General features: G+C 33.7%; 1 protein-coding gene across 2 annotated transcripts; it reads left to right on the forward strand.

Moving 5' to 3' along the window:
• Window positions 1-43163: 43163 nt before the first annotated feature.
• On the forward strand, window positions 43164-117913 carry LOC108911427 (putative nucleotidyltransferase FAM46C). 2 transcript variants are annotated; one of them, XM_018716364.2, is made up of 3 exons: window positions 43164-43481; window positions 105361-106274; window positions 114698-117913. In XM_018716364.2, the coding sequence occupies exons 1-3, from the start codon at window positions 43314-43316 to the stop codon at window positions 115056-115058; spliced, it is 1443 nt and encodes a 480-aa protein (XP_018571880.1). In that variant the 5' UTR covers window positions 43164-43313; the 3' UTR covers window positions 115059-117913. The 2 variants fall into 2 exon arrangements, with proteins under 2 accessions (XP_018571880.1, XP_018571881.1); XM_018716365.1 differs by lacking the exon at window positions 43164-43481 and adding an exon at window positions 85096-85180.
• Window positions 117914-144179: the final 26266 nt, after the last annotated feature.

Consider the following 144179-nt stretch of genomic DNA (forward strand, 5'->3'; position numbering starts at 1 on the left):
ATGACCTTGACATGTTCTTTCGACCTTGGTTTCAAGATCAAGGTCACTAAGAAGTACCATCAGGTAGTCAAAGACTCACCCCTCTGATTCCGTAGTTAAAAATTAAAATAGTAGAAATCAACATTTGACCATTAATGGTCACACGGTCAATGTCATTTTGGGATGCAGAATTTTCTGAAAGATCGTTTCATTGTCGATCCGACAGTATTAAAATGTTGCCATCTTACATAGGAAAGTTTTCGAGTAAATGACGATTGAATGTTGGAAAACCCAAATCAACTAAAATAAAGCAAAAACGTTATCAAATTTAGTTTTTCGAAATGTCTGAAGTTTTTTATGGATCACGTAGGTGTAAATCATTACAAATTGTCACTGTCATACCAACTTTCTAAGTATTGTAAGCGATATAAAAATTATTGTTGAATTTAAAGTATTATGGTACATTTAACTGTCACACAAAGAATTGAAATTTTAATTCTTATCGGATGCGGGGATAAAACTAGAACGCAGCAGGATGTTTGCGATTTATTTAATGAAAAACATCCAGATCGCCGTATCAGCCAATCAACAGTCAGTAAGATAGAATCTAAATTTAGAGAAACTGGCAATGTTGTAGATATTCCAAAACCTGGATGTCCAAGCGTTAGTGAAGATCACAAACTGAACATTTTGATAAGTATGGTACTTAGATAATCCTCATAATACTTCACTATTGGTTGCATTACACAATGAAATTAGTCAGACCACAGTGCTACGTATCCCGAGCAAGAAAAAATATCCCTACAAAATTCAACTTGTGTAGGAACACTTTTGTGAAATTATGATGGATTTATGTCAAGTAAATAGAGATTTACACTGGCAAATAATATTTTCAGACGAGGTCACGTTTTGTCTCAATGCTACAGTGAACCGTCAAACTTGCAGGTATTGGAGTCGGGAAAATCCTCATTGGATGGCAGAGACACATACCCAACACCTACAGAAATTAAATGAGTGGGCTGGAATAGTTGACAACAGAATAGTAGGGCCTTTCTTTTTTGAAGGAACCCTTACAGGAAAAAGATATTTAGATTTTTACAAAATGACCTTGTTCCAGCGCTTGCAGTAATTTTTCCTAACGATAATGACCCTGATATTCCTGATGACACCATATGGTTTCAGCAAGACGGTGCACCTCCGCACTATGAGCGCCCTGATCGAGATTTTCTGGACAATTGTTTTCCTGGGAGGTGGATCGGCAGACGAGGACCGATGGAATGCCTCGCAAGATCCCCAGATCTTACACCCCTGGACTATTTCTTATGGGGCTACTTAAAGTCCAAAGTGTAGACCACATAATTTAGAAGAACTCTAAAATTGTATTATAGATGAAATACACAGAGTTACCCCAGAAATAATTCATAATGAGTAAGAAGAATTTCTACACAGACTTGCGTATTGTCAAGAAGTCGGTGGGTGGCAATTCGAACACTTAATTTAGATAGAAAACTTAATGAATTGTATTTGCTTGACATAGGAATCGTTATTTTTTTAATGAATAAAATTTACGTTTTCTAACATTCAATCGTCATTTACCCGAACACTTTCCTATGTAAGATGGCAACATTTTAATACTGTCGAATCGACAATGAACGATCTTTCAGAATCAAGGAAAAGAATAGAGTGTTGCTATTTAAAAATAATGTCGATGACGTCATTACTCGAAAACAAATGACGGTTGAAAATCGCCTTTTATGCTAAAATATGTATTTTTTAAATTAAAAATCGACCCTTTCGAGGATTTTTCCCAAAAAAAAAATTGTTACGTTTTTACTGAATTTATTCCATACTTTAGGCGCGTACTGTATTTGGACATCAGATTAATCGTTAATATTAATTATTGTTTTTTATTGTTCTTTTCTTGCCATTAACTTCCGACCGAACAACTTTACAAGATGTTGCTAGACGGTATTCGTAAATATTAATTAACCAAATACTCCCTTTCTAGCCGATAATCAACATCGTCTCCAGGAAAATTAATTATTTGCTTCAATATCCTTCCCCGGTCGAGAACAACCTGTTACCCTTGCCAAACAAACGCAATAGCAGAGCACCTCTCCCCCTATCTGCCCTTATCAGACCCGAATCGCCTGTTATAAACCCATTAATAGATGATTTATCGCCTTGGATGATCTCTTTCGTGCCATAAAAACCTCCAAGAATGCCTCTTAACACCCGTGGAGGGTATAATTTTTAATTATACTCAATTACACTTAATCGCTTAACGGCGTCTGATCCGTTCATTGTTGACGGGAACATTATAGGCAAGTGGTGAATTAATCTTAGCCCCTGTCGAAGTTTTGTGTTTGTTTATTAAGAAAGAATTGTTCTTCTTTCTTTTCGTTAAAAAAGCAATCAGTGCCTAGTAGAAATCTGTTGTATGATCATTGACGACCGAATTTTATGATGAGTGGTACCTGAACTCTGGTCCTTAACAAGGTTGGTAAATATCATGATATTTATATAAATATCAAATGTCGGATATATATCTTGATATATTTTCGATATATATCAAGTCCTGATATTTATTTTTGTTAATGAATTAGTTTATGTATAATATTATAGTAGTGAAATAAAATTAAGAAACTATTTAGGTAAATATTTTTATTCTAAATATCAAAAACAAGAACGAAAAAATAAATATAAGTTCTGAAACTAATAAAAAATATTTGCGTGAATATTAAGTACTGCGAAAACTAACCAATTTACACCAAGTCAACATAAATTTCATACATATTAAAACAAATACAAACACACAGCACCTGCTGGAATTGACTAACACCTGGAGAAATAATGAAATAAAAATATTCATTCAATTTTAATTTGTTGAAAATTTCGGGGAATCACAAACACGTTCATCAACGATTAGCATACGGTTTTGCTGCCATCTGTTAACAGTTTTAACAAGTTTAAACCAGTAGGAATCATTATTTAAATTTTTATAAATATCATGATATATATCAAGGAATAAATATCGTGATATATATCGGATATATATCATTGATATATATCATGCCAACCTTGGTCCTTAAATCTGTGAATGTTCTTTAAGATGAGTTTTCTTCGTCCAAAAAATTGTAAAACGCTGTCCTGTTTTACCAATTACATAAACTGAAAATAACCGTATAAGACGTAAGAATAAACAAATTTGGCACACGGGAAAAAGAATTGCGATCAGTGTACGCTTTAAACGAAGTACAGCTGGAATATATCGGAGTAACCCGGAATATGACGGAGTAATACTGAATACCACAGAATAACTAGTAATATATTGGAATATTCCGGAATGAACCAGAATTTTAACGGAATACGTAGGAATAAGATGAAATATAGACGCAATATTATGAAATATTTTTATCGCAGTGCACACGAAATACACGAAATTGTGTTTAGTAAATGATTTTGATGTATAGTTTCTTTACAAAAATTTGGTTTTAACTTTACGAAAAGTTATATGATTTTTTGAGGGTTTCAAAAATTTATTTTTAGAAAATAAAACAAACCATAAAATCTATAAGTTTGCTCATCAATATCATATACCGGGTGTTTTTTTTTTAACCTGAAACAAATATCTTGAGAAATAAGCTCCCTACGAAAAAAAAAATGTCAATCAATTAAAAAACACCAGTATAATGTCTTTTTGTTTTAATAGTTTTCCTAGATTTGACTTTTTAATTCACTACGACACTATGGTCATTATTATTAAATTTAAGTTAGCTTATAATCAAATAAACTGATAACAGTTAAATTAGATATTTCAAATAGGTATGTATGTTTAAAAAAATCTATACCAATTTACATTGAAACGTCTTCATATTTTTCCACTTGTATTTGTGGGCGGTAAATGAATCTCTTCTAATAAGTGGAATTTAATTAGTTCCAGCTAATTAAGTTAATTATAATGATATTACGTCTTAAGCGGAATTTTTTGAAATTTGTTTTATTTCAATTTAATTGTAGCACACACAGGCGATGGTCAATTATTTTTTATAAAAACGATTTTTTTTAAAGCCTGAAATTAAACTATATAAGAAGAATATTGAGATAAAATATTTTTTATAAGAAATATATTGAATTATGTGGTGACATTTCTTCGTTAATACTGTCTTGCATAATAGTTATCCTATGCAAAATAATTATGACACTTTAGTGTGTATTTTATCTCTTAATTTCTAACAAAAAGTGATATATGGTACCTACACCGTGTGTTGATAAGGTCACAGGGGTATCGAAAGTGATGTTTGATGAAATGGCGTAAACTTAACCAGATATAATTTTTTAGTTATTGATATATTTTGAAAAACCCGAATTTTTTATTTCTCTATTTTATTCTTTTCTATTATTATCACAATTAGAGCAAAAAGAAGAACAGTTATTTGGGAGAATCTTTTCTCTACTTTCTCATGGAAATGCTAGTTTTGCTGTCCGACGTTTCATATCCTATTTACCATCATCAACTTAATTTTTTAAAATACTGTACCTTCTTTTAAAATATTTTCAATTCTACGTTTATTGGCGTGTCACTTGTGATGATTTAATTACATTTCCACCATCATCATGACCTTTTTTATGCATTCATGAAGTCCACTTTTCGAGAAAGAAACAGATTTAAACTTTCTTATATCTAGGAAGCTAAAGAATATAATAGGAATAAGTAGGATAAGCCGGAATAAACAGGAATGTGAACGGAATACTCAGGAATAAACCGAAATAAATGAAAATATCTCGATAAACCGGAACTATTTTACATTTTCAGGGTTAATGGATCACCCCTCGATATAGCCAAACCAGCAATGGCTACAATCGCGTCGATCAGTATTTTTACAAAGCTACCAGAAGTGCCGCATTCTCATTTTAATAGCTTTTTCGTCCAGTATATGATTAAATCACAAAAAATAATCCTAAATTTAATTTTTTTTTAGACCCTGGTTTTCCGACTTTCCTGTTTTGTTTGCTTATTTCATTGCACACTCATGATGTCAAAAGCATTTGAGCATTATTTCAGTGTACATAAATTTTAAAACAATCAGTTTTCTATTGCATCTTCTGTTATTACTATTTGTCACTCACTTTTCTGTATTCTTCTTCAAATGAAAAATTGTGGTGCGATCTCTACAAACTGGGCGATTGTTCTTTGTTCCTGGTGACACAACAAGCGAGCTTCTGGTCGACGACGGCGATCATTACGACGGACTTTTTCCCGATTTGATTAATTTGTTTTGTAAGACCCCCCCGGTAACGGTTAACATTTCGCTAAATTTAATGTCCACCTCATTGACGCGGTCGACGGTGTTAGATAAAGTCGGGTATTGAATAAGTTGTAAAAGATTCATAATTGATATTTTATGCTAATAAATTAAAGGTTAGCTTTGAATAAAACTGAGTAAAAGTGCGCGATGTTGCTTAACGTCGAAAGATAAATTGGAATTGAAATGTCCGAGTTCGGTGTGCCTCAAGGCACAGTTATAAGCCCGCTTTAGGACAATATGGCGAAAGTCCTGCTGGTCTAAACATTTAATTTCTTTTCTACAGTTACATAAGTAAAATAACTCCCCCTTTTATATTCCCTAAATATTATGCTAGTTGATCAGGTCCATCAGAGTACCTACACTTGTCATCGTAGTTAGAGTAAAAATCCCAAGCAGCACAGATTGGTTATTTATATAATGATTTATTAAACTTTCCTTGAAACTAAATAGTTTTTACTGAAACTTGGATATAACCAAAACAAAGATCAATAAAATATAGAATTTTGTATACAATTTTTTTTATAACTTATCGTGTTATAGAACGAATATTTATATCTTTGGTAAGGCTGATAATATTTTAGGGTACGTAAATATGTATAATTATATATATCTAGACTTTAATATAATACTCGTAAAGATCTGTAACGAGTAATCTGGATGTAGTTGTTCTATTTCAAAAAAAAAAGACAAATCCTTTCGAAGATATTTTGAGGAAGGAAAGATAAATTAATTTTTTTAAATGTGTATTAATATTTCACATTTTGTGGTTCTAAAAGAATTACAAAATATTACGAACGATAAATATAGAATGTCAGTTTTATTAAAAAAATAGTTGATTTTTAACATTTACAAGATGGAGGATATTTTATTTTTATTTTACACAAGAACTAAATTTTACACAAGCTTCTAAATATCGACAAACCTTAAAGCTTTAATAACTAAGGCAACAAGTACAAGTAAAGTTATACTAGAGTCCTAACTAAAGCTATAATAAAACTTTAATACAACTAGGATCTGTAAAGTTGTGGTACATTTGTACAAGAGTTCTTAAAAGTTTTAATGTATTTGTAAAATATCCTAAATCTTATGTATTTGATATAACTTTCAGTTAAAAAACTGCTATGTATTTCTGAATAAAATGCGAACACTGAATAAACTGGCGTTCAGCTGTCCAGTGGCAAATTGCAACCGAAAATCCATAATATCTGCAGCAAATCATTTATTATATAGTCTTTCCGATCTCAATTGAAGACCAAAGAGCTAGACAGTATGTACCAGGTTCGGTCGTTACGCAGCAACGCGGGCAAAAGGCGCACAAACACAGCCGCATTGGGCGACCGGTCATAAATTTCAGTTGTTGACAAATTGCCTAGCAGTGCAGTACAGCAATGCGCAATTATTTTATTGATGATTATTTTTATTTAATAACTTTTCTAACCTAAATTAAAGGTTATAATTTTCAGTGAAGGTATGTAGACTATATTACAACACTATCTAAAAACTGAAACCTGTCACATATTTTTCTTTATATACAATATACCGGAACAGAATTGTTAATTGTTCATACCTAGTTTATAGGAAATTCTGAAGAGTTGCAAATTTTTTAGAAATGTCTCGTAATTTTTTTACACACTGTATGTATAGAATAAACATTTCAGTTATCCACTTTGACAGAGGAAGGTTGTAACTTATTAATTTTATATTGCCGACCTCGATCGACATAATAACACGGTACGTCTTCTCTCACAATTGCCAGCTATTTCCTGGGAAATGGAAATTTAAATATGAATAATTAACTACCCAATTACAATTCCTGTCCTCTCTAATTATAGTCGTACCGTTTCGAATGGATGTTTATATTTAAATGGAATGATTGAAAATTTTCATACAATGAGAATTGGAGAAAAATGTACTTACTACAATGTACAATAATTTTATTAATGAAAGCTATACAAAAAGTAGCTTATCAAAGGAGGTTCAACTATCGAGAAAGTTTTAAAAACGAAAACAGTTTTCGAAAATTAAGCAAAGGTAATCCTTAACTGGTGCTTTTTATACTTGATACAGTGCTTAATTGAACAAACAAAGGGTCCGGAAATTCCGTCATTATATTTGGAGGAGATACATGAAAAAAATCATATAAAATATACAGACCTCGTATATCACTTTCAAATTTGGCTGGTAACATTTTTTTTGTTTGCGGATGTTTTGTTTTTTAGGTGCATTATTTCAAAAATTACGAGGACATACTCCAGATTCCTCCATACTCCATTTTCAAGAAAAAAGAAACAAAATTTTAAGAATTAAAAAAGCATTTTAATAAAAAAAAATTGAAACTAACTGCCAAGTTGGTACTTATTGGCAACTAGACCAGGGCTGTCGAAATATCCAACTTCTGGATGTAAGAGGGAGCAAGCTAATTTTTGCTGGAATACCTCACTCACATAATAAAAGTGTAGATCTCTAGATATGGGTGAGGTCCGGAATATTTTCAAAATTGCAAAAATGTTTAAAAAATTTTTTAAAATACCTATTTTATTAAGAATATTGAAGTGGAAAAAAGTTTTAGAATAGAATTTTGCACAATATACTAAAAGTTAAAAATGTTTAAATTTATTACCGATGTTGCAAAATAGCAATAATTGATGAAAAAAAGGCAAAATAATTATGTTTTTTCGGACATTTTTTTTAAATATTTTACTTGCTCCGAGGGCATTCTAATTTTGGTAAAAGAAACTTTAGAGTATAATAAAACAACACATCAAATTTCATTAAAATCGCTTGGATAGTTTTCGCAAAATAATTTTTTGATAAAAATTTTGAAAAATTTTTTACGAATTTTCAAAATGTTGCACAGCCTCAAATAAAGCATCTAGATACTTGAAAATTTTTTCACATAGAAAAGACCGCTCAACCTTCCAAATGGTTTTTGAAAAATTGAAATCGGTTGATTAGGACAGTAAATTTTTAAAGTTAACGCTCTTTTTTTATTTTTTTTAAACAATTAGATTACATTTGTCAATTTGCAATTTAAAAAAATTAAATTGCAAAGCAATTAAAAAATTTTAAAAAAATTATCCAAAAAACTTGATTATTTTGCCTTTTTGTCATCAGTTATTGCTATTTTGCAGCATCGGTAATAAATTTAAATATTTTTAACTTACAGTATATTACTATATTGTGCAAAATTCAATTCTAAAACTTTTTCCGCTTCAATATTCTTCCAAAATGCTTAGGTGCCAAGATATATGTAAAACACTAGGATGAAATAGGTATTTTTTAAAATTTTTTAAACATTTTTGCAATATTGAAAATGTTCCGGACCTCGCCCAGATTTAGGGAAGTGAGTTGTACTGACGGTAATCCAAAAAAAATTTGCTTGCCCCCTCTCACATCCACCTCAAAACAGATCCGTCCTGGTCTAAACATTTACGTTTTAACTTTCAACAAATATCGACAAGTTAGGAAGTAACTTATTACCGTCGAGATTGAGACTAACGCAGCTGATTTTATTAACTTTTGCGGTGTATTTTAGTGTGTTATTGCAATTTAATGTCAAGGCCGTCGGAACCAGCAATTTGTAACCCGCAAATTAACCAGAAATTATCACTATGCGGAAAATGGCCCGGCAACATAACTTAATACGATTTGTACATAATCTGTATAAAAAAGTGTTAATTAATCGAATATGAACTGGTTTTTGAATGGTGTCGGATTAGCGCGGGTTTGGTATGGTTTTATTTTCCTTTGAACGTTTCTAATGCAACACGAGACCGTGTTTCAAAAGAAAAAAATTGTAATCGAAGAAAAAAGACGTTGGCGCGAAATTTTTTGCGAGAAATTTTCAACTTGACCAAATTACTTTGCGTTGTAGAAGCTAGTTTAAGAAATAATCGACATCGAGTGTTCTTAACTTAACAGAAATTAAGTTTTCTTAATTTCAGCGATTATTTTTTTATTACGACGATGTTTTAGATGAGTATACCAAATAGTAGGTGTCTTTTTAAATTGCTATGTTTGCTTCCATAGCAATCCATAAAAATCCATAAAATATTACTTAAAATCAGAGATTAATCCAAAAAAATCTACTGTATATATTTAATAATATTTAATATTCTGAAAATAACTCGGAAAATTCAAGGTACTGCCACGGTAAATTGTTGCAGTCACTCCGATAACAGAACTTTATTGGCTTATTCTTTTGTTGAATTTGTTTTATCATAGTACATTAGCATAGACGCAACCATTAAATTCTTAGTAATAAAATTAGGTAAAGAAAGTTTTCCCAAAAATGTTTACTACTTTCAGAATGTGGACATAAATGTTTAGTCGTTTCCAGTAAATATTTTGTATATAAATGTGATGGTTATGTGTGAATTTAAAATTTTTCTCTTTATCAGAAAATTCAGATAGGAGTAGAATATGTGCTATTATTTTGGATTCAGTTCAATGACTTAGCCACAGACAGAATAGCTATCGCCTCAGACCGCTACTGGAATAGGCCAGCAGTTTTAAATTTCCGAATTACCGATAAAGTACACCATCAGCAGAATTTTAGGAAAAATCAAATGCAGCGGCCCGCATTCCTACGCTTATCCTACCAACATATAAGCAACACTTTGGCAATGTTGCCAGGCGTACTTACGGATTTATTTTGTACACTTTTTTATCAATATTTGTTATTTGCGTTACTGTATTTACTTAAATGTATGATGTAGGTCTTGATAAAAATGTTTTAAAGAATCAACGAATATTTATGTAATTTCATATGATATTCTGCAGCGGTGTCACAGTTAGGCTATTTAATCATAATTTTGTTAATTAGCTACTATTTTCATTTTTTGGTATTGCACTGCAGAAAATTTATTTCCAAATAAATAAAATTCGTAATGATCTTTTAAACAACTTGTAATACAATTTTTTTTAATATTTGATGATGATAAATTTATTTAATATACAAGGTGAGTTATTAGTATGTCGCGGAATATACGTACATGTTTTTTTTTGTATTTTGACATCCACTTATAGGTTAAATAATTATAGAAGGAAAAAAACTTTTTATAGTGTGCGCTAGAGATAAGAGTGACGTTGTCCTAATAGAGGGCTTTTCTCTCTCTGTCTCTCTCTGCTGTCTTCAGGAGTATCTGCGGCTTGATTGATTGATGATTTGTTGTTTTTTTTAAGTAAATTTCGTATCAACCACCCCTTGAGGTTCCAACAATTTTATTAAATAAAAAATTAAGGTACTATTCTTAAGGAAATGCATTAAATTTATTTGGCAGTTATTATTTGGCAACAAAGCCACCGCTAGAACTGCCTCCTATTACCGAGTAGAAGAGTTACCACGCTAAATTATATTGCTCGATGCCGGCTAACAAGACCCTGCATCCTTAGATTGTCAATTTATAACCTTTAAAGCGCGGTCTGAGGCGATAAGTTATATTGTCTATGACTTAGCTAACAAGTACGAACACGTTAAATAAGATTGTGATGTAAAAGTGCAACAACGGCAACTTCTACTCCTGGAGAATACTTGGGACATAATAGTTATTCATATATTCGTTTTATTCTTGCAATGTTCAAATAAATCACCGTGTACAACGTGAAAAAATGTGTTCGTGAGCTTAACTACAACTCGTCCACACACCGGTGTATCTCCCAATCAAATCGCCACGTTCACAGCGAGTTGCTCAACTCCGACATGTGTTAGTTACCTGTGACGACAGTGCACCCATTCGATTTGCATATCTGCATGTAATATCCATACCATATGCATACATTTGGGTACCGAGAAAATTAATATTAAAAATTTTTACATTCAGGCGTAACTAGGTTGAACGCTCGCGCCTAGATAAAAAAATCGCAATTAGCGTTATCACGGCTAACCGCTGTTTAAAACGGATTATTATTACACGGGCGCTAGTGGCCGATGCGGCGTAAACACAGGAAGTTATCTGACATTATGGAAAACATCGGCGATATCGAGGTGGATTATTTGTACGTGTATAATGGACTAGAATGGCCCCAAATTTTATTCTGTTATTACACAGAATGCAATGTAATTATAAAAAGTCCAGAAAAATTCGAGAAAATTTGTTCTAAACTTGATCAAGTAGGTTTCTTATGTATTTTGATGTGCCCAATGCACATCTGAAGTCTTTTAAGATGCATCCCCCAGGTTTTGCAAAAATCGCAAAATAATAGCGAAAAATCACTAAAAATAGCGAAAAATCGACAAAAATCACGTTAGTGAGTTTAAAAAAAATCGAAAAATTTTTTCTGACCTTTATCAAGTTTGTTTCTTATGTATTTTGAACCGTTGAATTCTAGTCTGAAGTCTATTAGCTGTATCCTGTGCAAAACCATACTTATCGTATCAACTTCGACGCCACCTGTTACATAGGTGTTGCACAATAATGAAAACGTAATATTGACAGTTGGTAGAAGGAAGCGCAAAAACAAACGCTTAGGTGGGGAATTCTGAAAGGAAGCCTAAATAGTCGGAAGTGAGAACAGCGTGGAGATGGGAGTAAGACGATCGGCGGGCAGTGAGGCAAAATAGTGAAAAATCAAAGTGTTTAACCCGTATTAAATAGCAGGTAATATTCTCTAAGTACTTTGTTGTTAATTGTGATGGTTACAGATGTTTAATGATAATAATTCTTTGTAATAAGTCGGGCGTTAATTATCATTAGCAAAGGATCTTAATTTATGCCTTTTGTTATCGGTTGTTTTGTATTTATATTTGGGTAGTTAGAGCAACGATCGTGGGTTTCTCTGCCATGCTCTTTCCCCACAGGAGCTCTAGGTGAGCCTGGCACTCTCATTTTATGTTAAATGGTTGTTAATGTTTTTGTTGTTCTTTCTATTTGTCACATGTTTAATTTGAAGACTGTTGTACGTAAATAATAAAGTTAGGTGTATTTACTCTGCTTTTGTTTTATAAAATTAAACCATACTTCCCCTCTTTAAAGTTAGTAGCCAGCGCCTTCCGGTCAATTAAAAAATAGATACATACAACGTAGGTATTCCATATGACGATCACATATTTTAGGCCACAACTACGTTTATTTTTTTTTATCGAACCCGGGGCTGTTATACTACAATTCCTCACAGATTTTGCAAAAAAAACGTAAAAAAATAACACACTCAAAAAATCATATTAATGAGAGTGAGAACATTTAGAAAGAGGTTTTTCTAGATTGGATCAAGTGTTTTTCTCATACATTTTCGAATCGAATTTGAATCTAAAGTCTGTTGTCTGTAAAGTCTCATTACCCACAAATTTTGCAAAAATCGCAAAACATCGCAAAAAATGGAAATAGTGAATCCTAAAAAATCTTGAATAAATGTCATGAGTATAAATTACTTCCAAATAATAGGCTATTGATTAGGTATATCCAAAAATGAGGGTTAAAAGGAACTATGACTTTCAAGCAATTTTATTGCATGATTCGTTCAAAGGATCATTTTAGATGAAAAAACCGCGGAGTGCTATTAAATTAGAGGGTGGAAATTGGAGACAGGGATGAAAACGCACTTTTGAAGTTTTTGAAATCTAGCACGAAAACGAAGCAAAATTTCGCTATAGTTCAAAAATTATTTAGAGAATTGAATTTTCCAAATGGCTTGTTTAAAAAGTTTAAAAGGGAAATTTTATGCAAAAAATCGTTAATAAACAATTTGAAAAAAAAGCAAAAAATTCGATTTTTTAATTATATTTTACTTTTTTGCCTCTAGTTTTTTTTTAGTAAAGATAGGTATAGGCAATGCTTCATAGAAAAAAGTAGATAAAACTTCCTTAAAAATAAAGAGCCAATTTTTCGATTTTTGTCGCGTCTACTCTTATACGTTTTAATTTTCATTTTTGCAAAAAAGCAAGGAAATAAGACGTTCAAGGATATTCATCACAAGACTTGTTCGAAGGGTCATTAAAAATGAAAAAACGGCGGGGTGCTATTAAATTAGACGGTTGAAATTGAAGATAGGGGTGAAAAAGCACTTTTGGAGTTTTTTAAATATAGCACGAAAACAAAGCAAAATTTCGGTATAGTTCATAGGAAAAATTTTGTAGAGAATTGAATTTTCCATCGAAATGGCTTATTTAAAAAATTTAAAAAAAATATATGAAAGAAATCGTTAATAAACAATATATAAAAAAGTAAAAAATAAGATTTTTTGATTTTCTTTACTTTTTTTACTCTAATTTTTTTTTAGTAGAAGTAGGCAAATAAAATTGCTGTACAAAAAAACTAGATGATATTCCCTTCAAAATGATGCATTTTGAAAAGTTTTTGGACTAATATTGACCGACTCAAACTTAAATATTTTTTAGATTTTCCTCGTTTTTAACATAAATTTAACATTCGACTGACTCGAGCGTTCTTTGATGTTGCTGCTACACCATTCTTCTCTTGTAGCGAATTTTTTTCTCTGCGAATAACCTATGCAGCGGCTTTCTCTTTCTCTTCTGTCTATTCTGATTCGTTTCTCTCTTTAGTGTCCAGAAATCTGCCATAATATTGATATCCCATCTTCCTTGGTATCGATTCTCCATTTCGCTTATATCTCGATGGAATCTTTCTCCTTATTCTTCACTGTAGTCACAAGGTTTTGAGGAAAGTAGTCAAGGTGATAGTGTAGCAGATTCATCAAGCAACCGAAATGTTTGAATTTTTTCAGCATCTCTTCAACCAAATTTTCGTAATCCTCACTCTTCTCATTTCCTAAAAAGTTCCGAGAGATATTCTTGAAACTTTGCAATGCTTTTTCTTTCTTTCAACTTTTTCAGTGTAATTCACCCTTGTAATGAAAATTCCGTTTCGAAAAGGAGTACGAATTTGAGGACCATCAAATATACCTTCTTTCAATCACTTATCGGTAGAAATGTATCTTCTAAATATCGAGAATAGTCATCGGCTTTGTCCAGAACTTTGACAAACTGCTTCATGAGACTAAACTTGATATGAAGACGAAGAGGTGCTATTGATCAAGTTCAGAACAAATTTTTTTCGAATTTTATTGCTCACTAACGTGAAATTTGGCGATTTTTTTACTATTTTTTGGCAATTACTCAAAATTTTGGGGGTGTTTGAGCTAAACGGACTATTTTCTGGGGTGCTGAACACGAATCTGAAGTTATTTTTGTTCTATCGAATCTAGTTTTCGATATAAAAATTGTTCATAATTCTAACTTGGACATTTCATCTGTAATGAACAATAAACATTGTTTATGAAACACATTTTCGCAAACAGGTTAAAAAATATGTATTTAATAAATAAAAATTATTACTTGCCTCAATAATGATGAACACAGATGAAAAAATTGGGAGAATTTCAATGATATTACGAATTGCAAATGGCGGATTGAAGCAAGTAAGAAATTTTATTAAATACATATTGTTAACTTGATATTTGCGAAAATGAGTTTCTTAAACAATGGTAATTGTTCATTACAGATGTCCTGCAAGCTACGTAACTGTATACAGTGTCATGCGTAGTGTTCTGTGAAATGTCCAGTTTAGAATTTTGAAAAATTTTTTTCGAAAACCAGATTCGACCGCACAAAAATAACTTCAGATTCGTTCAGCGCCACTAGTGTTGGTCGCTCGGCCTCCCTATCGTTCAGTCTGTCTGGTCTGTGCTAGCTACAAAACGAGTGGGACTTCGAAAAACGACAACTTTTCATGCTGGAATACGATTTAGCTTATCCCATTTCTTATCGAGAGGAAAATAAGAAAATGCCTCAGCGGCACCCTCTGGCTACTCAATTCGAACATATACCAGCGCACGATGCTCTTACAAAATAATAGAAACTATAAAGCGATTGTTTTTTTAATTACTAAACCTGCTTTGCGTTGCGATATCAGCAAAATTCTTGGAATCAACCAGTGTATATCTGCTTGCACAATCCTTTACTGAGAAACAGATATGTGTTGAACTTTAGAGGGCTGCGGTATGTTACGGTGCCTTGAAAACCGTCACGATAGGCTTGTCGACTACGCTCAAACCTGAAAGAAAATTGTTGAGATACGACTGCTAAATCTTCGAAAAAATACGCTAACGTCTTGCGATACCGATCAAGTAACCAGAGATTTAAGACATGTTCAGTTTTTGTCCCAAAATTAATTGTATCTGTGATATGATTTTTTTTTGGTTCTTGTCATTTTGAAGTTAATTAACTAAAATGAATTTGTGGTTGTAATATTGTTAAAGGTGTAGTAGATGTTTGTAAAGGTAACTAGGCTACCTTTAAATCGTTACTGAACTAACGATAAAAATGAACTTCCTTGCATCAAAGAAGGAAAAAGGTTTGTCAGAAGAAGAAAATAGTTATTTACACCATCAATGAGGTAAGTATTATACCAGTCAAGGACGATTTTGCGCCCGAGCGGAGCGAGTCCGAGACTGGTAAATTATACTTAACTGCTGCGTGGTGTATAACATTTTATCTGCTCCCACAGTTCTTTATGGTCCTTGAAATAAAGATTACGTTTTACTTTTTGACATTTCTTAATCAATTCATTTTGACATTATTCGAAATCTTGAAAAGTCGCCTTGGTTGTTTGGATTTTGTCGTTTCTAAGCTGCAATTTTCCTGGTTTTTAGTTATTACTTTTAAATAAGCGATTTTCAAATAGAAAGTGCCAACTAGAACATCCTGAAACATATACAGGCCATTCATTCCGAAGAACATCCGCAACGCCAATTTTTTAAATTATTTAATTTATTTAAAAAAAAGTTCAATTATAGTATTTTAGATGTTTTATCATTTTTTTATTAATTTGCGGTGCTGTTTTTGTCGGACGCATATTTTCTTGTAATAAATACTTTTCATAATGAAAAAAAAAAAACAAATTAACTTGCATGTATGAGGAAACATAATTTCGTCATTTTAACATTTTTGGGCGTCGGATTACCCGTACGCTGCATGATTTTTGTCGAACAAGTTGACCATACTTTGTCTCACAAATTACTTAAGTAATTTACGCAAAATGGAACTTGCATGTATAAAGATACAAATTGGAACGCGGCTTGATATTTGTGGGACAAATATATTTTTCAAATATTTTATCATAAAAGCTGACCATTCCGATAAAAAAGAAAACTGCATGTATCGCATTGTAGCATAGCGTCAGAATGACAATTCCCGGAATCGCTCGTTCGAAAACGCGGCAACGCCGAACATTTTCGAAGAGGAAAATTTGTCGGACTCGTTATTAGTCCAGTCAATGACCATTTTTCCGTACAATTTTGCCAAGCAGCACCGGTTTTCATAAAAATTTGGATTCAGGTTCTACTTACCCTCTGCTTCAAAGTTGACCTTGTACCGGGGATTGCTTTTACCCTGGGGGTGGATGCCACCCCTTTTCGGGGGTTAAAAATGTTTCATTGAAAATAACTCCGGGAATGTATATTCTATATTGGTTAATTCTAAGCAACTTTTGTTCTATAAAGTTTTTTCTGAAAGTCAGTACTTTTCGACTTATTCGCCAGTGAAAGTGTATATTTTTTAACAAAAAAAGAAACACTTTTTCAGACGGTTTTTCGCGTAAACTCAAAAAGTAAGTATTTTATCAAAAAAATCATGGTGTCTGTAGACCCAATGCAGGCGGAGTAATAGCTTGTTAAAGGTTGGTTCTTATTCGTCAAACGCCGAAATTGAAAGTTTGAACGTGAAATATCCAAAAACCAATACATTTTTCAGGGAATACTCATATAACCTTTTTTAAAGTGCTTGAAAAAAACTTTATTTTTATTGTTTTTAAAAGTCCCTAGCATCAAACCTAAGCGAGTTATGGCGAAAATAAAGTTGGTCCATATTTTTTCGGCGACAAAAAACGTGAAAATCACCCCCTAATTACCACCCCAATTGGAAATAATCGTTACCACTTTATAATTTACTTTATTTATGTACTTGTAATATGCTCTAGAAGTTTGACCGGGTTAAAGTACTTAGTATTGAACAAAATTGAGCTTGAAGTGAAAAGAGAATTTTTGTATTTTTGGAAAAAATTGTCTTTTCTTCAAAATAACTCAAAAACTATTAATGATACGCAAAATTTAGGTTTTGCTTTTTTGAAAATTTTATTTTTTGTTGGATAAAAATTAAGTAAGATATGAAGTTTGCATATACACGAAAAAAAAGATATTTGAGCAAACTCAACGGCATTCGAAAGAGGGAGCCTTGTACTTTTAAATTATATGTTTTTTTAAAGAATAGATGGTATTACTACATAACCTCAAATATGACGAAAAACAGTGTTTTTTACACTTTTAGGTTAGGATATCTGAAAAACCTTACGTGATAGAGCAATTTTGCGGCCAGATTCGGATTCAGCACATCAAAATCCTTCGGCAATGCATATTAGTGTGTCTAATTAAAAAAATTTGGTTATTTTCTTAATAGACCTTATCGCCACCATATTTCAGTGGTGTTTGTGCTTTTAATGGCTTTACTGATTTTATTCTCGTGAAATCGCTTTCCCCACACACCTTATCAGTAGCAATGGTCTATACTCGTATGTCGAGAATGAGGTACTGCCTCATATTTTGGCGCTGAAGTATGGAGCTTCCGATTTCAAGATTTATCTAAAATCTGCAACTAAACAGGATTAAAAAAAAAGTTAAAATTACACTTACATTGGTACGGCGAACATAGATCAAGGAACAAATCTCTACTAAAGACTAAGACACTAAGTGAAAACAATTTGCTTGGAGATAAAGAAAACGTCGGAAACAACAGTGGAGACGTAGTAGAAGCTTTATGTTGCTGTTTCCAATCATAGGTCTACTGAGGATTTCCAAGGTGTCAAATGCCCCGTAACGTAACACCGAACATGTTACGTTACAGCTAGTTGAGACGGAAAATTGTTGCATGGTACCTGTAACAAAGACACGCGTAACTAATTCGGGACGAACCATCAGTTGTCGGTTTTTAGTCGTCGCATCAAAGGGATGCAACAGTACTTTCTGCCACATGTTGAGACTTTCTGCCACATGTTGCACATGTGATTTTGTCTTATTTTTTGTTTCGTCAGTCTTTTGTATATGGTCTGGGGTCAGTCTGTTTTCTGCAGTGGCTAGGAAGAGTGTGTTTTTCTGTGTTTGTGCCGTGGAGTGGAGTAAAGAAAGGATTTCCGATTTCAAAATTGTATGATGAATGAACATATATGACGCTGCTGCTAATTGCAATTGCAGTGACGAATCCATTATTGCAGTGAGGTTTATACTGCGAATTTATGTTCCTGTGTCGTCTCGTAACCTTATTTTGTTACGTTACGGAATGAATGAAACGACCAAAACCAGACATACTTTCGCAGCGAACCGTGCCACCTTTTGCAACAGGCCGTAACATGTTCGTTGTTACGTTACGGAACATTGCCACAAGTGGATACCTGCCTTCTAATACCTCGAGAACTTTGACAGTGACTCCCTGTAAACAGCGAATGTGTAATCCCCCTTGTACAACTTGAAACGGCTATATTTTAAACGGAACGAGCAAAAAACGCGGTGAAATACGGCGTGGAGATTTATTTACCGCACAAACAACATAACTAATAGGAGAATCATTCCCGGATTTTCCGAGGCCGGCTCTCGGCCGGTATAAATATTTTATAAATCATCCGCGGCAATAAAGCCGTAGTAATATGCTCTCCGCATTTCATAGATTTTTATCGAGGTGCAAGTTACGAGCGGAGTTACGATGCTGCCAACTTACGGCAGGTGGGCGGTTTTATTACCAAGAGAACGAGGAATGGATGGAGGGAGCCGGCGAGTACTCGGAGCAGATTTCCTGTGGTCGGAATCGGAGGAAATAATCGCTTTAAGTACGCCCGAGAGCGCGTAATTACCGAGTTAAAAAGAGGAATAATTTTTTTATATTCGTTTGGGATTAAAGTCTCTGTGGGTACATGGAGAAAATTAGAGGGTACGCGGAAAAAACGGTATCCTCATTTCAGTTATGTGACCAACAAGGAAAATATACCGTTCAATTACTTCAATCTATAGGCATTAGCACTTTTGGAAAAATACCTACAAATATTGCCAGTTTCCTGAAACTAGAAAATCCAGAAACCCCGGCCATTCGTTTAATATTTAAAATTATACAGGGTGTCCCGCGGTGACGAGCCATTAGACATATTTCAGAGACTACTTGGATTTTAATTTTGAAAATTTGAGCAATAGCGTTTTCGGGTATGCCCTTCTCAACTAAAATATTGGCGTCCACCTAACGCTTCCAGTTATACGGGAAGTTGACGTTATCTCCGTTATTTTAAATGGAGCACCCTGTATATTATTGCAATTTTGGATTCTACGTCAATTTTTAGGTGAACTTTCATAAAGGTTTCCTATTCTTAAAGTTAACCGTTTTTGATATAGCACTGCCTAATTAAAAAAATTTGTATTTTACAATAATAAAGTTACAGCGATAAAATTTATAGGGATAACTATAACTCTAAGCTCCCCTACCATAATTTCAAAATGACTTAATTGCATACAGGGTGGTAGAAATTTAATGCCGAATTTAGTCAACTTTAAACCATCTTAACTATTTTTTTTTAAATGGAACACCCTGGATATTTTTGTCAAAATGCATAAGATTATTATATGCGCTGTGATGCAAAGTATAAATATTTCATTGACTATATGCTGCTGTATTTTTTACTTTTTACTGAAAGTTTATTTTAAAAAGCATACTTCATTTGAAAATTTCCCATTTTATTTTATTATACCAAATTGAATTACACAAATAAACACAAGTTGATTGTAATCGATGACTGATTTGTGTATCGAAACGTTTAGTTAAATTTCCCGCCACCTATCCTCATTCATACTCTATTGCGCTGTTGCCGTTACTCCTTCGCGTTTATTAGTTGACGGACAAGTCAGAACTTTTGTTTTGATAACTTATTTCTCTGTGAAACATGCGGTAATCTATTAATTAATGATTCAGGTAAATGTCAATATTTTTTACTTCTTACCATTTGCATTTTTTCACCCCTAATTCGACTGTAAGGGCTGTAAGGGCGTGCATCATAGCATTTCCCATAAGAACCTATGTTAAATATTCAAATTTTTAACATTAATTAAAAACAAAAACAAATCGATAAATAATTCGAGAATAATTAACAGAATTTGATTTAGCATTGCAATAATAAATACAGGGTAGGAAAGTACCGATGGTCTATCTGAAGTTACGTGAGAGCGATAAAGTAAGCCATAGAAATGTGATAGACAAGGATGGGCATAGTGAAGGAGTCCAATAGTCACCGCCCATTTCGCCCTTCCACAAATAAGAAGTGGATCTTATTTGTGGAAGAGCGAAACGGGCGGTGACTATGAGACGCCTTCATTATAGCCATTCTTCTCTATCGCATGGATTTCTATGTCTTACTTTATCGCTCTCACATAACTTCAGATAGACCATCGGTACTTTCCTACCCTGTATACCTCAATAATACAAAATTGGCTGTATTTTGCATAGCACTCGATCCTCCTCAACATATTGTGGCGCAGACATCACTACTTTAAAAGCATTTTGGAGGTTAGGAAAGCGACAACGTAGCTGAGGGATGTGTCAAAGATTCTCTTCAACTGAATATTAAAATTAGGGAGAAGATTTTGAATAACAATGCCGACGCTACCCCTTCTACTGCTTGTTCTTTGGTTTTATAATAAAACTTGACTGAAGTCATCTCGCATAATAAATATCTCCTGTCTTAGCACGCGTTTACGCGAGGTGCAAGTTAAACTTAACGTAGGCTGTGACTTTTGTTAATTAAAAAATGCCGTTCTGATAGGTTTGTGAAAGTTGCACCGTACAATTTACCATGTGCGGATGCATTTATGACAACGCAGTTGGTTTAAAACGACTTGAGGTGTCTACGAGCAACATCATAACTACATAGGTATAAGATGTTTGTGATGTAAAATCGTGTGAGAACATATTTTCATTTTTCAGGATTACAACATACACTTTGAGCTCTCTCTAATAGCAATGGGGATATGGATACAGAAATGTGGAATATGCGTAATGTTTTAGAAAGGTTGTTGTCGCTTTTGGTTGTGTGTTTCTTAATATTAATGCAGTAGAGTGGAATATTTTCATCGGCCTTTCGTTGCGAGCGAATCCAGCGAATTGTGTTTACATTTTACATCTTTTCGGCAGTATCCAAGTTAGAGAAATGTTAAAATACAAAGGATTCCTTTAAATTTTTGCATGAACAGATCACGGAGAATATGTAAACATCAGAAAATGTACCTTTTTTGTTTTGTCCAGCAAAGTAAAAATATTGCATAATTGTGAGTGTCCTAAACGCATTATGCAGGGTATGATTATGTTTATAAAATAGTATGGTATAGTCTTTCCGATCTCAATTGAAAACCAAAAAGCTACGCGGTGTGTACCAGATTCGGTCGATACGCAGCAACTCGTCATTGAAATATTTGAAAAGCTTGTTCCCATATTTATTTAGCCATAACCATATACAGGTCGGGTCGCCCAGTTGAAAAATGCGCGCGTGGGCAAACAGCGTACACACACAGCCGTGCTGGGCGACTGGATCATAAATTTCAGTTGTCTACAAATTGCTTAGAGTGCAGTGCAGCAATGCAGAATTTGGTGTGATTCAGGTAATTTTAATTTATTATATTACAACTGGGCGAAAGGGAGAAATAAGAGGGATATTTTGTTTACTAATATTATTACAACATGGCATTTTGGAGACCTTTTGAAACGGAACAAAACGAAATACCGCCGGACAATATTGAAATAGTAGAACCGGTTGTTGATGAAACAGATTTAGAATTTAAAAATAAAGATATACATGTTCAATGTCAGCGTCCCATTATAATTATTTACGATTGTTTAAAAAAGGAAGAAAATGAAAAATCAGATAATGAAATTATAATTAGAATGCAGTTTTAGTGTCCACAATGTTTCGTGTTATTAAACAAGGTGTTATAGATCATTGCGTAAAGAGGAAGCGAAAACAAAAATTTAAAAATATCGATGACATGACGAGAGACGTAATTACGTAATTCGGCGGACAATTTATAATATAAAGGAAATTGAACACATAAATAATTAAAATATGTTGTTGGCCAAATGAACATATAATAGAAATTTTCTACTGTATACAAATTTTTATTTTTTTTTTACCTTTATCAGAAAACTTTTTAGGGACGCCTATGAAATGAAACTCATTAAATTTTTTTGCTAGGCGTTTTTGTACATGTTCAACTGACGGAAAGACTATACCGTGCGCGATTTTCTGTATGTTCAACATGCGTGTAAAGTTCATGGAACGTAATGATAAATACGTGAGGCAAAAGTATGTTTTTTTCCTTATTCTGTAGATCTTATTAGCTTATAAACAGTCTTACACCCTGGAGAAAACTTGTATAATTGGTACAGTGAAAAGATTTTGTTTCTAACTTGCTTGAATTTTCTATGGTGCTCGACAAAAAACTACTATAAATTCCTTTAAAATTGGTCATTGTCGAGACTGACAATTTAGCAACATAAAAAGACGTGAAAAATTGCCAAAGTAAATTTAACAAAAAGTCCTCATTCTGAAGGTTCCACAAAAAACATCATCTACCCCACTGTTTTGCCAAATGGTACATGTGTATTATTTAGAAGGTCGGTCAAATTATGGGAAAATTGTGGAATTTTATAAAAATAAAAGAAAATAAAATATAAGATTAACTTGTCGAAGAGAAATCGTAAAGTGGAACATTTTAATTTTCGTTTCTACTTTTTTAATAGAAAACGTAAAAATGCGGACTATAATTTACAGCATATTTTCTTGTTTTTCCAGATTAAATAAAATGTGATATTTTTGTCATTTGCTAATTTGCGCTTAAAATCGGCAATATACAAGTTTTGTTAAAATATGTTATTTTCATATTAATTGAATTTTATTCCAGGAAAATATATCTGCTCCCAATTTCCTCCAGTTATTCCAACGTTTTGCTTTGAAAAAAGAATAAAATCTGCTATGACGTTGTAGATTTACCGCATTGTACAATACTGTAGTTTCCTATTTTATTTTATACATATATATTTTTTTGGAGATTTGCTGAAAATTTGCTCAATTTCGTAATTTTGTCTTAAAATTATGTTCAAAATATAATAATCCATTTTTAATATTTAGAACTAAATTAATACACAGTCCAATAATGCCAATTAAAAAACACATAAATAACCAATTATTTTTCAACATTTACATGTATGAAAAGTCTATAATAAAATAAATAAAATAAAAACGAAATCGGCAATTTCAGAAACATTTAGATTTTAAAAAGTGAGTAGTGTCAAGGACACAAAATTTTTTCTGCATATGTAAAGAGCTTTTTCCTATAAAATTTGAAAAATTTCGTTAGCAAAACCAGTTAGAATTAAAATGTATTCCCATGTTCCAAATTTTAAATTAATTGACCTAAATTATTATTTATTTAATTTTTGCATGTTGTGTAGCTAAAAATTTCTTTTTGTATAAGAAATTGAGAATAAATTTATTGCTTTAGAATTATTTACGTTTTTCTCAAATTTGATTCCAACCGTTTTTAATTGCAATGATTTATCCAATAAAAAAATATCAAAGTAGGCTTTGGTACGTGAGTATAAATTTTAATTGTAAATAATTTTCTTTAATACAATTTTTTGATATTTTATACGAAAATGCCTTTTTGCCTACACAGAAATGATTATTTTAAAAAGTTACTCTTTAGTCCAACTGAATTTTTTGTCCAAATGTCAAATTTTAATAAAAAAAATATTTTTGTCATTGACATTAGTAGTTAGGATCATCTGCAGACACCCTGACATTTTAAACGTTGGAAAATGATTGGTTTTGTGTTTCTTAACTGTCATAGTGCATTTTATTATTGTTGTGTTCTAAAGATAAAATCTACTATCTTATAAATGTTCACTAACTTAAAATTCCATTTCTAAATTCCCAATTTTATTTAGTAACTCTTGGTGTAATTGGATGCGATAAGGATTTGCTGTGCTGTGCTTTTGTAAAATCCTGTGTATCGACATTGTACTAATACAATTGCAAGGCCTTCTTGACGCTGTTACCTAGTTACTTTTTCGGACTTTAGAAAAGAACCTGATTTTTCTGGAAAACTGTCAAAGATAAGTATGGACAACCTTATATCAATTGAACAGGCATTCAATTTTGCATTTACCCATGATAATTAATATGGGTCATTCCGTTTGAAAAAAAAAAATTCAACTCGTAAGATTATTAAATGTAGGTCTCAGTATTTCCGAGTCTGAATAACGACACGTTTTTCTGACAGATGACAAGATAGAGTAATTTAAGCCTAAGCGAACTGTGTAAACTGCAGGTTTCTAACTCTTACTGTTTAGACGATATCTAGCCTTATTTAGAGAGCTGAAATCGTGATTTTTTTCAAAAACAACTAATTATCTCTAAAACTGTAAGTTTTAAACACCATGTACGTTTAATAAACTCTACCTAATATTAACCATGGAATTCAAAAACACAATAATATACAGGGTGTTCCGTTTAAAATAACAAAGTTATGTAGCGTCCACGCGAAATGGAACACCCTGTAAAGCTAAAACTATATTCTTTACATGACCCCCATGATTCCAGACAACTTTTAATAAAACCATTTTTTATCAATTTTAAAGTTGCAGAGTTACAGAAGAATGCCTCTTGGAACAAACACCCTGTATATTTATTTGTCATAAAACTTTTATCATATATTTATTTGTAAAATATCAGTCTATTTGTTTTTTTTTGTTCTGCACACATAGGTGACGTTAGTCGCGTTCCGGATATGACGTCACGCGACTTTTTTTTTGTTAAATAACATGGTATATGGAGAGACACCTGTTTGGATAACCCTCTTCTGTGGTGTTTGATGTTTCTGGATATTTCAAATGGTTTTTAAGAAAAATCAAAACTTGACATGAAAAGGCTTTGAAACGAAATTTCTCAAAAAGTATTCTTGTAGACGAATCATTATGGCTGATGACGATAAATTGTCCTTTGTGCATTTTCAGTAGCTTCGTTTCACCGTTTCTTTTGCCTTAATATAAATCGTACATATTTCAAAATTTTTCACAGTTTTTTGGCACTTCGTCGAATTGCTGGTATCTTGTAACAGAAATAAATTTTGAGGTTAATATTAATCCCTTTTATTCCAGAAGAAGATGCCTCTATTGTGGTAGCTCATTTTCAAAATAGAACTCGAAACAAAAATGAGTCATGGATATATTCTTTGCATTCGTTCGTACATCAAACATCATTTAATCCGAGGGGCGATCCGCTGATGTAATCTTCGTACGTTTGCCCTGGAATCTGTATGTAATCTACGTAATCTTATCTGAAATCTATGTAATCTATCTGTAATCTACGTAATCTTATCTGTAATCCTCGCTGTAATCTATGTAATCAGCTAATGAATTTCGTCGATGTAGTCGTTGTACAACGCCCCCCCCCCTACCTCATTTTCCAAAGAATGCCACAGAAACCTCGACAGAAACCTATATGGTGCGATTGGTGTGTTCCGAAGGGCAATCCGCCAAGGAAAAAACAGACGAAGATTACAAAATTTCTGAAATCTCTTGTAATGTATCTGCAGATTTCAATATCAATTCAAAAAATATTACAAATTTCATATAAATAATCAAGATTACAACACATTTCAGGAGATTTCAGAGTTATTTTAGTAGATTTCAATGATTACTTAAGATTTCAATAGGATTATTAGAAATTAAAAGAATATTTCAAAATTTCTTAATAAGGTTTCAAGGAATACGGGAAGATTACAATAAGTTTTGAATGTCCATTTGAACAAAAATAATTGAATTAACTTCAAATGTCATTCATTTCATTCATTAACAGTAGTACTTTGATTAAGAATTTCCAGTATCAGGCATTTTTTGGGCAAAAATTGTAACATTCTGATTAAGTTTTTTGTTCGAATGAACGTTAAAAACATTTTGTCATGACAAAAATGATAATGCTATTTTGAAAGTAGGTAAGTATTTTCCCAAAAACTAATAAATAAAAAATATATTAAGCTTTTATTAATACTTGCATTTAATACTTTACTTGTATACAGTGTGTTTAAAAAAGACGCGGCAATATTTAAGGGAGTGATTGCTCAGGTCAGTTTATAAAAAAAGTCCTATAAACATAGGTCCGCAAACGCTTCGTTACCGATCTACAGAATGTGAAATTTCATTAAAAAACAGTAAAAATTAAATTTCTCTAAAACGCAGCCCCTTATTATTACCTACTACAAACAACAGTATGTACCACATTTCAAAAATCAATCAAATTTGATAATTTGAATTTCTTTGTTCAATAATTTAAATTTCTCAATTAAAACAACATTGGGTTTAGGTGCGCAATAAAATGTTTTTTATTTTTTTACTCAATAACGGTGTGACGTACGGTGCGTATAATCTGAGGAAAGCTTTCTTCTTCATAATTGAACAAGGAATTAAAAAATTATATTTTTAGAAAAACCAGCGGGGTCCTATTTTTTTCATTAAAAATAGCTAGTCACTGGTAAGACTAAAAAATCGTTTTGTATTGCAAAGTACGCGTCTGCCATAGCTATTGACAGGCCTAAAATTTCATTATAATATCAAGAGGTTTTGGAGAAATTTAATTTTTACTGTTTTTTTAATGAAATTTCAACATTCTGTAGATCGGTAACGAAGCGTTTGCGGACGTATGTTTATAGGAACTTTTTTTTATAAAATGATCTGGGCAATCGCCCCCTTAAATATTGCCGCGTCTTTTTTAAATACACTGTATACAGGTAAAGTATTAAATACAAGTGTTAATAAAAGCTTAAAATATTTCTTATTATTTATTTTTTGGGAAAATGTTTATTTTATGTTACTTCTATTTTTTTATTTTTATTAGTTTATTGGATTATTATATTTTTATCTTTCAATAAAAATATATACTTACCTACTTTCAAAATGGCGTTATCATTTTTGTCATGACAAAAAGTTTTTAACGTTCATTCGAACAAAAACTTAATCAGAATGTTACAATTTTTGCGTAAAAATGATACTGGAAATTCTTAATCAAAGCACTACTGTTAATGAATGAAATGAATGACAGTTGAAGTTAATTCAATTATTTTTGTTCAAATGGACATTCAAAACTTATTGTAATCTTCCCGTATTCCTTGAAATATTATTAAGAAATTTTGAAATCTTCTTTTAATTTCGAATAATCCTATTGAAATCTTAAATAATCATTGAAATCTACTAAAATAACTCTGAAATATCCTGAAATATTCTGTAATCAGTTGAAAGATATTGTAATCTTGATTATTTATATGAAATTTGTTATTTTTTTTAATGGATATTGAAATCTGCAGATACATTACAAGAGATTTTAGAAATTTTGTAATCTTCGTACGTTTTTTCCTTAGCGGATCGCCCCTCGATTTAATCCATGTTTAAAGGGGCCATTGAACAATATGTCGTCCTATTTAAAAAAGTTTGCGTGACGTTATATCCGAAACGCGACTAGCGCCACCTATGCGTGCGTCACATCAAAAAGTGTGAAATAAAGAAACTAAATCGAACTGTTCCGGTATTTTGTAAACAAATACATTATAAACGTTTCATGAATGTGATTCCAAACTCTTGGGATATGCAGTGTATTATTTCTACGGGTAAACATAGTGGCTAGAACTTAGTAGATTAGTAGATTTTAACAAAAACTTGAATTTTTCCGTTTCTTCTAATTTTCGAAAAGAAAACAAAATTTTTTTTGGGCCGCCAATTTTTCCGGAAACTTTAAACCTCTATGCAGTGCACAATTCATGTCCCTGTCAAATATAATTCTAGGATCCATCTGATCTGGCTTTTGGGGCATCTGGGTGAAATCGAAATCGGCGTATAATTTCCCATTTTCGCGACACCACGTCTCCCCCGTCCGGCCTAGACAAAGACAACCAACTAATCCACCTAGGTGGTTGCGCAACAGCCGCTCGCAGCTCGCTTTTCCACATTAGTCCGCTCCGGCGGCAATTCTACTTTCATTTTAATAATAAACCTTGAGACAAAAATTCGCTGCCCGATCGCCAGAAGGCCGATCATAAGGTCGCTGAAAGTTGGAAAACATATACGAGCGCAATAATTATAACATATCGGTTCCAGTGGTTGACAACGGTTTTCTCGTTGTTGGGTTTGCGAAACGACCGCGGGGACTTGTACGTTCTAAAACGGTTGCCGATCGGGCCGTACAGCGGCGTCACTGACGGGCCGGGATACTGAAAACGACTTTTGTATTTAGAAAAAACTGCCAAGGGATGCAAATACCCAATTGCGACGCACCTACAATACAGATTAAAAACAGTTAAAATCTACATTAGTCCAGGCGGTATCTGTTTCGGGTTGGGTAAAACGCATATGATCGGAGATTTTTGCTTTAACGGCTTCTAAACAACATTAGAAATCATAATTTTTCTATGCAAATAAAAAAAAATGTGGGCTTAATTGTTATTGCAAAAAAGTATAAAAAAAAAGCAAAAAAATTCATTTTTTTCTTGGATTTCTCGTCGACAACTTAGCAACTATTCATTTTAGACAAAAATGGAAGAGGAAAAAGGTTTTGTAATTAAATTTTGATCAAGATAGAGTTAGTTGCAATTCGAAAAAATAATTATTGTTATTGCAAAAATCGGAAAAATCATTTAAAAAATGGCAAAAAATGCTAGTTTATTTGTCAATTATTTTCAGACACTTGAATAATACCTAGGATCTTCATACTTTTCCCAATTAAACTTCTTAGTTTTTATAATCATCACACCAAATTTCATCCAATTCGGTTAGATAATTTTTACATAATAATTGTTTAATTTTTTAATTTTTTTTTTAAATTAAAAAATTTTCAAAATCAAATTTCTAAGAATCTAAAGCCTTTGAATACTTGAAAATTTCACCACAAAAAGAAGAGCTCTCAAGCTTTAAAATTGTTTTTGAAAAATTCAAATCGGACGCTTAGGTGAGCCGTGGTGATTGTTTAAACACTCGCAATTATCACCCTTCTAAACAATTGCTATAATTTAATGTTTTTTTTCAATCGATTTTGAAGTATTACACCCATTGCCAAGGACAAATGTGTAAAAATGCTTACTAAACAGTGAAAGAAGACGAGTTCAAAATCGATTTTGAAGAAGAATGTCAGAAGAAAGTGCAAGAGAACTGAACAATCAGATTTCAGAGTCGTTAGAAAATGATATTTTGCAGTTACAGGAGGAAATCGACGACGAAATAGATTGTGATAATACTGATGAGGCATGTGAAAAATCACCAACTAGTAAAAGAATTAGATTAGATTAAATGTAAATAAAAATTGGAATAAATAGTAAAATTTGAAGAATCATGAAAAGTGTGTACTGTTTATTGAAGTATCCAAAAGATTCTTACACTTTTTTTATATAAATAGAAAATAATTTTAGATAAATATTTTAAGAGTAAACGAAAAAATTAAAATTATAATTATTCACAATTTATTTTTTTTTTGAAAGATTTTTAGAAATTGATTGTATAACTAAAAATGAATACCAATTTTCAGTTGTTTATTTAAATAATTATTGTTTAAACAATTTTATAACATTTAAACAAACTTACTAGTATTACCTGGTGCAACATGCAAAAATTTTGGTCGTGAATATTAATATAGTAAATAAATAAACATAATAAATTAATCATTTTTTAAAGTAACTGTATCTGCATGCCAAAAGTCCAATAATTAATAATAAAAGGTAGTTGAAAATATGATAATAGAATTTTTTAAGTAGCGAGACATCGATTTAAAAAAAAAACATCGAAATTGGTCCATTAGAAGCTGAGATAAGTGAAATTTTTCCGAGCGTCGCAGTTTTGAATTCGAAAATTCAGATCGGAGTAGATGTGTGTTTGCTCCCCCTACCACTGATTTCACGCGGTCTGGAATATCTTTGAGTGACATTTTAAATGGGACGCTCGTGATTGCAAATTTTGAAAATTTATATCTGGAAAGTACTCGGGATGACACACTTATTAGTTCAAAAAACAGCCCTTATACCCTTATAGTTTTGCTGTAAATAAGGGCTATAACTCCGAAAATAATGGGCGGATCATCAGGCTTTTTTTTAAAGTACTCGTCTTTCCGAGTACTTTCAAACCATATTTTAAAATTAAAAAAATGAACACATTTGTCCTTGGCAATGGGTGTAATACTTCTTCAAAATCGATTGAAAAAAACATTAAATTACTGCAATTTTTTATAAGCGTGAAAATTGCGAAAATGTTTAAAGAATCACCACGGCTCACCTAAACGTCCGAATTGAATTTTTCATAAACCATTTTAAAGCTTGAGAGTTCCTCTTTTTGTGGTGAAATTTTCAAGTATTCGAAGGCTTTAGATTTTTAGAAATTTGATTTTGAAAATTTTTTAATTAAAAAAAAAATAAAAAATTTAAACAATTATTATGTAAAAATTATCTAACCGAATTGGATGAAATTTGGTGTGATGATTCTATGCACTAAGAAGTTTAATTGGGAAAAGTATGAAGATCCTAGGTATTATTCAAGTGTCTGAAAAACATTGACAAACAAACTACTAGCATTTTTTGCCATTTTTTAAATGATTTTTCCGATTTTTGCAATAACAATAATTATTTTTTCGAATTGCAACTAAATCTATCTTGTCAAAATTTAATTACAAAACTTTTTTTCCTCTTCCATTTTTGTCTAAAATGAATAGTTGCTAAGATGTCGACGAGAAATCCAAGAAAAAAATAAATTTTTTTGCTATTTTTTTATACTTTTTTGCAATAACAATTAAGCCCACGTTTTTTTTTATTTGCATAGAAAAATTATGATTTCTAATGTTGTTTAGAAGCCGTTAAAGCAAAAATCTCCAATCATATGCGTTTTACCCAAGTATACCTTTTATAAAGCAGATACCTGGACTACATAAAGTAAACATAAGTGGACAAAAAATTTATATACAGGGTGTTTCTTAAGTGAAGGTTAAAAATCTAGGGCTTTTTCTGTGGTCAAAAATAAGGGTTTTTTTATTAAAAAAAATGTGGGGTCTCAGGACAGCCATTGTCCAGCTACAGCGTGTCAAAATTAAAAAAAAAATAGTTTTTTATTTTTAATTTCTAAACCGCTTGAGATAATTTAACCAAATTCGGTGTGCTTATTTAGTATGACAGTAGGTATGAAACAAAAAATTACCAGCTGTACATAGTTACCAGTGGCGGAGGTGTGGGTATCATCGATCATTATTTGCCAAAAAATATATATCACCCTGTGTAATATTACAAATATAATAGGTTATCGTAAGCGCCATTGTATGTACTTTTGTACTTAAATAAAAAATGCAGTAAGATTTGTTACATTTTAATTTCTTTTATATTTTAAGACTGATAGTGATCAGAAATTTTTAAGATCACATTGCAGTTTCAGGTAGTCGTCTATGTTTTCGATGGCACCTGAACAATTGTAGGGTGTCAAACAGTAGACTGGGTCAGTGTATACATTAATACTATAACCCCATGAATCCGAATCTAAAGTCAGGATTCCCGGATCAATTCGTGTTTTGAACCTAGCATCAAGACATTCCTCAGAAAGCGGTTTTCAAGGTTTCAAACTGACTTCAATAGTGATTGGAAATACATTTGTCTAACCCCGTAACCCCCAATTTTTTGGACGCTGTGTATTCATACTGTTGTCATTTATGAATACATTAAAACAGGGATAGCTCTAAGACCCAACCTTGAATAACACCTGAAGTTGCTTGTATAAACTTCAACGGGTAGAATGTCGATACATAGAAAAATAATTTTTCCAGTAACTGTAACAAAACCTCAGACCGAATTTTGCTGTTTAATTTTTCAAAAATTCGCGCACTGTCGACGATTACTCTGTCGTCAGCAGCATCCTCCGTCGGTATCGTCTGCAACGGCTGCTACTGTTTGATGGCAATTGGGAGCTTCGTAGGAGATTCCTTGGAAATTGTCGATACTTCGGTGAAAATTATATACATTCTTAAATTGAATTCGAAAGTGGTGCGAATTTTTGAAATCCACTTCGCCATACTTCCTGATCTAATCCAGATCCAAAAAGACAACATAATAAGCAATAAAACTTCGCTTATAAAAAGACGCATTAGGACAAATCCGGTCCTGTGCCAACACTCTTATCTACTCGCCATTATTCCATGGCTAGAAATTGGCCTCAATGATTTGGGATCGAGGGGGATTATCCCTCTTTATCCTGCCTCATCTCGTGTAGGCCTGGACAGCCTTCGTAGGTGGGCCCCATCCGTCGTCTACCCCGACCGCAAATGCGGCCGGTGTAGGCGCTTTGCGGGACCTCCTTTTGTCCTGGCTGGGCCCCGCCGGCTAGGGCCCTTTCTTCTGGCGCTCTTCTTGCTTCGCCGGTTCGTCTGTGTAAACCCCGGGGATGGTGTCATGTTTATGGTTGGGTAGGGTGGTGCGGCTATGCAGCCTGAGATGCGCTTTGCTAAGGTGGCCCTTAGGCTAACGCGGACTGTTATCTACTAAACAGCAAACGAACACGATCGAGCCTGTCGATTGAGAATCGAAAAGGACGGCTGGATATGGGTTATCTACGGAAATGCATTCGCTATTTGAGCCGCACAGACGACCCACTTTTTAATGTTTGCAATCCAACCTTAAGAAAGAAGTTGCAAATCATCCGCATTCATTCCGTTATATCTGCGATCAGTATTGCACGTCGTGCTAGTGAAAGTGAACGCGCGCGTCGATCTTTGGCACGAACTGGTATTCCTCCTAGACGGGGGACCTTCTTTGTTCGAAGAGATCGACAAGGAGGACCCATATTCCTCATCGCGAGATTCAAAAAGTGAGAGTACGTGTATGGAAAAAAACTGTCGTAAAAATCCACGCGATTGTAACATGTACAGGGTGAATCCTGAATTTATTTTTTAAGCAGCGATAGCGTTCACTTTATAGTGAACATGTACTTAATAGTTTTATTACGAATCAGGATTAATAAAGTCAAAAAAACTAATTATGCATGATTTTATAATTGTTGTTGAAATATTGTTGAGAACCACTGACTTCACAGTACGCATAACGTAGATCATCTTTGCAATATTGCCGGTGTTGCACAGAATTCTTTTAATAAGATACAAAAAGACAAAACGTTAAATAAATAACAAATGTACTAGATGATGGTAGCTATACTTGGTTTTTACCATAATTACCAACTTATTTCCGTTCATTTAGAACTTTTATTATTAAATGCACTTGAAGCCACTCAAAAGAAAAACACCGTCCGTGAAAATAACAAATCGACAAATATCAAACCGTCAATGTTGTGATACTCCAATCAGTTTATTATTGTAAATGTCAAGATAATCTCACAAATTATATCATCCCATTCATCCACAAACAAGGTGTCCCGAAATTAGCGGGCAATATTTCTACAGGGTGTTCTATGTCGAAAGACTTTTTCTTTTTATAAAAGTGGATCCAAAAATTCTTCCTAAGGAAGTTATAACCACTTAAAGGGGCCACTCTGATGATGTTTTTCTTTTTCTAAATAACTCCGAAACAGTTGAGATAAATTTATGAAATTTGGTAACTAGCTTAACTCTTACGTGCTCAGTCCGCTACTAAATCGAAATTTACAAATTTTCATCAGTGCCAATATTGGGAGGGAGGGGGTTAACATTTACCACAACTTTTTTATGCTTTGACTTTGGTAAAATGTTTGGTAAAAAAAGGTACTATTGGTTCATACTGGTAGAATGTTCAATTTTTGTGTAAAACCCGTTTGAAAATATATGTTATAGTTTTTCCGACGTCAATTGAAGAACCAATATCTTCAAGGTCGCTAAGCAGCAATTCGGCATTGAAATATTTGAAAAACTTGTTCCCACATTTATTTAGCCATACCCATATACAGATCTGCAGGTGGTAGAAATGTATACGCTCAGTTGAAGAATGAGCGTGTGGGCAAAGAGCAATGCGCACTGTTTCTCTGGTCCATTGCGTCATAAAATTCAGTTGTCGCCTAGCAGTGCAGTGCGGTAATGCGGAATTTTTGGTGTGATTCAGATAATTTTAATTTATTATAGGCACCCTTCCATTAATAATTCATATTGCAATTGCGAAAGGGAAAAATAAGAGGGATATTTTGTTTACTAATATTAAAGTAACATGGCATTTTGGAGAGCTTTTGAAACGGAACAAAACGAAATTTACCGTCAATATAATAAAATTGTTTGAAGACATAAATGATTAAAATATGTTGTTGGTCAAATGAACATATAATAGAAATGTTCTACACATTATATACAAATTATTATAATTTTCTACCTTTAACAGAAAACTTTTTTAGGGACGCCCATGAAACTCATTACATTTAATTGCTAGGTTTTTTTATGCATGTGCAACTGACTTCGGAAGAACTATACATGTGTTAATCGCCGGGAATAGAAATATTTTCTATTGTAGCAGGTTGTGAAGAACAGAAATGCGTAGAATATTTCATTGGTCTTGTAATATTAGTGATACAAAAAACTGTCCTTTTTCTTCTAGGCATTACTAAGTTTAATTTTTGCAAATGGAACGCGTTATATATTATTGCACCTTTTAATTTCTCCCTGAATTTAAATGGAAACCTGTGTTAAATTTGATATCGACCAACGCAGTCTATGTGTGCATCAAAGGTGTAAATCATAATTCATAATAAAATATTTTATGTTATATTGCCCTTAGGATTTATGATACGTTATTCCCTGTGTAATACGTACTATACAGGGTGTCACTTAACGAATGTTACATACTTCGAGGGTATAATCTAGAACCCAAATGGTTACCTTTGCTTAAACGTGTTAATAAATAATTTCTGTAATACCGAACATAATTTCGACTTTTGATAGGTATTACTTTTTGTGTAGAATAAATTCTCTACCTATTTCTGATAGTTGAGTGTAAAAATTTAAACGTACAAAAAAGTTGCAAAAGAATATTCACAAAGGATTATAGTAAAATGAACGCCCTGTATGATTTAACCTAATAGGAACATAATCAAGAGAAACTAAGCATCAGCAAATTTTGCTGAAATCTATTAACTTTGTTCTGACTTAAGCAGAAAATATTAAATAAAAAAAGAAACTTTAACACTGTAACTTTTTTGCGACATTTTTCGCCTATGCAAGTTTGGTTAAATCGACACCATCTGGCTTCTAGATTATACCCTTGAAATATGTAACATTTGTTAGGTGACACCCTGTATAAACTCGAATGCTTATAAATCAACAAAGATAATTTTTCCAAAAAATATAATTGAATTGAGAAAATTACGACGTCTTTTCCGAAACTAAAAACTGTCATTACATTTATATTGGTAATTTTGTCATGACTTACATAATAAAATAAACTATTTTGTACTTCATTTTTTGCACAAAATACAATATTATGTTTTTTGTTAGATACCGAGTTCTATATTAAACCGCCGCCGTTACTTTCGAGCATATTTATAAATTATGCCGATTGTGTAAGACCATCTCAATCAACAGGATAACCTTGACATTTCAAGTTCATCGCCATTTAAACGACTCTTACCTCTATGTGTTGAAACCGAACAGCATAATTCGTAATCTGCAAGTTGATTTTCGTTAAAGAGACCTGCTGGGTACTTTTAACTTGACGGGCGGCTGTTTGAACCGTAGCGTAGGTCGCAGTTAAATCCTTTGATAAAGTCAACAAGCCATTATGTACGACACTTGTACTTCGCGGATAGTTGCAACTAAGTGATATTACTGGAACTGTTAGTAGGTAATCTAAAAAATAAAAGCTAAGTGATATTTTTTTTATTTTAAAAAGAATTTGACAATGTGTGTTTTCTTATTTTATTCAATAAATGTCATTACATGTAGGATTGAGCACCTTTTCTTATAGTTATTTAGTTTTCTGTAGTAGAACGACAACATATCGCTGAACTCATAGTACCTACACAGAATAGTATCACGGAACAGTACAAAGCATAGGATTTCAAAATCAGTTCAGATAAAAATATTCTGATAACATTCATCCATTACGGATCCGAGTATAAACAACAAAATGTTACAAAAGCTTACTTGTTAATTTCTTACAGCATTTTCTACTCGATTTTCGACTTTTTTGGACTTTTGCTCTCGTAGCACCTTAAGACTATTTTCTTCCTTTATTGTTGATAATGCAAGACGAAGATATACAGGGTATTTGAAAAAGTTGGTACAAAATTTAAGGGGGTGAAAGTAGAGCCAAAAATAGTAAAAAAAGTTTCTATAAACATTGGTCCTCCAGAGCATCGTTACCGAAATATGGCCCTCCAAAGGGGTCTTATCATTTGGATATTTTTAAAATAACTTTCTGATTAAGATAATGGAATGAAAATTGTAAGTAATAATCATACCATAAGGGTCTTTTTATCATAAGTTTCATCAAAATCGGTTATAAATAAGGATAGTTATCTAACTACCTTTTTTTTTTTTCGAATTCTGCGTAGTTTAGTCAGAAATAATTATTTTTTATATGGTTAAGACCCCGCCCAATGGGGATACGCGGTCAGAATTGATTGTTCTTTTTCTAACCTCAAAGAAACGGGTCAATTAAAGTTAGATTTCACGAATTTTCAAAAAACAACAGATTCGCGCCAAATTTGGTATACGAGGGTTTTCGGGGTCGCTGATTACGAATTCGAGAATTGCGAAATTCATTTTGTAATATTTTTGTTTACTTTATAACCTGAGTACCCAATCATGTTTTAACCTTCTTTTTTTCGGCTATATCTTGTACTTTTTTCTTTAAAAGATCTATTCACGATGTTTCTACCTAATCCCCGGTAATAAAGTATATAGGTAATTGATCAAATTTTTAAAAACGAATTTTGTAAATCTGATCTGATGATAAATCTCGAATTCGTGATCAGTGACCCCGAAAACCCCCGTATACCAAATTTGGCGCGAATGTGTTATTTTTTGAAGATTTGGTCGGCCATCTTGGATACGCCCTTTTTTGCGTTTTGCAAAATTAACCTCGGATCCGTGAAGAGCAACCACAAAAACCCCCATATACCAAATTTGGCGCGAATGTGTTATTTTTTGAAAATTTAGTTGACCATCTTGGATCCGCCATCTTATATTTTGCAAAATTGACCTCGGATCTGTGATAAACGACCCCAAAAACTCCCGTATACCAAATTTGGCGCGAATGTGTTATTTTTTGAAAATTTGGTCGGCCATCTTGAAACCGCCATCTGGAATTTTGCAAAATTGACCTCGGATCCGTGATCAGCGACCCCGAAAACCCTCGTATACCAAATTTGACGAGAATTTGTTATTTTTTGAAAATTCGTGATATCTGACCTTAATTTGAGGTTAGAAAAAAAATCATCAATTCTGACCGCGAATTCACGTTCGGCGGGGTCTTAACCATATAACTGACCATTTCAATATAGAAAAATAATGTGTTTTTCCTAGCACTTTTTCGTAAATTTTGGCTATTTTTGACCTGTTTCTTGAGGCTAGGTAATTCCTGTGATGCAATAGCTCAATTCTGACACCGGATTCGTGATCAGGAGACAAAAATACTACGGATAACATGTCGCATGAAAAATACAGACAACTTTTTTTGTGTGTGGCTGTGTTATTTCGGGCTTAAAATATCGATACAAAATTTTGAGCGGGTACTAACACTGGCCAGGCACCTGTGCCCTGGTTATATTTCTGTCGAAGGATCGGGTGGACGTTCAGTCACAGACAGGGGCATCTCCATTCTCTTGCGTGGTCCATTTTAGTGCAGCTCTCCATTTCTGAACTCCTAGAATGTGATACCCTTCTACACTGGCCTTGTTAGATTTTAGTGGTTATTATTATGTTATTATAATTTTTGTCTTCCGAAATTAGGACTTGGAACGGCTTCTTCGCCCTTATTTCGCGTCGTTGGTGCTTGGGGCGGTTTTTTGGCTGTCGACAATATCGTACATTGTCGATGTTGACTGCCGTGGATGGAGCGGTTTGTGGCTCTTCGGAGTGCTACGACAGAATTTTGGATTCGATTTTGGAAAGTGTGGTAAATTTTGGAAATTAAAACCACTTACCATTTCTTTTTAATTTTTCTAATATACCTTAGGTAAACAATTGCTATTTTTACTGAATGTATTAGAATTTTTTGTGGATATTCATTATCTAACAATATATCTCTAGAAATCCTATTTCATTTTTCAAAATTTGGGTTTTCAAATAAATTAATTATCTGTCATATAAACATTTTATTACACCTTTCTGTATATAAACGTATTGTGTTGGCAACGACATCTACACGAATGTGGTAAACGGAAATTTAGCTTCTTCTCTATAAGAGTATTGGATGCGAATTTTTTAATTTGTTGAAATTTCGTGCTCGATTCCGATTTCATATTTTTTTTTTCCAGGTATCTGCGTAACCAAGCCCCAGGTACACTTGTTATCTTAAAGTTACCGTTTTTGTACTGACGAATTGTGGTCAAAATAAGTGTGTAAATAATAACCTCTTACCGCAATGCTATAAACAATGATATTTTCGATCGAATAACTCGTGAATTTCGAAGAAGACGTTTGCCAATACGGTAAAATAACCGCGATAACTAATTATATCCTACACTTATTGCATGTATTGGGAAAGTGGTGGTATTTTTTTTTCTCACACAGCGTTTGGTCAATTAATTGCGTCCAATTAATTACGTTACTGAGCGCGTAAATTTGGATTTGCAATTTTTGCGTAAATCGATGTTTGTTCGTTTGCTGTTACGCACCTGCTGTTTAAAAAACTTATTTTTGAAAAATCGCATTAACAATTTTTTTAATTGAAATCTAATACGGTGTTATTCTACACCCTATTTTTTAAACTTAAACAAATGAATTTAATTTATTTTTCAGTCCTTTAATTTTTTTTAATTAATGCCGAAAAAATTGCATTTTTTCAGGAGCAGTATGATTTTTTTGCAAAAACAATCTTTAATAATTAAAAAAACTGCAATAGGTCAATTCCTTTTCAGTTTTGAATAAAAAAAATGTTATTACAAATTTTTAAAAAGTGACATCTAAGAAATTGTAGGATTAGGATGCCTTATTTTATTATTTTTCTTATCTGTAGTTTCGTCTACGGTTGTTAAATTTTTTTGTATCGAAATCCGACCATATACAGGGTGTTGTTTAAGTACGTGGCCAAACTTCAAGGGATGATTCTAAGACGAATAGTTTAGATTCACAAATGAAACCTCGTATTCTTTGGTGAAATTTAAGGGGAGTCTTTCCCATACAGTTTTTATCTAGAACGCTTTGTTAAAAAGATATAGGGTGTTAAACTTCAAAAAATATTTTTAATTTTTTAAAAAAATTTAAAAACTAGCAAGTGAAATTTGAAATTGGGCGCATGTATTTATGTAAACATTGTCCAAAATCTGAGGGCTTTTTCTAAAATTTTGACGGTTCAGTGGCGGAGATACAGGGTATCGGTGGCATATTTTTCTAAATAAAATAGTACGCCACTGCTTTACGGTAACAACCATGATATTTTCGGATTCGTTTTTCAATTTTCTACAAATTACTACCCTCGTATGTTTTTCGAAAACATCCAGATTGTCGAGTAAAACTTAAAAAACAAGGTTTCATTTTTGGCCACCAGTTGTGAATCACCCTGTATAAACATAAGTTTAAACTTTAAAAAAAAAACCTTTTTTCGTAAAAACCTTAATAATTCTTTAGCCGATTTTGTTGAAATTTGGCAGTGTATTTATTAGGGTGGCCCAAAAAAAACGAATATTTTTTTTTCGTGTCTCTTGTGAAAATATGTTAGTTTATCATGTTTAAGAGCCCTCTCAAAAAAAATTTTTTAGAGGTCGCTCAAGATTTTTGAAAATATCCAAAATCGTCAAAAATTGATTTTATTTTTAATTTTTTTTATCGTTATTTTATAATTTTTTTTTTAGGTTGAAAACAATCTCGATTCTGAAAATTTCAAAGTAGTGTACCTATGTTTTCGAGCGACCTCTAAAAATAAATATGAACGAATAATTTTTTTTATTGAATTTGAACAAAAGGATAGAAATAAATCAGGACATTTAAATTTTAAAAAATTAAAAAATTATAAATAGTTGATACAGTGCGGTAGTAAATTTTACCTCGAGAAATATTTTAAGTGTCTCGTGATTTATTTCAATTCTGTTGTTCATCAAATTCAATAAAAAGAATTTCGTTGATATTTATTTTTAGAGGTCGCTCGAAAACATTTTAGGTACACTACCTTTAAAATTAAAATAATTATGTGTGACCTTTAGAAATTAAAATATCGATTTGAAATTTTCAGAATCGAGATTTTTTTCAACCTAGAAAATGATAATATAACGAGAAAAAAATGTAAAGAAAAATAAATTTTTGACGAATTAGGAAATTTTTAAACATCTCGAGCTCTAAAAAAATGTTTTTGAGCTGATTGTTTGAGGGGGCTCTTAAAACATGATAAACTAACATATTTTCACAAGAGACACGAAAAAATATATTCGTTCTTTTTTGGGTCACCCTAGTATTCATGGTAGAAAGGGGCTAATTTAACCCTAACTAGATTAAAATTATTGAATTTTTTTCGTATCTTGCTTCCTTATTGGAGAAAAAAAAAACAAAAATCACTTTATTGCATGTCCCTGGGACAATATAATAAAAAATTAAAACTATCAAACTATCAAAAACTGGGATGTACCTGTTATTTTTTCCCATATCAATAGTCTATTCTAGTATTAGAAGTGTTATCCCAATAAAGTGATTTTTTTTTTCTTCAAAAAGGAAGCAAGATTCGAAAAAATTCAAGAGACCAAAAAGTTGTATTTTTAGTTGCTTAATGCGAATAAATATATAAAAGTGTGGGTACACATGCCGCAAGTGACCCATTTTTAAGCATTACGTCAAGAGAGCCGCCGGACGCACCAACCTTCCAGGAAGGGTCTACGGCAGGCTGGCTTCGGCGACCAGATGCCTACTCATATACCCGCGACCGACTCCACACACAGCGACTCTCCAACGAACACTCACCCCGTCAACACGTCTTTTTATATACAACTTAGTTTTCAATAAATTACTTTATCATTACCGTTGAGAGAGCGTTTTATTTTTGCTGTACAGCGAAAGCAACCCTCAAAAGTCAATGGCTCACATTATTTTTGTTAAAAATATTGGTTAAGGTGCTCCCTGGGACGCCACTGGACTTAATACTTTTAATGTAGTTAGGACTATATTAGCCTCTTTCTACCATAAATAACATTGCCAAATTCCCACAGAATCGGCTAAAGTTGTATTAAATTTTTTCCGAAAAAATGATTTTTTAAACTAAGTTTGATACCCTGCATCGTGAAAACGAAGGATCACCGGACCTATGTATACAGGGCCGGAAAATCCACATGGTCCATCTGCATTGACATGAGAGCGACAAAGTAAAGTAAAGAAATCCGTGCGATAGACAAGGATGGTTATATTGAAGACGTTTCATAATCTGAATAGTCACCGCCCGTTTCGGGTTAGAAGTGGGAGTGACTATTCAGATTATGAAACGTCTTCAATGTAACCATCCTTGTCTATCGCACGGATTTCTATGACTTACTTTATCGCTCTCACGTAACGGCCGATGAACCATGTGGACTTTCCGAACCTGTATATAAACTTTTCGTCTTAGAATCACTCAAAAAATCATCCCTTGAAGTTTGGCCAGGTACTTAAATGACATCCTGTATAATTATAATTTTTGTTTAGACTTTTAAATATTGTACAAAAAATATATTTTTTTTTTGTACTGAAGAAAATGCAGGTGAAAATAAGATTACTTAATTCAATTTGTAGGAAAAACTTTAATTTTTCTTTTTACGAAAAAGTAATTTTTGATTAAAAAATCTGATTTCTTCAAATGAAGAAAAATATTGTTTTAAGTGGGCTAGTACGTATATTATGTATGCAGGCTAAAAATAGGTTACTACTTATTCTTAAAAAAATATAAACATTTCTCACATTTTTTTTTAAATACAAAAACACATACGTTTCCCTTGAAAAATAAGTGCATAAATCATATTTTATTTCTCCGAAATCCTCAAAGACGACGAGTTATATATAGTATAATCTTTTTTTCGTAACGACCTTGTGCTTGCAAAAATTTAAGATATTCCTGGATGGTTTAGATTTTTTTTATGTTTGTAATATTGGTATCCCCTCAGGCAATACAATTGGAGCGTCAATCTCGGCGGCATCGTCAGGGAATTTCTTGTAGAACACGCTCTGTTTATTTGGACCCATTATTTGACTCTTCATACATTTTTTTAGCCGATGTTTTAATTTTTTTTAAGCTAGCAGCTGCATGGATTTTATTTCGCTTTATTATTTTGTATTATTTCGTGTCTTATCTTTTTTATTTGTTTATACAATGACCGCATGTTCTTAATAAATGCCTGGGTTGGTATTGTTCATAAAAACACAGAATTTTTGTAAAATCAACATTTCATTTATGGCTATTATTTGCAGATATAGGTATTCTGGTAGTGTTGAAGGAGCGCCCTTTTAATAGGAATTTTTTTCGGATGTTTCGGAATTTTGTCATCGTCGTCCAGACTCCGCTGGAAAGTTCGGCGATTTTCTGTGGCTCATACGTGCAGAAAATCACAGCCGCCTCGAAAATCGCGCCTTGCTGGAGTTTTCCATTTCCAGAAAGCGGTGGTGAGGCGCGCGCGCACGCGCATCCGCCGCCGCGGTCCCGCGACTCGCAGCCGGATTCCGCGGCCTGCGCTGCCTCTCAGTGCGGCGTGAACCAGAGGATAGTGCGGTTTGGTATCGATCGACACCGAATACAGAATCACACACACACTCTCTTCACCCGCGGTTCGCTAGTGCAGTGCTCGCCACAAGGGAAGTGTCGAATCGGTCGCCCATCCACCCCGAGAAGGTCAGTTCAGTGATTATGGGTACGACGTACAGGCATGTCGAGGTGAACATGGAAGATTCCGGCAACAGTTGCGGCAGCAGCGTGGTGTCCGACTTCAGCGGCCCCTCCGACCACACGGACTTCGACGGGGACGGCGTCCAGGTGTCCGACCTGGAGGGCGACGCCGAATCGCATATTCTACAGGTTGGTAAAAACTTCTTGCTTTCCGTATGGAGCCGGCCGCTCCACACATGCGTATGCTTGGGCGGGATGTATTTTCGTTGATGGGACTGCGAAAATATGCCAAGGAGAAACTATGAATCGATACAATGTGCCAGTGATTATTGTGCCAACCCCCTCGAACACGGTTCGAAGTTCACGGGAAAAAATCACGACCTGTGACGCTTTAACTTGCCCTAAATCACGCCTGTGTCTACGTGACCTATATTTTGCCATGTCGTCGCGAAATTCGGGTTGGTTCCATCCCCAGTGATTTCCAAGCCGAAATTTCGGTATCTCGAGCGTAACTATGTGGGTGTAGCAGCTTATCTGAATCGTCATTTCATTTTATAACGTTTCGGAAACGTTCCACGCAGTTCTAGGGACTTCGGGCAACAATTACATTTGAATATAGTCTCGTAAAAACGTCCGGTATCGGTACATTTACCTCGGTGTTCGTTATCTGCTTTAAAACTTTAATAGATTTATGGCGGAGGTAAATAAATTTATTAGGAATTCAATTACTTTTTTATTGTGCAACCCATTATTCGGTTTTAAAATTAAACCATTCAAAATTCCAATTAACAAATTCGTGATAATGTCGCAATACAAATTCGTGAAATACCTAAGTCGTTATTCAGATCCTTCGAATGTCAGATTTCCAAAATACTTTCCATGTTTTTTCAACAAACTCCTGCGAGTAACATCAACATATATTCAGCTTTCTTGACAAACTTATAAGGCATCCGTAGCAATTACAAAAAAATTTGACTCTGCAAACAAATTTGTCAAAATATCCTGCGATACCAATATTCAATAATGTGGAATTTCGAAAATATTCCGACTCTCTCTGCAACTATATCTTACAATTACAGAAAAAATAAATCGGGGCACCAGAATAGAACTTCTAACAACTGCGGGGCTTATTTTCATATTTTTATCGTATTTGGATACGGTTGATGTACACAATAAATAACAAAAATATTCAACATATGTCGACAGTGATAAAAATTCGAGGATAACGACGCTAAAACCCATTTGCAGCTGAACAAACCAGTGGGAGACTTCCAAATTCCTTTCACTTCCAAGCATATTTACCTAGATAGCTCCGAGAACCTTGAGATAAGTAAATGAACTATTATCTGGAGTTATTTCAGGCCGATTTTTGTATCTACCACGAGATAAAAACTGACCTAACCACGGTCGGATAATTTTTTTTTTACGACCGACAAACACGCTCTGTTGCTAAGGCGTGCGCGACTAGTAGGCTGTGATTTAATTGTTGCACTAATGGCGATCAACAGTTTATATTTAGCGCGACGCTGACACTTCGTCAAATTTCGACGGTAAAACAAAAGATTACAGTTGGGAAGAAACGCAACATCATGACACACTAGTTTTCGAACGCCTTTTTTGGATCTAGATCTAGGAGATTGCAGTTGCCGGTGATTATCAGCCTTAAGTAACTAAAGTAAATTGGAGAAAGTCCACTTGATGCAGCATTGCATTTGGTTGCGCAAAACAAAAAATCGTCTCGAGCCGAGCCATCTTGATTTTGGGATTATACAACCGAAGGCACTGGAATTAATTAACGGGTATTTATTTTTCAGTAAAGTAAAGGGTGGCCGTGCGCAAATAGCGTGTATGTTCATGTTGGAATTTCATTGTTCGCGTAAAAACTGTGGGAGAAAAAGCGCGTTGCTCGCAGCAAAAACGGTAAACTTTAGCATTTGCCTTTAAAGCCTCGCCAACTCAGAACCTGTTTGGCTGCGAGTGAAAGGGATACAGAAACAAATGGGTCTCTGGGTAAGGCAACATGGAATCCGAAGTAAAAACTGCTCGATTCGCTTTATTAAAAAAGCCGCGCCGTAACTTGTTGAGAACCGGACAGGGCTTGATTTGTTGTCCGACTTGAAATAAAAAAAAAACGCGTGAATATTTTGCAGATTGCGTTAATTCCTTCTGAATTTGGCAAAGGCGGCCTTGAACCGACGGGTTCGCTTGTTTGGTTTGCAACGTCAACTTTACTTCTGTCGCTAAATTTAGCATTTGTCTTTATTTATTATGTGACGAGTCTCTTTGATTTTTCGAACGGTTGTTACATTAAGAACTTAGCGTTTTTGAAATAAGGCGACGTTTCTTTTAATCAATCTCTAGTACGTGATATTTTTTTTAAACAGCATCTCACCTGGTCTGTCTAATCTGGGATTACCCACCTGAAACCTGAAACGCAAAACCATTGCAATTTTTCTCCAATCCACAATAATTGCTATTGCGCGGGGGTCATTTGAATAATGTTGGTCACGTATTGAAAACGTGTATGCATATGTCATGATTCGTGACTCATTTAATTTGAAAATAGTTATTTTGGCACATAAAAAATGCAAACCTAAGGTGACGTCCTCTTCCATCGAAATGGTTATTCTAGATATTTCACAAATGTAGGTGAATCTGTAAACGAAATATTTATGAATAAATTGCATACATACAAAAATAACTGCATATCATGGATACATATTTAAATGCCTTTGGAGATAAGCTCGCGTAAACTGCTGTTCAAATTAATTGTTTACCGCACGTGTAACAGCTTTGTTATTTAATTCATAGTTTAATTTTTTTTATTTAACGAATCTGCAGTCCGATGAGCAAGCTTGTACCTCCTACACGACCTACATTGCAGTTGCAACAGGTTAATGTGAGATCAGAACTGGTATTACTAATTTAATCATATTTATTTTTTTGTTTGTATCAAAGACGCTCAACCTATAACCTCACTGTTCTTATCTTCCTGTGTTACAAGCAAAAATGTAGAAGGAATAACATATACTTTTCTCTTATCGAGGTGCTGATATCATCCACTTGCCTAGCAAAGATAACAGATATTTGATACATTTTACGTTGAATACAAAACTTTTTTGAAAGGTATGTAAAATACAACATATTTTGTTTTTGCTGTAATACATTTAAAAGTAAATTCCGTTCATAACATCAAAGAATTCAAGAAATTCAGAAAAGTATGTATTTACATCTAAATTTTTTGTTAAATTGTTCCGCTATTGCTGTTCTAGAATTTCAATTCATGTTCCAGTCGTTTCTCTGATCGTCCTTTGTAAAGCCTGCGAAAGATACGCCAGGGGTTGAATGGGGCGGCATGAAACCCAAATCAATAACATCTTCTCTTCGTGTCAAGGGGTTGGTAAAGACACTTAGGGGACTAGATATATTTTGTTGCGTTCTTAAAGAGTGAAATATTCGATAAGCGATTATTAGAGGGACTTGAATCCACTTCCGTGTACAGGGTGTTCCTAACACTTCCGTCTACAGGGTGTAGACGAATTCAGTGAGTACGGATTACATATGAATTTGCTTCCAATTAATGTGATTTCGTACCTTCATAAACAAATGTTCGAATTTAAATAGCGAACTGTATATTTGTAATGTTCTTTTAAAGAGATCGCATAAAATAACGAGCCGTCGATTATCACCGCTCGTTCTAAAAATAAAGACAGGATTAGGGGTTAAAATTCTAACATTGACTAAGGCTACCTGCTGACGTAACCTCATCATCCACTTAGCGTAATTGCTGACGTACAGTCCTTCACGTGAGCAACGTGCATTCGTATGTCCGATACGCGACGTAAAAACAGCGGTTTGTCGGACAAAACGTGACGCCACCGAAAAACTTATTTAAATTTCACTGAGTGACATGGCATTATATCGTGTAATCCTGGCAGGTGAACGCTTTCTGTTGTATATTTTTGACCAAGACGGTCGAGATCAAAGAACCGATTGGTACATTGAAAACAAGTGATTTATTTTTTGAGGTTAGGAGTCTTTCAACAGCTGTCATAACAACAATATTTGAAGTTTATTTATAAATACACTACCTTAACTGGCAATTATAATTATAGATCCCCTAATAAGACGTAATAATAATAATTTTATTGTCCATAAGATCATTGCAATGACATAGGACACGTCAAAATAGGTGGTAAAAATGGCAAATTACAAATATGAATGTACCTAAAGGCTTACATATAAAAATATAACATACATACAGAAGAAAATGACAATAAAATACAAATAAGATGTACATAAAGTAGAAAATATAAAACTAAGTCCATATACCAGATAAATATTCGTGTACAGAATAGAAGCAATGTTCCATTAACAAAATCTCAACTTCCCGCTTATAAATTTTTAGACGTATACAGGATGTACACAGGGGTACACCCTGTATATTGTCAAGTCTAGAAGAGAGGTATTTAAGAAATTCCTCTGAACTTATTCCAAATGTAGTAACTAACATATGTTGATTCCCCATCAAAAATTACACAATAATCTTTAAATTCAGCGCAACATGTCACAATTTCAGTACTTAATTATACCCCAAACCAACATGATTTTTTTTCGTCATAATAAAACATTTTTGAAGTGCAATACAGTCATCAACATATGTAACAGAAATAAACAGCTAAAAGTATTCTGCGTATCAGAGAACATTAGTCTCACAGATATCATTGATGAACGTATTGCATAATAGCGGGCCAAGAACTGAACCCTGAGGTACTCTCGAAATAGCAGCAATTTCAGTCGATGTAAAACCACGATACTCGACTTTTAGTGATCGGTAATTTAGATAGGTAAGATTTATTGAGAACGGTTGAAAACAAAGAAAATATATATTTTTTTAATAAAACCTAGTAAAGTAAGCACCATTGATAAAGTAGCAGCATATAGGCGCCAGATAATCTTTGTGCAGAACGGTTTGGGTTTTTAAAAATAGTATAATTTTCCAAAATTCACAGAATAATTTCGTATGTAGTTATTGAAATAAACAAAACACAGTAGCTTTTAACAAGCTTTACCGTTATTTAACCTTTATTTATGTTTCTTTTAGATGTTATCATGATCAGTTACTACATCGGTAGCGGTAGTAATAGTAGTAGTAGAAAAGAATATATATTTTCAGCTTCTACATCTTATCGGTCCAAAATTGTATTCGATAAATCTTAACGCGAAGGACACGAAAAACCGATAAAATACCTATAAATACGCGACATATCTCGATGGTCTAAAAAAACAACTCTTGTTTGTACCGGTACTTTTCCACGGGCCCCGCATACGTGAACGACAAACTATTGCCTCATATATGGTTTATTTGTTTTTTCTCACTTAATACATTATGTAAATTTTCCGTCAAGGTTCCTGTTTATTGATGTGATCAAAATTACCAGTTTTAAACCAGTTTCCCTAAATGTAGATTGGCTTTTTTCATTTTTGATTCGATTTTGAATGTTCCTTTTTCAAGTTTTGTTCCAAAAAAACTGCTCAGCAGGCAACAGTCTGTAGTTTCTAGCGGATTTTTGTGTATTTTTGAAAGCCGGCTGCGTTTTGCGTCGAATGTAGAATTCGGCACAAATATTTGCCCCACTTCTGTGACGGTGTGTAAATAAAAACCTAATTTAATTACTATACAGACATATATACAGGATGTTTTAATAATAAAAGTTTAATTTCAATCCGCCAGTCGTGCATAAAAAAAGCAGCCATCATCGATTTATAAATAAAATATAAGAGTAGTTAAAAATTCCTCAAAATAATATTAAACTGTAAGGTTATCCTCTTTGTATGCTTTTTTATATACCTACATTGAGTTATTGCCCGTAAAGAGTATTAACCGTATTTTTCCGGACAACTATGAACTCGTTCACCTGCTAGATTTTAAAATATACCAGTCATGATTCTCTATTAGCGTAACCAAGCCGGCTTTGTCTGTTGAAATAAAAAAATATGTCTTTAAAAATAGATTCTATTTTCGTGTGCCTTCCAGTTCCGAAGGCCACAAAAATAGCCGGCACTTGGACTGTCGCCCGGCGATGTTGCATTTCTATTTTTTTTAGGACTTCATTTTTTAACCAGTCATTCGAACTGGGTCAGCGTGAGTCAAGAACTTCAATATTTTTGTCGCAAATAAAGAGATAAATCAAGCTAGAGTCGTTGGCATCCGTTATTCGCGCAAAACGTGCTATTTAGGAAATAGATTGACTCGAGAAACAACTAGGCAAGGCTCAATAAGGTTCAAATTTGGCGATCTAGCTGGCTATTTAAAATAAATTGCTTTCTTTATTATTAAAATTGTAAAAACTGTATAATGTAGTGTGGGTACACATGTTCGCAAGTGACCCATTTTTAAGCACAACGTCGAGAACGCCGCCGGACGCACCACGGGGTTCCCGGAAGCCGACCCCTGCAGAGTGGCGCCAGGACCAAGGACTTCTGCCACCGACTACCAAGCTACCTACGACCGACTTCAACAACCACAAGGCACTCTCCAACGAACACTCACCCCGTCAACACGTCTTTTCATACACAAGTTTTCTATACACTAGTTTTCAATAAAATTATTACCGTTGAGAGAGCGTTTTATTCTTGCTGTACAGCCAAGGCAACCCTCAAGTGGACTCTAATTGCACAAAATCGCGTACTTTCGCTGAAAAGATCACGTCGGGGTCACCGCTTGAGGGTTGCCTTCGCTGTACAGCAAGAATAAAACGCTCTCTCAACGGTAATAATAAATAATTTTATTGAAAAGACGTGTTGATGGGGAGAGTGCCTTGTGGTTGAAGTCGGTCACAGGTAGCTTGGTAGTCGGTGGCAGAAGTCCCTGGTCCTGGCGCCACTCTGCAGGGGTCGGCTTCCGGAACCCCGTGGTGCGTCCGGCGGCGTTCTTGACGTTGTGCTTAAAAATGGGTCACTTGCGAACATGTGTACCCACAGTAGGAATATTTTTTTTAAATTAAGATCATATCATTCGAACTGGATTAGTGTGAATCAAGAACACCAATATTTTTGTCACAAATAGAGATAACTCAACTTGGTGTCATTGCCATCCGTTATTTGCACAAAATGCACTTTTGGGAAATAGATTGACTCGAAAAACAATGCTCAATGGAGTTCTAATCTAGCTAGCTGTTCAAAAAAATTGCTTTTTTTAAATTAAGAGATACCGTTCCTTTATTGTCAAATATGCAAAATACTAATTCAAAATTAGATACGCGCCCCCACTTAGATATTCAGTTACATCAACAATTAATTATTTTTATTAAATTCAGGAATGTGTCGAATTTTTTTGTGTTGTAAGCTTTTTTTGCATTATCCCAGGGCCACCGCGATTTGTGTGCAATTTCGACACTTTTGGATGTTAATTCTCGATGAACTGTATGCATAATCTCGTAAACTTAATGCTTTCGTTGTTTAAATATTTAGTGATAACGCGATCTGCATAGTAATAGTACCTAATCAGTGGATTATAAAAACTAGCCAGTCTTCAGCGATTAGAAATTTGCATACGGCACATTCCCAGTTGAAATATCGACTAATTTTGTTGTTGTCCCGCTCCTGAGTAAAATGTCTTGCGTATTTTTGAACTAGCCTCGTATACTTCATGTTTTCCGGCCTGCTCTTCTAATTTCTACATCGTTGTGTGCAAGTGGGTTTTAACAACTAAAGCTGCCGATACGGCAGGAATTTTATGTCTTATCGCGGAGCGAAATTAGAAAATATTAAGGACAAGTAAATCGTAAAGCGGCTGTATTTCTAGTTCGTTTCTGGCGTGTTATACTTATCCTCGCGGTCAATACCCAAATAATTAGTACTTTCAAAGAAATTCTCACTAATTATTTGTGTTTTCTTGCTCTAGAAAATTGAAAGACGCCGCTTCTTTGATGCCAAATAAAATGAATGCCAACATTATTGACTTTACGTTTTTACAGGTATTTTAAAACTTCTTGTAGGATGTAATGTTGATCAGTAAGAGGATTCGGTCACAAATTAAGTTCTGAAGAGTCCAAAATGAGGATTCGTCCGCAAGGCAGCGATTGGTTCGTAGCTGGGACGAATCGAAGTTCTAATTTAATAAGAGGGACAATCTATCTAGTTCTAATTAAGTGATAGTTGACGCAAGGACAGTAAATGAACCGTGGTCGTTATATTAATTTACGCTGTTGAATAGAAGCGAGTTGGTCGATTTATCACGGCGTTTTCTTAAAATTGAAGGAACTGGCAGTCCGTAATGTCAGTCGCTACATTAAATTTGAACAATGTCAAGCATATGTAAAGTAAATTTACTTTTATTTTATTACAAGTCTCTAGAACGCAGAAGTTAGTTATGGAGATACTTCGATGTTTTGAGAATCGGCTAATAGATGCATACACTTCCATAGTCCAAAATTTTTGCGGTTGTCAGCGAAACCTTAACGAGTAATTACTGGTTATCTCGCCGCATGTATCTGCTTGAGCTGATAGTAGAAAGGAACCAATCTGCTGACCGATTATGGAAGCGAGGCGTAAAATTTGATTAGTGAATGAAAACCGTTATCGACGTTTCCATAAAGCGCACCAACAGCAGCGATAAAATAGTGCTTATTTATAATAAAACATGGAAAAAGCGTTTATTATTAGTTGTTACACAATTTAACAACATTGTATCTTTCTAATCGCGCGAATATGCCATTCATACCCGTCTTCTCGTTCGGGGGGTTATCTCTAACTACGGAGATATGCGATTATAGTTCCGTCATCACTATTCGGACTGTGCGTTAATATGTACAATAACGGACGTTTGTAATGAACAGCTATACTCGACGGCCGAAAATATAGTGATTCATCGCTAGCTCTTGGACTAGTAAGGAGGATGAGGCGTGCGGGGATTGAAAATCCATAGGCGTGTATACGTAAAAGGCAACAAGATGTAGAAAATATGGAAAAAATATAATAAAACATAACATCTATTATTTTTAGAAGTTTTATCGAGAAAACTTCAAAAATATTTTAGTAACATTTTGTTTTTAAATTTTAAGTGTTTTCTATAAAACGATGCCCTCTTGGGCATCGATAACCCACCACCACCCGGCTTACGCCGCCGCAAAATATTGTAATGTTTACTATTAATATATTTATTTAAGTAGGTACTTACATATTTTATAATAATTATCTCACGAATATTATCACTGTCACACTTTCACTTCACTGCCACATAATCACTTCACTATTAATATATTTAAATACTTACATATCACATTATTCACATTATATATTTCACATATCACTGTTGCTATCACTATCACTAGAATCATCTTCGCCCAAATGAATAATGACTGGTTCTATGAACACTTCTACCGTTGTATCAAGATCCCACATACGTTGTTCCTCTTTCTGTGCATGTCCAATACACTTACACCATGTTTCAGCAATGACGTGATTAATAGCATCCTGTAATAATAATTTCGCGTCGTTTATTTTAAAGGTGGTGTTTTTTCGTGCGATTTCATTCTTTATTTGTGCCCAAACCAATTCAATTGGGTTTAATTCACAGTGGTATGGCGGTAAACGGAGTACACGAACTCGTCGATCTTTGGCCATCTCATCCACTACATACTTAATGTATTGACCGTTTTCTCTTTGGACAATTTTTAATAATTGTATAATAAAATAATACACTTTACGGTAATAGTGTTTCTATATTATGTATGAATCACTATCTATATTTTCGGCCGTCGAGTATAGTTTGTTTTATAATCCGTGAGAGTCAGGATCGTACCTAGGTTGTAACGAAAGTAAAACAGAAATATGATCGTTTTTTTTTTTAATGGAACACTATATTTGTGTTTGTTCGATTCCTCTCTTTTTCTCTGATCATAATGACATATACGTGTTCTGAACTTTTACACAATATCTTGATCAATTTACTGATCCCGCACATAATCAAGAAGAAGAAGAGCGAGGAATCGAACGCCGCCACTATTTAGTCAATTTTCTTTCTTTTGTACAAATAATAATGTGAATAAAGACATTTATTTATTTATTTATTATTATTATTATTATTATTATTATTATTATTATTATTATTATTATTATTATTTTTGTGTATGTTCTTTTTTTAAATGCCTTGGTACCCACCTCATTGATAGTATTAACTTCGTTCAATACTTTCTCCCTCATGTCAATAAATTATCAGATCTTTGTTTATTGGATCTTTCAAAATTCCCCTTAGGAAAAACTACATTGGGATCAAATTGATCTTGCGGATCATAAAAAATATTATTTTGTTTATAATGAAATATTTAAAAGTCTGTTTAATAAATTTAATAGCGGAAGAGAAACATGCACTGGTTCCATGTCAATCTAGACTTTATCCATTGTGGAAACTCGGAAAATAAACCAAAATATTGTGGAAACTGTCAAAACAATTATATTTATTATTTATTTATTTATTACCTACACCTACTCAACGGGATGAATATATGACATGTAATATCAATGATACTTTTTTATACACTTTGACATTGCAAGAAAATTTTTTAAATCTTTATTCATAACCATTTTTTCGTAGCTTGTGAATTACCCTGTATAGTCTTTCCGAAGTTAGTTGAACATGTATAAAATCGCCTAGCAATAAAATTTAATGAGTTTCATAGGCGTGCCTAAAAAAATTTTCTGCTAAATGTAAAAAATACACATCTTACACCTTGTCGAGGAAAACCTGGGCCGCAATACCCTCGATATATTGGATGTCAAAGAGATATTTCAAATACTACTGCGTGAAGTTATTTTCAACCCCCTGTAGAGTTTTGTCTTGGTTTCGGCATTAAGTAGCACAACAACTAAATTATACAGAGCATTTATAGTCTTTTTGAAGTCTGTTCAACATGTATACGCCTAGCAGTAAAATTTAATGAATTTCATAAGTTTTCTGCTAAATGTAAAAAATTATAATAATTTATATATAATGTGTAGAAAATTTTTATTATATGTTCATTTGACCAACAACATATTTTAATTATTTATGTCCTCAAACAATTTTATTATATTGATGGTAAATTTCGTTTTGTTCCGTTTCAAAAGGTCTGCAAAATGCTACGTTGTAACAATATTAGTAAAGAAAATATTCCTCTTATTTCTCCCTTTCGCAATTGTAATATGAATGATTAATAGAAGGTGCCTATAATAAATTAAAATTACGTGAATCGCACCAAATTCCGCATTGCTGCACTGCACTGCTGGGCAATTTGTCAACCACTTGTCAACAGCCGAGATTTATGGCCCAGTCGCCCAGTTCGACTATCTGTGTACGTCGTTTGTCCGCGCGCGCATTCTTCTACTAGGCATATACATTTCTACCACCTCCACGTTTAGTTCGACCAGACCTGTACATGGGTATGGCTAAATAAATATGGGAACAAGTTTTTTAAATATTTCAATGCCGAGTTGCTGCGTGGTACATACTTCCAACCTCTTGGTTCTTCAATTGAGATCGGAAATACTTGTACAGTGGATCCGTATAAACAGCATAGGTTAAAAATAAATAAAAACATTGTTTAAAAATGTTTAGTTATATACGTCTCTGGTATTTGGTCGAATGTAAAACCTAACAGTTTATAAAAGTACAAATAACAAAAAGCATTTTTATTATTTGTTATTTGCAAGTTTTATCTTAGTTATTTTATTTTTACAAATTCCGTTATTGCTTTTATCAAATGTAATCAATCAATAAATATTTATTAGAGAAAATATTAGTATTACGTGATGTTACAACTGTTCGAAATTCTGCATCGAGCTGGTTTCATGAATTATTGGAAGCAGCTGTAATACGTTCACGTAAATCATTAATTTTCAATTTAGTACCATACACCTCGCATTTTAAATATATTTTTTAAAAAACGTCGGAAGGATTTAATTCGGAAGACTGTGGTGGCCAATCGGTAATTTCGTATTTTCTGAACTTCGCTAAGGTAATCTCGTGTCGTAAAGTGGTATAAATTTCATATTTCTATTACTTGTGTATATAAAAAACTTTTGATTGCTATGGTGACATAGCATTATTGTCTGTTAATAATGACGTCGATATACATTGTTCTATTTTTGGTTCTACAGGCAGCCAAAGCAAATCGTGTAATAAATGTAGTAAATAGTAAATGTTTTCCATATTCCAAATAATGAAAACGTTTAAAAAATCTAGATTGAAGTTTTGGGGACGTTTATATTTAACATCAAAATTGTTTGAATTTGTTCAAGGTATTTTAAATCATCGAACTATATTCGTAATTGGCTCCAGTTACTAAATAAAAAAAATGGAGGCAACAAATTATTAATAAAACAGTCATATCTAGCAAATTTTTGTATGTAATTATTTTCATAATTTAAGATACATAACCATCAATTATTGGCGTAAACTTTATCAACCAACCACTTAAGTCACTCTCCACGTGACGTCATTCATAAAACGAACCGATTTTTAGTTCACAGGAATATCATATCTTCTAGTACGTATTTGTATCAGGATCCAGCTATACTCGTATATGATTTAATAGATACAAAGTTGAATTTAACGTTTTTGTACTAATCTAGTTCTAATACATTGATATCTATTTTGCTTTTGCTTTCAAAAACTTTCGTACAACTTTTTAACAAAGGAAATGGCTCCGTTTATTACTAAACTATTCTTAGTTGAACCGTGCTTGCGATTCCGTTTGGTCAAGTTGTTACGATGTCAATTGGAACCTGTAAATCTTAAAGCACGGGACCGTATGCACTTCTCCTGAAATTTCTTCCAATGCTTTGACCATGATGTGTCTCGTAATTTATACTCGAATAGTCCGCCTGATGTAGAACTGACGGCGGCGCGCTGGTCATCAAAGCAAACCAGTAATGGTCCACTAGGTCGTAAATAATTTTTTTGTATGGTACACGGGTTCCCTTAGCTTTGCCAGTGCAGTGCAGAGCATTGCTTAGCGGGGTAAGTTGTTGGTATAATACCTATTATTATTTATTAGTTGATATTATTATTTGTTCATATCGTAACCATTAACGGGTAATAGTTATTAAAATAAATGTTATATGTAATTATCTAGTAATTTAGCGTGGCTCTCTGGAGACTCTTTGAAACGAAGGATAACGAAATAACTCGGGGAGAGTCCCCAAATAGTGGAACCGGTTTTTGTCGAAAGCATTGAAACAAACTCGGAGTTTAAAAGCAAAGATTTACACGTACAAAGTCAACGTATTATATTAAATATATGAATGTTTAACAATTGAAAATAGTGAACAATGTGATAAAAAGGTTAGGAAACGGATTAACGAATTAACTAAGATATCCAAAAACGACAATTTATCTCGCAATTAAAGAAGGGCTGATCACGATACAAAGAGGAAACGGAAAAATACAAAATTAACGAAAATTGACATGCTTTATTACAATGCAATTTTAAACATAAAAAACGTGACAATCGTATGGTAATATAACTCGGAATATAGTATATCTAGACGAGACAAGGCTAAATTTTTCTGGACGTCTATGGATTCCGTAGAATTTATTACGAGTTAAATGTTTTTATGCGGTTCCAATTGAGATCGTAACTACTACATATTCCATTCCACTGGCGCGCGAAGGAGTGCGCGATCGTCTACGGACGCCTTTACATATCGATTGTCTGCTGGTCGCGTACGGCCTACTCGACTTGCCCCTACGATTGCCGCAGCTGGTCGTGCATTCACGGCACTCTATAAGTAATTAAATTGGAAGTAATAAATCAGTTGATTAATAGTCGATTATTGCTGTCGTATCGGTTACGCATCGGCGGCTTTACAGTGTGTTTCTGTCGATCGTATGGGCGGTAAATTCATACGGTGGCCTTCTTGACTGTCGTCCCTCTGCAATAAAATATGTAACGTCCGCGATTTTAGCAGGAACTCGTAATCGATTGCGTTTTATGAAATGTATTTCCGACCCGTATAAAATCCGCAAAGGCAGTTAGATACGGCCCGATTTGGCAACGTCGCGCGGAAATACCAGCCGACGTTTGTTTGCTTTTGATGTTTCAAAATATGATAAAATACCTTATTCTGCAGCGTGGTGGATGTCCGCATTCTTTCATGCCGAATTCACAAACCGCCGTTTGTTTTACATAACAATAGCCCAGTTCGTGTCAAAAATCGAGCAAGCCGTGAACCAATCGCTCCGGTTGCACAAGTTCATCCTTTCCGGACATTTAAAATACCTAAAAAATCCGTTCGCGATTGACCAAGCGACACTGAACCGCAAACGACTGAAATCGGATGGAATTTCATAAATTGTTGGTTCTTTTTGTCGTGAATATTAACGCGGATCATTTGTTTCTCCTCGAGACGTTAAATCAGATTTTCCTTGAAAAAGCGACTGTTTCCTAGTGAAGTCACATGTTAATTGGTCCAATCAAACGGATAATTTACTTCCATGGGCGTACGATGCATTCTTCCGGCGGGGTCAAAGCGGTGCAGTAAAAGTTATTTATAGAAATTGAAATAAAATATATATTTTTCTACAAACACTGTTAAACATAGACTGTTTAAATAAATGTCTGTCTGAATACCGGTAAGCATAAATACGACGTGCTTCATAAGAGTTGGTGTCTTATAAATGAATAACGTGTGATATTGGCAGAACCAAATATAACAAAAAATGTATTTTCACCAGTAATACTAATATAAACACACTTATTTAGTTGCACAGCATTTGCTTTTTTTTTACCGTCGTATAACATCATAATCACCTGCATCCATAAGAGAAGGATTTTATATAGGGGTGTCCCACTAAGGTCGGCGAGGTACGATATTAGAGAAAGTATAAGCCCTAGAACTTCGGGAAAAAATTTTTAATTACTAAATCGATCAAGAGAAATCACTGGAAATAGTTTTTAAGTTCGTAGATCGCCCGCTAGGGGCGCAATCTACATACCAAAACATACAGTTGAATTTTTCTCAGAAATGTTTCCTATTCAGGTGTATTAAGGAGGTATATCGGGGTCCGAGGGAAGTGAGGATTGTAGGAGGGGGTCCTATGCTTTTCTTATGGGACTAAAACCCGCTGCCAACTTAAGTAGTTTTAAATTATATTTAATGATCGCATAAACACTATGTAGATGTGCCAATAGCGCTAATAATTGACTAGCAGTTGTACACACTGCGAACCTACAGACCTCGGACATCGGAGATATTGCGCTTCAAATTCGGGTAAAGATGCGTACGCGTTTAAAAATGTATTGTGTGTAAACTATGTACAATATAATTATTATATATAGCAAATATATCGTATTATCCTCGCGAAGATTTGTATCCTTTATTTAAAATCCGTAAATCATGTGAACTGGTAAAACAATGAGAATTATTTTAATTTAGTTCTAAGGAAATGAAATGACACTCGCGCCCATCTCTCGTCCAAGTCCAAGAAAATGTTGGATGCAATTTTGAAGGTTCTGTGATAGAAATTACATTATTACTCACTGTTCGTGTTTTTCAGCTCTATTTTAGTAATGCCACAAAAGTTTTGCAACTATAACAAATTTTTTAGATATAAAATTTGCTGAGAAATATTTATGTTCTTTTGTTATTCCGTGCAAATGCTTTTATCTCAAGTATTACTAATTATATTAATCAAGTAAAGAAAACTTTATGTAACCCTAAATATTGCTGGGTAATGATTACGATGTTTTTATAAACCATTAAATATATTAAAAGGATTTATCAACTGTATTTTTTATTCCAATAAATATGTCACAGCTTCCTAGTCTTTTTTAATTAATCTAGTTTTTTAAAAACATTACAAAAAATCGTCTGTTGTGGATAATTTATTGTTGATAACAATATACATGGGATTTTGGAAAAATGTATATGTTTGAAATCAATTTCGTTTTTATCGAGTCTCAAATATATTCCCTCCTTGCTGTCAGCTGATTGCGACGTTGCCACATTAATCCTCAACTCGGACAGAAATGCCATTATTGGTTTCTGTTTCTAATTAATATAGCTTTACTATGTTCAAAACTTACATTAGTTTTACATCAAACATAAGATAATACTGTGTACTATATATGGAAAAGTTTTGTTCACAATTTCTACATTTTTTTCTCAGTTATGGGCAAAAAAGAGCCGCACCGTTCATCTTCGCCACATAAACCAATGTTAAAATGAACAACTTTCAACAACAATATCTCAAAATCTAGATTCAAACAAAATTTCAAAAAAATATGACGGAGGGAGCACTGAGCAATACGCTATATAAATTTCAAGTACATCTGTGCAATTGGGTAAACTCAGTATACCTCCTTAAATAGTACAAATATGGATATGGATTCATTGCGCATAACTTTTGTTATTGACATTTTGTTCTATCTCTAGACAGAAAGGGTGGGGGAAGCCCCTAATGTCTGATCAGAAGAATGCATTTTTTTAAGGATTGGCTCATCAAAAGCCCACAGTGTTATACTTCGTTGGAAAGGTCTTTTCAAGCTTTATCTCATGGTGAATGCGTAATGTCATTTACCTCAATATGGAAATCGGTAGATGGCGTTATTTCAAAAGAATGCCGTTTTATGAATTTTTTTGCCAAAAATTTTTCGATTTCAGCTATTTCTCTTGGTCGGTTTATTAATTGAAATTTTCCCGAACTCTTGGGCCTATACTTTCTCTAATATCGTACCTCGCCGACCTTAGTGGGACACCCTGTATATACCAACAATTTTGGTGCCCCCTCCCACTTACCGTTGCCTACACCCATGACTGTAGGCTAGTTGTGGAGCACATGGTTAGCCAGTTGCGTCACCCGGATAGCCGTCTATTTTTGCCAGCCGTGGTGTATACTAGAGTTACCGTTGAATGGAATGGCCTGTTGCCTGTTGCTACGGGCCAACTGCCGAAATCGACTATTATTAACTGGCGACGCGATGGCTCTTTCTTCGCGTTCCCGCTATACTATTTCACTTTCGTTTTTCGTCCGGATCTCCTAACTGTTCCTTCGTTATCGATTCACGTATCTTTTTGCGCAGTATTTGGGGACGTTTCGGCACCCAGGATGTTGGTCTACCTACCTAGACCGTCGTGACTGATCTGGGAATTGTATGAATCACTTCACACTTCACATGTCTGGACAGGGCAAAGAACTCGCGTCCGGAGATTGAGTTAAATGGCAACGAAAACATTAAAAACAGTTTAAAGTTTCAAAATACCGTTCTTGGGAAAACATGTACAGGGTGTCCGGAAACGAATGGGATGTGTTGTAAGAGTAACTTCCTTGATTGAAGATAAACCCGAGGATAAACCGATGTAGATTAAGTTGTCTTAATACAATGTTTCTTTTAAAAATTTCGCGGGTCTACAGGAATGGTTTTTAGAGTAACTTGGCCACTTTAAGCTATTTTAATGGAATATAAATAGTGGGGTTTTTGGGGTAACCGATGATCAACATTGTTTTATTTTTTCAAGTAGAAGTACTAGAACATAGAGCTAATAAGTACTTGACACCTAATTTTGACTAAAGTTTTTTTGAGACTACTAAAGAAGGTATATTTGTTGTGTCACTAAACACAGGGTGGACTGTCTATCGTCTTTTGTTTATGAGACACCGGGCGTCAAATTGATTTTTTAAATTAATTTTGGACTTATTTTTTTCAAGAAACCGTTTTTATTATTAATTTTTTTTACCCTGTATTTTAAAATGACATTTTGAAGAAGCAAAATTTAACTAAGGTAATTAAGTTGATCAATTGGTTTATTTTTACGCAAAAAAGCTACCTTTGAAGCATGGCCCGTTCGTTTTGAGACACCATGTTTTACAAAGAATATTATCAAAATTATGAAGGAGTCAAACGAAGTGAATAGCAACATTGTAAATTTTTAATTGGACCTAATAACTAGTTTTTCAATGGCTAAAATTAGAGTAAACTAAATTGATCACTAAGTCCCATTTTACCAGTTACTTCTGCTGGTACGTAAGTAGTATGGCGTTTGACTTAGTAGTTGTACTTTACTTTCTCGTACTCGACTCAAACATGACTTAAATATTCAGGCTGGAAAAACGCTTAATAGTTGTATAACCGATGTATGAAAATTCATTAGGTCTCATTAGGAGCTAGTATGCGTGATTTGCTGTTTTTTTAATGGCGAATATTTCACTGGGTTTTGAGGTAAACAACGGCTGTCGTTACCGTTGGTATCGACCTATTAAGTAACAACTGCTTACAAGTATTTCCCATTAGTTTTTGCTTCGGCAATTTTCGGAAAAGATCTACGCAAATGCCGGTCGCAAGGGTGTTGGTTCGATCGGAGTGATTTTGGTGTCGTTGTGTAGGTTGGACCTTTCTGCGTCTAATAGAAGCGGTCAGGGCATTCCACCATTACGGGGGTGCCAAAGGGGAGGAAAATGGTGAGACAGTACCATTTGGCTAGTTTTATAAAACTGAAAACTAAGTTTCCAAGACATATAAACAAAATTTGTAACAATGTTTAAATTGTGTTTGTAATTTCTTATGCTTGAATTAGAGTTTAACCATATTTACAGCAGTACAGCAGCAGAGAAATATGCGACAAAGAGGTCTGCTACGCTTTGTCTAAATACAATTAGTAGCATCCTAGAGGGCGAAGACCTCTGTTTGTTTGTATTTAATATACCTGCATGCTGAGCTAATGACCTGTTGCGATTGCAGCCATTGATTCCGCGTACACAGCAGCAATTAAGTACCGATTCATTAGCGGTTTTTTTTATTCGTCGCATGGAAACGCTTCCTATAAATAAAACTTTTGTTTCGATTCTACCACCGCCGACTTAGATTTTATCGATTCTGTTGAATTTCGCTGTGGTTTATAATAGAAAATGAAAAGAAATGGAGAATTTTTATACGGGTATCCCTAAAGGGGATGAATAAGCAAGCAATTACCCATTGTTAAAATAAATAAAAACATCAGGATATAGCAAATTCTACGCTTCACAGGATCTAATCTTTAGTGTTCAGTAGGTTGTAAAAGTAAGTACTTAAAACCATAGTAATAAATATTTTGTAATTGATACGAGAAAGTTAATAAAACAATAAAAAAGTAACGGACGGCTTCATATAACAATCAGACGCTAATTGTTTCTTTATCTTAAAAATAAATCCAGTGGACCATACATAAAAATTTTCAACTGAATCGCGATAAAGGTGATGACGGCCAAAGTTTGTCGTCGATAAATAAGGTAAATATATTTTTAGAGTAATTGTTGATGAGATGGGATTAAAATATAATAATTAATAGAATAACTGAGTGATTGATGCGTGCATTGATATTTTTTTATATTATTTAACAATATTGTCGTAGTGCTGACAAGCCCAGCAGGACAAGTTTTGTAATTTAAGGGAAACATTATTGGAACATATTATGCGAAAATAAAATCAAATTGTTTTACAATTTTTCTTTATTGGAACAGAGTTGAATTAAGTGTAAATTAAATCATGCTTTTGAGAGATATTAGAAAGTTCGTGACTACCTACAGCTTATACAGGATGTCCCCTAATTCAACTACCAACAAGGTCTTCAGTAAAAAGTAATAACAAAAGGATCGATGGCTAGGACTTAGTTCCTATTTACGACGATATAGCAGTTTGATTATTTATTAACAATGTTTATTTTAATATCTTCTAATGTCAATTAAAAGAATAGGTAAACTCACTTTTTCATAGTTATCTTGACAAAAAAGTGTTGTTTAGGGCTTTAAATAGTTATTTCCAGTGTTTCAGAAACATAAACATCTGAAGACAAACAGCACAGCTTCCTACGTGTTTCTTTTACTAATAACTACTGTTGTATTTATGATGATTGGTGATACATTTTTCAGTTTTACTCTAAAAATGGCAACTTCATGATAGAAAAGCTATGGGAAAGTAGGTTTCACGTAATCGATTTTTTTCTCTTCATATAAATATGAATAATCATTGATCAGAAATGTGTTCCAAATTTGGTACTGGTGCTGGTTTGGAAAATATATAAATATATCCAGTATCGTGCAAATAAAAGGAATATATTCATTATTTCGTAAATCGGTAACTTTGGACAAAAATCCTGAAACAGGTCCATTTTTATTTTTAAAAGTGGTGTGTTCTGCAAGATATTTGTTTTACATATGACATCATCTGTATAACAGTAATGCATCTAGATTTTATGGTCTATTTTGGTATAGGTATTTTACTTTTTAAGTATCCCCACAAAGAGAAATCTATAAAGGAGTTAAATCTGGAGATTTAGGTGGCCGTTCAATTGATCCCTCGCCCTTTCTCGAAAACCGTTGTCCAAATAGTTTCCTACCAATACAGGCATAGTTTGGGAGTGCTGAGGTCACAAATCAATTATGTTAAAGTTCCTTCAAAAAATATTCCCGTCCAAACATTCACTTTCTCTGGATACTGAGTGTGATACTCCTGCGTGTGGATTTTCAGTTGCTCAATACCAACGAGTTTGATGGTTTACACGACCATTTGGAAGGAATCTAGGAGTCTTTTTAGAAACATCGAATTTCGGTTAATTTTTTCCATTAAAACTTCACAAAATTCATCTGGTTTATCAAAATCGTTTTCCAAAAGCTCCTGAACTAAGGTAGCTTTCTAAGGATGCTCCTTTTCCTTTTTTACCATTCTAAGACCTGTTGAATGATCCATGTTATTATCTAAAGCTGCTTAACGTGAACTGTTAAGGTAATTTTCTTGATATGCTAATAGAACATCTAGTTTTCAATTTTGTTTACTGCGGATTGTGATAAATTGGGGTATTTATTAAGTACAAACTTCTCTCTGTTCCCTGATTTTGCCTCCACAACCAATCATTATTAGAATTTGAATTCTTTCCGTTTCATGTTGATAAAAAGCACTTTGAATGTTTCTAGTATATCAGCAATTGAGAGAAACGTGAATTAAGTCGGTTTGAATGTAGCCTTGTTGATAGTACATTTATATTTTTTGAAAAGGCAAAAAATCAAGTAAAAAACTATGTGTGTTTTTATTTATTACCGGGAAAGTTAAAAGACCACGTGACAGTTTACATTATTGAAGTCATTTGTTAATTGTAATTTTAGATTCTATCGCCTAATCTCATTGGTATGGTTGAATAGAGAATTAGAAGATCTTGGAAAATACCTATCGCATGACACACACTTGTAATTAAAAAAACGCCAATGACGTCATCACAGTCACCCAGATGAAGTCATAGGTATAACAATTATCTCGCAGAACGCACTTTTAGAAATAAAAATTGACCCGTTTCAGGACTTTTTGTCCAGAGTCACCAATTTACGAGATAATGATTTTTTTCCTTATATTTTTGTAAGGGAGAACTTAAACTTAGTTTGAACATTATGTGTTAATTAACATCAGTGACTAATTGTGTTTTTTGTTTCTTTTCAGGTATGTTGCCCAAAATATGAAGATATTTCTTAGGAGAGGGGTAAATACGATTTCGATATCAAATGTTTTTTTAATTAACTGTAGTAATTTTTCTAGATGCGTTTATTTTCAGTAGATTATTTTTTAAAGCTCACTACTTTTTAGTAGTGACGTCACATACGCCAAACAATATGCAACCCCATACTACACATTGTCATGAAGAATTTTTCAGTATTTTTACTAGATCGATTTTCGACCTTATGTACTTTGGACATAAGTGTCTAAAAATTGGCTCCTTTGTCATGACCTTAAATGTCGCAATATTCCGGAAATATTAGAAATATTTAAGAAGCTTCAAACCCCAAGTGACAAACAAAAAGAATTATAGAATTTATATATTTAAATTTATAGAACAATATTGACTTTTATAGTAATTAATAAATTAAAAGTATATCAATGTTAGTGAGCATGCGCATTAAAGATAATTTCATGTAAGGGGGAGTAGCCTCGCAACAGGACATCATTCAAGGAAATTTTGGTTATGGTTAAGAGTACGTCTATAATAAACCACTTGAAGAAAAAAAACACTCGATAAACAGACTGACACAGCACAGCACCAAGAAAAACAATACAAATACTTGGTAGAACTAGAAAATGCCAAGATTAAACAAAAGAAAAGAAAATACGTTAATGATGACAGCAATGACGTATCAACAAGATCTCACCTGCGTATGAGGCTATTCTTCCCGAGCATGCGCATTAGGAATAACACGGCTAATGTTAAATTTTTACTTTATTTAAATTTAGGAATATACTTTTATATCGTTTTTTGTAAGTTAAGCACATACATATACATTTTTCCTAAATCCCATGTACATTGTTATCAACAATAAATTATCCACAACCGATTATTTATTGTAATGTTTTTAAAAAACTAAATTAATTAAAAAAGGCTAGGAAGCTGTGATATATATATATATATATTGGAATAAAAAATACAGTTGATAAATCCTTTTAATATATTTAATGGTTTATAAAAACATAGTAATCCGTACCCAGCAATATTTAGGGTTGCATAAAGTTTTCTTTACTTGATTAATATAATTAGTAATACTTGAGATAAAAGCATTTGTACATAATAACAAAGGAACATCAATATTTCTCAGCAAACTTCATATCTAAAAAATTAGTTATAGTTGCAAAACTTTTGTAACATTACTAAAACAAAGATGAAAAACACGAACAGTAAGTAATAATGTAATTTCTATCACAGAACCTTCAAAATTGCATCCAACATTTTCTTTGACTTGGACGAGAGATGGGCGCGAGTCTCATTTCATTTCTTTAGAACTAAATTAACATAATTATTTTCTCGTTGTTTTACCAGTTCACATGATTTACGGATAATAAATAAATGATACAAATCTTCGCGAGAATAATGCGATATATTTGCTATATATAATAGTTATATTTTACATAGTTTACACACAATACATTTTTGAACGCGTACGCATCTTTACTCGAATTTGACGCGCAATATCTCCGATGTCTGAGGTCTGTAGGTTCGCAGTGTGTATAACTGCACTCGATTATTAGCGCGGTTGCCACATCTACATAGTGTTTATGCGTTCATTAAATATAAATTAAAGCTACTTAAATATGATATTTTTATGTTGTTATTTTTTAATTTCCTTGCTATATAGATAATGTTTATTGCAAATAATTTCAATAGAATTTGATTTTTTCAAGTTGGTAGCGGGTTTTAGTCCCTTAAGAAAATACTTAAATACTTCCAAATCGTTGTAAAAATAAGTTAATTTGAAGTTGTTCATTTCTATAGTGTCTATGTAAATAGTACACAAGGGTCAGATTCGGTCTGTATAATTTCAACAGACAATTTGTTGCGGGTTGTCTAAATATGTGACGTCACACTAAAAGAGTCTATTAAAGAGCATTTTGTGCATGATTAAAGTCGATGGTAAAACTAATAACTAAGCAGTAATCGTAAAATACGTATGTAAACCACGTTTTTGAAATACACGAGGCTTATTTTATCTAAAATCATGGAAGGACGAACGTGAGTAAATTATATTAGACTAACTTTTAACGATCTGCCGAAATTTCGCAGTTATTCCAAGATCGCCTTGGCGATATTCTATAAAACAAAAAACCGTGTCTCTACGACTTAAAATTGTGACTTTTGACCGCTCAGAACACTTCCGGCTTCTAGAAATACCGAAGCGGATTAATCGACCGACAGTTTTACATACAAAAAATGCTCGGCGCGTTTCTGAAAACAAATCAAGGACCTTCGCCCGAAATATCGCACACCGTTCCGAAAGAATTCGAATCAGTCACATAACTTAGTATTTAGCAAACGGATTGCGTCAGTTTTTTAGTCACGGATGTTTTTTTTCGTGGGGATTATTATAATTAATTGAAAAAATTCCGACTGCAACGGTCTACATTTTTTGTGTGTTACGTTAATATTAATGTGTTCGATTGCCATGAGGGGCAAGGTCAGTTTTGCAACGCGGGAATGTGTGCCGTTCTAATTTCGAACAGTTGCACAAATTTGCCACATCGAGAGAAATGTTTCGTGATAATGTTTTTATGCTCCACCTTGATTTTATCACTAATTGTATTTGAAAAGGCTCCGATGATTAAGAAAACGGTTTCATTGATGGATTCGATTTCCTTCTCGGTCTGTAGACAGGTTATTTATAGTTCCTAGTTGTTGTTTTCGAAGGGGGCAGATACACCTAGCCAAGTACAGCGAGAGATTAATAGGATTTTTATTAATTAACTCCTACTAACGCGCGAAGTGAGTCACAACAATAGACGACCTACAGAGTACGTTCAGGAAATTGAAGGCCTCGACCATAATTGTGCTCAGCTTTGTTAATGATATCGCAGCGAAAATAAGTTTTGATAGATTCACACTTGTGAATAAAAAAAGCAGTCTTATTGCATTTTTACTGGAAAGAAAATTTATGGCTTTATTATTAATACCTTCCAAAAAGTGTCTGCTGTAAAACATATCACTACACTGAGAAAACAGTTTGATTTGAATTAACGCAGATTTTCTTTCATTTAGACTTGAATTTACTACTAACTGCAACTAAATATAATTACAGTTTACAATTTTGTAAAGAAAATAACGCTTTTAGGGCAAAAAAGGAACAGATTTTACTTTTTATTTTTTGATTGCAAAAGAAGAAAGAAAGAGGTGAAATATTCACAAGATGTTATTAGTTCATACATTAAAATTCCAATCATTCCTTTCTTTCAGTGTAACATCGCTACAGAAAGTAAACTAAGAATATATGTGTAAACTACTTTAGAAAATTATACTACTTTAGAAATTATTCAATCACGGAGAGAATAAAAAGACCTGCGTTCGCTTCTATCGTCTATTTTTTAATAATCCTTTTATATTATAATATCGTAGGGCCAGCAACAAGGCCCTTCCAAGTATCTTAAACCTAAACAAAACATTAGCCGAGCGGTGACGCTCGGCGTTAACATAAACACATATATCATTTACTAATAAACCTCACAGGGCGATCTTCTGCAAAGGGTACAGGGAGTCCTAATCCACAGAGTGGTTACAGTCGGCCCACTGTGATCGTTTACATATGTATGTAAGATTTTCAGAATTCAAAAAGTAAGCAATAAAAAATTTCGTATTAACTGTTTCCAATTAAATTTGTTGAAATAAAAAACGAACCGCTTTGACAACATTAAATAACTATGTATACAGAGTGTTTTGGAAAAAGATACCGTAAATTCAGGGGCTACTGGAACATAAAAATAAGACGTTTATAATGTACAATTTCATTCTAGATAAAAAAAAGGCGTTCTTGTTTAAATCGCACCGTTTTTGAGAAACACGCAATCGATTCCTACTCCACAATATACAGAATGTTTAGAAATTAATAAGCCATATTTTAAAAGTGACCTCTTTGGATGAAAATAAATTGATTTATATTCAAGCTAATATGATTTAGCTTTCTTAAAAAATCATAGTAGTATTACATAATTGAAATGGAATAAAAAAAATAAGTGACTTAAGTTAACTTGATCTAAATCGGTTAATTTTCTAAATTAACAGCATTAACAGATTTAGCACCCTTAAAAACTTAACCAGCACCAAAGGAGGAGGGCCCCTAAGGCCGGTTTTTTCCTAATTTATTTTTGGCTGAAAAAATCAGAAAAAATTTTTTTTAGTACCTGCTAGCAATACTGAATCGTTTCCACCCTAAATGGACCAACCCCCTCACCTTCCTTTCTCTCTCCACCGTCTTAAATGCCCGGGGAAACCATCACTTAGAAGAATCTTTAAAGAGCTTAGAATGCGAAAGACATTCAATTTCTATGAATCTTATATACGAAGAGTTTATTGGGTCGCTGATCACGAATCTGGTCTCAGAATCGCGAAATTCAAAAAGGCGGATCCAATATGGCATACAAGAAAATTGAAATGTCTTCAAAATGCATGAATTTTTTGGTTGTGGTTTTTTGGGTCTATGATTACGAATCTGAAGGCAGAATTACGAAATTCAAAATGACGTATCCCATATGGCGGACAAAGAAATTAAAAAGATCTTCATAATCCTCAAATATTTGTTTATAGAGACTTTCTTGGATCACTGATTACAATTATGAATTCAGAATCACGAAATTCAAAGTGACTAATCAAATATGCACAAACATGTATGCATAATTATTGATTTTTTCTTTTTCGTTTTATTCAATGTAAATGTATGTCATCTCATTTAAGGGGGGTGGAGGGGGAAAGAAGGGTGAGGGGGTTGGTCCGTTTAGGGTGGAAACGATTCAGTATTGCTAGTAGGTAATAAAAAAAATGTTTTTAGATTTTTTCAGCCAAAAATAGATTAGGTCCTTATGTTGTGTTTCGTAGAACGTATGGTTAAAATTTGCATAAAAAAATTTCTGTGACTTTGTATACCTCAACAACAAAAAGTCGTAGCTCATAGGAAAACTATTTTTAATTTTTTTGTCTTCCCCTACCGATCTCTTAGTTTCTGGTGTCTTTTTCGCAACACTCTATAAAAAATTATTAATTGTTTTACCACCAAATTATTTAATAATATATTTTATTATTAACTCTCGCACATTTACTTTACTTTAAAGGTGTTAGGCTTATCCAAATTCATTTTTTTTATCTTATCAAATTAAGTCAAATAATGTTCTTCAATATCAGAAATCTAAGTATGCAAAAGATATCTAATTCCACAGACAAGACCCCTAACTTTTGATAAGAGAAACAACTGTCTGTCATGCCCCAACTACGTGATTAGTCTTCCTGAAGGGTGATGATAACAGAACATCAAGAATACAAGATATTTGAATGATTGTATTATTTAACCATTTGAATGGTATGTGGTTTTGTATTTAATTATATTTAGACATATAATTTTTGATTTTTACTTTTCATAATTATTTGTTACCAGCTGTTTACTGGGTATTGTTGTTATATATAATCCAGTGCTACTTTCGGCATGTAGTTGTTCTCTCAGTGTATGTGTTCTATGAAATCTAAGTGATAAACAGCTGAATTGTGTTTAAGAATTTCCCGATCCAGGCATTTTGATAACGCTGCATGTTCTTAAACCCTTGATTAAACATGAAATTATTGTTAGTTTAATGCAGTTTCATGATGGAACTTTTTGCGGTGCTGCCTTATCGCGGCGCTGCCCGTGAAAAATACGAATATTATCAACAGGAAGTAATTACTGGCCAGATGGATTACGTCAAATAACAGCAATCAAATTGTAGAGGTGTATAATTTCATAGATTATATTAACCGCGCTCATCGTATTGCAAAATCTGTTGAAATTTCACTAAGCGCGGAAAAATTGCAACGTACAAGGCCGTACGTAAATTGTTTTCAGTTTTTTTATATCTCAGCATTAAGTAGAAAGTTTTTTAAATACATTTTTACTTCACGAGAAATCTGGGTAAAAATGGGAACTATTGGCTCCAGACGTCCTCGGGTATTATCGATTACCAAAAATGTGTGTACGTCATAAAATATGTGCCTACAGACTTTGTGGATGGGGAACAAAAAACACTGAAACGTCTAGGAGAAGCTCAAGTAGTTGCTGTGAGGACAAAATATGCCAGAAAGGCACTGAACTGTGGATGTAACAGCTACTTCCTCCTTTCGTTTTATATGCTAATTGTTCGAGTATACTGAGAGAAGTATAGAGTTAAATTATACAAATATAAATTGTGAACATACATATAAAAAATTGGCGCCTTGAAAAACGTCTAGCAATAAAATTAAATGTGTCATTGGCGTCCCTAAAAAGTTTTCTGCTAAAGGTAAAAAATTATAATAATTTGTATATGATGTGTAGAAAATTTCTATTATATGTTCATATTTTAATTATTATTTATGTCCCCAATCAATTTTATTACATTGATCGTAAATTTCGTTTTCGTTTAAAATTACCTGAGCGACACCAAATTCCGTATTACTGCACTGCACTGCCAGGCCATTTGTTGCCGAGTTGCTGCGTCAGCGACCGAACCTGGTACATACTGCCAACCTCTTGGTTCTTCAATTGAGATCGGAAAGACTAATTAGTATAACAAACTTGATTCATCGTTAATCCTGCATATCGTGTTGAATGTCTTACACAAAAAATACTCTAAATAATTAGCTCTTGGCAAATAAAGTGAGTATTATTTCTCATCTCTTTTCGGGAAGCCGAAAAAACTTGCCGAGTTGTTGAGCAAATTTGTGCAATCAACTTTATTATGAAGTACAAACTTAGACAACCAACATTGCACAATTGGCGCTGTCGGTTAAGATTCCTAAATATCAGCGTCATCATTCGTTAACAATGAACAATGACAAATAGTTGCGTCTATGCGATCGCCATTGGTTGAATAAAGTTTTGTGAAAAATTGCACCAATCGCCGGCCGGTAAAACAGAATACTGTTCTTATTGTTTTAATAATTTTTAATTTTACCAAAATTTAAACACCAATGCGAAGGAAATAGAATTACTGGTCACGTGACTTGTAATCATTTATGAAGGCCCTGTTCAGATGATTCTGCAAACTTGCATAGTTACGTCACAAATTTCATAGATTTTCATATTCTATAACGGAACAAATATCATTGACAAAGGTTAGGAATAGAAGAGGTCCCAAATTGGATCCTTAAATGATACCGGAACTTGCAGTAAGACGCTGTGTCGATTGTTTCTTGAAACTCGAAAAAAGATAAAGGAATAGTTTGTTTAAATTAAAACCTAATATAGTTTCAAGGTTTTTAACCTTTGGTAGATAAACATTATACGAGTATATTTGACGATCGTTCTTCATTTCGCTTGGAATTATAATTGTTAAGTTTGTTCAGAGGAGTTTATAATTTTCGGGTAAATCGTTTTGAATCGTATTATAACTATTGCTTATTTCGTCTGCTTTTTAATAGTTGCCATAAATCTTTTACAGTTCCCAAAATTAGTTATTTTGTATACGCGAGACGTAGCAGAGTGAGACATCTATGAATGGTTACTGCAATTTTTCAGATACTATGAAAGTATAACCTGTCACCAACTAGGCAAACTGAATTTTTTACTGATGATGTTATAGAAGATACTAGGGTAAAGATGACTGACTTTTTTCATAGAAAATTAAAAAATTGGCATAAAGGAACTGACAATTCAACGACAAAGATGTTTTGACGTAGATTAGCATAGCAAAGATGGTTGTAATAAGTTTTTATTGGTCATTAATTATTTTTTCTTCGCTAGTTGCCGTTTTGTTAAATTTAAACGGTTTCTTTTCTGGGTGTATATCTGATCAAGGTCTGCCATTGGCCCGTAGTGTTACTATGCGCTTCCGCTATCGCCCGGCGTCCCGGGTTGGGGGTAAAGGGGGCGAGAGAAAGCGTCCCGACGCCCAAGTGATTTCTCCTGTGGCGCCAGCCAGCTCACGACACATCGGGTACTATTCGGCCGGATAAAAAATGCCCAATTAATGTGACGCGCTCTAATTATAATCACATCCAAGGGCGGATAAATAGTAGCGTCGGAGAGGGTGACGTTAATTTATGCCGTTTTTTTTAATGGCAAATCCGCTTCATGATTTTCTGGAATAAGTTTGCGTAAAACGGGGCTATTTTTGTTTGTGGGTCGAAATTTTCATGGCTCGGGCTGTCGCTTTCGCTCGTGGGGTTGCCATAATCAGGACTTTTTTTTTATTTTAATACAAAACTTTTAGGATAATCTTGTACTCATGAAAATGCGGTTGTATTGAGTTTCTTGTACTATTCAACAAGAAATTTTACATAACACACAAAAACACATTACTCACAAAAATTTTATGACCTACGACAAATAAGATATATTTCCTTCTATAAAATTGATTTCTAATTTAAAATAGTAAAGTATAAGGAAAAACATTCTTCGTGTATTTTCTGGAAAAGTTTTATGGCGGTTTTCATTATTTATATGAATACTTTTTTTATGATATCTTGCACGGTATACTTGCCAAGGTCTGTGGGCATTTTCGTTTGCTTCGCCATTGCTAAATCGCGCCATTTTCAAAAGGAAATTTACTCTCGGAAAACAGCACATCAATCACTACAACAATGTATTACAAACTAACTTTCGAAAAACCTACAAACTCGTCAGAAGTGTTACATAATTTTTTGTAAGCACTCCCCGCGATAAAATACATGTATTTCAGCAGTACCAAAACAGTTTTAAACACATTTTTAATTAGCCCTTTTTCTCTATGACCTTAAACTTTCTATACAAGTTTGTAACTTCAGTTAACTCAGTTTTTGTGTCTTGTTCGCCTCTTCAAATTTTTGACATAAGTTCATTAACACCCTGTATAGTTAAGTAAAACAATAAGTATAATAGGTCCTCGTAGTAAGCTACATTCTGGATTTCTGGTGTTGAGGTTCAACATTGTTGAATTGGTTATTCCCAGACAAACCATTAACAGTTTCTTAAAATATAAAAACACATACTTTGCCTTTACTCTTAACCTAGTTATTTATTAAATAAATATCAAGTTTTATCAACGCTGTTGTGCATATGAACATTGACATCATCCGATGGTACTTGTCTTATTAGTGGAATAAGTGGTGTGATAATAAACTCACTAGATTTGCTCATATCACTTAAAAAATTATGTGTTCGTCGTGCTTACTTAATTTGTGATTCACATATTCTCATGTTGAAGCTTTAGCTCTCCTGAACGAGTGTAAAATACCGATAAACATATTAGAATCTCTCGAAATTATAAATAACAACCACTTTATTGAAAGTGTTACGTGACAAAATAAATGATTGTTGTACAGACTTGATTAAATCGATACTACTTTGACCCTAATCAGAATGCAAAATATCTTATTAATAATTGATATATTCTGATACGTGAGGTAACCAACTAAAGGTCACGGCGACCCCGTAGCTTTTGGCTTCTGTGATCCTAGGAAACCACTTCTTGCCCCAAGGAATCCTAAAATGTCATAATTGTCTTCAATTCAATTCACTGTTAGAAGTTACTCTTGTCTCTTGCACCTGCAGTTTTTCTTTGATTTAGCATTTCACTGCATGTGTTAATGACGGTAGCTTAAATTTGAATACATTTTTTTTAATGAAAATAAATTTAATAAATTGTAATTTTCAGGTACAAAAACCTGAACAAAGCCGTTCGTTAAACCTGAAAAAAATGTGTAATTGTGTTAACTTTGTTCCAAAAAGATGTTCATTCATTGTCTTAATTAAAAATTATTGTGGAAGTGGCGGAAGATAAATTCTTTTATGTTTCGTTCTTAAAGGGATCTACATTATATAAAAAGTTTTAAAAGGATTTCTCCTTACCACCGTTTCAACTAATTAAAATATAAGGGAGAATTGACAGAGTAAGCCCTGTTAATTGTTCGGCAAATATATATTTTAATTACCTCCTTAAGGTTTAATGTGAAGTTACTTAATTTAATTTTGTGATTATTTCATGGAAATAAAGAACAAGCTGCTTTAAAATGTGGCTAAAATTATTAACACGAGAATTATTTGCACTTTTTTTTTATAAAAACCGTATAATCTCAGCGTTTTGATTATTATTTAATAAATATGAAATTACTGAAGTAGAAAATGAAAAAAGTGGCTGCTAAGTTTTACTATTTATGTTGCCGGAAATATTAGAAGGCGTGGCATATTTCATAATTATTACAACTATGTATATGTCTATACAATTTCATTAGAGTTATATAGACAGTATGTTATTTTTCCTTTAAGTGTTGATTTTCATTCAAGTGCTTTTAATAACTGACTGTAAAAACAAATATTTAATCTGTAAGTACTTTAAATTCGCATAAACATGCTGTCGGATTTTTATTTATACTACTAGCAAAAAAGTTTTTATCCAACCGTCACAAAACTAAACGTGAAGTGTGAGTTCATATTACCAATGGGAATATTAAAAGTCTTCTTCTTAGGATTGTGAGATTTTGAAGCCTCTTTATATTCCCATTGGTAACTATGACATTTTTTGACTGTTAGGTCAAAGTCTCTAAGGCAGGGGTCGCCAAGTAATTTTAGGTGGGGTCCGGATACTTTTGAAAATTTTTAACGAGGTCCAGAAAAAAAATTCATATTTCTAATTTTTTTATTTTAATTTGGACTCAAATTTAATCTGCTTACTAATTAAGAACTTAAAACACTTACACAATTGTAAAATACTAGAAAAAATTATAAGATTGGCAGTTAAACGTAAAAAACATTTTTTAAATAATTTATTTGATTAATTTATACTTTAAAAAATTTTTTGGCGGTCCAGTATTTATTTATACCTTCCGCGGTCCGGATCTGGACCGCGGTCCGCCAGTTGCCGACCCTTGCTCTAAGGTCTCTAAGGTTGACATTTTCCTTACTGACAATGAGAAAAAAATGGCATCTTAGAAACACAGTATTCACTTTTAATCCTAGGAGCTAAAGTTGTCCTTTTAATCCTTATATAAAAAGTGTTAATAAAGTTTTAATTCATAAATCAAGTTTATCCAACAATATTTACAATATCATTAAAATTCAATTGATAGAGTTCATCACGTCGACATGCACCGACAACACCAAATATTAAGGCAACCTAAAAAGAAAAAACAAATATCTAGATTACTTTACATGGTGCTTTCTCTTTTTGTGCTGCAGGCCACAGACCCTGGTATTCCTGTTCTAATTCAACATACACTCGAATAAGTAAACGATGACTTTATTCTGTAATTACTTGCACTACTTCCTTATTAACACCCGTAGATTCTTTGTACGACTTAATAAATGCATTACCTTAAGTGATTTGCACCATTATCCTAACCATTTAATGTTACAACGTGGAATGTTGACTTAAAATACCTGTTCTGTTCTACGATACGGTTTCTAGACAACTATAACGATGTCTAAATTAAAAATGTATAATGATGCCACATCGGAATTCTAGTAAGACAGTATATTCCCAATTATAAAAGCACTGCAAGAAAATAGAACAGTGCTTCGAACATAGCTTTGTGTTTTCTGCTTTCTGTGACGTCACGCTAGCAACCGTGAGGCTTTGTTGTAGGATCTGTTAAAAAATACCATGCTTTCGAGTCAAATATACACAATGCAGGTTTTTAAAGACACAATTGCCCCGAATTACACCTATAACATCTTCCTCCGCTCGGTTCCCGCGATTTTCCCTCGTTTCCCATAAAGAAATCCAATTTTTCACCCTACAGCAGTCTCGGCACTCACTTGGACCTGTTGGCAGACACCTATTTATTATGAAGGAACGACAAGTGCTCTATTAAGGGCTCGACTGGGAGATGAATAAGTCCATAGCAGTATTTTGACTTTTGCTTCCCCTTTTTCTCATTCGTCACCCTGGTTTAAATTAAACCACAGAAGGAGTTGTATTTTTATACCGCAATAGTATAAATTTTAGGTACATTGATGATGAGTGTTTAGTAAAATTATTTATTAAATTTGTTTGCCTGTTTAAATTAATAATTGTTTTATGTATTTCTTTAGTACTTATTAAAAATAGATACATTGTAAAGGTTATTAAGGAGGTATATCGGGGTCCGAGGGAAGTGAGGATCGCAAGGGGGGACCTATGCTTTTCTTATGGGACTCAAACCCGCTACCAACTTGAAAAAATTAAATTCTATTGAAATTATTTGCGATAAACATTATCTATATAGCAAAGAAATCTACTCAATATGCACATAACATACATATTGAAAATTAACAACATAAAAATATCATATTTAAGTAGTTTTAAATTATAATTAACGAACACTATTTAGATGTGGCAACAGCGCTAATAATCGAGTGCAGTTGTATACACTGCAAACCTACAGACCTCGGACATCGAAGATATTGCGTGTCAAATTCGGGTAAAGATGCGTACGCGTTCAAAAATGTATTGTGTGTAAACTATGTAAAATATAATTATTTATATATAGCAAATATATCGTATTATCCTCGCGAAGATTTGTATCCTTTATTTAAAATCCGTAAATCATGTGAACTGGTAAAACGACGAGAAAATAATGATGTAAATTTAGTTCTAAGGAAATTAAATGACATTCGCGCCCATCTCTCGTCCAAGTCAAAGAAAATGGATGCAATTTTGAAGGTTCTGTGATAGAAATTATATTATTACTCACTGTTCGTGTTCACAACTTTCAACAACATCTCAAAATTTAGATTAAAAAAATATGACGCACAGAGGGAGCACTGAGTAATACGCGATATAAATTTCAACTACATCTGTGCATTTTAGTAAACCCGATATACCTCTTTAAGGAGTTGTGTTTTTAGTTTATTTTTTCTATCCAATCAAATAGACAATTAACATCTATTACCGATTATTTGCAAAATAAATTTATCGTCTCAAGATAAACATAATAATTAACAATAAAGTAATAACTGGATGGATGTCAACAATTAAACTGCGAGTATCTCTTGATATGTGTATGTAGATTATCGGTAGCAAAAAAATACAGCAATAAATATGTTGCCCTTTGGTTTTATCGTGTTTGTCGTCAATAATAAGTGTATGGCTAATTATGGCCTGTTGCATGACTAGGAAAAATATACTTGCAGGGGGTCGCTGACTGGGACAATCGTCTACAGAGCGTCCCAGTAAAAGTAGCACAACAGTTGGTCTGAAAATTAATTAAACTATTTATTTTCCCGTGATATAATTAATCGAAAGACGATATCCACATATATCTAATATATCATTTCGCCGTTATCAAAAAAAAAATTGGTAGTTCGATGAGATTTCGTGAATAAATCTCGAATAATCAGTACTTAAAGAGTTAATAAACAATATTTTTGATAAATAGTCCGTCCGCTTATCAGCCACCTGATAATGCCAGCGAAGTGTTAATATATGCAAAAATAATTATGATTTCATTAAATATGACTTGGGGCCCGCTTAAGGAGAAATACGTGATTAGTAGGGCTGTTAGAATTAGGCCGATGGACATAGGCGTACGCATTGTTTATTAACAAGCAATAAATTAAATTGTCTACAATACACCACCATAAAGGCTGACGGCTAGGAATTAATTACGAAACATCCGCACGATAACAAAGGCAACAGTATATTAGCGTGACGTGAACGTGAAAAGCATTCTGATCCAGCGGCTCACGCATGTCTCTATTGACCTGCTTGGTTAGCCATTAAATTGCGGCTCCCTCTGACAGCCTTAGATTAGTAATTCTAAAAAAGTTTTTTAACAAGAACGTTGTTATGTCAGAAACAATGAAGTACCGGATGTGCGAAATTAATTTCCCTCAATTTCTAATGTAAGATACCGATTGATAAATATTGAGTGCAGACAAAATTGTACAATTTCTTACAATGTCTCATACGAATCCTTACATATCTACTGATTCCACACAGAAGAAAATCAATTATCACAGAGTAAAAGGTTGATTGCAACAGTACCATATTGAGCAAACCACCTGCGTTAGTGTTCTGACGTGATTTGATATTTATGCACTGTTTCGACATATTTAAATAAGTCATAAAACTTTTATGTTACTTTTTACTACTTAATTCGAGACGATTAATAAACCAATGTATTTTTTCACGTCTGTCTAGAATATCATAGTAATTATTAATTTGCAATTTACCCATATTTTGGTATCGCATAATGTGTCGGGACAAAAAGCAAATTTCAAAATAAATGTCTGACACTGACATTTTGCAATTGACGCAAAAAATTACGGTATGTGTAAGACATATAATAAGTTTCGCAATAAATGTCTGACATTTCTTGCAGCTGACGCTAAAAATTACAAAATTACGAAATAGGTTTCGCAGTCTGGCATTTCTTGCGGTTGACTCGAAAAATGAAGGAATAAGTTTCATAACTATTAAAAGTTGTGTCAGACATATAACAAGTTTCGCAATAAATGTTTGGCATTTCTTGCAGTTCATGCGCAAAATGACAGAATATGTTGGAAAGCTTTTTCAAAATTAGTCAGACTTGTACCAAGTTGCGCAATAAATGTCTGAAATTTCTTGCAGAATAGATAACCATTAGAAAATGAATTGTGTATAACAAATTTCGCAATAAATGTTTGACATTCCTTGTGGTTGCGCGAAAAAATACAGAATTAGTTTGATAGACATCACAAGATGTGTCGGACATATGTTTCGCAATAAATGTCTGACAGTTTTGTGCAGTTGACAGGATGAGACGAAAAATGAGCAAAACAATTTGAAATTAATGGATTCAGCCAGAAATCAGTTTGCCCCAAATCTGTCCTTAAACCACTAAATCTCGCAAATTTGATAAGGCGCGGCATCTTATCGTGGGGGCGACGTTAGTGTATTATGAATTCAGGCTCGCTTCGGTGGCGTGAACATTTCACAAAAATGCACCAGTTGCTCTGGAGCTTAATTAATGTTGCACAAAGCGGGTGTTGATAGCAGCCTCAGATTTATAGGAATTTCGTGTAAAGCAGGGAAGTACATATACGCAGCTGGAGTTGGCCGACAAAATGGAAATGTATGACAAATTTGCGAGTTAAAGGTATGTCCACACTGATACAGGGTAGCCCATCGAAAACGTACCGTACGTACCCTTGTATATTCTAACCATTAATTTCTACCACTGATTTTTGTCATTGGTATTAATATCAGTTGTTAATGTATTTAATAATGTGTCCTTATTGTGGTAGATTTTTCATTGCCTTCTGCACAAAATATTTCCGTTAAAAAACCGTCATTATTAATATTAATTAAAATCTAAATTATTTACTATTTTCTTGATAAAAATTGCATACGGAAATCTCTTCTCAGAAAGAACAGTATTGCAAGAAAGAAAAGAACAATTTGAATTTTTTTGTATATATGAAAATATGGAAAATAGGTTATTTTCTTCGAATTTAACAAATGAGCCAGTTTCGGTATTCCCAAAGGGAAACTAAAAAAAATCAAGACTGTCGCATATCGCTCGTGTTAATATTTACCTGGAAAATTATAAACAGTATTCAATCATTAACGTGTATTTACGTAAGCAACAGATAACATTTGAAAAATATACAACGTTTAAACGAATAACTGACGTTAAATATGTCGAAAGTTGGTGTAACAATTCTAAAAATTTTGGCATTCCTTTTTCGCCAATTTCGTTATCACAAATAACTCTTGTTTCCATTTCCATAGTTTTATTGTCGTACAAACCATTTTTCCGCATTGAACTGGGTCCACATGTAGTTCATTTTGCGGTTTTGTTATCAAAACAATATCAAACCTATCGAAAACTATGACCGGATGCCACTGTATCGCTATTGGTTAAGATAATAATTAAGAATATCCCTTTCCGAATAATACAACATTTTACAAATAACGATGTTCTTCGATCATTTATGCATCTGAATCCCATGTCTCTTAAGGTCGTCTCACACCAAGCTACGCGACAATTAGTTTTCACTATTTAATAATTGGCAGTTCCCTTAAGAGTGCCGTGACAAAATGCAGGGGAAAGTGTATTTATTTTAATACTTAAGTGGAGTAGTGTATAAAATACCAAAGCTTGTTACTCGTTTAATTACGTGATTTTATAATAATATCCATGATGTCTCGTGTAGAGGTCGTTTCCGCTCTTGCGTCGTCTAATAATAATTACATAAAATTATTACACGGGGTCCCATTCATTTGCCTATACACGATCTGTGCTGTTACGGATTATCATACTTTAAAATATTCCAATGTAAAAGGCAATTAAAATCGCATTATATATGGGTTGTGTAAAAGTTACAGTTTAAATTCTATGAAAAAGAGCGTTAGATACGTAACTTAAATATTCATGTATGTACTCAGGAAATGGACCGTGAAATAATTTTTGTTTTGAATTGTAAATTAAAAAAAATAATCCGCACAAGATTATATTAATAATCCTGTTTAAATTTTCTCTGTTACGTAATATTACCCAAACTTCCAGTACTATTTTTTACGGTATAGCAGGCTCTTTTTAAGTGGTAGGTGTGTCGCGCTTGTTTAGTTTTTAACAATAAAAGATTGTCGTCCAGAAATATACATCAACATCAACATAAAATAAAGTGAATAACGATTATAAGATTTATGTCATTGTATCATTGTGAAACACGTAAATTATTTTATGCATCGTTGCCATCGGTTCCACAATCTGGATAGGATCCGTTATAGATCGCATCATCAGGTATGTTTCTACCCTTATTTCAACGAAACATTATTATTATAACGGTGTATTGTAGACAATTTAATGTGTTGCTTTTTGCGGCTCAGTTCCTACAGCCCTACTAATAAACACATAACTACTATTCTAAAAGTATGATCCAAGGTTCCTTTTAAGGGCCGCTACTGATTAAACTATTAATTCTCTCTGAACCTTTGAATGTATATTGTCGTGGTAGCTCAGCGTTCTTCTTACAGTTTCCTAAATCCATAAAAAATGCATATTAGGTTAATATTCTATTTGTGGAAGTGACCGCAATAGTCTAGCGTTTGATTTAGAAGGAAACATCTGAGCTTTATATATAAATTCAAAGTGTTGTGTAACAAATGTAATGGTATGTTTTAATATCGAAGCCAATGAAAAATACCAGATGGGCGACAGGTTCGGATCTAGGTAATTTCAAAAATACATCGGCGACGAGCAGAAATGGTTTTGTCATGTCATTGAAATTTTAACGATGTCACATCTGTTTTAATAACTAATCTTCCAAATTTCCTTTAATTCCTTTGTGTATGTAATTTAGAATTTTCGGTTTTTTATGGAATATAATATTATATGCGAATAATACCATGAAAACCTTTTCTGACTTCCTCATATTTGCTTTCGAGCCCTGACCTGACCGTTATGTAATTCAAAACATGTAACCAACGCAGATGGAAAATACAACCAGTTGAGATAGAAAGAGAAAGTGAACACTCGGTACACTTTTATAATAACATAAAACGAACGTCCTTGAGGGCAATGTCACTCGACAGATCATTTTTACAATGTTTTTTCCTGTTCATTATACACTTCTTGGTAGAGTTACCATTAATTACTATTATTATTGTCGTAAAAGGTTTGCGGCGGTTTTTTTCTCGTTTGATGTTTGGATTATACTGTCTGTTACCCAGAAATTATTGAGGAAAGAATGGTTTTGTTTTGTTTTTTTTTTAAGCTGCAAATACCCTATAAAGATGAATAATTTGTCTATAGTGCGTCATCTCACGTTTCTATTACATTATCATCCTCATCTTAAATTATAGAACCCGCTTCTGTTTTTTAAATATTTATGTAGACGTGAGTAGTTTCACACAATTTTATATGTCTGTTTTGAGAAATGAGGTACCCAAAATGTTGCAAGAGTAGTTTTTCAGGGACATATTTTATTTCAAATATTGAAAAAATTTCATGTACAGGGCGATTCACTATATTTTGACCCCCCCCCCATTAACTTTTGTTTTTAGAATTATAGAAAAAATGTGAAATACAAAAGTTGCATGATTTTTAATGAAGTTTTCGAAAATGATAGTAGAAAAACAAATGAAGTCCAAAGAAAATGGCCGCGGATGTTAACTTTGTTAATTTAAATAGAAGACCCTGTATATTCTTAATTATTTGGATAGAACGTTCCCTGTCGAGTATGGTCATATAGGGTTTATTGGGCCCATCTCTAACAACAAGCAAGATGCTATTAAAAACGAAAAGGTTTCTTATTGAGAGAATAAGATATCTTGTATAGTATTTCCGATCTCAATTGTAGACCAAAAGGCTAGGAAATATGTACCATACACAGCAACTCGGCATTGAAATATTTGAAAAACTTGTTCCCGTATTTATTTCGCCATACCCATATACAGGTCTGGTCGAACTAAACGTGGATGTGGTAGAAATGTATACGACCAGTTGAAGAACGCACGCTTGACTGGGCCATAAATTTCAGTTGTTGACAAATTTCCTAGCAGTGCAGTGCAGCAATGGGGAATTATTTTATTGTTGATTATTTTTATTTACTAACTTTTCTAACCTAAATTAACAACCTTTCCTCATCCTTTTCTGGCAAGGACATGTTCATACCTTCCCGTTGGTTCTTGGCGAGCAGTAATATATTTTATTGAAAATGTAAATGTTTTTTGATATGTCATAACCAAAATTTACCATCAATATAATAAAATTGTTTGAGGACATAAATAATTAAAATATGTTGAACATAATTATAACAGAAATTTTCTACACATAAACAAATTAATATTATTTTTTCTTTCACAGAAAACTTTTTTAGGGACGCCTATGAAACTGATTAAATTTTATTGCTAGGCGTTTTTATACATGTTCAACTGACTTCGGAAGGACTATAATTGTTAGACCTCTTTCAGTCATTTCTGCTTTTTTTTTCAATTACATTAGGATTTACAGATTTAGTTGTAATATATTTTGACGTATCGGACCAATCGTCTAAAATGCGTATAGGTATTTTAACAAAATCTCACTAATTAGGCCATGACAGGCCTAATTTTTTCTCCATACTCTATTTTAATTCCCAATAATATTTCTATTTTCCGCAGTCATTTTGTTTGAATTTCATTTGTTTTTCTACTATCATTTTCGAAAACTTCATAAAAAATTGTGCAACTTTTGTATTTCACATTTTTTGGTAACCCTAATTGCAAAAAAGTTAATGGGGGTTCCAAATATAAAAAAAAATACCAATGTGATTTTTTTATTAATTTCTGAGTTTTCAAAGATATTAAATTTTGCACACAGGATACAAGGATAGAGCGCCTTAAAAGGGACTGTATTGTTTCCAGTGACGGAGTTAAGGGTAACAAGTGACATTAATTCATCAAAAAAAGTGGAACGACTTTGGTCGAAATTAAACAAGATGTCATCTTTGGAAGAATCATTTAAATGATATTTTGTTTAATTTTATCCAGGGTCATACAATTTTTTTATTGCTGAATGGTCACTGGTTACCCATAACTCCGCCACTGGTAGAGATAGGAACTTAATATCATTCCCTTTTATGGTCCTTCATCTATGTACCAGGTGAGCAAAATTTGATTAAAATATTTTTAAAAACGCAGAAATAAAAAAATAAAAACCTTTTTAATGCAACTTTCACACTTAGCGTCTTTTATTACATTTCCGGATATTTGTTATAAAAATGTTTGCCTAAAATATATTTTTTTAATATCTGTTTCATTTAAGACACTTAAAACGGTGACACACTGTATACATATTAGGCAGCCAGCCTCACAGCAACTTGTGTCACAATTTGTCACTAAATTATGTAATATGTCGAAAGAAGTAAAATTTTAATTTCCATGATTCAACATAAATTTAAAAAATATATATTTGTAGCGGATTAGATTTATTCTCTACAACTTTAGTTTCATTTAAGAGATTGTTCAAACGTATACTTCTTTTGTAATGTTTTTATGCTATTCTTTTTATGATGCTTTTCTTTTATAATATTTTTTATGCTATTTATTCTAAAACTTTTTGTGCTGTTGTTTGCTGTATATCTGTTAATTTAGTGGATACTTTAGTGGGTTTTTTCGCCAGTTTGTGTCCCAAATGGTAAATAAATAAATAAATAGATAAATAAAAACTGCATTTAAACAAAACCCACAAATTTGGTCACTTTTTTTAATGTATTTAAATTTCGCCAACAATATTTTTCGCGCCTAAAGTAAAATTGGAAACAAGGTAAATAAATTTGTCGACAAACGACGTCTTATCGTTGCCGTGGTAACCATACAGCACTAGGTATTTTGGTGATAACGGTTAAGATTTTTTATCATAGATAAATACTTTGGTTGTTCAGCCTTGAAGATCAGTCGCGCGTTGTTAGCAACAGAGTTAGTTCGTGTCCTGTGTCGTGAGGTATGACTCTGATAGAGGAAATTTTTTGTAACGCCGAAAAAAATGATAAGGTCAGTATAAACTACTTTACATATCATGTAAATAGGTAACGAAGTTAAATAAAATAAAATAAAGCGATTTAATAAATATTATAGCATTGCATTACACAGAAATTCTATAAACTTATTGATAGAAAAAATATTGTAAATTACAATGTCGAATGTCGAATTTTTCAAAAAAGCTTTTGCATTGTAGTTTCTGGCATTGCCGAGAGCAGCAGCTGTTGTTTTTCATGAAAAGATAAAGCGAAGAAAATATTTTTTATTAGCTCTACTTACAATATGGTTTGAAAACAGATAAATGTATTTTTAACTTCCAACATTGACCTTCGCTTAATATATCGTTTGATATTATATGACTCAGTTAGCAAATATTCATAAATCTACATGAAAATTAGCGAACGGCATCATTGGGGATAATTAAATGTATGTCGGAATTAGGTGAGGCACTGCATAATTTTTTATGTAATAATGTAGTTTTCTACCAAACAAATTCCGTGTCGCAATGTTGGTTAAACTAAATAGACGTAATAATATAATTGGCTAAACTTTGGCTTTGATATAAAAATGATTAAATTACATAAAAGCTGTATGTTCGTGAATTATAAATTTGTAATTATTAGTATAAGTATTAAGGAAAAAATTAATGACATGAAATCAACATAAAAACTTAAGGGTACTTATTCCAGTCTGCAATTTAAGTTTCTTGGAGATAAGACAAAGATAAAAGTGTTTCTATGTAATCGGGTATATTTCAGAAAATTTGATTATTTAAAGTCACGCATTTCGAATCATCGACGTTAAATTGTAATAATTGCAATAATTTAACTGGAAAATTTCTAGAAGGTGTCCTTTGCTCAAATACAATTCACAGTTGTTCAAAGGAATGGGGGGCAATTTGGTTTTCTTATGAATATGCCTATAGCAGTTTGAAAATATGTGTATTTTTTAAATATCTTCAAAACCAACTGAAGTACAGGTCAATACAAATATTTGGTACAGGATTTTGGCTGTTGCTGTTCATAAAAACGGTTTTCAAGGAATATTTAAAATCATGTCGCAGTTCTTTTTTACTTTTTGTTTTAATTTCGACCAAGAAACACCCTATAGTTAATGTTGTAGAAACGTAAAATTAGGTAAAATAGCATAATTTTAAAAGGTATTTCATAGGAATTGGAAATAATATAAGAATGAGGAATTTACCACATTTATACTGGAAACTTTCATTGGCAATTCTATTATGCTTTATTATGCTGATAAGTTGACAGTGCCAACGACAGTCAATAGTGGTGACTAATGTCCCTAGTGTAAATTGTACTTTGGATTTAAGGAGGTTTATCTGATTTGGAATTGACAAACAAATATTCATAAAAAAATTAATATAAGCTTATTAATATGAAGAAAATCCTCGAAACAAAATTATGACTAGTTTGGATACCTAAGAGACGAGATATTAATAAAATAATTTTTCACGATTTAGTATGAAGTCTTACGAGAATTCAAATTTTTTTGGTCTTTCCACTTAGAATGCGCAACAATTGACGAACAGTTTCCACAGCAACTTGTATAAATAGAAAACCGATATCTAAGGAACCGTATGATAGCTCGTAGAAATCGATTAGGTACTTGTAAGATTCATAATTTATAACAGTTCTCTTTCAAACTACTGTCGTTGACTAACTTATCCTCCATATGCGTGATAGCGGCAACGCCGCGGTCTCGACGTAGCGTATTATTTGAAATTTGCTGGTGTCCAAGCAACAGAATGATCGAACGCGAGCGAGTGAACGCCGAGACGAGCGAGCCAGCCAAGTGCAACGTTGACAAATCTAAAGGCTTACTACTTTAGTCACTAGCGAATCTACAAAAACTGTCGTTAGACTTTAGATGTACCTCCGTACCCGATAAACCTCCTTAAGTGGATCCTAAGTGTAAATTGTACATTGAATTTAATTGTAACGAAACATCAACGGAAACAGACACAATTTTCTCTATTGAAACTAGAACTCTATATCGAAGTCAATGATTGTACAATTTTGAATGACGAAAACAAACATCTCGATATCTTGATTTCTTCAACAGATGTTTTTGGTTATCTGTTATATTTGTAAAATGTTTAAATACAGGCCTGAGCAGTGGAGGCTAGCCTCCGTTGTTGCACTTCGTACGTATTCTGGTCAGAATCTGATTCTGCTTAAATTTAAACTGTAGCGTTGATCATTTGATTGAGTAAATGATAATAAACAGCGTTAACATAATAGACTTTTCCTGCGATTGAAGATTGATTATTATGTTTTCGACTGATGAAGTGGTTAAATAAGAACTAGTAAAAACATATTATGTTCTTAATTTTTAACTTTCAATAGTAGTTAAATGCGACCCTGCCTACATAGTGACCGTAGTTCAGTTAAAGTAGGTCACTATCAGAAGTCATCGACACTGAAAATACTAGCAATTGTATTTAAAAGCTTGAAATTGATTGGCAAGTATGTATTTTTATTTATTATGTATGTTTTTTTAACAGCAAAAATAATTATTTTAACTAATAAATTAGTTTTATTTACAATTAGTAACGAATACCAATATTAGTTAATATTTAATTCATTGTTTTTTTTTAAAAACAATATAATGTCTTTTTATGTTTGGCAGTTGGTCCACATTGAAATCAAACAAATATGGTGACTTTAAAATAACACGCTAAGTCATACAAAAAGCAATCCGATTTTACTCAATTATTTTCCATCATAGTTTCGTAACTGGCAACGCTGATAAGTGATGATACAACTTACTACGCTAATTTCGGGTGGCCCCGTTTATGCAGCCCAGTAGCGGGGTAAACGAGAAATTATGTGCAGTTTGAAAATCGAATTGTAACTCGACTATTAAAAAAAAGAAGTTTAGTGTTTTGAGGAACATATACTATTTATCCTAAAAAACTGACCTCCACTTAAGGTGAAGGGTTAACCTGAGGCGTTATTTCTTTAATTATCTATCTACCGTTATGACCAGTATCATAACGAGTCTGAATTTCAAAATATTTTACTATTTAATTCTCGAAAAGGAGTTTATAATTATCATTATACTTTAATTAAAACGTGGGAACTTAGAAATGTTGTACGTTCAGAGAATGAATTTCAAGCACTTACCATCCATTGCTTACGTAGAATGTAATCTAGTGACTGGCTGTACATACTGTTTAGTGACACTAAAGTTGAGAGAAACAAAAGGACACACTTCCAGGAAAGGTTTTAATAACAATAAACAAAACAAACAAAATAACACAACGGCTCGAACAACATTATTAATTAATTTATTGACACGCGACAGCGACCGAGATTCAGGGAAGAACTGACTTTCTCGTAAATCTCTCCTGTATTCGACACTTCGCTTCGACACGCCCATTTCTTGGGTCCAGACGTTTCTGTTCTTATCTTACTATCGGGAACCCTGGATATCGGGACGCTTTGGCATAACTATGCCATGTTAATAATTTTACCTAATTGACTGACTTACAAATAACCCTAGCCTTCCTCTAGTGACTCCGTGTAGCGATACGGGACGGATTAGTCCATCTCATTTAATCTATTCTTATAGCTTGGAAAATCCGCCAAGAAACCAGCTATTTTACTTATTACTTTCTTTTCCTTACAACATTCTAACAACTTATTCCTAGAATTCCTACGTTCTTTGGAATGCATTTCGCGCGTTATTTGAAATATCGATTTTTCTCTTTATACCTGCTCAACACATGGCCCCGACAGTTTAAGTGAACTTGTAAAAAAAATATTGCTAAATTCCGTGAAGCCTTCCCCGAAGGACGGTCTTGGCGACGTTAAACCTACTTGAAAACTATTCACTTTCCGATAAATTAGTATTGACTGAAATATTTTACTTTTTGGCCCATCCGTTCCAAGAACTAACAAATAATTACTACGCGTTCTGGCTTTTGTTACAGAGGCATACCCGTATATAAAATGGGATGACAATCCTACTTTCAATAGTAGCTCCTATCATTTAGACACTTACATAATGATAGCGGTGTCGAATCATACGTGACGGCAACACGTCGCGTCGAAAGCACCAAGGCGCGTTATTAATTTTAAAACTGCGTAAAATACGAGCCTTGCAACACTTACGCCTTGTATCTAACATACATTTAGAAAGTGAACGCGCGCCGTTGCACAACGCCACGGAGCTCTCTTGGCGCTAAGGAATCCACGGACCCGGAGTAAGTAGACCGCGCTGATTGCGTCGCCGGTCTGGTGGCAAGTTCCTTGTTAATACGCGTTATCGAAACCCAAACAGAAGAAAAAACGAGCGAAAAACTGCTCGTCTGTTACGTAAGGGCGCTGTCGGTGCCGCTGATTAGTGCCGGTAGCGCGAAACGGAACCGTGGCGCGCGCAGGCGTAGCTGGCTGCCGAGGCGACCTTCTGGGCGGCGATGCCAGGTTTGGGGATTTTTCCCTAATTCTAGGGAAAATACCCCAAATCTGCGGAACTATGAAAATGTGGAATTTTATTTTATTATGTTTTTAAATATATATTTTATTATTAGCTTATGTTATATTTACTTTTCTATAAAAGCATAATATAATAATATTGGTCTATCAATATTTATTAATTATTAATTACTAATTATTTGCTGGATATTGAAAGTAGAAAAACAATGGCAGAAAATTTCAAGGCACGCCACTGCCGTGGTAAATTGTTACAGTATTTCCGATAACAGAACTTTATTGGCTTATCCTTTTCTTGGAATTCTATCTTAATAAATATAGTAAGGACTGTATGTAGGTACCTATTTATTTAATTGACAAAATACAGTCTAGGTATTTAATTTTACACATTTTTTTTTAATGAAGTCAAGTTTTTATCGTTCAATGTTTAAATTTAAAAATGAGTTACCAAATTCGTTTATCTTATAACTACTGTCTGCTACGTCAAAGGGTGGTAATGCGATGCCTAGAATTTTTATTGACAATTATGTTAATTTCGATATGGATATACACAAAATGTTCTTACTGATACACTTTTTAACTGAAATCGATTATTAAAAATTTTTATTGCGCAGGCTCTTGCAAAGCCATTTTCTATACTGGAAATTATTTCAAAGACTGATACATTTGACATGACTGTAGAGAAAAAAATTGCTTGATTAAAATCCAAAATGAGCAAAATTTTGAAATAACGAAAAAAATTCCGATGCAGCTAATGGGTATAAAAATTCAGCAAAACCTGGTGTATGGAATAGTAAAGGAAATAATAATTTAAAACCAAAAAAATATACAACCAATTGAAGACGTTTTGGGTTTTTTAATATAACTAATTTTAGTAAAATAGTATGTATTTGATTTTACACCTGCTGCAAAAATAGTTCCAAATAAACTTCGATAATCTAGAAAAGCAAAAAAAGAGGAAATGCCTGTTTGCTTTAAAGGAAATGTCACGAATTACGGAAATTTTTCTAAGAATACATCGCACATTTTTGTGACATTTACAAATAACTTGTGAGATAATACCTTCAGAGATGTTGATAAATGGAAAAATTGGCTATACACAAAAGAAAACGTTTTGAAAAAGTAACGTGTTACATATGCAGATGGATTTATAGCTATATTTCTATTTTGTTTGTGTAGATAACTTCGCTATCTCTGAGATAATGTTATCACAAGTTATTAATTAAAATTTTATATTCAACAATATTAAAATATCCAAATATTAATAATATTTTTATGTGCGTGCTTATACATATCAATAAAATGATAATTTAAACTATGTTTCTAATTCTCATACTAAAACGCAATTTTGTCTATGTATATATTGGTTTAATGTTCAAATAAATTGCAATTCACTTAAAATTTCGATAAACAGTAAACGTAAGCGATATAATTCATTAAGTTATAGTATTATTATAATAAAAATTTATAATATGTTTATTTAAACGACATAGTTTCGTTTCTAGTAAAAATATTTATAGAGATGCGCAAAATTTATTAATATTCAGAAAGAAAATTTGGTGACATTGTTTTCTATTTTGTTTTTGCCGAAATATCACATCAGTCACTATTACCAAATAATGTTTTGAAAACTAAACATAAATCTATTAGTTTAAACAAAATTTTTACTGTTCTGAATTTTTCTAAATATTGTTAAAATTTATATGACTAAAAATTCAATCTTCACATAGTTCTTATAAATTTAATTTTAGATTTTACAGTTGTTTTATTCCCTTTTACAATTATACCTAAGTACGGTCCTGACTTGTGCGAATTGGAACTTCGAACCGATCCTAATGCGGTCATAAGTTTTTGAAAGACACCTACATTGAGTAGGCGTTGAATGGAACAACTGACTTACACTTACAGTTGTTTTACGTCATAAGCAACATTTCTGTAGACATATACAGTTAACAAGACTAAAACTGAGCAACCCGTTTAACCTAAAATTTTCGTCGTACAACCTTGGGTCGAGCCGGAGAAAAAAAAAAAACATTTCGGTTTTCTCGTGTGACCGGTCTCCTTTCACAACTCGCTGCGGCGTAAAATTCACACATTGGCTCACATATTAGTAATGAAATAGTTAAATTTAAACAACCGGCTCCGTTTCGACACAGTTTCCAGCCAGCATTGAATCGAGTAAAAGGAAAAGTTTGTTTCGTTCGGCCGACGCTTTTGATGAATTATTTAATACGGGCACTTGTATTAACCTGCTGCGCCACTACCATCGCCTGACATTGGAATTGCGTAAATCGTAACAAAATAATATAATTTGGTGCATACATTAGATTTGGACAACCGTTTCGATTGTTGGGAGTCGTTCCAGTGGCGATCTAGCGCTATAGTAGCGGATTGTAAAAGTAAGTTCAAATGTATAAAGAAAATGCATAATTTTAACAGAAAACTTGTTTAGAACCACTGACTTCACTATAGAATTTACGCTTAAAAGATGCTAATTTATTTATTTTTATTCCTATTTCATATAAAAAATTTAAATACGCATCTTTTTAGACAATCCGTCAAAGAAACTTCACCAAAAAAATATTTAAGGCCTGTTTCCTGCCTTTGCTATTCCTATAGTCATCAATAAACTATTTCTATGTCCATGACTTTGGGAGAAGGACTTACCGCGTATAAATTATTCGTCATACTTTCATTTCACAGAAAAAAAGGTTTTTAACATATCTGCCATCTATTCTTTTAAATCGCAGCATTTTATTTGAATACACCACAATTCACTAAAAAATATTTTTAAAAGTACCTACTTAAAAAAAAACACCGGTTGTGAAAATAACAAATCGACAGAAACGCAACAACTCATCAACAATGTGCTGCCTTTCTCTATACAGGGTGTTTCAGAAAGACCTGCCGTAAATACAGAGGGTGATAGTACACTTGAACATGTATAAAAACGCCTAGCAATAAAATTTAATGAGTTTCATAGGCGCCCCTAGAAAGTTTTCTGCTAAAGGTAAAAAATTATAATAATTTGTATATAATGTATAGAAAATTTCTATTATATGGTCATTTGGCCAACAACATATTTTAATTATTTATGTCCTCAAACAATTTTATTACATTGATGATAAATTCCATTTTGTTCCATTTCAAAAGGTTTCCAAAATGCCGTGTATTAGTAAACAAACCCTTTTATTTATCCCTTTCGCAATTGTAATTTGAATGATTAATAGAACCTGCCTATAATAAATTAAAATTACCTGAATCACGCCAAATTCCGCATTGCTGCACTGCACTGCTAGTCAATTTGTCAACAACTGAGATTTATTGCCCATCGTCTAGTGCGGCTGTGTTACACGCCGTTTGCCAGCGCGCGCAGTCTTCAACTGGGCGTATACATTTCTACCTCCTCCACGTTTAGTTCGACCAGACTTATATATGGGTATGGCTAAATAAATATGGGAACAAGTTTTTCGAATATTTCATTGCCGAGTTGCTGCGTCAACGACAAAACAGGATATATACTGCCAATTTCTTCGTTTTTCAATTGATATCGGAAAGACTATGACTATGAAAGCATGACCACTATGTGGACAAAGCAACTACTTTGCGGACTATAGGCCACAATTAACAATGTGTTACACTAGCAATGTCAAAATTGCATGTTTTAAATTTCAGACAATTGCTGAAATGCTATTTCTGGGTCATAGTATTGAATATTTTAATTTTTAATATTCGTGAACAAAAATAATTTTTGCAGACGTTACTGAAAATGAATAAAATCCCAAAAGCGCCATCCGTTCTTTAAAAGTATTTGCAAATTTGTCCTAATTACCTATATCTAAACATCAGTGACATATTTTATCTTTGTTTTTCGTTTATTACATTATCTGAGACTCGATCTGAGATAAAAATAAATTTACACCCAAATAAACATTCTAATTAGGGCTCTTGAGCACTTGGTTTACTAAGAATCAATTAATCGAGTTTTGTTTTTTCCGCTGCAAAGCGAACGCCTAAAATTTGAAAGGCGCAGGTGGATACAAACATGTCTGTAAAATCGCCTGTTGGACCTGTTATCCTTATCAGCTAGTGTGCTGTTCACTCAAGCCACACGTGCTTCAACTCGGTGGGGTAATTCGTGGATCCGCTCTGGTATTTTCCGCCATTAGTCGTTGAAAAACGAAAGAAGGAACGCGGCGAACAAGTAAAAAGCTAATTAGATTAGGCAGCCAGCAACTTGGCAAGGTCGCGCGCCTAAAACAATGAACTAACCCGTCACGCATCGCTATGATCATTATCATTACTGGCAGTAGTGACGTATGCGGTGGTAGACTTTGTCATAAAGATGAAATGTGGGTTAGGAGGAGGCTTGCAAATTAACACTTGTAAGTACATGAAATACACAAAATATGTGATTGTAGATACAACACATTAGATTTCATTCAAATCACACTCATTTCAGAGTTAGACCAAGCGGAATCTGTGTCAAAACACCCATGAATGGATGTTTTATATAGTATCGCTAATTTTTGCTTTAATGGCTCTAAAATGATATAACAAAACGTGTGCTAAACTTATTATTAAAGAAATGGTGAAAAAATTGGAAAAAATTCAATTTTTTTTCTCCTTTTTGCAACACAGTTCAAAAAATATTCATTTTAGAAAAAAAAAAGATTCGTAATTCAATTTTACACATGATTATTAAAAAGTAGTAATTATCAATACATTAATAGATCGATAATTAATAATAATTCGCATTTGAAAATGGGATATTTGGACTTTCAGCTCGCGAGACGTCGATTTAAAAAAAAACCATCAAAATTGGTCCACTAGAAGCCGATATAATCAAAATTTTTAAGCACGCCGCTATTTTGAACGCGCGATTTCAATTTCGAGTCGGCCGGAGTAGCCGATCACTACCTCCCATACATTTTTCGTGAATTTCGTGCTCGGTCCAATAGTTTTAATCAACATTTTATATGGGTTGCACAAGGGCACAAGTTTTACAAATTCACTCCAGGAAAGTATTCCGAATGACAAAGGTATTTGTTTAAAAAACAGCTCTCCAGACCTCGTAGTTACATTATAAATGCCAACTTTGATCGACTATAACTCTGGAAACAATTAACGAATCACCACGTTTTTTTAAAGAAGCGTCTTTCTGAGTACTTTAAAAGCATAATTTAAAAAAATAATTATAATGAATTTATAGTTATTCTATTTGTTTATAAGCGCAAAAATTACGCATATTATCTTTAAACAATTGCCACAGCTCTCCTAATTAACGGATTTTAATTTTTCTAAACGCATTTTAAAGTTTGAGTGCCCTTTTTTATGTCATAAAATTTTCAAGTATCTACAAGTCTTCATTTAGGCTCAGTTAAATTTGCAAAAATTTCAATTTTTTTTCAAAAATCTGGATTGCAAAATTATTACTCGAAAACTAGGATCGATTTTAACGAAAATTGGTGTGATGTTTTATTATATTAAAAAGATTTTTTTAGTCAAATATGATGATCCTATAATAATGTATTTTTTTATTTGAAAATAGGTATATCATGTGTAAGATTTAATTACGAATCTTTTTTTCCCTCTTCAATTTTTCTCTAAAATGAATAGTTTTTGACCTGTGTTGAAAAAAAAAAGAGAAAAAAAATGAATTTTTCCAATTTTTTCACCATTTGTTATATCATTTTGGAGCCATTAAAGCAAAAATTAGCGATACTATATAAAACATCTACACCAAAACAGATCCCTCCTGGTTTAAGTGTCTATAGATGCCTCTTCCATGTATTCCAGATATGGCAAAGTAAACCTGTCATAATTTCATCTACTCTTAAGGGCCCCTTCTTCTTCTTCATCTTCATCTTCATCTAGTGGTTGGTCCTTTAAAAGTCCCATAGCACTGCGGCCTAATTAGGCCTATTGTGCGTCCCACTACTAGTCCTATTCAGCAAGTAGATTTGTCCTTTTTACAAAGTCCAAAAGCTTCCTTGCTGACACTTCTCTCAGCTCCTTGGGTTCCAAATAGGGTCTCCCAAGGAGCGCCATTCTGCTACGTGCAAATCCCGGGCACTCGCCCAGGATATGCAGAGAAGTTTCATCCGCCGATTCACATCCTCTTACACGGTGGTAAAAAAAAAACGGTAGCCCTCACACGAGTCAATAATATTGATCAATAAAGGGTCGGTTTCAATTTTGTAGTCGGGTAGGATGGATCTATCGGTCCTCAAGAAGAGCAAAAGAAGGAGGCAAAGAATAGCGTGGTTAAATAGACGCTGGAGTCATGAATATGGGGATTGCTTCTTTCGCTTACTCTTTTCACCACCTGCATTTTTATCAGTTTCCATCTCTGGAAAAAAACCCACAAACAACTCAAACAAACACTCGTAATAGTACGAGAAATAGAAAGAACCTCTACCGCGTCTTGAAAATGACTGACGTTTTATTGCACAATATGGCATGGCAATATGTGACAATAATATTGATGCCGCCTCAATATATTGACGGGCCTTCAATAAAAATCGAACTGATTTTATTTTCTCCAATATTATTGCTTCTATATACTCCTTATACGTTCGATATATTGATCAATATCGATATTGCTTCAATGATATTGACCGTGTGAGGGGCCCTTTAAGTCGATAATGCCAAGATTTTTTTTTTAATTCATCAGCTCGAACTGGTGTTCGTGTCCTGTTAATATTATTGGTTGCAAAGAACCCTATTACACATATAAGCGCGATTTTATCGTTTGGGAAACAAAGGAAAATCTAATTCAAAGACCAAAACTCCTGGTGTTCGCAGACAGCCTCGTCATCGTAAAATTGCGTGTGACCTCTCACCGGTCAAGGTCGGCCTTGGAAATTAAAACACGCCAGGCGGATTATCCCGGATATAACGGCTAGATTAGGGGGTCTTAAAACGTCATTGGAGTTGAAAAACGTTGTCGAGCGATCGGGGACACCTACGATTAAACAAATATAGATCCTTGTCGTCATCCGACGAGGTGCACTTGTAACAGATAAGATAAGGGGATTTATTGTTCGAGCGATTTTTACATATCACGTGACGTAACGTCCAAAATTAATCTTACAGGTTATAATTCTATCAGGTATTAGTTAAAATATTCGATCAGAATCGTATTTGTTCACGAATTGATTGAAAGAAATCTGCTAGTCATTCGCTTTTCAACTTCGTGATAAAATTTGTTAAATATTAAACACGAATTCGTTCAGAGGGTTCTGTCATCTCTTTTTCTCTTTCAAGTGAATCTATTCTATGACTCCTACTAGTCAGGATTTAGTGTCGTCGAAAATTGAAACTCATCTAATGAAAACTGGTTTCGGTATCGTTCATTGAACAAAGCACAAAAGACAAACGGATATTACACGTCACTCAAATATAACATTTTTATTATGTCTGCATCATTAATATGTTTAGTAACTAGTAAATAGGTGATTTTCCGGTATAATTCCTGATGCAACCGGAAAAACGAACTCGAAATCATTTTAATAGTTCGAAGTATACTTAGCGCATGAAAAGTGAGATAAAATTAATTATAAGGAAAACATTGTACGAGTTGAACTGTTCCAAAATGTGTATTTGTGTCTTTTTTATCAATATCAAGGTTTAATGTTGTTATCTAAGTGGTTGCTTCTTCATAACAACTTTATTTGTTCCGAGTTATCACTGTTTGTCACACTATTTTAGGTTAAATTGTGTAGGAGTAAACAATGTTGGTATAGTCACTTCATTTTGTAACATTATAACATTTTTACCAGATCGAATTTAAGATGGGAATTGGATTAATTAAAAAATTATGTTGAAAGGTGTTTCTATAAAAATATTTATAAAATCTTATATCCACATATATCAGATGCTTAACGAGAAATTATAATGCCTCGGTATCTTTTAATTTTCGTTTATGAACTGACTTTTTTGCTAAAAATGGATAAAAGTGTCAAAATAACGGCTACTTGAAAAAATATGCATATTCATTTTCGGAATAAAGCTATCACGTAAACTTTGACGTGGCGCCACAGAGCTCCAATATTTTTTTCTGGAAAACAAAAACCACCGGTCTCCTGAAATTCAAAGCAGATTAACATCCCGAAATTTAAAAAAAATTGAAGAGGTCAATTTTTTTGCCCGTTGAATCCATATGGAAACTACCATTAGCAATTTTATCTTGTGTTATGTTTACTAAGATGACAGTGCCAACAGCAACCAATCATACCGACTCACTCTATTTTGACCAATCGTAAGCTGGAATGATTTTTGTCTATGGGAACCATAAAAACGGCCGAGCAGTAAGAAAAATTATACAAGCAACTGTCATTGGTCAATCAACGCAGTCATTAGAAATAGTATTATTTATTTGGCACATAACACTCGAAAATTAAAAAATTTTCAAAATACCCTTTTTAAATATTCATAAAAAAAATGAAAACGATTCTATTAATAAGTGAGACAAAGAGTACGGCGTCTGCGAGACTGAAATGATTGACTTGCACCTTTCTGTCTTTTTCGAAAAGCACTCGTCAAGCTACTGGAATCGGCATGATTGAAGGCTTCCAACTTGCGTGCCATTTTTCATCCCCCTAATCCTGCCACCTGTAGTCCATCACCAAGAACCTCGTTTATTTCTTTTATTCATTGATGTGAAGACTTTTCTCTCGATGAGGATTTTATTCATGACATGTTTTGAAGTGGAATCTTTGGAACATTAAATCGAAAACCACATACAGTATAAACAGAACAGTAAGTAAAATAGATCTGAACAGAAACCTGACACCTACAACCCACATGTAAAAGTTAGTCAGAGTGCAGTACGGTTAATATTGACGTTTCTCGTAACATTAAATGAAGATTTACATAACCTAGACAAAGTTATATTATTTTTGTTTGTCTCAGTATTTATTTGAAATAACTCAAGCTCGGGACTCGGTCGGATGATCATTGCGGTCGCGTCCGGTAAAAAACGACCTTTCGCTGATAAAGTACGCAAATTTATTTATTTTTATTTATACCTACGAACACGCCTATGACTGGCCGACGAAAACCCCGAGCTTTAGTAATAACATACTTAGATTGCTAAAATCCTATGATGCATTAACTGTGCCACAAATGAATCCAAACATGTGGTCTGCTAGACCGCTAGCAGAGTTCTTTATACGCACACACTGTACAATTCACCTGATGATTACGTGGCTATTCTGACTGGTTGAGCAAGAAAAGGTCAATGTAAAATCACACTTGTTCGAATATATACATCAAATATAGTAAAAATAAGTTATGTGCAATACCGACAACAGTGCATAGTTCGAAATAGGCAAATTACATTACTCTAAATATCACAATGAAGTCAATCGTTATAATTTTTTTCATTTATTTAATTTTGACTTTTCTTTCCGATTATTCTTTGCAAAAAGGGGTATCAATTAATTGTCTTACACAGTTAAATGTACCACTGTGTAATAAAAAAAGAGAAATAATCCCGTTAATATGTCCGAGAGAGTCTGAAACGACTGACTTTTCGTCTCTTTCGGAAAACGCTGTAAGCACTTGTCAAGTGGTTGGAATCGTCATGATTGAAGGCTTGCAACACCTCTCCCCATTCATAACCGAGGTGTTGGCCGCAGAGAGCTTTCGCCGACGACGTCGTAGTAGTACATAAACGGAAGGGGAAGATATTGCGTGTCATTTTTCATCCCCCCGACCCCGCTACCTACCGAATCCATCACCGAAAATCTCTTCCAGCGCGATCCGAGAGCGACTGCATCCGCGATCGATCCGCGTACTCGGGGGCCCGGGGCACGCGGCGTGGGCGTCGCGTACCCCATCTGCACCCTCGCCCACGCTTCCCATTGAGGACGCCCACGAGATTCCCGTGACGTCACGGCCTCGCCGGCGCCACCGCGGCGGTTCTCTAGCAGATCCAGAAGTCCAGACACCCGTCACCTAGCAACACGCGTATACGGAGGCGTCGTCGTCCGCGTCCGGTGCCAGCAGCGAGTCGGTCGGCGCCGTTGTCGACGAGCGGGATTTTAAGTGTGCACGTCGCGATGATCGCCGAAAAGCGGAGAGAGTGCCAGCTCGCACGCGATGGCTGTCCGTGTCGAGAAGGGAACCCCAAAATGGTACGGTATGACATGGAACAATACTGCGCAATAAGCCAGGACCGGCTCGACAACTACCTACCACATTATAAGGCCTCAACGCTTTGCGCGTGACGTCACGTCAGTGGTGACAGTTAAAGTCGTTTCTTTCGCCATATTACCTAGTTTATTTAATGGGACACACGTTGTGATTCTGGTGTAGTAACAGTAGCGACTAGTAGTACAGGATGATCACACGAAAATTATTCCTGTCTTTTCTTTATGCGAAAAGCGTAAAAAAAATAACAAAAGTTATGGGGAAATTTTGGCTCACATACCACAAAGACAATTAAATGTCGCTTTTTCAAGATATAGGCGTATAAATAATGTTTTTCTAAATAATAATAATAATAATTGCTTTGTTACGCAAGAAAAAGTCCATTTAGTGTGTAATTAGAGCAGAAAAAAAAGCAAAAATTGTACTAACCAAAAATAGTAATAACAATAATAAACAAGTTCGAATGCTTAAGTAAAAAAGAAAATGCGGCACATTTGTGCCTCAGTTTAAAGTAAAATTGAATTTGTTTTTTTACAGCGTTTAAGTTACACCTCTTTCAGGATAAACAGTAAACACCATCTGTTTTCAACACTAGATATTTCAAAAAAATTTTTTTAACGACTCAACATAACTTTGTAACGGCTATAAAAAGGCTACCGAATGATATATGTATCATATTCAATGCAAAGTAATAAATCATTGCCTGTCAAAGGATCCAGTGCAGTGCGGTTTTAAGGGGTTTCGAAATTGAATAATTTCTTTATGCATTATGACGGGATGAAGGGATTAGTTCATATCTGGCACCCCTGTTCCCTACAAAAATCCCTTTATTCTCATAAACTATTTATTTTTAATGTAATTTATTATAAATCCAATATGTTTTTTAAATTCCACATATGTACTATATTTTACCTCTGTTGCTTACTTGTTTTTTGGAGGCGGTCTCTAATTTACGACCAAGCTCGCCAGGTTAGTATTTGACGTATAACTGACCACTTCGTACACTCTGGGCGACTACAGCTACTACCAGAACACAGTGTGTATGTAGATTTTCAGATTTTACAGTCAATTTCATTTTAAATTTGAAATGGTTCATCTTACGCGTACTAAAAATGAAGACACGATTTTCCTTTGATTAAAGGCCGATAATTTTTTGCTCTACTTTGCATCGAATACGATCCCACTATAGAACACTCTGTACAACTTTACATTATTGAACAGATCGCGAAAATAGCTTTTGAAAGTTGTATTATATATTATACTTTTCGTTTACGAGAATTCGACGTGTTTTAGAATAGTTTTAAGATGAATCTTTGCAAGAATATTGACAATAAATAAAATGATGTTAATCTGGGAACTAAATAATTTACTTCCTAAAATGTTTACAGAAGCAAAAAAGTGGCAATTTACTTAAAATTAAAAAAAATCATGGAGAAATGATCCCATTTTTTTAAATTGATTCTTTAATTTGTACTGAATAAAATAGGGAAAAAAATGAAGAAATTTATATGCTTAATCCAAAGTGGTGATGAACGACGCACCTAAATGAAAGAGAAAATAACATTAAATAAGTTTAAAATTATTTGTTAACGTCGTTTTATACTTTAGAGTAAAATAAAAATTTTTGAATTAAATATAAAAACTTAATACTGTTAAAACACTGCTGCATTAAGTCACAAGTAATTTAAACGTGTGATCTGCTAGACCGCTAGCAGAGTTGTCTCTTCATGCACGGTATAATCTTTCCAATCTCAACTGAAATATTTGAAAAACTTATTCTGATATCTATTTAGTCATACTCCTGTACAGGTCTGGTCGAACTAAAAGTGGTGGTGGTAAAAATGTATTCGCCCAGTTGATGAATGCGCGCGCGGCCAAACGGCTCACAAACACAGCCGCACTAGGCGATCGGCCATAAATTTCAGTTGTTGGCATATTGCCTAGCAGTAATATATTTTAATGAAAATGTAAATGTTTTTTGATATGCCATAAGCCAAAATTTACCATCAATTTAATAAAATTGTTTGAAGACATAAATAATTAAAATATGTTGTTGGCCAAATGAACATACATATAATAGAAATTTTCTACACATATGCAAATTATTAGTTTTTACCTTCATCAGAAAACTTTTTTAGGGAAGCTTTTTTTAGAAACACGGCATAGCAAAATAGTAAATATTTTGAATAATTTTGTGTTTTACTTCTTATTAATTATTAATAATGCATTTAAAATCCATGTGTAGGCTTTAACTTAAAAAAAGTAATATCGATCGAAGTAATTATTATCCTATGACACCCGTGGTATCTTTAACGTTTAATGACCTATTAAGTTTGTTATTTATTACGAATTTTGTGACATTTTTTCCGTAAAATATCATTACTTTTGTTTTCTAAATTGACGTTTAGGTGCTTAAAAAAGGTAGTTGCTACACTTGTAATAAGCCGCCGACTAATACGCTATGGATTACAGGCATACAAACTTTTAGACATCCATCTGATCACCAATTATCATAAGTTAATACCTTATAAAGCCCGATAATTCAAGCTGTAGTAGTTATTGATCTCATAATCTCTTGTCAGACAACGTCATAGCGAATAATAATAACTATGCAAATACCACCACAGTCGTATTTTATTCAACGCAATTTTTTTTTCGCATAATCTCGACACTAAATACCGAATTCGCGGAATATCATAGTTTTAATACAACCTCAAATTAACATTTGCGGTCAACTGTGTATTTTTTCAACAAGAGGTTCGGTTTTTTTAACCTCAAGATTAAAAAAAATTGTTTGGGAATGTAATTTCGGGATTACCCAAAAATTAGGCCATTGCCCTCACGAAAACAATCTATTCAATTCCGTAAATTATTTACCAAAAGTTTCATCCTCGATATTACTTGAGGTTCCTCTGTATGAGTTTATTTAAAGGAATGTGCCGCTCGCAGCGGAGGAATGTCTTTGTGTGCGGAAAACGCCGTAAATAGAAAAATTGCTTCAATGAAAGCGTTTACATTTCTATGCGCCTTAAAAGTTACGATTTTCCCGCATGCCGTCCATGTGGAGTATTACTCATTCAGCTTATTCAACTATCAGGTCCGCCAACAGCCATAAAATACAAATTACATAATTACTATCATTAGTTTTTATTCATGCCATACGCTAGGAGATATCGGTTTTTCCAGTATTGGCAGATTATTATCTATTTAGAAACACAACGCTGACATTATATGTTAATTATTTATCTTTATGCGGAGGACATTGAGCAACTTTATCGGCACATCTTTACTGGCCGATAAAATCTATAAAGGTGGCTCTGTAATTGGCCACAATTGGAATTCTTGTTTGCTTTGCTGACAAAAACGAGTTTATAGCGTTAAATTTACGTGTCACTGTACTTGTACAGCTTTAGCAAAAATACATACCGTTTCATTTTTCTCTTTAAAAATTTGTATGTAGCGTAATCTGGAGGAGGAAAGGTTGTCATTGTTACAGTTTTTCATCTCGCAGAAAAAATCGGAATCTCCAATCGAAATATCGAATCGGATCGAGACATCCCATCGAACCGAGTTGTCGAATCGAACCGAAATGTCAAATCGAATTGGAATATCAATTCGAATCGAATCTGAATATGTATATGTGTAGCCTAAATTTGCTCAAACTGAGGGTTGCTTTCGCTGTACAGCAAAAATAAGACTCTCTCTCTCAACGGTAATAATAAAGTAATTTATTAAAAACTAAGTTGTATAGAAAAAGAGGTGTTGACACCCTGTGTATGGAGTCGGTCGTAGGTATATGGGTACGCATCTGGTCGCCGGCGCCAGTCCGCGTAGACCCTTCCTGGAACGCTGGTGCGTCCGGCGGCGTCCTGCTGGCGCTCTTGACGCAATGCTTGAAAATGGGTCACTTGCGGCATGTGTACCCACAAAACAAACATTTCTTTAACAGTAAAACAAAATCAACAATTTTTATTGAAAATAAAGGAATAAAACAGAAACAACATTATTAGACTATTCAGTAAGTTAAATTTATTATAAAAAGTTTAAATTACTGTAGTTTCTAATTGCTACGGGTAGTAGTACCAGTACCTACCAAATACCTGAGTTATCTATGTATTTGCCTATATGTTTGGTAATAAACATATTGATATTTTATTGTTTCATTACAATTAAAAGCTTCATCATTTCCTTCTATTCTATTCGATTAAAAAATACAAATCGATTCGAACCGATATACAATTTTTTTCCACGCCTACTGTCTAGTCAAATAAATTTAACTCGACAATTATGTTCCAATTCAATTTAGTACATAGTTTCGATATTTCGATCTGATTTTTTTGATCGATCAATTCAAAAGTACAAATCAATCCGAATCGTTAATATATCGATTTAGTGCACATGATTAGTTGATTCGACTCGATTCGATTAGATTCAAATAAAATATACAAGTCGATGAATCTATTCGAATCGACTTTTTTTGACTAATCGAAAATCGATTCGTTATTTCGCGAATCGCACAGGCCTAATGCTAATATGTCAAATGTGTCCCGCCTTAAGAAGCAGATGCGCAAGAGAGATAGGCTTATACATACGCATATGAGAAACGAGAATAACGCAGCTCCATAAAAAAAAATCGAGAAAATTGCCCCTGGAGTCTGACTATGTCTATCATATATTTTCGGGGTCCATTTGACCCTATCACGTCAGGATTTTTCATAACTTCAAAAAATAGGCCCGAAAACGCAATAAATCCTATATCCATAACCATATAATTCCATAACCTCTTAATCCCTTGAACCCCATAACTTCAAAATGCCATAACCCCAAAATCCCAGAACCCGGTAAGAAAGAAACTTATGCGCGTTGAATCCGGGAAACACAATATCTTCGAGCCATGCATGCTTCTTGAGCCTTAAACCTATACACCAACGAATCTCTTATAGAAGATCGCTCAGGGTTCTCCCAACGAAAGTCTCATGCTCACCGGTTATGGGGTTTCGAATTTATAGGGTTATTGAAGAATGTGAAATAAAGCTCAAGAAGCATGCATGGCTCGAACATATTGTGTTTCAGGGATTGAACTCGCATAAGTCTCTTTCTTACGGGGTACTGGGATTTTGGGAATATCACATTTTGAGGTTATTGGGTTAAGGGGGTTTAAGGGGTTATGGGGTTATTGGGAATGAATGGGTCAATGGATAGAGGGTTTATTGCGTTTTAGGCTTATTTTTTGAGGTTATGAAAAATTCTGACGTGATGGGGTTAAATGGACCCTAAATTTGGATTCAGTCTGTAATTTTCTCGATTCTTTTTTGTGGAGCTGTGTAATCAATACGACTTTGTGTTTATCAGTAAACGATCTGCATTCTATACATTATTCATTTTCAACAATGTGTATTTATAGTCGGTAAGATATTTGTTGAAGTAAAACAAGAAGAACCCTGCGTTACTTTCTTGGAATTGTGGTTCCGATAATTTTCTTGGAATTTTATCTCAACTAATATTGTACGGACTTTCACTTGTTGCAAATGTTTAGAGCCGACTGTTTTTTTTAATGTACATTTCCTCTTGTTACAGTGCGGCATCGAGGATGACTCCGACGACGATGATCTAGGGGCGATGAAGAACCTCACGATAAACGACTACGTGATCAGCACCACCACCACCACACAACAGGACGTGAAGAACCTGGAATCTCAGCAACGACTGGCGGTGCTCAGTTTCGAGCAGGTGTGTCGCCTCAACGACGTTATGGACGAGGTGGTGTACATACACGGCCGTGGCAACTTCCCCACCTTGGAGATCCGCCTCCGCGACCTGGTGAACGTGGTCAGAGAGAAACTGGAGGCGGACACCTCGTCCGGAGGCGCCGGGATGCGGGTCCGAGACATCCGCCTGAACGGCGGCGCCGCATCCCACGTCCTCGCCACCGAGACGCAGCCATACAACGACCTGGATCTCATCTTCGGCGTGGAGCTCTCCACCATGCGCAACTTCGACCGCGTCAAATCCGCCGTGCTCAGCTCCCTCTACGAGATGCTGCCCGACGGCGTGAGCCGCAAGCGCATCTCCACCTGCAGCCTGAAGGAGGCCTACGTCAGCAAGATGGTGAAGGTCAACAGCAACACCGGCGGCGACCGCTGGTCGCTCATCTCCCTGGGAAACTCGCGCGGTCGCGGTGTGGAACTCAAGTTTGTGGACTGCATGCGCAGACAGTTCGAGTTTTCCGTCGACTCGTTCCAGATCATCCTGGACTCGCTGTTGTTGTTCTATAAATGCAGTGAGTTGCCCATCAGTGAGAACTTCTACCCCACGGTGGTGGGCGAGTCGGTGTACGGCGATTTCCAGGAGGCGCTCTACCACCTGCAGAAGAAGCTGATCTCAACCAGGCATCCCGAGGAGATACGCGGCGGGGGACTGCTCAAGTATTGCAACTTGCTAGTCAAGAACTACAAACCGGCCCGCCCAGATTTCATTAAGGGACTCCAACGGTGAGTACTGGACCCTTTTTAAGATACAGAAGAGAAATAAAAACCAAAATATTTCATTGTATTTTACTATAAATCGCACGAACAACAGTTTGGTGCAGACCGACACAAATAAGTTTGCTTCTGAGATAGCTCCGCCCACAAAGCTCAACAAAGCGCCGTTACACTAAATCGCCGGGTCTTATTCATTCTAGCCGGATGCGGTCTTTCTCAATCTCGCGCAGCTCTGTCTAGGTCAGAAACGCAAACTTATTTCTGTTGGTTTGTGATATTAGATAATATTTGAAATTTCCGTGTGAATCAGGTCAGCAGGGCTAACTCCGTAAGCTGCTTTGCAGTTCATGCATCAGTAGAGTCGTTTCCTTAAGTTAAATTATGTAGGAGGTCTGTCTATTATTTGAAATGACCTTTAAAGTATGTGACAAATTTGCTTCGATGTCATCAACAGTCTCAAAATGGCGTTCTTTCTGCTCTAATTTTAATTTCGGAAATAAGAAAAAATCGTAAGTAGCCAGGTCTGACGAGTAAGGAAGGTGAGGGAGGACAATAATCAGATTTTTGGTACAAAACTGACGAATTGACAAACCATGAGTTGTCTCGCCACAACTCTGGTTTCGTTTTGCGGATTTTTTCACGTAACTTGTCTAAAACGCCTTGATGGTACACACACTTCACTGTTTCACCTTGAGCCATGAATTCAAAATGTATAATTCTATTAAAGTCGAAAAAAAAAAACAGTGAGCATTACTTGGACCGAAACTGACGTGTTTTCTTGGGGCGTGGAGATCTTTTACCAATTCATTGTGGTGATTTTTTGAATGCATGCCTCATGATCATTGGATTATTCAAGGAGTTGCTGACAAACGTCCATACGATTTTCTTTCTTTTGTTCGGCCATCAAACGAGGAACAAATTTTGCTGCCATTGGATGCATGTTCAATTTTTCAGTCAAAATTTCATGGCATGATGCAATTGAGACTTTCTGGACGTGGGGGAGTCTTCCTGATCGAGTATCATCTTCAACTGACTGACGATCACTTTTAAATCGTGAAAACCATTCGTAACATTGCCTACGACGACCCAGCGCATCATCTCCATAAGCTTTTTTAAACGTTGAAAGGTTTCCGAGGAATTCAAAGAGTTCGGTTGTTTTCTGAACAGACTTCGTATAAAATATAGTCATTAAATAACGTATGCTTAATTTTGATGTTTCTCAAAATAACATCGGCCAGTATCACAATTGTTGGTTATCTTTTTGCTAAGGTAACCTTGACCCAAGAGTTAACTCGTGGTTAAACAATTGAACTGTTTCACAACAGCCATTACTTCTTCAAGTAAGTCAACCTGGGGTTAAGCTTATTTTTAGAGTGTCGTTACGAATTTATTGCAATGGACAAGTGACAAAATTTAGAAGAAGAGGAAGAAATGACCTGTAGTGACATATTTTGTCACAGCCGCTTATTTCTGTGAGAAAGCAAGTAAATAATCACTATCGCCGATCAACAGACAGTCACCATATTGGCCCATTTCCAAAAAAGCACATACCTAATACGGAGTTTCTAAAAATGTGGGCATCGTGACTTGAACCTGGCCATCTTGTGACTATGTTACGAATTTCAACTGTTTGCAGAAGGAAAATAATTGTTTTCTGTTTCTCAAAATTTAAGCGTTTTCAGTCCCCAGAGATATTTTTACGTAGGTACAGTCTACGACATCAATACATCTTGGATATCGAGCAATGTTGTAACAGGCTTGTCTTTCGTTGATTTCTTCTTACTCTTCTTACTACCCTACTTGCTGTGACCTACTAACTCCACCTTTGGTAAGGAATTAACTGTTAGTTAACCGCAGATTGTGAAACTGGATGTAAGTGGGGAAACGTTCTTCTATTTAGAACATGGTCAAAAATAAGAAAAAATTGCGAAATCTCTTTCAAATAAATATTTTAAAAAAATGGTACATAAAATGGGAAACGGCCCTATATGCTAACTCTATAACGTAAAGGTGGATTTTTAGTTGGACGACCAAAGTAAATTTAATACCACACAAAAAGATAAGGTACATGAAGTAAATTGTATATGAACTACAAAACTAATTTCAAAATTGTTTTAATTTAAAATGTTTCACACCGGATATTAATGTCCTACTAAGCAACTATGGTTCCACATTTAAAGGTCTGTGACATCACATCATACCTAATAATACCCAACATCATCCATATCTAGATATTAATCAGATTAGACACCATATGCGTAATAAATTGACATCTAGCTCGATGAACCAAAACTATTTATACACACATTACAGTGTGCTGTTATTACATGAATAATTTATCTTGTTTAGTTTTCCAAGTACCGCTATTCCTGTCGGGTCCCACCTTCCGAACTGTTCCAAACGTGGAAATATCACGAAACGATGCATAAATCATGTAGTTTTTCTATCGCCAGGGGTAATGATAGTATTCGTTACTTCTTCTCTGTAATTTGTCGGCCAGACAAGGGTATTAAATTTTAAGTAGGAATGGAAAATGTACAGGTAACGCGTTTCGCCTTGAGGAATGCGACTGTGGAGATATTCCAGACGAGAGCAGTAGAAGTGGTTGTCCTTTGTATTTTTTCTTCAAGTTCTTGTGATATCAAAGATGTAGCTGTAATAACACAGGCCGACTAGATTTTAACCCAACAACACGAATATACTTTTGCCAAAGGATTGTCATGCGTTGAATTCGAATTAGAGGTCCAAATTTCTCAGTTGTCTGTGGTTTTCGAGATATCCTAACCTAAAAGTGTCAAAATCGCGATTTTTTGTCATATTTGAGGTTATGTTGCATGGAAAAGTAATTTTTTTTGCTGAAACCATTAATGGTGTCTTAGAGAAAGGGCGTCGCCAGCCAATGGGCTAGAGGGGGGGGAGGGGCAAGATAAGAGAGAGAAAATGGGAGAAATATAAATTATAGGTAGAAATAGGTACAGCGAATTAATTTTTTTTAGAAACATTTTTAATAAAACCTTTTAAAACAAAAATAAAAAAAATAAAGAAATCCAACGAAAATTAAGTAAAACAATCGGATTTTTTGAAAATTTGTCGACCACTTTATTAATAAAATCTGCATAGTTGTCAAAAAGCTTTCTGTGTATACTTATCATTGCTAGGCCATTGAGATGATTTTGTACCATAGTATTTTGCAGCCAGGTTTTTATTCTTCTTTTTTTTTTTAATTTAAAATTCCGGAGCTAAATTTTTAAAATATAGAAATGTAAATATTACTTTTTAACATAAAATTTTATATTTTTAAATTCTTTTGTCAATAAATATTTATACTAATTTATAACAATTGTTTTTTTTTTAACAACCAAAGTACTCTGTATATTAGTTTTCAAAATTAAAGTTGAAGTAAATAAAATATTTTATAAAAAATTTCCGATCTAATATTTTCTTAGCTTAAGAAATTTTTTGTACTTTTTCCGAATTTCTCCCCTTTGGCGACGCCCTTGTCCCGATATCATTTTTCATCTGAGAAATCACGTGTTGAAATTTAGTAGTTTGACTTATTTCTCCAGTGCTAGAATAGTGGACAGTGACTCATTTTCAATATGTAGGTCCTTGCAAAGGGTAAATGTTCAGAGCATGTATTTCCATAGGCGTGTCGTTTTAGAGGGTTCCAAAATTGTTAAATATGGAACAAATACATGTCAGTTTTGGTCAGACCGATAGATCTCAACACAAATCTGAGGTATTTTTGTATCCATTCTAAGGTAAATATAGTGTGGATTTAATTGGCATATAATTTTTTCCAATACTCAAAATATTATTTTAAAATATTTTCTCAAAGCATTTACAAATTGTTACTCTTCAGTATAAAACTTTATCTTATCTTCACTATTTCATCCTATTTTGGGGGACATTGTAACGTTTTACTAAAAAATGACCCGGTAAATCGCTTATTAGGCTGCAGATTGGGATTCAGCATAAAAAAATGCACAAAATCTATGTACTCTTTTTGTGGAACAGTATATCAGTTTCAGAATAAAGAAAAAACTTGGGTGGGGTTTTATTTTATTTAAATAGTACCTAATTTACTACATCATTGTCAGTGTGATGCATATTAATATTGTCAACAAAATTTTAAATAATTATTAATAACGTTGAGATGGGATAGGATGGAACCTTTTTTTAGTATTTAACATTTTCAACTTCTTCCATAAGTTTTTAGTAGAACAATTTGACCATAAAATGCTCTTTTCCCATTGGCAACAGCATGATCAGTTTGATTTTTCTTTAATGATGGAATTTTTTAAATTTGTTTAATTTAAATTGTTTAAAAATAAAACCCCTGAAATTTCGTCAATTCTTTTTCTGTCGCTAGTTTCGCTTTATTAATATGAGATTCCTTAGTATTGAACATGTTACTTAGTGTAGACACTTGGTTGGTCATAGCCTGTATACTGTATACCACATCCCTACGACTATGCCTCTCATTTTGCTCGACTGTAAGTTGTTTGTTCCTAATTTCGTGCATTTTAATCACGTGCATATCGGCCAAACAACGCCCCTGGTATTTGGCAGGAGTTATTAGCAGCAATCTCTCGGATATTTCCTGTTGATAAGCGTCGCCGTCGTACCGTACCGTATAATAATAGATACAGAACGGCGCCCTAGAAACGTACTTGACTCGTAGCGCGACGTTATTAACGTGGAGATAAAGAAAATGTTTCAGCTTGTATAATAATTCAGATCGATCGGAAAATTGGTTTGCCAGCTTTTCCGCTTTTGAGGAAAGCCCGCATGTGTTATTTAATTAACAGTCAAAGCCGACAGCCTTGACCGCAGAAAAAAATTGTGGGCGAAATTGTTAAATGTCACTCACGTTTCGCTGGGCGCGAGTGTGCAGGATTCAATTTTGTATTCCACAATTTGTGGTTGGAGGAAGTGTGGAACGACATTTTTTAAATTCGTTGGTTTGAATAAAAATACAGGGAAAAATTAAGGATCTCTAAGCAAAAACTAGGAAATATATTTTTTATTGGGCTTCGTTTTCGAATATCAAGGTTAATAGTTTTCATGGATAAATTTCAAATTTTACGAAAAGTAATCGAGAGGGAAACCACGAGAATAATCTGGTCTACAAGCTCCAGTAATATTTGAGTAATGCTGAGTACTTTTGAATAAATGTTTAAGGAGGATGGGGTGCTATGGAAAAATGCAATCAATTTCGTATTATTGAGATATATTATTTGCGAAATCAAATTATGTGAATTATAGTAGGATCATATTCGATGCAAAGTAATAAATCATTATCTGTCAACGGAACCAATGAAGTACGCTTTTAAGGGTTTTACAAATTGAATAATTTCTTTATACATTATGAAGGGACGAGGGGATCAGTTCAGGTCTGGCACCCTTGTTCCTACAAAAATTCCTTTATTCTCATAAAATATTTATTTTAAATGTAATTTATTCTAAATCCAATTTGTTTCCTAAATTCCACATATGTACTACATTTTACCTCTGTACGCGCCACTGTTGTTTACTTGTTTTTTGGAAGCGCTCTCTAATTGACGGCAAAGCTCGCCAGGTTAGTATTTGACGTATAACCGACCAGTTCGTACACTCGATGCACCTGGGCGACTACAGCTACTACCAGAACACAGTGCGTATGCAGCGGTATTTCAGATTTTACATTGAATTTCATTTTAAATTTGAAATGATTTATCTTACGCCTCCTAAAAATGATGACACGATTTTCCTTTGATAAAAGACCGATAACTTTTTGCTCTAATTTGCATCGAATACGATCCTACTATAGGTTACCGCACATATCACAGAGAAATAAATTATCGAACATGAAAAGTTCTGACTTGTTGTCGTCTCATAATAAACGCGAAGGAGTAACGGCAACAGCGCAATAGAGTATGAATGAGGATAGGTGGCGGGAAATTTAAATACACGTTTCGATATACAAATTAGTCATTAGAAATGGATTACATTCAACTTGTGTTTATTTGTGTAATTCAATTTGGAATAATAAAATAAAATGAGAAATTTTCAAATGAAGTAGTATGTTTTTTGAAATCTTTTTTTATTTATAAAGTACGACAAACTTTCAGTACAAGAAGTAAAAAATACAGTAGCATATAAACAATGAAATATTTATACTTTGCATCACGGCGCATATAACAATCTTATGCATTTTGACAAATTATGACATTTTTAATATCATTTTTCATTTTAAAATTAACATTTCAATAATTTTAGTATATTTTTGGCTGCAATAACATCGTATCACTGTATTATACTACACATACATAAATATAATCGCTTTGAACCCTTATCTTATAAGAAACATTTGTATTTACTGAAGTGCATCATAGTAGTATTATACTATGCAAGTAACTAAATTAAATTTAAACTTTTCCACGCGAATCACTTCGTAATCACAGTTTGTAAAAAGCAGAGCAGTTGTATGCTTTGTGTCATGTATTCTTTGTCGATTAATTGATGCCCTCCAACGGTGTGCGGAGGTTCTGGCTCCACAATCTTCTCTTCAACAGCTTTTTTCCAAGCTTTTGCTATTTTCTGTTCTAATTCTCAAGCACTTATATTTTCTTTTGGACACAAATTTTCCTTTCTACCGATTGTGTTCTTTAGCCTACATTTTATAGGTTAAGGCAGTGCGAGCGATCACATAGTATAATGTATATCTATAAAACTATGGTATTTCGTCTTTTTTGTTTAAAATTGGAACCGGATTCTTATTTTACCTTCCGGTATAAATCACCCTGTATAGGATGAGAAGAATTAAATTGGCACAATTAAATAAGCGCTATGTCTTCATACCGTTAATTAAAATTAAATTGTCCGAAAGAAACTTTTCAATTCCGTCGGTTACAATAATTTAATTATCTTACTACCGCTCTATTTGCTCAATTTAATCCACGTTGTGTTTCCACGGGCATGACCGTTGGCAGAATTATCTCTCGTATTTGTCCAGAGAATGCAATATAAAAGCCTAAGTAGCATATTGCGGCGAGCAAACAGTCGATTATTATTATTGCTTCCTCGCAAATCTCGCGGCGTAACGGAATGTGGCTTCTTCGTTGAACGCTATATTGTTCGTAAAATAATTAACAATTGGCGCTGGCTAATGAGCCGCTCATCTCGGCTGTTATTCCGTTTGGTATAGCTCGTTTCGTAATAGTGAGGCTATTGTTCCGTTTGGTATAGTTTGTTTCAGAATAGTGAGTCTGCGTATTGCGTTTGGTGTAGCTTGTTGTTTGGTAATAGTGAGAGTTGTTTCCACATCTGATCTATCTTGTGTTAATTGAGGTCAACTTTTGGCACCCGTCTTCTTTCTAGTGTTATAATTTTCTTTTTGTATCAACTTTGGTTGGCAATTACTCTCATACTGTATGTAAAAATGCTTGAAAGTTGAATGACCTCTGTGCTGGATTTGCCATTATACATTATAATTTTCACTGAATTAACAAATATAGATTATTAATATCAAAAAAATGAACATACTAGCAAATGTACATAATACTACAACTAAATTGCATTTTTACTACTAAACTAATTAAGGTTTAACAGCAGCAAAATCTGATGCTTAATATAAAGGTTTAGACAAAACTTCTCTATAAGTACCAAATCAATGGTATGGATCACAATATTTATAATTTTTTAAACTGCATAACCTTTCATTAACCCTAGACTGCCTGCTACTATAAAAACAATACTTAAAAATTCATTTTATTTAAAAGTTCTAAAAGGTATACAATTGGAGTGATTTACTTTACATTGGCTAAGAGTTGTGCATCTTCTTAAGTCGACTTTATACAGGTCTGGTCAGATTTTTATTTCCGATACAAACTTTGTAAATTATATAAATATTTCACCAGTCTCCTAATAATTCTGACTCCGCCCCCATATCATTTGTATAACTTTATGCCATCGATATAAGGGAATAAAAAAACGCCATAATATTAATTTTTCTGTTCGACACTGTACGCCATTTTTATTTTGTAATATTCTGTCTACTTCTTACCAAAGGTTTGAATGGAATAATAATAAAAATAAAACTAAACAAAAGCTTTAGATATTCGGTCGGTTCACAAAAATGCAACGGGGCACCTGCACTCCCACAGTCAACCAATTACGAGAGTCCGAGTCGCAGTCTCGATGATATATGTCATGTACGACCCCTTCCACCCGAAGTTGATAGGGGAGATGCGTGTAATTTATTTAGTCTATGCGAAAGAATTACCTGGCCAGACCGGTATGTCACTTAAGCAGGCAGTCTAATTTTTTTTAGGTTTGTGCTTTAGTAGCTCAAGACCTGTATCCCAATGTGAAACAAAACATTTCCATTTTCCATAGCAATCATCTTTCGGGAGTACTTGAAGATGGCTAATTGTTGGTCTTTGTTGCAGATACATGTGCTCGCGCTTCTTCATCGACTTCCCCGACATCACCCAGCAGAAGGCCAAGCTGGAGAACTACCTGTGGAACCACTTCGTGGAGCCTGACGAGGAGGCGCTGCGACACCAGTACCTGATGCTCCTCCACGACGTGGTAGAGGAGTCGACCGTCTGCCTGATGGGTCACGAGCGGCGCCAGACGCTGCAGCTCATCAAGAGCCTCGCCTGGCAGGTGCTCTACCAGGACCAGCAGCGCATGATGACCCAGCAGCCCCCGCCCCTCATGTACGCCAACGGTATTGTCTACGCGCCCATCATCCAGACCAGCTGCTACTGCACGTGCAACCCATCGTGGATGCAGTGTTGCTCGTGATGTGCGCAAGTCTGTGCGGGTGCGCGGGCGACAGCGCGCCCTCTAGCGGTAGAGGCGGCGGCTGTCGTGCGCCGCCACCACCGGGACACTCCTCGTACAGACTGCTGACTGAGGTTCGCGCGAGAACCCCTTACGTAACGCAAGCTGCGCGCGTCACTGTAAACAAATCATTCCGAGATTGTAAAGGGCTCCCAAGGGGTTGTCTTGGATTTGAGGTGTCGTCTTTTAGGAGTCGGCGTGAGTCTGTCTATTTTTTATTGTCCAAGAGTAAAACTCTTATAAATTGTAAACAGTTTTGAACTGATACTGCATAGGTAGAACCGTACTTTATTAAAAAATTGAGCCTATGAAAGTCCAAGGTTGTAAAAATTGAAATAACAAGTAAATTGTAACGGAACCTTGACTTTGCGATTTAATGAGTCATAAATACATCATAATGAGTAAAATCGACAGGTCCAAACATCATTTGCGTTTGGTGACTAAAAACGTAGTTGTACCAGATCAGGTTTTAAGACAATTGCTTCTAAACCAAATTTAATTTGAACGAATTGAGAAATAATTTTTTAATCCAGAAGATTTACACCAGAATTATGAATATAACTGATCTAAACTGATTTCCCCTTTAACGCATAAACGCAATTTTTTCAATTTTTCGATAGGCACATTTTAATATGTTATTTACAATATTGAATACAAAGAACATGAATATTCAACTCGCCATTGTAATTTTTTGCACACCGCTGCCTTGCGTATTTTCAAACAATGAGTCTAAAAATAACAATAGCTTTCTTCATTACAAAAATTTAAGAGCCGGTACAACCGTTACGAAATTCGTCGGTACACTACGATTTGTCATGGTCATGGTTATCCTAGTTCAACTCCATTGACACAATTCGCGTTTTTCGAAGTCAAACAAAGAGTAAAGTGGTTAATTTTCCGAAAATGCTTAAATATACAAATATTTGTTCAACTTCTGAAATTCCTCTGCCGGTTTGTCGTGACTCATTAAAATGTTCATAGAACTACTAAATTTATTACATTAAAATTGCTGTAACATCACTTCGTTGCAGAGAACATGTGACTCGTTAAGGATAATCATGAGTGACTCGTTAAAAAAATATGACTCGTTAAGAACTCTTCAAAAACCATCAGACTCATGACGCGCCTCGTTATTTTAGCTGCTTATTTTTATATGTGCTGTGCAAAAAGTAACTTTGACTTATGGAGTGATGTGACTCATTAAATATACTTTTTTTATGTAAGTTTGGCCCCCTTAAAATCTGATTTGGTGTTATCATAGACTATTTTTGATCAATTCCCATTTGATTAATGTACAAATGACTCATTAATAACAACGTGAGACTCATTAAATTTAATAGACTCATTACATACACTTCCAAGACGGCCCCGGCCGGTTCTCTCTAGTAACATGAGGCTGACAGTTCTTAAAATATGACGCATTATTTGGTGTGTGTGGCTGTGAGAAAAACACATTTCTATTGGGTTGTGTACGTGAGATGTTTTTTAGCGATTTTGGAGCGATTTTTTTTCGATACGCAGCCTGAATCCAGCCGCAGAAGTACACGGTTTCGTATCGGGCGCCCGTTTCGTTGCTCGGCCTTGACCTTCCTCAGGTAGGCGCGCAATTTCGCCGGTCCCAGCGCCGAGTCTGAGGGAGGTCGATGCGGCGCGGGGCGCTTTTCCGAAACGTCGCCCGGAATGTCTGGTTCGCGCGTAGAGGGTAGGATATTTTTTAAATATGTTTATGTAAAACCGTAAATGTAGTTTGTGTGTAGGAGCAAGTTGCAGACAGTTCAATAGCTATGACAAATTTTATCCGTCGTCGGGGGGGTAGGTGGGTCCTTTTTTTTTCTAGAAACGCAGAAAGGCGGAACGTGGCGGCATTTACTATTTAAATTTTACCGATTTAAATGTACCGAGTTGTTAATATTTAACATTTTGAGATAATTTAGCAAAAAAATTTTATAAATTGCTTTAAAAACAATTACAAAAAAAACACAAAATAATATATTTTAAACAGATTTTGTGTTTTAACCTAGGTTAGTGTTAGACTTGTATTTATATCTATCAGTTTATTTTATTACTACATATTCACTCGTATTAATTTTAACGTGGATATAAGCGCGAGAAAAAAATTAAAACAAAAAACATATCATATATAATAGCATTTGTGCGTAGATATTAATTATTATTAAAAGTAAAAAGTAAAAAAAGTCAACATAGACATCATATTCGTATAAAAGACAGTAAGCTTAGATATAATCAAGGAGGAACAGATTTAAGACAGCATTTTCACCACCAATTCTCTTCCAATAATTATAATTTAGCGAGTACTTGCCTTTACGATCGGTAATTATCGTTCTATCACGCCGGTAGTTGTTTTAAGTTCTAAATAATTTTTAACGCCATTTTTACACTACACTAAGAAAAATGCATGTTTGCGTCCGCTGGTTTTCAGGGCTTCAGGCTGCGACCAACGATCCTATTTATTGGAAATTTCAGTTACATCGCCCGATCGCAATAAGTATTAGAAATCATAAAAAAAATTATCGTGAAAACTTCCATAACTTGCGAGTAACGTAACCAGTCATTAAATAAGTAACTGTAGGTCTGAGTAGTTGGATTTTTTTTATTTCGTAGAGTCAGTAACTTAGTTAGAACACCAGTTGGACTGAGACGCAAAAAGGGAACACGAATCACAACAAAAAAATTCTCGGTTCAACTCCGTCTAGAGACTGCTGTACAGTGACCTCCACAAAAACACGCCTATAAGTACTTATAGCGAGGGTGACTGACTGAGGGGTATGAAGCCTAACCAAAAAACAAAAAAAAAATGATTAAAAAAATGGGGACGTATTCTTTTGGTTGGCCTCGTATATATACAATTACCTGGGCCCCCCCTAGCGGGGGCCCTGCTCTTTAAGTTATATTATAACATAGATAATAAATAAATAAAGAAATGTCTATTTTGATTCAATATATATATGTTATCGAGGGCTTGATCTGTATATTTTTATTGTTCTAGAGCCCGTTTTAAAGTATAAGATATAAAAAATGTAAAAAACCCAATAAAAATCAATAAAACGTGCAAACATTTCAGAAACTATACTTCGGTTTTGTTATTTTACAGCACCTTACCTGATCCTTAAAGTCCCCTCAAAAGTTAGAACAAGGCGCAGTGATAGTTGTAAGGAAATAAAACTCGGAAAAGAATTCTTACATTAGAATATGGAAGTAGTTAATACAATCCGCAAGGTGTTTAGACCCATGTCCCATGAAACGTAATAGGTAAGTACTGCCCTAAAAAAAAATTACATACTGTAAACATGAAGTACCATTACCGTCTTTAATCTAAAGCCTCACGCCTGATGCGTCTTTATTTAGTGACGTCACTACCAGTGGTTATACCTGTAGTCTCTAATCGTAAACGATAGAAGTTATCGCACACGTCGTTGGTTTGATTTAATAATTTCAGTAACTCTTACAAGATTAATTTTAAATTTTAAATAATTTTATATATTATATTTATAGTATATACAGGGTATTTCACAATGATGTGCAAATATTTTAAGGAGGTGTTTAGAAAATAATTTTAGAGGTGTAACCTGAGGGGTTATTTCTTTAATTATCTATCTACCGCTATGACCAGTATCATAACGGTATTAACTGACAAAATAGTTTACTATTAATTTCTAGAAGGGGAGTTTATAATTATCATTACACTTTAATCGATACGTGGGAACTTAGAGATGTTGTACGTTCAGAGAATGAATACCAGACACTTACCGTATGTCGCTCATGCACAAGGTAATCCAGTAGGGTGACACTTAAGTTGGAAGAACAAAAAACACCAAAACCTTCCAGGAACGGTTTTATTGACAATAAAAACAAAACAAACAAAATTACGACACAACGGGCTCGAAAAAGATTGTTAATTTATTGACATGCGACAGCGTACCGAGATTCAAGGAATGCGCGAACCATAGAAAAAATTGGAATGACTATCCATTATTAAATTAACCCGAGAGTCTAAAACTAAGTAGACTGCTCGATGTGAAACCCAAGGAAAAACTGCCTGTTTTTCGGAGATCTCCTGAATCGAACACCTCGCTTCGACACGCCCATTTCTTGGGTCCAGAAGTTTCTGTTCTTATCTTACTGCTGGGCTCCTGAATATCGGGACGCTTCGGTATAACTATACTATGTTAATAATTACCTAATTGACTGGACTTACATTTATATAAATAATTCTGTGACTAACTGAACTCGCAAGTAACCCTAGCCTTCCTCTAGTAACTCCGTGTAGCAATACGGGACGGATTAGTCAATCTCATTTAATCTATTCTTATTGCTTGGAAAATCCGCCTAAAAACCTGCTATTTGATCTATTACTTTCTTATTATCAATTTAACAATTTGATTTAATTCTAATTTGGAACCTTTACGCATTTCTCGTGTTTTCGTGCATTGTTACAAATATGGGTTTCTCTGTTCTGTCCCAGACTACGCTGGCGCCCCCCGGACGCAACAAATGACTGTCTTAGAAGGCCTAATAGAACTATTGAGCCCCAGTCGTTCTGAAAACCGCCCCATAAATTACAAGGATCTGGCTTTTGTTACAGGGAGGTACTGCCAAAACATTTTTTCGATTTGAGCCCCCTCCTGAGAAAATATTCAAATCTCAAAATGACCGAAAAAATTACTTATTTTTTTATTAAATATTTAGCTCGTATTTGCTTAGCTTTTCCTATTGATAAAAAAGAATTTTTATGTCAAAAATGACTATCGTTTTTGGTAACTGTTATACTAATTATGTGTACCTAATCGGCAAGGGAAAATAGTTTATTTTTTTGCTCTTAAACCATTAAATTTACGAAAAAATGGGAAGAGTAAAAAAGTTTCTAAATGAAATGTAGTATTTTTCTTATTGGAATTGGCTAACGTAGAAAAAAGTTGTGAGAGAAATAAAAGCAAGGAGTGCTAATTTCTTTCATTCAAAAACATAACCCAGAAAAAAAGACTACCAAAAAATACATTTACAACTAGTTGTTAACGTGTACCAAAACTCAAATTTCTAACTAAACGATTTCGTGAAAAAAAAATAAAAGCTAATTTTTTCGGCCACTGAGATTTGAATATTTTCTCAGGAGGGGCTCAAATCAAAAAAATATATTGGAAGTACCCCCCTAAAATTACTTCCTAAACACCTTAAAATATTTGCACATCATTATGAAACACCCTCTAGATATAAGTATTGTAACATTGCGTTATTGCGTAACATAAATCAGTAAAAAATTTGAGGTTAGGTGGTGGTGATGTTGCCTTTCACATGCGAAGAAAGTATTTAGTAATATGGACTTAATATATTTTTGCCTCCTGATCAGAAATCCTGTGTCAGAATTGAAGCTATCAGATCACAGGAATTTCCTAACCTCAAAAAACAGGTCAAAAATAGCAATAATTCACAAAAAGTGCTAGGAAAAATACAAATAATAAATTATTTTTTCAAATGTTCATTTATATGGTTAAAACTCTGCCGAACGTAAATCTGCGGTCAGAATTGATGGTTCTTTTTCAAACCACAAAAAAAAACGGTCAATTCAGATATCACGAATTTCCAAATAATAACAGATTCGCGCCAAATTTGGTATACGTGGATTTTCAGGGTCGCTGATTACGAATTCCAGGCCGGAATTGCAAAATTCACTTTGTAATATATTTGTTTACTTTATAATCATGTTTTAACCTTCTTTTTTTCGGCTATATCTTGTTCTTTCTGTAAAAGATCTATTAACGGGTTTTCTGCCTAATCTCAGGTGATAAAGTACATAGGTAGGTAATTGATTAAATTTTTAAAAACGAATTTTGTATCTGATCTCGGATTCGTGATCAGTGACCCTGAAAACCCCCGTATACCAAATTTGGCGCGAATGTGTTATTTTTTGAAAATTTGGCCGGCCATCTTGGATCCGTCATCTTGAATTTTAAATAATTTTGATAGACTTAAGTCACACAGTATATGTAAATCATAAATTTCACTCCGTCTCATTTCACCGTCATTCTGAATTTCATCGAATACGATTTCCAAAGTGTAAAATTTTTAAATACGCCTCTGGCGAATTGTAGAGGGTCACTGCGTACCGAAGAGGGTGCCCGGTCTGCTATGCGCGTCTTACGATTTCCGCTCGTCTGAATTTGCTGGTTTACATATGCAGGATGTTTCTGAAATAAGTACGTTTCTTGAAAATAGTGATAAAGAGCACGAAAATGAGCTACTTTTATTAAGCAACTGATGCTCTAATTGCTTCTGTTTTCGAGAAACACCCTGTATACTACGCTTAAGCTTTTTATGACAAAAATCTGTTGGTATAGTTTTTAAAGGTGGTTATAAAGGAAAGGTAATACAATTAAATACATTTTTAAATGAAATACATAAATAATAGTAACTATACTTGCAGTTCTATAAATACCTACATGTACAAGAGCTAAAGAAAGTTAAGAAATTGACAGCAGTGGCGGCTGGTTAGAGAAGGCTGGGGAGGCTAAGCCTCCTCTGCAGTTTTTGATAGTATTGCAAAAGTTTTCTTTTAGTTTTTTTATTTTACATCAAATCTATTTTCATATGCAACTAGTTAGGTAGGTACGTAAATATACGATTTTTAAATGTTCACTATTTTTCGCGCCCTCCGAATGCGAATTATAGTCGCTGGCAACTAACTTTGCCGTCTTTAGTTGAAGTGAGTGAAAAACAAAATAGGGGATTTAACGATAATAATTATTATAGAAAAAAACAACTGCATCAACTATTAGAAATAAATTATACTGCTGGCAATGTTTATTTTTTACAAATGATAATTTATCGGTTTGGGGCAGGGTCGGTTTTAACAATTTAAAAAATTTAACGAGAGGCCTCGAAAGACACGAAAATCGCAAGAATATAAGTATTTCATCGCGTATTAAATCTGAAATGTTCGGTAAACAGAATATTGTAAACGCTTTAGATTCTGTTCACAAAACGGAAATAGAACATTGTAATGAGAAAATAGAGATATTTTAAATAGACTAATCGATGTAGTCATATTTTTATCGTCTCAAGAAATTTCTTTTCGCAGACATGATGAAAAAGTAGATTCTGCTAATCGAGGGAACTTTAAAGAGTTAATAAATTTTTTATAAACACGATTCAAAATTGCAGAATTCCAAGTAATGCTCCCACTCGTTGGAATGTTTCTTCTATAGCTGTTTTTACGGTCAAAACATATTGAAAGAAACTTACTGAGATTTTTTATTTCAAATCGGATAGTGACGATTGATCAACAAACTTTAGGATTCGTTGGATTAACACAATTGTTACTATGATTTTTGAACAAACTTGTATTCCAAATTTTACAGAATAAATTAATTGACGTAACATTTTCTAAAAAGATAATTAATTTACTTTTATTAAAATTAAAAGAATTCCGTAATAATGAGGTACATTTCAACATTTTGTATGCAATTTTCTTAGAAAACATTGACGAAATCTTTAACGATGACCCGCCCTCAAAGAAAAGAAAGACAAGTTTAAGGTTTCATTCATTTCAAGCCTCCTCTACCAAAGATACCACGAGCCGCCACTGATTGACAGTTAACTTTAAAAATAGAAAATTTATAAAATATTAGATGACTGGAGGCCAGTGTTTTGGTTGAGAACCGGTTGAAACTCGTGTGACCAATCAGGCAATTATACTGATTGTGAGTATCTCGATTAAGTTCCAGAAACTTGACCAGTGACAGAAGAAACAATTTTAAGCAAAAAGTCTCATGATTGTGGGCGTAGAATGGAGACGGTTGTGCACACTTGCAGTAACCTGTATAAGTTAACAAAATCTGTATTTTTGGAATCGCTACCAAAACCAGTACTACCGGAAATACAATATTTACGTTAGGTAAGTATAGGTATTTAAATCCATTATCACAATTCAATAACAAACACACATACACATTACGGATTGCTGTGTTTGAAAGACGCTAGTAGCTCTATGCATCTTGATGGCTCAGTGAGAGTAAACTATTACATGTTAGTTTAGAAGTTTAAGTCGAGTAGACGTGTGAAGCGAACTGTTACCGTTCCGCGCAAAAAAAAACGCCCCGTATGTATCTCGCCTGCTCGCAGGCAAGACATTCCTGCCAACAAAAAGGATAATTTCCTTGTTAGCAGTCTTTTTACGGTAAAATTGCGGGCAAAATAAAACACTTATCCACGTAACTGGTAGAAATTGTAAATCGACAAAAACGTCGCACAATGGCGATGTTTTTTAAGGCATACCGCCTTATTTTCTAAAACTGCGGTGACATAACCGGCAATTAACTGAAAAATGAGTATATAAATAAACACACTACGGTCGTGTGGCAATATGACCTGTCGAGGAATTTGTCTAAGAAGCGGATAATTATAAATCAAAATTATTACAATGCTCTTGCGGTTGGTCAACTGGTGAAAGTTACTTGCGGCGGCGACTGCTGCGTTGTTATTGTTTGCTCAACAAATTTTAGGCATTTCCTAGCTGGGCTCAAGGTGATTAGATTGGGAAACGTACTGAGAGGTGTTGAACTACGCCGCGAATTATCGTTATCATACAACAACACCTTTCGGATATACATATGTTTATTTATGCAAATATTAACGGCGTTTCAGTCCAAAACAGTTATCGGTAAATAAATAAATAAGATAGCGCGAGGACCCAAATATAATTTTGAAGTTGTAATAATTTCTGTTTCTCAAAAAATATGTTTTCGGGTTCAATTAGATGCAAACGTTAAGTGGTCTACTTTCCCTATAATAATAGTAATAATAATAATAATAATAAATCGTCTTTATTAGAAGCAGATAATGCAAATATAAAAATAAAGAAATAGAAAAAAATAAAGAGAAAAATTCGCAAACTCATGGCGAAGTCTAGCAAAAGCTATTCACACTCAACCATATGTATGCGATAGCATGTAATTTCAAAATAGATAAAAAACAACAGACAATCGCTCAGAAAAGAATCAATAATACAATTAAAATAAAATACAATTACCTAACAATAATCAAAAGTTTAAAATAAAAATCCTCAACTATAAACTATAAAATTCACTCAATAGATATGATTTAAATTTATACTTGAATTTGTTAATATTAAAAATTTTAAAATCATCAGGAAGAGAATTGTATAAAGTGATAGAATTATAAGTAAAACATCTTTTAAATAGGGCACTACGATGATGTGGCATTGTAAAGGTATTTTTAAATCGGATATTCCTCGAATAAACATTAGAACGTTTAACAAATTTAGTTTTTAATGAATAATAAGAAGGAATGGTTAAAAATTTATGCACAAGATTGCCAAGATGGTGACGTCGACGATTCTCCATGTTGAGCCATTTGATTTCTACAATTTTGTGAGAAATATGATTAAATTTTCTTAATCCATGTACAAGTCGACAATATGAATTTTGAACTTTTTGAATTCTATTTTTTTCCTTGTACACTAAGGCATGAACCATAGACATAATCACAGTAATTAAAATAGGAGAGAACAAGTGACTCAACATAATTTTAAGTTTTTTATTCAGGACGACTACTATAAATTAATCTAAGCGAAGAATAAGATTTTTGGAGTAATCTTTTCACATGCTGATTGAATCGTAAGTTACTGTCAAGAGTCACTCCCAGATTGTTTACACTGTCCGTAATAGGAATTGGAATACCATCAATTATAATATTAAAGTTGAGTCTTAATATTTGTACCTTTTTCTTAGTACCAAAACAAAAATATTTTTGATTTGCTAGAATTTAATTTTAAATTATGTTTATTTATCAGATAATTGCCTTATAGTTTGTAACTCACAATCAGAGCTGACAATATTGCATGCTTGATCCAGATCATTAATATCAAAATGATAATATAATTGATATCAACAGCATAAGCTTGTACTTTACATTGTTGAATTGATTCTAAAACGGAAGCAGTGTAAATTATAAACATTTTACATTTTACATTTTTACATTTTTATTGATTCGTGTTATTACACAAAGTGTTTACACACGTCAGAAAAGAAACATTGATATTTTCAAAATTACAACACAGTTAAAAATACAGATACATACATAATCCTAAAATTAATAAAAATATAAATACAGATTAAAATTGACATTGATTGTAAACAGAATAAATAAAATCAGGTAAAACAATATTAAAAACAAATACAATAGCTCACAAATGATTAAAGTCACTGTCAAAAAACTGCTCAATATCATAAAATGCATTTCTCAAAAGAAATTTTTTTATTCTATTTTTAAATTGATTAAAATTGAGATTCCTTATGTGGATTGGTAGGGCATTATAAAGACGTATTCCTATATATCCCGTACCATTTCTAGTCTTACTTAGTCTTAAATAGTTAGTAGTTAAATTATTCTTTGTTCTAATATTATGAGTGTGCAGCTGATTTCTAGTTGAAAAATTTATTAAGTTTTGTTTGACATATAGTAAGCATTGCAATATATATATACAGGGAACAGTAAGTATATTTAAAGAAATGAAATGCTGTTTACAGTCGCTCCTGTAACTCAAACTTAACATAATTCTAATGGCCCTTCTTTGATGTGCGAACACATCCCTACTAGAGGTAGCATGTCCCCACACAAGAATAGCATAGGATATATTAGAGTGTATAAAACTGTGATATGCTGTTTTCAGAGTACTCAACGATACCCTACCCACAAGATTTCGTAGTAAATACATATATTTAGACATCTTTTTACAGATATAGTTTGTATGTTGTTCCCAAAGCAACTTAGAATCTAGGTAAACTCCAAGGAATTTAACGTGATCCAGTTCTGCGCCGTTATCAAATTCTCGTAAGGTGAATATCATTGTCTCAGTCTTTGTCCTATTCAAAGAAAGTTTATTACTTGTAAACCAATTCTCCACACTTAACTGCACCTGAGGGATGTCTTCCAACAAATTATTCAAGTTTTTATTTTTTATTGATACACTAGTATCATCAGCAAAAAGTACATTTAACATATTCATATTTAAGGAGTTAGTGATGTCATTTATATATATCAAAAACAGAGTTGGTCCCAGTATAGAACCTTGAGGTACGCCATGCTTAATGTTTTTCAAACTAGATTTTATATTATTATGGATTACAAATTGCTGACGATTTGTGAGGTATGATCTCATCAACTCAAGACTATCGTGTGTGAACCCATACAAACTTAATTTGTCGATGAGAATATTATGTGCTACACAATCAAATGCCTTTGTTAAGTCCAAAAACTGAGAGCACACATATTCACCCTTTTCAAAACCCTCGTTTATATATTCAGTCAATTTGTCTATAGCTAAAGTGGTGGAACAGCTATTACGAAAGCCATATTGATGAGGATTAAATAACGAATTACTTTCAANAATAATAATAATAATAATAATAATAATCGTCTTTATTCATTCCATTACAAAGTTGATAACAAACATTACATACAAACATACAAAAATAAAAGAACAAGTGGAATGACAGGTGAAGTTCAGCTACAGCTGCTTTTCAACTTAACCTTAAGAATATTACATAACAATAAATGTATTTGCCTCTAAGTCCTCTGCTTCTGTTACACAAATTATATATTTGCCCATCTCAAATTAGCCAGATAAATCATTGACATCCAAATTTCAGTGATAAAATACAACGTATATTAAAGGTGTAAGTCTCCAACAAGCGATTTTAATCTTTTTTTGAAGTTAATTAAAGCAAAATTTTTAATCCCATTTGGTAACTGATTATACAACTTTGGGGCTAAATATGAAAAACTACGAGTAAAGGTGGCAGTTTTATGTTTGGGGGTTACCAGGGTATTTCTATTACGTGAAGATCTCTTATTTTCACCCCTATCTTCAATTTCCACCCTCTAATTTAATAGCACTCCCTGGTTTTTTCATCTAAAATGACCCTTTGAACGATTCATGCAATAAAATTGCTTGAATGTCATAGTTCCTTTTAACCCTTTTTTTTGGATATATTCAATAGCCTATATAGTCAGTGTCGGACAGCGCCTTCTATTTAAACATTTGTTGAGTTGTCGAACAACTTTGTTAAATATAGTTTTCAAAGAAAACAAAAATTAAAGGCACATTGCTTCGGGAAAATTTCACGTTTTGAAATTTCTTGGAAGCCATGTATATTTTATTACATATTTGATTACTTCTCCTGGCTTGCCAAGATAAGCAAAACTTTTTATCAAGAATAATTTTTTCTCGAAAAATCATCAATAAAAAAGTTTGCTAGATTGCGGTATCCTATCCGGGAACACACTGTATATATCATCTGGTTTTCAATAAATCTGGTTGGCAATGTCAAAAGCGACCCGTATTTTTACATAAAATACTCTTCCTTGTCCAGTTTTATCCCTTCGAATACCAGTGGCGTGCAATTTATATAATTTATACTCCCCATGAAAACAATTTAGTTACGCCGTTGTTTATAATTTATCATTAATTTAAACCTCATATTCCAATTTAATTATCTTGTAAAATTACTTTATGTTGAGCCATACGTTATGTACCTGTATTGAATTATTGTTCCCAAAATTTTAACAGAGTGACAAAATGACAAATTAGAGGAATTAACAGAAACCGCTGGGAACAGTTAGTAATAATACGGAGCGATTGTGTCGCAGTACGTCAAAGTGTTCTAAAGGCCTTTGAATAGATTGTCGTTGCTGAAACTCCAATAGTAGGTGGAAAATCAATAAAGCGTATAGTCTGCTTCAAAGTAACATGGGCAGGCTGGTTAAAGCTATGTACAAGCACTAAAATAATGTAGCGCTAATAACGTTATATATCCGGTTTATATTACCACCGTCTAGACATAGCTTTATAACGAGCGTTCAAATAAAAACGTGGTCAAGTTGGTTCTGAAAATTTGGACGTAGGGCGTAGCGTATAGCAAATGAACTTAAACGTCATCTGTCAAAGCGCTATATCGCCGCTATCAATTTGAATATTTTCGTTTTAAAAAGCGTTTAAAATGGTGTTTTCTCAAGAACAAAAAGTGTTTATCATAGAGTCCTACTTTAGAAATGGACGCAAGATTGATGGAATATGGAAGTATTCTATTGAGGAATGTTTCATAGAATTTCAAAATCAATTTCCCGGCGTTGTTGAGTACAAAATTTTTCAAAGTGCAGTTCAGCGTTGTGTTAATGTTTTTCGTGAAACGGGCAGTGTAACAAGAAAAGAAGGAAGCGGCCGACCTAAAAAGCGGACTGAAGAATTAAAAGAAAATGTCCAACAAATAATGGAAAATGCGCCAAGAACTTCTGTACGTGTTTTATCACAAATGGTGGGAGTATCAGTCGGTACCTGCCACACAGTGTTAAAAAAAGATTTGCGTTTGTTCTCCTATCGTTTAACTTGTCAGCAAGAACTTCATGAAGTTGATTTTCCGCGACGGGCTGTATTTTGTGAATGGTTTTTAAACAACTACGGTGAACTTCATAATATCACCTTTTTTTCTGATGAAGCCTGGTTTCATTTAAGTGGTTACGTAAACTCACAGAATATGAGAATGTGGTCTTCTGAAAAACCAGATAACTTTTTTGTCGAGGGCCCTCTACACGCTCAAAAAATTGGAGTTTGGTGTGCTCTCAATCGAAGGAGGATTTATGGACCTATTTTTTTTAATGGTACTCTTACTGCGCAAAGGTATAGAGAAGAAATTATCGCTCCTTTTGTTAACCAGCTGGAAGAAAACGAAATTACAAACTTTTACTTTCAACAAGATGGCGCAAGGGCACATACGGCAGGCGAGACGATGAATATGTTGAGGGAAGTTTTCCAAAATCGACTAATAAGTCTCAATGCTGAACATGAATTTCCACCGAGGTCATGTGATATTACGCCGTGTGATTTCTTTTTGTGGCCTTACCTTAAAAACACTATTTTTGAACTGCCTATTCCTGATTTAAACCATCTGCAGGCTCGACTTATAGACAAGATTCGTGAAATTAACAATACCCCGAGCATCTTAGAAAATGTCTTTAATTCTTTGAGGAACAGGTGTGAAAAGTGCTTGGAACAAGGAGGGGGACACTTTCAGCAGCTGCTTTAATTTATTGTTATAACAAGGAGGGGGACACTTTCCGCAGCTCCTTTAATTGTTTGTTATTGTTATCACGATTATTCTTTAAAATAAAGTTATATAGTCATTAACGTTATTGAAACTGACAGCTGCTATACAGCTCGTTGAGAAATGAGGTTAAGTTGGTCGCTATAAGCTACTCCCTACGTCCAATGTGTCAGAGCCAACTTCGACCACGTTTTTATGCCAGGGCCAGTCTTAGAGGCAGGGGGAAGGGAGGGAGGCAAATCTATTAATTCATATTTTGGATTTGGATCTGTTGAAATGCACTTGAAACCTTGCACTATTTTTTTATATAACTTTCTCTGAGGATTAAAAAAAATGCAAATATACATAGTGTCCCATTAAAAAAAACACAAGTTTGATTTATATCTCAGAAACGCAACATTCATTATAAAGCTCCATGAAAAATATTTTAATACTAGATACTCCAAAGATTGCAGGCTCGTCCGCAATTTCTGAAACGACCTATACCGTCCACCCCTCGGAAATCCTCAAGTGGGTTAGTACTGTCGTCCGTCTGGTATATTTCACTGGCGGTCTAATACCAATGGCCTAATCTCCCGCCACTTATCCTGGGAAATGCCTTTTGGACCGTACTTAAAAGACACTTTCAGCAGGAGGATCTTCAGGACTTGGAACAGCTGAAACTGAAAACCTAGAAATGATGTAGTGGGAGGCATTCGTGAAGTTATTGCGAGACGATTTATGATCCGATTGCGAAAACAAGAGTGGGCGGGAGGATTGTTCTTTTAGTAAAACTAACTATTTAGAAGAACTGAGATGAAATTTTAGCCCATAAAGAGGCACAGAAAATGGCATAAAGGTCATGAAAAACAAGTGAAGTTTTTATAGTACAGCGTGAAAACCAAAGAGCTAGGCAATATGTGCCAGGTTCGGTCGCTACACAGCAACTCGGTATTGAAATATTTGAAAAACTTGTTCTCATATTTATTTAGCCATACCCATATACAGGTCTGGTCGAACTAAACGTTGCACGCGCGGGCAAACGCCGCACAAACACAGCCGCACTGGCTGACGGCCATAAATTTCAGTTGTTGACAAATTGCCTAGCAGTGCAGTGCAGCAATGCGGAATTATTTTATTGCTGATTATTTTTATTTAATAACTTTTCTAACTTAAACAACCTTTCCTCATTCTTTCCTGGCAGGGATATGTTCATACCTACCCGTTGGTTCTTGGCGAGCAGTAATATATTTTAATGGAAATGTAAATTTTTTTTGATATGTCATGACCAAAATTTACCATCAATATAATAAAATTGTTTGAGGACGTAAATAATTAAAATATGTTGTTGGCCAAATGAACATATAATTGAAAATTTCTACATGTTGACGCCTATGAAATTTACTAAATTTTATTGCTAGGCGTTTTTATACATGTTCAACTGACTTCGGAAAGACTATACATTTTAATGGAAATTAAAAAAAAACATCGCCTTCTTGTACATAAAACAAACAATTTTGAAGTAATACGCACAATATTTGCACAAAAGTGCTGGCAAAATTGAAAAGGTTTATTTCATAAATTTTTTCACAGGTAGGAAAAAACCCAATAAATAAGGAAAAAAAACATTGGAAAATGTTCTGAAATAGAAATGGATATTAGGCTGTGATTTAAACCATCGTTTTTTTCTCTGAAATTAGGATTGGAAAACTTATAACGGTTTTCTTCTATCTCTCAAAGTTTTCGAGATAACCTCAAATCCGATCAAATTTGATAAATACTTTTTTGGGGAATTAGGTTGAAATGTGTCCCGGTGCCTCCAATAACTTCTTGGTTATCGAAAATTAAAATTCTCATAGGGATTCAGTTTTCTACATAAAATCTAATTTCTGTACGACTTCCGAATTTTCAGTCACAATCCAAACACATTTTTTAAAAAGATACTTCCCATATATTTTTGCCATAAAAATATCCTAAATTTGTTCTCACTTACGTTGAAGAAGCCTCAATACTTCAGTGATAGAACACAATCTGTCAAAAGCGCCACAAAAAGTCCTGATTCTGATGTGGAGTCCTTAGGGTATTTTAGAACTTCCTGTTGTTCAGATGTGAAGGAAAGCTTTTATTTTTAAAATCACATTTCTCTTCCTTATTGTCTCCATTTCTATTCGTACGTAATCGACGATTTCGTTGACCTTATCTAGAATCTGAGTACATTTACACATGGTAAGAGAAATCGCGATATTGTCGATAATACCAATAAAAATTGAATGTGAGAATTCGAAGATTGGAAATATTGAGGTAATATTGAATAAAATCTGGATTTTCTGATATTCTCTCAATGTAGTGGGTTCCTCGGAATATTAATCTGGATTTATTTTTATTTAATCGAATAAATAGTTGCTATATAGGTTATTCATTTTTTGAACTGTGCTTAAACTCTTGTCTACGCCATCACCCAACAGCTCCCGAACTTGTGTCTTGTCAGTCTTGCCTGTTGCTACCTTTTTAAACAAATTGTATGAAACTAACGAATATATAAAATTTCCTGACCATATAATAAATTATTTATTTCCTAGGATACTTGTCAAAAAAAAAAAACACTTACAATAATTTTGAAAACTATTTTTCATCCAAAAATTGTTTATTACCATCGTTTCGGGTTTTACCTCATCTTCAGGTAACAGCATCAAAACGTGAATTATTATAAAATTTCTTTTACAATTGTTATTACGTAAAAAATTTTTGTTAACACATATTAAATAAAACATTATTAAAAAACCCTTTAAAACTGACATAAGTCAAAACATTGTTTAAAACTTTTAAACATATTATGTCAAATATAATATAAATAAATTTAGTTTTCTATTATATTGTTAAACAACCCATTTAATTTAATAAAGTAGCAGGCAGTATGACGTGAAAATATTCTGTTTTAAAACGAACCAAGTCGAGGTAAGGAATATTCATAAGAAATCGTATAGGATTTTTTATATTTCATAGACGATATAAAAACTAAGCAAGTGACAGAGAACGAAACTTTAGTGGAAAACAATTTCTTAAAAATAGATTGCCAGCATTTTTGTACAGATGACGACCGCAATCTGCCTGCATCAAAAATAAGTTCCCTGAAGAATTTTCCAACGATAATACCCTCTTGGTCCAACTCGGTAAAATTAACAGTGTAGAAAATATTTTAATTCGAAAATATTTGTTTTTCTATTTGTTTATGTGTTGAAAATTGTTTTTTCAAAATTATACTTTTTTCTTCCCTGAAGACGGCAGAATAGCCGAAATTAGTTGGAATGAAACTTGAACAAATTTATACTGAATTAAAAAGGACTCGTAATTTTTTCCCAATTACTCTTATAGATAATTCGTCAATATCGTTAATTTTGATAAGGCTATTTCTAAAAATAGCATTCTCAGAAAATTTATTTGGACACTGATACATATTCATTCCTTTTTCGGCAAGTTCTGAGGCTATCCAGGACTACATCGCGAAATGGAAACACAGCTGAGACAAGTATGTGTATAGGGGAGGGGAAAGAGACAAGGACTAATAATGTATAAAATTAATAATAAAATTAAAAAAATAAAGTTCGGCTATTTTCTGAACAGACCTTGTATATCCAAAATTTGATATAAAAAATATATAAATTATATAAAATTTGTGTCCTTTTTTTTTGGCAAGACATTCCACGGTTCTCTCAGGTATACAAAAGCATACATCTCGTTATCGTCCCCCCCAACTTTTTTGGTGTGCGACACTGAAGTAGCTGCACGTCTCTTGTCAAAACTTTCTTAACTAGATCACGCCTCACTGGTATTAACTTCTAATTCCCGTTAAAGTAAGTTTGATCGGCTGTTCATTTTACACATTGGACTTAATCTCTTAATTAGTGTTATAAATGTCGTTCAGTTAGATTATTATTAGAGATAAACTTCCGATAAACGTATTGTTAAGTTAAGCTCATGGTGAACGTCGTAAAAATTAATTTATTGGATATTTTACTTGGATTTTACTAAAAATTTAATTCGTATAAATGTCTGAATAAGGTACCTTGATATTTCCAGTGATTTATTTTGTATGGGTACGTTTCTTTAATTTCACTTTAAGACCTTCAACTGTTGCTTTAACAGCTTTTTCTTTCTCTGGTTAAACTACGTATTTTTGTAAATCTTATTTCAAGAAATAACATTGAAGAAATAATAATATTTCAGAATTGTCTGTTGTCACAAAACAATTTTGACAATGTAATTCACAAACTAAGCATGGTACTGTAAAAATGGTATCAAATACTTTCTTAAAGTTGAAATGATTTTAGAAAAGTATTTTTATTTATTTTTTATGCACAAATGTACACACATAAAACATCAATAATAATTATTTTAAACGTAGCCTATCCACATACCGATATTAGTTAATATTTAATTATTCTGGAGTACATGTGCTATTACCCTTAAAAATCCAATCCCCCCGCCCCCTGTATACCTTACGTTATATTTAATTTAGTTCCGCAAAACTTTTGTAAAATTGCCAACACAATATCTGGTTATCTCGGTGATTGTTAAAATGGAAAGTTGCGATTTTCTAGAACCTTAGCCACTTTTTTTAACGATTTGTAAGTCGATAACAGGAGTTGTTAATATTTTAGTAAAATATCCTACTCTAACCATTATAGATCGATCGAAATAACTCATATACAATTAGAGGGAAAAAAAAGAATATTGTTACCTGGATAGTAAAGGGGGATAAACGAAAAAAAAAAATGCGTGAGTAGGGGTGGCGGAGGCTTGATTTGGGGGGTTGAAACGTTGTGAAAAATGGTATCATTGGGATTTCTGGCGAAAGTTGACGTGAAACAAAAAAGTATCCAATACAAAAGTTGTAGATCATGCAAAAATCTACAACTTTTGTAGAGGTTACTTTTTAAGATAACCTCAACATTTCCGAAAAAATGCGAAAAACAGGTTTTATTTCTTATTTATCGTTTTTTATTTCTCATTTTCGCAAAAATAATTCAATTTTGATGAAACTTGGTGAAAGTATACCTTTCTCTGTCTTAACTATCCACAAATTTAGATAAAAAAATCAAGAAGTTTCAGAGATATTCATTTTTTCTGGTCTGAAACCCCTTTTTTTTCAAAGAAAAATTCTACTTAGAAAAATCATCGTACAGAGTTTTACCGGTGATCATTTTTTTCGTTTTGACATATACTTTTTGATGAAATAAAAAACCTGTAATCACAGTTCAAAAACATGCCCAAAAATGCAAAAAAATGACTTGCAACAATCAATATTTCAACAATAAGTAATTGTTGATAATTTGTTTAAATTAAAAAAAAAATCGAAAACTGATTACACCATTCAATTGTACGGAAAAAATACAAAAAGCTCCATTGTTTAACCCAAAACCTTATTTTTGTACAGTATTGTTGTAAGTCGAATAGTGAATAAATAAAATAAATAATAATTTTTTCCGTAGAATCGATTAGTGTACTTATTTTTTTAAAATTTTGGTAAATTAATAGATATACAGTGTGTCCAAGATAAGGATGGGATAGCATTAGGATCTAGGAAATGGTAAGAGATACGGGGTGGCTCAGATTAGAAAAAAAGTTGTGTTTTTTTATACCTAACAATATGCTGTTTAGAAAGTTTTAAAATTCCGGGTAGTTTCGGAGATATCCGGAAAAAACCGAAATTTAGCAAAATTGTTTAATTTTTTTTCTGATTTTATTTGAAAACGAATTTTAAAATAAATTGCATATTTTTACAATGCCACTTTTTTCGCTTTATACAACGGCATCAACATTTATGCAATACGACGTTTCGTCTTCGAGTGGCCATCATCAGGTTATTTTTTTAAATACGTCGCTGCTATTTTTATGACAAAACCTAGTCATTTTTAATTCTGAATTAGATGAAAAATTCATTGTCATTTTGAATTTTTTTTTTGCATTTTTGACCATGTTTTTGAACTCTGATTACAGATTTTTTTATTTCACCAAAAAGTATATGTCAAAACGATGGTTACCGGCTGAACTCTGTACGATGATTTTTCTAAAAAGTGTTTCAGACCGGCAAAAATGAATATCTCGGAAACTTCTTGAATTTTTTATCTAAAAAAAATGTGTTTTTTTAAGACACGGAAATATATACTTTAACCAAGTTTCGTCAAAATTAAATTATTTTTGCGGAAATGAGAAATAAAATACGAAAAATAAGAAAAAGCTGTTTTTCGCATTTTCTCGGAAATTTTGAGATTATCTTAAAAAGTGACCTCTCCAAAAGTTGTAGATTTTTGCATGATCTACAATGTTTGTATTGGATACTTTTTTATTTGACGTCAACTTTCGCCAGAAATCCCAATGATACTATTTTCACAACTTTTCAACCCCCCAAATCAACCCTCCGCCACCTCTGCTCACGGATTTATTATTTTTGGGTTTATTATATTATTTTTTGTCCAAAACTCCAAAATTGTTCGAAAATCTGAAGATACATGTAATTAGTTACACACAGAAATCAACTAAACTTTAATTGGTGATATTTTGGAGGAAAAGGGTCGTATTGAGGCGACAAAATAAAAACTTAACGTTAACGCAAAAGTAAAAAAATATATATTTAACCTTACAAACATGTCAAATTGATTTTTTTGTACTATAATGAACAACTATTATACCAAAATACAGCATAAATGTACACATATTTCATGGCCGGATTTTGGGATAATCGAGATAGCTGTGGAACAAATGCAACGCAGGCCGTCGCCCCGTGTAGACCATGTTTTAACTGCAGGGTCTGCGATCTAAACAGTTGCGTTGTGCTGCTCGGTCTAGACACAGTCGCAGGCAGGCCGAGCCGTGGCAGCTCGCCAACAGTAACCTACTTTACCGACAGTACTTTTACTTACTCTTACATCTACAAGGACGTCCTTGCTGTGGCCTGAATAGCTTAAAGTCACACACCAGCGAAGTGTTTGATGTAAGCGGATATCGTACTGATTTTTTTTCCATTCGATTAAATTGTACATAATTACAGGTGTACAGGGTGGCCCCTAACAGGCGCGTGAGACGTATGGATTCTTTATTCGTCGTTAAATACCACGAAGTGTTATTTATATGCTAACTAATTATAATAATGGCGCTGTTTCGTAAGAAAACGAGCTTTTGTGCTATACAGAATGTTAAATAACCAGATATATTTTGGGCAAAGCGTTTTTCTTGAAAGTGACTGAAAATAATTAGATTTTGAAAATGAAGAATGAAAAAAATATTTATGAATATGCAGAGTGTTTTTTAAGCAGTCTAAAATATTCCAGATCAAATTATTTTACGAAAGAAAGTTCATATTTAGTCCAAAAATATATCCTTCCCAAAATACAATACGTTAAAGTTTATTTTTTCTCCGATATTTTTAAATATCTCACCAGAGGCGTGCGTGTGAGCAATAGTATTCAATTATTTAAAAAAATACCTATTATATACTCCACTGAGATTTTTAATTTTATAATAAGTATTTAGAAGAAAAATTATATTTTATGAAAAATAATAAAATAATGCATGTCCAATAAAAGAACTCGTAGTAATCTTTGAAAATATTACACGTAATGTTCCTTAATTCATTATTTCATTTTTTCAAATGTCAAACTTGTGTCCTCTAACATTGTATTGCTTTTGATTTTACTGAACATCTAATAGCGAGTTCGCCCCAACAGATCCTAGCCCGAGAACAACAAGGGCAGGTCATGAGAACATTAAGAAACGTCCATTATGCTCGACAAATTGGTAGATATCTTGAATAATTATATTTGTGTTTTTCTAGTATTTTTTTTTTCTAATCATTATTACTACGCATTTTTAAGGTCATTTATTATGATCTATTATGATATGATTTATTATGATCATATTTTCATAAAAATTACGTTTTTTTTGGCACGAAATCTATTTGTACACACATAGATATGATATAATTATTTTCGTATATTTGAGTGACTTTTAACGTGGAAATAGCATCAAAGAATCTGAAAAATTGTAAATATCTTGCAAACTATAATAACAACAGCTAGGATCGTTCGTAAGTCGTAAGTTTATCCAACAAGACATAGGTCGGTTTGGGACTTATTGATGGTTCTCATCATTGTTGTTATAACGATCCAGCTGCTTTAGTGTCGTTACTACGAAGATGTGTATACACAGAACGTACGTGCTCTGTCGTGCTACTTCCTACCTACGCCATTCTGTGACCTACAATTTTCTTTCAAGAAATCATAAGTTTGATTATATGCTACATTTTTTTTCATCAATTTAAACGTTATTTACGGTAAAAATGTGAGAAAACCTCAAACAATTTTTTTTTTCATTTTAGTCATGATTATGAAGTGTTAAAGCTCAAAAAATGTTACCCGTTAATTTTTTTTCAAACGTTTGACTGTTTGAAACAAAGAAACGGTTCGCTAGATCTAGATGAAACTTCTTCTGGGTATATCGAACTATAAGAGTCATACTTAACATTAGTCATTTCGTGAATATTTCTAATTTAGCCGTGAACTTTCTAAAAAACCATAAATTACCCTTTTTTCCGAAAAGTGAAAGTAATTAAAAACTACATTTTTGGCACCCCCTTAAGGGGTATCTTCACAGAGATGTTCAAATGAGATTTTTTTAAGAAATATTTAGACAGGGAATCACCCCTTAATTTTTTTGCACCTGTTTATATACACCCTGTATAGTATATGTGGAGTTTGAATGTAATAAAATAAAAAGCTTCATCATGATCAATCACCAATTTGCAATGATTTGTAACATTAGTATAAAAAGTTTTGGAAATATTTGCGATACAAATTTAGCAAACTGTTTCTATATACAGCAAAGGATGGATGATAGGTACCGCGTTTTCATCGTGCGCATATCTTCACATACCGGACACCAAACGTATCATTTATGTGCCGTCTGCCTACTTTTACATGCCCACAATAAGGCCAGTAAAATCGACGAAGCTTTTATTTAACTATTCTATTTAAGACGAGCAATTAGCTAGTGCTATTGCTCGGCTCGCTAGTAGTAAAACAGATGAATAACATCCGCATATTTTTGTTGCTGCAATTGTGTTCTTATATTTGTAGCTTCGGCTCTCTCTGCGTGTTTCTCTCTCTTTCTTTCGCCACCGTAAATATCGTCGGTTCGTTGGCGGGGTCAGGGCCGGTGTAGGAAATTTGGGAGGCACCTGATTTTTATATTAATATTTTCTGTACAATTAATGTATTCTTAACATACAGTACATTGATTATAATGTTGACACATGTAGGAGTTTTTTTATGAAAGCTTTATATCCAGTCGGTATCTGTTTCGGGATGGATGTTTTATATAGTAATTAGTAAAGCTAATTTTTGTTGGAAATAGTTCTAAATATTATGTAAAATGATAATTGCGCCCACTGAAAAAGTTGTGCATAATTGTCAACGCGAGAAAATGTAAAAAAAAAATAAAAAAGTCGGATCTTTCTCCCTTCTTTCACGTAATAACTCGGAGAATATTGACATTAGAGAAAATAGTCAAAGGAAAAAAAGGTTGTTTTTAGATTCTCTTCAAATCGAAAATTTTTAAATGCTGATTGATAGTTGAGACTCCAAAGGTGTGATAGAGAATTGAAAAATAAGTATAATTCTGTATTTTCTTAATTAACAATTGAATTGTGCGAAATCTACCAGGCCGATTTCGATGAAAAAAATTCTCAGAACCCATACCTTTTATGCAGCTGCTCTAAAGTCAAGGTCCGAAACAAATTCATGAAAAAAAAAACTTTTTCACGTTTTTTTTCGGTCTATACTGTATTGCAGCAACAGTAATGCACAAAAAAATTTTGGACCACCTTTATTTTGAAGAGAATCTCAAAACAATACTTTTTTCCTTTGACTATTTTCTCTAATGTCAATATACATGAAAGAAGGGAGAAAAATGCGCCTTTCTACATTTTTTTTACATTTTATTACGCTAACAATTATGCACAACTTTTTCAGCGGGCACATATCGTAATAATCATTTTACAAAATATTTAGAACAGTTTCCAACAAAAATTAGAGTTACTATATGAAACATCCATACAACCTACTTTTAAAACTGATACCGACTAGACCATTAAGAGCTTGTATCCTTTAGGATCTTCATCTCAGGTTAGGATAGTGTCTGGGGGGTAGGAGGTAGGTGCTATGTAAACTATGACAGCTTTGAGCTTGTGAAATTTTTTAGATAAATTTTTAACTCGGTTTTACAAGTTGTTGTACTGCGTGGTATTTGAGTGGACGTCTGAACACACTCTACGCAGGCTCCGCAGAAAATTGACACTGTGGAAAACGCTGTTCTTTAGTTTTATTCTGTTTCTATTTTCGTAAAATTCTGACAAAAAATTATCAAACATTTTAAAGTGTGATGACAAATTTCACGCCTTTCTGTACTGGCAGCGATGGTTGTGTATGGTTTTTTAATTTTTATCGGATTTTTGCCCCGTGGGTGGCTTCTATGCGGTTTCTTGAATGAATTTTGAAACATGGCTGAAATTTGAACGGTGCAGACAACTTTTTGTAGGCCTTGTAATTAATGACGCTGAGTTTTAGACCATTCAAAACGAGATAAAAAAAATCTTTTCAAAGGGACATTCTGTATCTCCAACAACGCCGCTCCGAGGAAGACTCCTGCGTAGATAGCCGACTGGTAATAAATGCGTAATGTATCATATAAAGTACCTACTCTCACATTCCGGCTTGTCCGTCGAATAGCAATGGCGAATAGCGCGCCGTAATGGCTTTTATAAAACAAATTGTGGCGACGCTCGTATATCTCCCGCGACCCGCTGTAAATGCGTAGAATGTCGCGGGCTTTCACTTTTAGGTAGGCATCGGCTGCAGGATCGAAATCTTCCGTATTCGCTTTTTGCATAACGGAGAACGGAGATGAGACTCGCTTTTCACGCAATTACGGACTGCTATTACATTATTTCGACCCCCGCGACGGGTTCGGACGGGTTCGCTACATTCCAGGGCCGGACTAACATTTTTCCTGCCCTACTATCGAAATAAATGAAATAGACCCCTGAGTTTGGATACCGACATTAAGAAAACGTAGGGGCAAAAAAATTTGAAATTTGGACCATATATAGCCTCACTATTACTCTATTTTGTGCTAGAATTTCAGTTAGTTTCGTTATCCCATTTTTTAGTTATTAATTAAAATGTGGAAAAAAACACGCTTTTCTGCCTACAAAATTGATACCTCTCACTTTAACTCGTCGTAATTTTTTTGTTAATTAATAAAAAAATTCCAAATTTTTACTGACGATAAGTCGAACTATTGTCTTTAGCACTGTCTCATTTGTCTCAAAAGATCATCTTTTTTTATTTTTCGACCAAGTGACCCATTTTAAGCATTACGTCAAGAGCGCCGCCGGACGCACCAATCTTCCAGGAAGGGTCTACTGGCGCCGGCGACCAGATGCGTACCCATATACCTACGACCGACTCCATACACTGGGACTCCCCAACCACCAACGAACACTCACCCAGTCAACACCTCTTCTTCTATACAACTTAATTTTCAATAAAATACTGTATTATTACCGTTGAGAGAGCGTTTTATTCTTGCTGTACAGCGAAAGCAACCCTCAATTGTATTCTTTAAAAAAAAGAAAATAACTGACTTAAGTAGGTACTCAAATAGTAAATAATTGTAAACAACAATCTGAAAAAATTTGACCATTCCGATACTGTTTTAAGAATATCATATTTATAACTGTTAGGGTGACCCAAAAAAACGAATATTTTTTTCCGTGTCTCTTGTGAAAATATGTTACTTTATCATGTTTTAAGAGCCCCCTCAAAAAATCAGCTCAAAAAAACTTTAAAAGTAGTGTACCTAAAATGTTTCCGAGCGACCTCTAAAAATAAATATCACTAATAATTTTTTTATTGAATTCGATAAACAAAATAATATAAATAAATCACGAGACACTTAAAAAATTTCTCGAGGCAAAATTTACTACCGCACTGTGAGTATCAAATATTTATAACTTTTTATTTTTTTAAAATTTAAGTGTCTCGTAATTTATTCTATTCTTTTGTTCATCAAATTCAATAAAAAAAAAATTATCAGATTAGATTAGATTTATTTTTAGAGGTCGCTCGAAAACATAGGTACATTACTTTAAAAGTTAAAATAATTATGAGTGACCTTTAGAAATTAAAATATCGATTTGAAATTGTCAGAATCGAGACTTTTTTCAACCTAGAAAATGATAAAATAACGAGAAAAAAAAATTGATTGATGATTTTGGAAAGGACCCCGCACAAACCTTATGGGAAATTCCCTTCGGTCAATTTTAACGAAATTAAAAATCTTGAGCGACCTCTAAAAAAATTTTTTTTTGAGCTTATTTTTTGAGGGGACTCTTAAAACATAATAAACTAACATATTTTCACAAGGACATGAAAAAAAAAATGTTGTTTACAGTTATTTACTACCTATATCAGTTTTTTTTTTTTTTTTAAGTACGCAATATTTATGGAGATTTCTGTTTTGCTTAAAAATAAAAAAAGAAGAGCTTTTGAGACAAATGACCTTCACAGTACTAAAGACAATAGTTGTCGTCAGTAAAAATTTGGAATTTTTTTATCAATTAACAAAAAAATTACGACGAGTTAAAGTGATAGGTATCAATTTTGTAGGCAGAAAACCATGATTTTTTCAACATTTTCGTTAATATCTAAAAAACAGGATAACAAAAGTATCTGAAATTTTAGCACACAATAGAGTAATAGTGAGGCTATATATGGTCCTAACTTCAAGTTTTTTTGCCCCTAAGTTTTCTTAATATCGGTATAGTATAATTTTGTATGAAGGACAAACAAACAATTCTTTGCACTTAAAGAAATAACTGCTGTATTGATTTATAAAAAAATATTTTATACAGATTAGATTCTTTTTAGGGTTCAGTTAGATTGTCAATGAAATTAATTTGATTCTCACTAGTCTTAAGATTCGTACTGGTGTTCAGCTGGATCTTCATTAAAATGCAATTTATTTTTATTAGTTTTCAGACTTATATTGATGTTCAGTTTAGACTCTTATTAGAATCCTTAATTCCAGTGATTCATTAGATATGATGTAAAATCTAAAAAAAAACAAGAATATACATAAATTGAGCTTAACAGTTCAATAAAACACATAAAGTAGTTGTACACTTATACAGGGTGATTCAGTCATAATGTCATACGCGATTAAAAAAAAAGATAAAATGCATATTTACGCAGAAAAAAATATTTCCAGATCATTATTTAAACCCCTTTTCGTACCGCTCCTGATCGCTGACCCACAAAAGTTTATCGAGAGTGAATCATAACCTACCATATTATTCGGTCATTAACCTAGTTTTTACTGCATTTTTAATACGTAGCGAAAGACAAGGAATAAACAGATCTTTTTACCTAAACACATGAATGTATAAGATATTTTTTACGTTTTAAATATTAAAAAGTATTATTTATTTGTTAATGAGTATAATAATTGTTTTCGAATGTTAGGTTATTACCATTCAGTTTTTTTATATAGTTTACGTTTTCACTATATTTTATAATTGAACATGAGTTTTCAGTATTATGTTCAATTAATTATTCAGTTTGTAGTACGTATATCTAGTGACTTATTGCTTTTCAAAGAGTAGTATGGTAGGTACATATTATTTAAAATTCCAGTACGACTAAAAAACACTCTCTCCTTCCATAGTACTTTGTTTGGGATCCGAAGCACTTTGATTTTGAAACCAATTGCAAAATTCAAGACGACTGGGGAAATCAGCTGTTTCGCTTCAACGTCGGTCAGAAAATGTGATGCAAAGTAGGGTGTCGAATTAGCGGAAGTTAAGAGATAATTTACTTATCTTTTAATAGATCGAGTAAATTTTTTCTGTCTTTATTAGGCCTTCCGAATAAGCGGTTAAAATTAATGACATTATGACTGAATCATCCTGTAAATAAAAATAATGCATCCATCATCATATAATGTAAACTTGAACTGACTATGAATATATGAATTAATATTATTTATTAGAAAAAGCAAACAAGAAAATCTGCAGTTACTCGACGTTTTTAATATATTTTTTTAATGTTCAATACTTAAAGTTAATGCATCCATTGCGTTATGTGTAAATAAATCTAATTACAGGTAGGCACTTAATTCATAAGGTATAATGGGTTTTGCCAATAACGCCTGTCTGCAAAAACTGAAATTAAATGTTCCTTCAGTTACCCACAGTAGCTTCCATTTTTGGTACTATGTATAGTTGTTACAATGACATCGTGGAACCTGTAAATCTTAAAGCACAGGACCGTATGCACTTCTCCTGAAATTTCTTCCTATGCTTTGACCATGATGTGTCTCGTAATTTATACTCGAATAGAAATTCGGCGAGTCCGGTATTGGTAAACTAGTCTGCCTAATGTAGAATTGACGGCGGCGCGCTGGTCATCAAAGCAAACCTGTATTGGTCCACTAGGTCGTAAATAATTTTTTTGTATGGTACACGGGTTCATTTAGCTTTGCCGCTTTGCCAGTGCCGTGCAGAGCATTGCTTGGCGGGGTATGTTGTTGGTATAATACGTATTATTATTTATTAGTTTGATATTACATATTATTTGTTCATATCGTAACTAGCAAAGGGTTGTAGTTATTAAAATAAATGTTATATGTAATTATCTAGTAATTTAGCGTGGCTCTCTGGAGACTCTTTGAAGCGGAGGATAACGAAATAACTCGGGAAAATCCCCAAATAGCGGAACCGGTTTTTCTCGAAAGTATCGAAACAAACTCAGAGTTTAAAAACCAAGATTTACACGTGCTAAGTCAACGTATTATATTAAATATATACGAATGTTTGAAAAGAGGAAATAGTGAACGATGTGAAGAAATTAATTAA

This window comes from Anoplophora glabripennis, unplaced genomic scaffold (assembly GCF_000390285.2).
Source record: "Anoplophora glabripennis isolate ALB-LARVAE unplaced genomic scaffold, Agla_2.0 scaffold473, whole genome shotgun sequence".
Taxonomy (NCBI): domain Eukaryota; kingdom Metazoa; phylum Arthropoda; class Insecta; order Coleoptera; family Cerambycidae; genus Anoplophora; species Anoplophora glabripennis.

Bases quoted from the DNA above. Each gene is read 5' to 3' on its own strand.
- LOC108911427 (XM_018716364.2), top strand. From the start codon at position 43,314: ATGGGTACGACGTACAGGCATGTCGAGGTGAACATGGAAGATTCCGGC. The intron at 43,482-105,360 runs GTTGGTAAAAAC...CTCTTGTTACAG, and splicing joins CCGAATCGCATATTCTACAG to TGCGGCATCGAGGATGACTC. The intron at 106,275-114,697 runs GTGAGTACTGGA...TCTTTGTTGCAG, and splicing joins TTCATTAAGGGACTCCAACG to ATACATGTGCTCGCGCTTCT.